The 108,239-nt window shown below is 30.7% G+C and overlaps 8 protein-coding genes across 14 annotated transcripts; all 8 read left to right on the forward strand.

The window, feature by feature from the left end:
- Window positions 1–14,674: 14,674 nt before the first annotated feature.
- LOC124835106 (cotton fiber protein) lies at window positions 14,675–15,406 on the forward strand. Its single transcript, XM_047309985.2, has one exon. The coding sequence runs from the start codon at window positions 14,724–14,726 to the stop codon at window positions 15,129–15,131; it is 408 nt and encodes a 135-aa protein (XP_047165941.1). The 5' UTR covers window positions 14,675–14,723; the 3' UTR covers window positions 15,132–15,406.
- A 12,589-nt stretch (window positions 15,407–27,995) lies between these two features.
- Window positions 27,996–29,391, forward strand: LOC124832211 (Galactosyltransferase family protein). The gene has a single exon (XM_047306360.2). It carries the CDS (start codon window positions 28,066–28,068, stop codon window positions 28,996–28,998), a length of 933 nt encoding a protein of 310 aa, XP_047162316.1. The 5' UTR covers window positions 27,996–28,065; the 3' UTR covers window positions 28,999–29,391.
- A 3,707-nt stretch (window positions 29,392–33,098) lies between these two features.
- Window positions 33,099–42,437, forward strand: VDAC4 (voltage dependent anion channel 4). Its single transcript, XM_047306365.2, has 7 exons — window positions 33,099–33,304; window positions 35,711–35,787; window positions 36,150–36,217; window positions 37,307–37,417; window positions 38,420–38,506; window positions 39,210–39,418; window positions 41,836–42,437. Exons 2-7 carry the CDS (start codon window positions 35,739–35,741, stop codon window positions 42,143–42,145), a joined length of 834 nt encoding a protein of 277 aa, XP_047162321.1. The 5' UTR covers window positions 33,099–33,304; window positions 35,711–35,738; the 3' UTR covers window positions 42,146–42,437.
- A 1,551-nt stretch (window positions 42,438–43,988) lies between these two features.
- LOC124832216 (Integral membrane Yip1 family protein) lies at window positions 43,989–48,620 on the forward strand. The gene is made up of 3 exons (XM_047306366.2): window positions 43,989–44,608; window positions 47,907–47,981; window positions 48,133–48,620. The coding sequence occupies exons 1-3, from the start codon at window positions 44,135–44,137 to the stop codon at window positions 48,391–48,393; spliced, it is 810 nt and encodes a 269-aa protein (XP_047162322.1). The 5' UTR covers window positions 43,989–44,134; the 3' UTR covers window positions 48,394–48,620.
- Window positions 48,621–62,664: 14,044 nt separating this feature from the next.
- LOC124832217 (P-loop containing nucleoside triphosphate hydrolases superfamily protein) lies at window positions 62,665–65,625 on the forward strand. The gene has a single exon (XM_047306367.2). It carries the CDS (start codon window positions 63,568–63,570, stop codon window positions 65,101–65,103), a length of 1,536 nt encoding a protein of 511 aa, XP_047162323.1. The 5' UTR covers window positions 62,665–63,567; the 3' UTR covers window positions 65,104–65,625.
- A 14,607-nt stretch (window positions 65,626–80,232) lies between these two features.
- LOC124832221 (SET domain-containing protein) lies at window positions 80,233–89,898 on the forward strand. 6 transcript variants are annotated; one of them, XM_088105293.1, is made up of 12 exons: window positions 80,290–80,500; window positions 81,016–81,095; window positions 81,297–81,425; window positions 81,687–81,990; window positions 82,087–82,205; window positions 82,647–82,779; window positions 86,500–86,576; window positions 87,141–87,338; window positions 87,704–87,959; window positions 88,092–88,270; window positions 89,066–89,166; window positions 89,244–89,898. In XM_088105293.1, exons 2-12 carry the CDS (start codon window positions 81,024–81,026, stop codon window positions 89,392–89,394), a joined length of 1,719 nt encoding a protein of 572 aa, XP_087961419.1. In that variant the 5' UTR covers window positions 80,290–80,500; window positions 81,016–81,023; the 3' UTR covers window positions 89,395–89,898. The 6 variants fall into 6 exon arrangements, with proteins under 6 accessions (XP_087961420.1, XP_087961418.1, XP_087961417.1 ...); XM_047306373.2 differs by having other exon boundaries at window positions 80,297–80,500; window positions 87,770–87,959; XM_088105292.1 differs by having other exon boundaries at window positions 80,273–80,500; window positions 81,007–81,095; window positions 81,687–82,205.
- Window positions 89,899–93,157: 3,259 nt separating this feature from the next.
- Window positions 93,158–96,636, forward strand: LOC124832218 (Syntaxin/t-SNARE family protein). 2 transcript variants are annotated; one of them, XM_047306369.2, is made up of 6 exons: window positions 93,158–93,561; window positions 94,170–94,284; window positions 94,459–95,133; window positions 95,216–95,333; window positions 95,721–95,780; window positions 96,357–96,636. In XM_047306369.2, exons 1-5 carry the CDS (start codon window positions 93,533–93,535, stop codon window positions 95,744–95,746), a joined length of 963 nt encoding a protein of 320 aa, XP_047162325.1. In that variant the 5' UTR covers window positions 93,158–93,532; the 3' UTR covers window positions 95,747–95,780; window positions 96,357–96,636. The 2 variants fall into 2 exon arrangements, with proteins under 2 accessions (XP_047162325.1, XP_047162324.1); XM_047306368.2 differs by having other exon boundaries at window positions 93,159–93,536.
- A 621-nt stretch (window positions 96,637–97,257) lies between these two features.
- LOC124832219 (muniscin carboxy-terminal mu-like domain protein) lies at window positions 97,258–99,666 on the forward strand. The gene is made up of 2 exons (XM_088105295.1): window positions 97,258–97,476; window positions 97,583–99,666. Exons 1-2 carry the CDS (start codon window positions 97,273–97,275, stop codon window positions 99,467–99,469), a joined length of 2,091 nt encoding a protein of 696 aa, XP_087961421.1. The 5' UTR covers window positions 97,258–97,272; the 3' UTR covers window positions 99,470–99,666.
- The last annotated feature ends 8,573 nt before the right edge of the window (window positions 99,667–108,239 follow it).

Below are 108,239 nucleotides of genomic sequence, written 5' to 3' on the forward strand. Positions count from 1 at the left end.
TTTCTTTTTTCTTTTATTTGTCTTTGTTGAATATGGTAAAAAATATGTATGGGATTAATCTTCCATGTGATGATTATACAAATAGAATCATCTATTTATAATAAAAAAAATATGGGCTAAACCCAAAATACAAATAAAAAATAGTGACAAACTAACTAAATAAAAATAAAGATAACATATCTAACACTTATCCTTGCATAAAAATCATTGCATAAAAATCATATGTATCAAACTTGTTACTAATATAATCCATAAAGACTTAAATGAAAATATTTGTTTATACACTCGAGTGACACCAAATTACTAATGACTTGTGTTGGAAGTATATCGACTAGAGATAAGGTCAATTTAGAATACACAAGTGGGTGCAAACTTCACCTTACAAACTGGTTTTGTTGGTTGAGTTAGACTTAAAGTCCATCTCGACCCACATCGACTAAAGATAAGACGTCTTAAATTAATTCGCGATAATTATAATTAGTAATTTATAGTATATCTAATTAATTTGTTAAAGAATTGATATTTTAACTTTCGTATAAATAATATCGACTTAATAATTAATACTTTAATATTCTATTCATTTTTTTTTTCATTTTCTTTAACTCAAACTATTAATATATATATTATTATATTAGACAATAGTTATTATATTTTCTTTTCCTCTTAAACATGTAAAGGTATTTTTTTTTCTCTTTTATGTCTATAATATTCTCAAATAGGGAAATTGATTGTTTGTATCCGCATTATTATTTTACTGTTTAATGTCTGTTTATATATCTATATATAAGTAAAATAATTAAGTACATTATTTATTGCATATTGTATTGAAGTCGATAATAAAAAATAAAAACTAATAACTTAATTGTGTATAAAACGTGAACATTGTTTTTCAATTTAGGCCAAAATGTCTTCTCACTAGCTGGCAATTTCTTATTTCTCTCTTTTATATGTTTTTTTACATTGATGCTCTTTTTATTATAAATTGCGTACTGTCAGATATTATTAAAAGTAAAATAAAAAATATAATTTGTGCATATCAAATTACAATTTTTCATCGTATGTTGATATAAATAATTATGAAATGGTGTTGTATAATGACTGCATCATATAACAATTGACTTTGTCAAGAGACATATAACAGTGTAGTTACAACTTTTGGTTTATAAATTTACATAATTTCTGCATATATTGTAAGAAGCTCTTTACATATCTTTTTGTGTACTGTTATTTATCTCTCCTACTTATTGTATTTATAGTTTTATAAATTTTAATAAATTTCATGAATTGTTGTCTTTCTTCTATGATTCAAATTCAATAACATTAATGCCGTTTTTTAATGTTGGGAATTAATTTTTGGTGGTTAGATCTTAAACTAAGTTAATCTGACTTTTTTGGCAAAACTTTAAGACTTTAAGTGGGGTAGCATAGATTATATCATTTCCACATTAATGACCCTCGTGAGATTAAGAGCATAACTATTTATAGTTTTTATCAGGATAAGATGGATTAGTATATAACTTTTGTTTTATAAATATTAAACAATCATCATAAATTCAGGATTTTTTTGTTTCCTTTTGGGAGGATGTCTTCAATTACAACTTGAAAAGACTAAAGAAACAAATTTTAAGAATAAGATACCAATTTAAGACACTATCAAGAAGGGAAATTTTAACAATGTTTTTCTCAACTTGAATAAAAATATTGTAAGAAAAGTATATTAAGAAAGTGATTTTGTACAAATTAATAAAACAAGTGACGAAAATATAGAACAATATTTGAATTATAAAAATGTAAATGGAAAAACTTGAATTAATTTGTAAGTCTTATAACGAAATTAACAACAATTAAATTCAAAAAAAGAGTTTCAGTAAATTTTGTTATAAAAATTACTCCTTTAAAAGAATAATTATTTTCATTCTACACAAAATCGTCTAAATAAACTTGATGAAAATTTAAAAGCAAGAGCAAAACTCAAAAGAATAAAATAGACTCAATTGGGTCAAGTCAATCATCAAATCGAATCAACAAAATGATACGTGGTTCATCCAAAACTATTAAAAATATTAGTACACATCTTAATCAATGGATTAAAATTTAAAACAAAATTAAAAAAGTATGCAACGTTTATTTAAACACAACACCAATGGGTTTGGGAATAAGAAAATTATTTTAATGTATTAAATATATGTAACATGTCACTAAAATAATTTAAAAAAATCAGTACTTTCTATAAGTAAACTATTGTATAAATAAGTTGTACTTTTGTAACTTATTTGTTTTCTTTTTCAAACCCTTTTTTATGTTCTAAAGTGCATAGTAAATTTGCACCATATAACTTAAATGTGCACAATTTTCGTACTATATGTTTTTACACTGTTTTAGTTGTTAAGTTACTTATAGATTACCACTACAAGAAATGCGCTTATTTCCGGCGGCTCTTTACCGAGGGCCTATGAGCCTTCGGTAAGTCATTCGTGAGTTCAATTACAGACGGCTGAGAGACCTTCGGTAATTCCTTCGAAAAATTTTAAGATGTTCCCTCTCTGCAATTCATTTTCCCACTTCTCACCGGCCCTAGTGCTCTCTCGTCGCCCAAAACCTTTCCCTCCAACCCTTTGCTCCTTCAACGCTATCAAGCCCTAATCTTGCTCTCCTCTGGCCAAATTTCAGAAATTCCCCTTCTCCTCTGCCAAATTTTCGAAATTCCTCCACCGCTACGAAAACTGTTGTCTGTTTTTGGTCACCCCAAGCCGTTCTCCGCGTCCTTCAGAAGCTTCTCGTACGCCTCGTGCATCTCGTCCAACTGCAGCACCGACTTCCAGATTCGCTTCTCCGTCTCCGCCCGCTCCCGGCCCTCCCTCTCCTTCTCGGCCTGGTGGGCCCGCCACTCGTGAATCTCCATCTCCGCGGGGCGCGATCTCCTCTAGTTCGTGGGACAGGTGGGCATCGATCTCCGTCAGCCTGGCCCTGGCGCTGTCAACTTCCTCATGCGTGGGCAGCTCCCCCATCTGGTTCAGGACCGTTCCGGCCTGGGCCACCTGAGATACGACTCGGCCCATGGAGGCCATGAGGTATGGGTCGGCGAGGTGCGACATTTGGCTCACAATCTCCGGAGCCCGCGGCTGCTCGAGGTCGAAGTGGTCGGAGTCGGAAAGGATGGGAAAGGTTCGAGGGTTGGGATCCATGGCGTGAGAATGAGTTTGGGGTTTGCGAATTGGGAATTGGGAATTTGTTATCTATGATTCTTAATTAATTAATTAGTTGATTTTTCTGTTGTTTCACAAATATAATTTTTTATGCAGCTGCCTGTATGTCAATGGAAATGGCGGAATTTGGGAAGCCCTTTATCACTTCCATTGTGAATAGTGATGACCTGGTGCCCACGTTGTCAGCTTCTTCTGTCCATGATTTCATTCACGAGGTGCTCAAATTAGTTCTTTAAACATTACATGGTTTTGGCAAATGTGTTTTTTTTGTTTTTATTTGTTGTCAATATTTTACGTTAATGGCTGGTTATTTGATCAGATCAAGTTGGTTTTTATTATGTCACTCCATAATTAATAATACAGATTCCGAGTTTACGAGTGATGAGGACGACGGATCTAAATCCACCAGTGAAGAATCTGATAATGATGGCGTGGATGAAGAAGAGGAGCAAATAAGTTCTGCCACTCACAACACTGCTAACGATGAAATGAATCAATATTTGAAGGAGCTTCAACTGGAGGAACAGGGTGATAATCCTAAGATTAATGGTGGCAAGGAAAAACAAGCAGCCAGAAAAAAAGGCATCACAGAAGCAGAAATGAAAAATGAGGCAACATCAGAAGCAGGTAGTACAGAGGCAACATCAGAGAAGCCTGCTAAACATCATCTTTATCCATCAGGAAGGATCTTGCATCTTGTCCCTGTACCTTCCTCTGAAAATTCTGATGATGCTGATGAGAACCGTGTCGTCTTGTATGAAACGCCCAGAGAGATGTATGGAAAACTCCGACTTTCAATAAGGATGACAGTCACTCACTGCTTACTCTCTTCTTTCGCACTTCGAAACTTACCGAGGGCTTTTGCCCTTCGGTAATTACCGAAGGCTTTTGGCCCTCGGTAATTACCGAAGGGCAAAAGCCCTCGGTAATATTTAGCGACAAGAGATTTACCGAAGGATTTTTGGCCGTCGATAAGCCTTCGGTAAACACCCTTTATCGACGGCTTATGGCATTTTCCGAGGGCTTTTGGCCTTCGGTAATGCCCTACTTTTTTGTAGTGTACCGCTTAGACGCATTAATTAGTTTTTATATTTTTTTTTTCTCTTCTTTTTTCCTTTCTATTATTTTGAAAATCTTATTTAAGTTAGAGATCTGATTTGTTTTATACAACAATATATTAAATAATCAATCATAAACATCTTCACCAATTTGAATGTCGCGTTGGCATGAAGCATATTCACATAAAATCCTTCGTTGGCTTCTAATTAGTGGCAGTGCGAGGCCTGTGCGTGGTGTTTTCATAGCCATGTGATTGTGTGTCCAACGTAACGCACCGCACTATTTCAACCATTTAATGCATTCGACCGCGTTCCACTGTTTTCCCTTTCCTAAAAAGACAATAAATCTTGTCACCGATCAAAAATCTATCCAATCACTTCACATCTCCCATGATTAAGAAGTGTCCACAACTTTTCACAACACTTAATCATCTAATTTACACTTTTTCAATTTTACAAAAACTATACAGTAAGAGATGATATATTTATTAGAAAAATATTATTGTTTAATACAAATATTTTAGTGACGACATATTTTTGTATATATACTAACACAAGATAAAAGTTGATAAAAGTTTCTGCATGATATTCATTTCTAAACTTATTTTAAACAACTACTAGTTTTATAGAAAAAAAGGCTACACAAAAAAATAGTGCGTTTAAATATAAAAAAATTTGGTTTATTTCATCAATCACATTTACTTTTTAAAAAGTATATCATATTATATTTTCATTTTTGTTCCTACTTTAGTAATTAACAAAGTATTTCGTATCACATTTTCATCCCAATTTTACTTTAGTCATAAATGAACATCACATCTTGTTACTCATACCTACTTTAGCAGCAACAAAGTACATCACATTAAATCTCTCTTGCAGAAAAAAAAAAACAAAAAGAGAACATCACATTATATCTCAATTTATTTTAACAAATGGGTAACGAAAAACTCATCAAATACACTTATTGCATAAAGAAAAACGAATTATTATGCCTTTTAACGTATATTTACTAAGACAAGATGGAATAGACTCAAACTTAGCAAAGATGTTACTAATTTCAGTCTTGATTCCTTCAGTGTCACTAAATACTCCCTACATCACTCTATAAATTTATTTTGCTATAAAATAGATGTTATTTTATCTTCAACGATATATAAACAAATATTGACATCCGTTTATATATTTTAATTTTTTTTATTTTAGTTTATTATTTTTCTTTTAGATTTTATTTTAATAATAATTTTTATTTACATAATATATTATAAAAAATTAAAAATTTTATAAATTAATTTAAAATATAAAAGAAATATTTATATATTAATTAAAAATACAATAAATTAATGAATGTGATCACGTCCGTTTAAGTAATTATATAAAAAATATTTAAATAATTAATTAAATAATAATACATAAATTAAATTATTAATAAATATTTTATTAAAAAAAATAAAATTAATTTATGTATAAGTACGTAATAAATTTTAAAAAAAATTTAAATAATATTTATATATTAATTTAAAATACAATAAATTAATAAACTAAAAACTAAGAAAAAAATAAAGAAAATATTAACGAGTGTTGCCGCATCCCATTTAAGTAATTATATAAAAAATATTTAAAATATTAATTAAATAATAATAATAAATTAAATTAATTATTATTATTTTATTAAATAAAATTAATCTATTTAATTATATAATAAATTAATTTATTTTATTTAATTAAATGATCATTATTAATTTGATTAAATTATAAAAAATTTTAATTAATTATAATCAATGGATGTGTTACATCCAGATCTAACCATATCCGTTTAAGTTTTAATTTTTCTTAATATTTAGTTTATTTAAATATTTTATTTTAATTCATTTATAGATTATTATAATATATTACGTAAATTAAATTTATTTTATTTGATTAAATAATTATTATTAATATAATAAATTAATAAACTAAAAAAAATATAAAGCTTAAATGGATGTGAACATCCATTAATGAATGTAGATAAATCCATTAACAAATATGACATATCCTTTGAAAAAAAAAGTGGGGTAATAAGATTTTTTAAAATATAAAGGTTTGTTTTGAAATTTTAAAAAAAATGTGTGATGGAGGACCAATCTGGGCAGTGTAGTTTGCTTATGGTCCAAAACATATATTCTAGGCCCGCGTGTGAAAAAAATTCGACAAAATTAGTTACACTTTTTCAAGAACCATCATTTTATTATAAAAAATTATTAAATTAATTTAATTAATATAAAAAATTATGACTAAAAACATATATAATATGAAAAATTAATTGTGCAGATATTATAAATAATATTTTTAATTTGAGGAGGAGTCAAATTAAACATATTAAAAAATTTAAATATAATTGACAAAAGTTATATAAAAAGGTGATGTTTTCTGTTTACATAGACAAAATATACTATTTTTAATCTTTTAATTTTCACCCACATTAGAAGAGAAATTTAAAAAACAAATCTAAGAAGCTTAACATTTGAACACCTTTATTATTTTCAATGATAAATTTAAACATGTATCTACATTTTATTTTCATTATGAATTGAAAAATAGTTCACAAAATTCAATATTTAATTGTATTGTTTTTTTTTTCTTTTGTTCTGTGTGACAGAAGTATTAAGGTGTGGGTTTGGATCTTGAAAGAGATGAATAATAAGATCAAATTGTTACAGAGAGGATAAAGAAAGTTTAGAAATAAACTTTTAAAAAGATAAATGTTTTTATAAAATAAAACTCACTTTTAATAAAATTCTATTTATTTCTTGATTTTTTTAATAATAAAATATCTGAATATCGAAAGATTATTGCTACTCTTTAAGTATATTGGAAGTCTTACCAAAATAAATAAATTCGTCCGAATAAAAGGATAAAGCTTTAATTTCATATCATTAAATCAAATTATTATATAATTAGTAATGTTCATTGACAATCGACATAAACCTCTAACCAATATTTCATTGATAAATAATATAAATAGATATAATATATAAACGAACCAAAGAAAGAAAATCACAGTGATAATTTTCTTGACTAAAAAAACTAAGAAATAGCAAATACTGAATATATATATATATATATATTTTTTTTTTATATTTTGAATGAAGAGAAAAGGAGCATAAAGACATTATAAATAAGATTATTAATATAATATTATTTTGTATTATGATGAATATTTTGAAAATTTAAAAGAAATAGTATTTATTTAACATTTTTACAAAAATTATGTACTATGTTATAAATCTAATGGAAGGTTTAAAAAAAAATAAGTATATTTTTTTTACAAAAGAAAGGGTCAAAATAAAACTTTAATTTCTTCTCGATGTTACTTTTGTATCTTCTCTTGTAGTTATATCAGGTCACCGAACTAGTTAAATCAATTTTCAAGAGGAGAAAAATGTATAAGAAGAAAACATTTTAATTAGCCATTCACGAACAATATCATTTCATCAAATAAAAACATATAAAAATTATATAAGATCATCTATCCTGAGACTTTATGAAAAGTATAAATAACTTTCGTTATTTGTAATTCTTAACTTTAAAATGACTTGGAACTCAAGTTAATATGTACTCAAAAATTTTTAAAGTATAAAGCAAAGTCTTCATAACATAATAAATTTACTTTGTTTGAAATTTAATCGATTGAAAATTGTTTATTAAAAAAATGAGTATTTTTATTTTACTTTTAGTGTTTGCAATTATGTTTTCTCCTAACCAAGCTAAAATAATTGAAAACATTTATATAAAATATGTTGGGGTATCTGAACATGAACTACATAAATTAAAAAATTGTTAGACGAAATTAAAACAAAATCGGCAAGTTCAAATATCAAGTTAGTTTTTTAACACAATGCATAAATTATTACAGGTTTGTGAGAATATAATTAACTTAAAGTTGAATAATTATATTACTTTTAACTTAAAATAAAAAGGAATTATGTAATTAGAGGGTGAAATTATATTTTTGTTGAAGAAGTTTTCTTTTTCTCCTAAACTCCACTGAACTCTTCAATGTAATTGGGAAGTTTCTCCATGCATCTCCAACCATTTTTTTATACTGTATTTCCATATTTGTTTAAAATCTTAATATTATACTTCCTAAAAACAAATTAACTTAAAAGTACTTTTTTTTTAAAAGTTCTCTCTTTGCAACTCAAAAAAATTTATACTCTCATTTTTTTTCTTTAATAAATTTCAAAATTCATTGAAGATTTTTTAAATTTTTTTAATAAATTTTAAAGTTTTTTATGTTAATAAAACCTTTCAATAAATTTTGAAATCTTTTAAATAATTTTTTGAAAGTTTTAATTTTTTGGAAGTCTTTAATATATATTAACAGATTTCAAAACTCGTTTAAAATATTTTTTAAAATATAAATTTTCAAAATATTTAATTTAATTCAATTTAATATTTTAATAAATTTTAATATATGTTAATATTTTAATATTTTAAAATTTATTTTTATTAAATTAAAACAAGTAAAAATATTTTAAAAAATTAATGTTATAAAATAATTCTAAACAAATTTTGAAATTTGTTGTGAAATTTAATGAATTTTGAAATTTGTTAAAAAATGTAATGGATTTTGAAAAAAAAAAATTTAAGATTTTTTTAATTATTTTTTAAATTTTTTACAAAAGGACATTTTTATCTATGTAGGAAAAAGTTTTTGAAAGTGTAGGAAGAAACAGTAATATGACTTGTATAAGTTTTCCTTTATTTGGGCCGCCTTACGGTATTTAAAAAAGAACATTGAAATATATTATATAACACTACATTTATATCTTTATGCCTTAATTTAAATATTAATAGTTTTTGTAATTTTTAGTTATTCATCATTGTTGTCCCTAAAGTTATTCTTACATAATTTTGATATTTTAATTTTAATTGTCCCTAACTTTTGTTTAAATTTCAGTTTTTAAGAGCTATTAAATGACTGCCAAAATAAGTTTAGTAATAACTTGTTACTATCTTCATCAGTCATTATATGTTCATGTCCAAAGTAACAAAAATGATTGAAAATTAAAATTTAAAATCAACGCATCAAATTGAGTCAAATAAATCCAAAAAAAAAATTACAGATAATTAAAAATTAAGAAACTATAATTATGGAAGAACAAATCAAATGCTAAAATTATAAATTTCATAAAATATAAAATGTACTATTGCAGTTAAACTTAATTATTGTTTAAAATAAAATTAAAATACGTTTTTTTTGGTAAAACAATCACAGTCACTTAAGTTTCACCAAATATTTTTTTGGAATATTTATGAAATTTAAAGATAAAGCAATGTAACAGGAGAGTGTAGGACTATTACATCCACATAAAAGTTGTCTCCAACCTGGGACAACATTATAATAACTCAATGGGTGTTTCTGTCAGGGTACAAACAAAAAGTGTTGACATGGTGTGTATTTGAGGATTAAAAAGACTTCCATTCGATAAAAAAAAAAAAAAGTTAAACATGAGTTTATATATGCAAATCCGTGATAATTTGGCCCAAAGCGGACAATATGTTGCCAAAAGCAAATCCGTGATAACTTGACCCAAAGCGGACAATATCTTACCAGTGTGGAGATATGTGTGTATATTGAATCTCTCCAACAGTGGTATCAGAGCCCATAGTTCAGGTCTGGTGACCGGACTCAGACGGGTGCATCCCTCCATGATCAGGTGAGTCAGGCAGGTGGCCAGTGACAGATCGCCAGTTGAATCATGAGAAGTGAAGAACAAGAGATGCTTAGTGTTGACCATGGTGTGCCCATGGTGTACTCGAGGATTAAAAAAGACTTCCGCAATAGGAGGAGGAAGGAGAACCATAGTCCTTTGTTTGAGGGAGGATGTTGGGGTACAAACAAAGTCTCATATCGGATAAAAGAATAGTTGGACATGAGTTTATATACACATAAACACCTCCATTGATAAGAGACATTTTGGAATGGTACCAAAAACAAATCCGTGAAGGCTTAGCCCAAAGCGAACAATATCTTACTAGTATGGAGATATGTGTGTATATCGAATCTCCCCAATAGTTTCACCTTACTCTTCTAAGCTTTTCATCTACACCTCAAATTTTCTAAAATATCCTTAATTAGTGAGATGGTTATTTGTTAACTTTATGTTTGTTCATAAATTGAGTGTTGTTGCTTGATTGCATTGCTTGTTGGAGTGCTTTGTTGCATTGTTAGTTAGAGTGCATACCTCTTAGTGATGTGCTGGTTGCATTAGTGGTAGGTGATTGTTTTTGGAAGTTAACAATTTATTTTTGTTTTAATTTGTTTCACTTGCATGAGAAACACATCAACATGTAATATAATAGAAAAAAACATGTGCATATCGGATGTGAAAATCTGATTTTACCTGTATCGAATGTCAATGTTCGATGTATTGTTTGTAGGATATCCATATCCGAATGTTTGATATGTTTTGTTGGAAAATGACACTTGAACAACCATTTTTGACAACATTTAGACACGCGCACACGTGTCTAAATTTGAGTGGTCCATTTTCATTTAATTTTTCCAACTGGACCACTCAAATTTAGACACGTGTGCGCGTGTCTAAATGTTGTCAAAAATGGTTGTTCAAATATCATTTTCCTGTTTTGTTATATACAAATGTAATTATATTAGTTATTTAATTATTTTATTTGTTTATAATTATTTTTAAATTTCTGTATCAATTTGTATAAACTTACAAATCAATTAGAAAATTTTTAATTATTAAAAAGTATTTCTTATAAATTTGTTAGATTTAATAAAAGTATATTTGAAGAAATAAAATTCAAAATATGTATGGATATAAAAATCTGAGTAAGAGATTATGGGATGTTGATATCCTATAAAATAGCAATCGGACATGCAGATCCCACTTTTTTATTAAAGTTTAATTTCAGGTACTTATTTAATTATTTTAGTAGTTTATAATTATATATAAATTTATGTATCAATTTTTATAAATTTATAATTTAATTAGATTATTTTTAATGGTTAAAAAATAATTTTTATAAATATTTTAGATTTAATATAAATATTATAGAAAAAATTAAACTGTAAAGATCCAAGAAAGTACTAATCGGTTGTCAATAAATGAATTATCGGATATGCAGATCCCATTAATGTATATTTGCTGCTTTCTGTTTGCTGCATGCTGCTTAATTAATCTTTTTTTTACATGTTTCTTACTTGCAGCTTACATTGCTTTATGTTTGCTGCATGCTTCTTTACTAATATTATTTAACAATAGATTTCTTTTATAAAAATAAATAAATAAAACTAGTTAACTTAATTTTTATAATCATTAAATTTTGTTAATATAAACAATTCATTTTAAATGTTTAATTTTTATAATATAAAAAATCACATTTATAGTTATTTAAATTATTTATAAATTGATTATATTATTTATAAATGTATAATTTATAGTATTAGTTTATGATTTTATAATTTAATTATAAATGTTTAATTTATTCTATTATTTTTCTTAATTTTATATAAAATAAATTATTAATTTTTCTTTTTTTATTACAAAATTTTGGTATTTAAAATTGATGTGAAATTTTTTAATAATGAGATGGACTGTGTACTGAGAGAAGAGAGAGAGGGAGACAAAAATCCAAAAGGAGAAATGAGATACAAAGTATGTTGAATTGCGAGTGAGAAGAAAAAGGGGAGAATATCTTTGCATACGGACAACTCTAAGAAAAAATAATCTTTGACTATTTTACTTTTTATTTTTTTAAATATTTAAAGCTTCTTAATTACATGTATTTTAGGTTTTTTCACTAGACAAATTTGAAATATAAATTACCAATCTTCAAATTACAAAAATAGGCAAGTTTTAGAGATCCAAACGACTTCAAATGGGGTTGCAGAGAAAAAGAAAGGAAAGTGAGGGTATTAGTGCTGCAGCGTGAAAGTGAAAATGAGAAGTGGGGGAAGGGATTAGGTTTTAACATTAAAAGTTAAAAAGGTAAATAGTAAATGTAAGAAAAGATAATTTTGGAATAAAAGAAAAATTGTGGAGGTGTAGGGATTCATTTGGGGTGGTGGAGGGAGCAACTTTCGCATGACTTCAATAAGAGAAGTCGTCACCCTCTCTACGACTTCAGTCTTTTTATAAATTTTTATGAAAAGTGGCGTGGTAATCGATTACAACACTTGATAATTAACATGTCTTAAAATTGTTTTGGGGGTGCACGACTTCATCTCTGATTATTGTGTCAGGGTGAAGTCATGCAAGAGACACGACTTCTTTATTTGAAGTTGTTTGGACTCCACTGTTTGTCTATTTTCGAAATTCTAATTTATTTTGCCTAAATCTATAATTTATATTTCAAAGTTGTTTAGTTTTGTACAAAAACCAATATTTTAAGTATTTTAAAAAACTTTGGAGGTGTAGGATGAAGGGGTTGAAGGTAGGGTGAAACACCTAACCTAATATGAGAGTATGTAGGGCTAGCATATTTTCTTCATGCACCCACTTTTCTCTAAACACCCCTTCAATCTCGTAATTCCTAAACCATCTTTCATAAAAATTATAAACTTTTCTGCACTTTTTTTATAATATTTGCAGGATATGTTATTTTAGAAGGTATTTTTAATATCTTTCGAAATACTCAATCTAAAATTATAAAAATATATATTCGATACTTAAAAATATTCTAAAGATATAAAATCGTGTTTTAGAAAATTCACAAGTACGGTCTAAATAAATTAACATATAATTAACTTAAGCCTCATAGATTAATCAAAACCTCAATATGTGCTTCAAATGTGAAATAACTATTTGATGTTAACATGTTTTGAGACTGTGGAATGAAATTTTTATTTATTTTTCTCATCATTTTGATATTTTAATTTAGGTGATTTAAATGCTCAATAAAAGTAAAATACTTATGTTAACATATATACCTAGACTTAATACATAAACAATTAAATCAATCAAAGGTATGACTTCGTTCGTTAAAATAACATAACTAAGTAATATATTATGTAAAATTGATGACAAAGTCTCATTTAACAAAAAATAAAAACTTACTTTTTATTATATTCTTAATCAATTGAGTGACATAAAGCAAGAAAACAACAAAAACAAAATTCAATCTTTCTATCTTATTTTTGCATGGAAATATTTTTTTTTCCTCACAACACTTAAAAAACTTTCAAATAATAATTATGATTTAGAATTTAGGATTTAAGTATTTTTTAAACGAGATTAATATACTCAAATCTCACGTCGCAATAATTTCAATTCAAGAATATCCTTCAAAATTAAATAGAAGATTCATTTGTGTTGAATTTCACCATTATATTACTTCAATAAACAACTTTTTTTATCAATCCAACTATAATCATTCAACATTACAACAACCTTAACAAAAAAAATATATAAAACTTTCTAAACTTATACCATGCATAAACCTACACATTTAATAAAGATTTAAATTCACTTTTAAATCCAATTCATTTATAAAAAGGTTATTAAAAAGATATAAAATAAATATTTTTCTCAACTAATAAAATAAAAAATATAACATCTCATTGTAATAATATAATACTACCAAAGTAAAAATATTTCATTACAAATATTTAAAAATTAATTTACTTAAAATATATCTCATATCAATACAGTCATCCAATAAATAAAATGATAATAATATAGGACATATACATCTCACGCTTCTAACTATGATTCTATTACAAAAGTATATCTAACAAGTATAAAAATTATTAAATTGATTACATATTCAATGTTTCGTAATTAAGTTAAGAAAAGTTAGTATACTCTGTAAATTTCTTAAAAATATTCCAGCATTGCATTAAATTATTTTGTTTACCTTGTCTCATTTTAATCTATTTTAGTAATTTTCACCATTCTTAAAGATTGGGTAGAGAATTACAGAAGCAATAAGACAAGCTCGGCCGGCCGCCACAAAACTAACAGCATCTCATTGGCAGCAAACTATGATTTCGTGTTGACCATATTACTAAACTCATTAAGGATATTACTGTTTATATTACTTTCTGCATTACATTTTCTGCTTTTTTTCTTTTTATTTTTCACAGCTAATATAAGTTCTAAAGATTAACAAAAATCATTAACCCATGGAAAATTGTCTTGAAAGTGGTGATGATTATAGCAACCCTGCTGTAACTGGGTCTACCAACAAGCAAAGCTTGAATTGAAATGAGAAAAAAAAATCAAACTTTGACCATGGATATATCTAATGAGACTAAGTTTTCAAAGTGTACACGGTTATCTATTTGTACACGGAAGTTTCAGCGTCCGTTTCCTTCCTCAATAATCCACCACGTTCTGCTTCAATAATATTTTAAATTGAAACAGCGCGTCATCATCCAGTTGTTATAAATATCTTTCACCAACGATAACAACTTTACGAAAACTATTATCTCATTTGTTTGCCTTCAACAATGACCAACAATAACATGAACTCGCACAAAAAGTCTCTACTGAGCCGCCTGAGAGTGGCCGTGAACAAGGTGAAGCTCCTGCTGAGCGCCACCGTGCTCAGCCACGCATGGCATGCGGCGAACATTCTCCGCCGCGTTTCTATGAGCAAACGCCAGATTAGTTTCAACGATCGACCGGGGTTGATGATTTGTGCTACTTCTTCTTCAGAGGAAACGGATTCGGAGGGTTTGATTTCTCCTCCTGCGCAAACCCTTCAGAGGACCATAAGCGGTCCCTCGGATGATGATATTGATAAGAGAGCAGAGATGTTCATAACCAATTTCAGACGGCAGCTTCAGATGGAGAGACAAATCTCACTGCAGCTACGTTATTGCAGGGAAAATAGTCTTGAATTGGTCTCTCCCTGATTAGTTCTTTGGATTTCTTTTAATGGAAAATCTCCATTTTTCACTTTGCCTTGATTGCCAGAGGAACGTGTACAAAAAAAGTCTGCCTATTTTTTTCCCTTTCATTTGTAAAGTTTTGGATTCTTGAGATTGTTTTGATCTTTTTTACGATTTGCAGCAATTACAAGAACTTGGGAACATGTTTTTGTTAGTTGTTCCCTTTTTTTTTTTGTGTATTTCTTTCTTTGTCATTGTCCCTGTATAATAAAAATAAAATTTATAAATTTTATGAGGAACTGTTTTTCTTCTTTTTCTACTTCACCAAACATGTACAAAGTACTGATGATTTTGCAGAAGTTAATGGCCTTTTCTTTAAATAAATCTAATGTATGATTAGATAAAAGAAAAACTAAAATATAAGGTGTTTTTCAAATTTAGATTTATTTTTTAATACGTATAAACTGAAACAAACAAATAAATAAACATGATAGCCTGAGACAGAGAGACCACGTTTGTCCCTGTACTAATGCTAATTTTTTTGTCTGAGATAACATGTACGAGGATGGCAACGAGAACTGAAAAAAAAAGTTAGAATATATATGACTAAACTACGTCACAAATTGCTTTGGTTATATTCTTATAATATAAGTTTATAGCAATAGTTTAGTTTGATACCATAATATGTTATAAACTTCAAAGGTAAAATATTAATTGAGTACGTATCAGAAGGAACGGGGCTATCCAGTTCCGATAAGGAAAACAGTTATGAAAATAATTTAAAACAATTTTTTTAATGCCAGAATGGCGATGTTTAAGTGAATATGGATTTGGATAATTTGATAATGTTTTCAATATAAGTTCGTGATTAAAACCTGATTATAAAAAAAATAGGCACATTTTTTAAAATAAAATTTAGGTCTGTTCAATTATTTGTAAAAACTATAGGGATCTCAAGCTTAAAACTAGAAAAATAACACTACCCAGTTTGACTATTGCAGTATGATATCTTGTATTCTCCAGCTAAAAAACAGGAAGATAGCATTTATGATAACTTTTTATTTAACTTATCCTCTGTTTTTATTTACTTCTATCACTCCCATTAATTATTCTTCATTTTATTATAATCAAATAAGTTTAATTTATACTTTATTTTTCGTATATTTCTATCCATTCATTTTATTTTATTTTATTTTCTTTATCAGAAAGTCCATAGTTTTGTCGCTATATTTTTTTATATTTTTATAAAATACGACACAAGAGAACTATGAATTTGAATTTGTAACTATTATAAAGCTGCCCACAAATTATTTTATGTATCCATTCATTTTTGTTTATTTTTTCTTTATCAGAAAGTCTTTGAGTTTAATCGTTTTTTTTTATAGAACAAGATACAATAAAATCATTAATTTTAATTTTAAATAACATAAAGCTATTTTATTAGAAAGTAGATTTTAAGCTTAATTCAACCCTATAAAATCGAAGAAACAATAAATATTGCTAGAATAAGCTCTAACTTGGCTCTGATATTATATTAGAAAGTGAGTTTTAAGTCTAACTCAACCCCACAAAATCGGTTTGTATATTATAAATTGATCTTATTTCTTGTTGATGTGAAACTTCCAACATACTCATAAATTATATATGTAAGTACTGGAAAAAAATTTGTTTCCTCTCTATTCGATGTCAAATTCTCCAATGTTAAACCATATTATCATTTATCATCTATCATATTTTGTTGTCCTTTAATTTTCTAATTTATTTCTCACTAACATAATTTCTTACAAGGGAATAGTATTGTAGGATTTGTGTAAGTTTTTTAAGTTAAATATGTAAGCAATTTTTATAATTTTAATTGAATGAAAATGAATAAGAGGTTGAATTTCATAATTCTCACTGATCTTACATATATAATAGAAAAAATTTACTTGGATATATTGTATAGTTCTTTTCTAAATCAATTATTTTTTCTTCACTTACTTTTCTTATATGTTTTCTTGATGATATAAATTATGAAGGATGTCTCCTCTCAAAAATCACTGTTTTCTACATCTATAAGAATATAACATTTTGTTCTCACTTTTAAAAAGCTTAACGTATTAATGAAACTGAAACATGTTTTATGATATTTTATCAATTTTAATAAAATACCAAAATATTCTTTTTGAGGGAGGAGAGAAAAATTAATTTTAATAATTTTAAAATAATTTCTATAACTTTAATATATTTATATTTTAATAATCATCACATATTTAGTATTCTTTAAATTACATAAATCAATTATTAAATTAATATAATTTAACAAAATATTATGTAATAAAGGTTTACTAAAATAATGTATAGTTTTATTCTAAGTTAAATAGGTATTCACTAAAATTAAGTATTAGTCTTTAACTGGATATTCACTAAAGTTTCATATTAAATAAAACATAAAGAAAGGATAATGGTATAAAATGAGTAGTTTATTTAACACTTACCATCATACCTGAATAAAAGTTTATTAGGTATACAGGGAATTTTATTACATATATGTTATTAAAAGATTTATAATTTTCTCTGAAAATTTATATTAAAAGATTTACTGTTGTTGTCAGAAAAAAAAATTACACTAAGATTTGTAATTTTTGTCATAAAAGTTAAATAGAAGGTTTATAATTCATTCCCGAAAAAGTTATACGAAATAGTTATAAATTTATCAAAATTACATAATAAGTAATTATATTTTTGTTAAGTATTTGTAAATGTAATTTTTGAGATACCTAAACATATTTATGGTATGTTTTTATTTAGATGTTAAACTCTTATTTACATATGTGTTTCTACTTAATGAAATTGTTTTCCTGTGCGTGATTCCTTAAGTGTTTTAATAAAATTCACAAATTTATTATTACTAGATATTGAGTTTCCAATATGTTTTTACATTAATACATATGAACATTCATTAATTTCAAATACATTAAAAGCGTATTTATATATTCTAAATATGAATATTCATATTCATTTCATTACAACCAATTTAGTATGATGCACTAGTAAAAAATCGGGTTTTTACAGCGCACATTACGCCACGGTTCAACGAAAACCGCAGCATAATGGTGCGCGGTAGCAGTTTTGTAAATAAAACGAACCTATATGCCGCGGTTCTACTGGGAACCGCGGCATATACCCCAGTCAACCATTGCCTTTGACGCCACGTATGAATAAAAAATTAAATAACAGAGTATATGCCGCGGTTCTCTGGGGAACCGCGGCATATACCCACCCAATTTATTGCAGGTGCTGACTGGGTCAGAGAATTTCAGAAGTTACAGGGGGTATATGCCGCGGTTGCCCAGAGAACCGCGACATATACCCCATGTAACTTCTGAAATTCCCCAGAAGGCAGTTGGGGAGACAGTTGTGTTGAGCACGTTACAGGGGTATATTGATATGAAAATCATTAAACACAAAACTGTTAAGAAAATAAAAGAAGATGAAGTCTCAACTATGATGACTTTATTATTTTGAAGAATAAAATATTGATATTGTTTTCTTTATTTTTAATTTGTACAAATTATATAAATGTACAATTTTCTTTTATAATTATATGATTTTTTAGAAACATAAGTAGGTTAGCTTATTGGAGCCTCAATTTGAGATTGAAAAATCTCGTAAATTCTCTGTTAAAATATCAACAAGTTGAAGAGAGTACGAGTATGAAGTTCTCCATCACTTACAACAAATCGTTTTTAGTTCAATTTGGGGTGTTCCATCCTTTGACTTGGACATCCACTTTTTTGTCTTTTAGTCTCTCTTTCATATATATATATATATATATATATATATATATATATATATATATATATATATCCTTTCCTTCATCTACAACTCATATTTTGTGAATGGAAATTTAGTTATTCTTGTGAAAATATTCTACTTATGTTTTGGGATCATTAAAGGAATATTTTTTCTATTTTCTTTTTTAAGTCATTTTTTGAGAGATCATCATACTAAGTTTTTCTCTTTATAGCTTATGCAAGTTGGAGAAGAGTTCCATCATACCATGTGATATGAAATTCAACTTGACCAGATAAAGAAAGAAGTTTTTCCATAAAATAAAATTGTTTCAAGAAAGCATGTATTGGCGATAGAAAAGGTAATGACATCTCTTTCTTTGTCCATTCTCATAGCAAAAATGAATATAGTAGACTAAGTCCAAACTTTGTAATCGTAAAAGAAAAAACTAGACAAAGGTGAAAAATCATTTTTTATAACGATTTTTTGTATTAAGCACGAGAACTGAGTAAGGATGGCAACAGGTCGGGTTGGGCACAAATAGTGTCTACCCGCACCTCAACCCGACAAAAAGAAATTCATTCGCTATCCGACCTACTACCCGCACGGATATCCTCTTAAAAAATATCCGCGGATATCCGTGGATATCCGCAAATATTTAAAAATATATATTTTTATAAAATATTATAATAAAACTTAAATAAAATTACAAAAAATATATAAAATATAATATATATTAAATTAAATATAAAATTAAAATTTAACTTTAATTATATTTAACATTATAAAACGTTAATTTTAATTAAATTTAACTTAATAAAATATAAATTAAATTTTTATTTTTATTTTTTGTGAATAGTGGACATCCGTACAGATACGGATAGTATAATTGTAAGGACCTATATTTTAGAGAAGGGTGGGGACACGGTTGCATTATTAGAATGCAATTATTGGAGTGCATTATTGGAGTGGAATTATTACGGGAGGGGAGAAAAGGAGAAGGTCTCTTGATTGGGCACGAGGGAGAGCAGCTCACGAGGAAGGAACCCATTCTTTCTCTCTTTAAAACTTCATCTCCAAAATTCTCTCGCTTCTCTCTAAAATTCCAGCACCTTGAACCATAGGAATTCTATTCTGATGCTACCATGGCCTCCGCGGAGTAGAGGGCTTCATTTCAACCGAATGTTTTCGTCCTTCCGATCGGGGCAGAGTTCTTGGCTGTAGGATGGTTGTGCTTGGAGAAAACCAGGTAAGGGGAGCTGGATTACCTTCTTCAGATGTATTACGTGTTAGGTGTATGAATTGAATTATGCATGGTTGGTTGTGTTGAATCTGTGTTATGCTGTTTGGAATTGACTTGAGTGAGTTTGAATTGTTATAATTGATCAAAGGGAAGTGATTTATGTATGAAACCTTGTATGCTTTGGGTTGGAAGGAAATCTGGAAATTTTGGGGTTGAAAAATGGGGTTTTCTGGGTTTCTCTGGAATCTGCGCGATTCTGCAGAATTCTGCAGAATGCGCGTACGTCCAATTTTGATGATTCAAAATTGGACGTTCGTTCCAACTGTGCTCGACCAGATAGTGGTCGGCCTAACGTTCGTCCAATTCTGGTGAAACTGGACGTTCGTCCAATTTGTTGAGCGTTCGGTATTTGAGTGTTAGTGAGCGTTCGGATTTTGAGTGTTGGTGAGCATTCGACTTTTGAGTGTTAGTGAGCGTTCGACATTCAAGTGTAAGTGAGCGTTCGGTTTTGGGTGTAAGTGAGCGTTCGGTTTTGGGTGTAAGTGAGCGTTCGGTATTTGAGTGTAAGTCAGCGTTCAGCATTTAAGTGTAAATGAACGTTCGGTATTTTAGTGTAAGTGAACGTTCGGTATATGGGTGTAATCGAGCATTCGTCCTTTAGTGTTTCTTCGAGCGTTCGTCCTTAAGTGATATAGTGAGCGTTCGTCCTTAAGTGATATAGTGAGCGTTCGTTCATGAGTGATATAGTAAGCGTTCGTCCTTAAGTGTTTCGTTGAGCATTCGTCCTTAAGTGTTTCGTTGAGCGTTCGTCCTTAGTGTTTCGTTGAGCATTCGTCCTTAAGCGTTTCATTGAGCGTTCGTCCTTAGGTAAAGTTAGTCATGTACAAGACGTTCGTCCAAAATGTATACAGTGAATTAGTAATTGTAGTCGTTCGTCCTTAATTTGGGATTCTTAAGTTTGGATCATAAGTGTTCGTTCTTGGGTATTAGTGATTATGAGCGTTCGGCTTTAATTTAATATTCTAAGTTTGAAACTTAAACGTTCGGCCTTGGTGTATTAATGAATATAAACGCTCGTTCTTAACTTGGTATTCTCGGGTAACAATCTTGAGCGTTCGGTCTAGATGTTCATTGTCCTCAGATAGCGAACGCCCATAGGTTGTAGCGAGCGTTCGGTCTTGATATTCCTTGTTCTCAGATAGCGAATGTCCATGGATAGTAGCGAGCGTTCGGTCTTGATGATATTTGTTCTCAGATAGCGAGCGTTATTAGGTAGCTTTTGATCTTAATGATAGTTGCTCTTAGGTAGCTAGTGTTCGGTCTTAATTTGGTACCCTGAGGATTAGTTGAATACGTTCGGCCAGTGCTTTAGGTGTTCGGCAGAGTGCTCTAGGCGTTCAAGTAAGACTCAAAACGTTCGTCCTTATAGTGTTAGGTTAAATGAGATTCAGCTAAACGTTCGTCCTTATAGTGTTAGGTTAAATGGGTTTCAAGATTAACGTTCGTCCTTATGGTGTTAGGTTAAATGGGTTTCAAGCTTAACGTTCGTCCTTACAGTGTTAGGATTAAGGGGTTTCAAGCTTAGCGTTTGTCCTTATCGTATTCGGTCAAATGGGCTTCGACCTTAGCGTGCGGTTTTATAGGGTTCTGTCTCAAAGCGAGAGTTATAGGGAATGATCTTTATTGCTGATGTTTTTCTGAGGTGGCGATCGTTTATGGGTAGTGATCGGCCTTGACATTTGTTCCTAGGTAGCGATCGATTAATAAGTAGTGATTAGTCGTGATGATGCATGATTCAGGTAGTGATCATTCATAGGTAATGCTCGGTTTGGATGATGTTTGTCTCAGGTATGGATCGTAAATAGTTAGGGGTCGTTCGTAGGGAACGTTCGGTCTCGATGATGTTGCACTCAGATAGTGTTCATCATAGGCAGTGTTCAGTGAGATTTGACCTTTGAACGTTCGTTCAACTAGGGCTCGATCTGGCGTTCGGCTTTGAGCGTTCGGCCTAGTGTTTGATCTGTGTTCGTTCTAAGAGTGTTTGGTCAATATAGAGTCCCGAGTTTTAGCGTTCAGCTCAATAGTACATGTTTCCCTAGCGTTCGTTCAAATAGGATCCAACCAAATAGTGTTCAGCGAATAACGTTCGGCAGATAGCGTCCGGTCCATAGCGTTCGTCCAAACCGTATTCGTCCCAATAATGTTCGGCTATTAGCGATCGGTCTTTAAAGTTCGGTCAAAGTTCTTAGTGTTCGGTTCCAATTTTAGTTAATGTTGTGTTGGTGTTGAATTAAGTGTACTATGCATAGTATGACATGAATTACGTGGAAGTATGTGAATGCAAGAGATATGTTAAAATTACTGTGATAAATGTATTTTATGATGTTGACATGAAATTATGCATCTGATCATGATATGTGTATTATGTGGAGATTTTGTAATAGTATGACATGAGTTGAGAAAAATGAGCATGATATGAGTCTCATGGAGAGATTCTATATTGGTATGGTATTAGTGTATATGTTGATGTTGAGGGTCCTGTTGTTGGTGGTTATCCTAAAACTCTAATAATCTTCCAGTATCAATTAGAGAAGGATGTGTTATGTGGTGAGAGTAGTAGGAGGTCCTAGTCTATGTTTATAGACATTAATGGATTAACCTTGTGGGTGATATGATATATTATATTTGGCCAAAATTTTTGTTGTTGAAATCACCACAAGTGCATGACCACCCGAGACTTCCATCAACATTATATCCGGATAATAGAGTCTAGAATGATAATTGCATTTTACATGAAATTATGGTGAATGTATTACGTATAGCAATAGTGTAACGTTTTTCTTTGAATGTTGCATGGTAGCTCACCCTTACTTGTTTGTTTGTGCCGGAAAATCATATTTTTGCGATGATCGTATAACGTATTTGTTATACGGGAGCAGATGAAGGATTGTCGCGTGATTCGGTGCAAATGAAGGAAGAGATGGAAGAACGAATTAGAAGGATTTAATGTTATCTTTGCAGTTAAGTCTGAGCTTAAAACTTATGTATAGATTTAAGTATGAGGTTACGGGGTGTTACTGTAAATGTATTATTACAATATTTCAAATTTTGATTTTTAAAGGGTGAATTTTTGGGATGTTACAATAATACCTGTACCCGACCTGTTTATAAGCAAATATTAAAAAATCCGCTACCCACAGTCTACAGATAGTAATTATCCACAAATATCAATTATCCGTTGCAGATTTTATCCAAAAATATTCGTGTTCCATCCTGTACGAGAGTGTAGCTACTACGACTAATGTCAGTGTATGAGAATAAGAAGACAATTGGATGATTTGTCACAGTTTCGTTGCTGGTGAGCCTTCTGACAAGGTGCTTAGTACTTATTGTGAGTTTTCCTTTTATTATTGTTTTTATTAATGAAATTAGATGTATCAATAAATACAAGTTTGTTGTGTCTGGAGATATTTGTTATTTTTTATGTTTTGAAAAAAGACTCAAAATTTCTTACTATTATTTTTTCCTTTTATGTAGGTGAGGATATCCACAAATTTCAACATATATTATTGGTGTTCAAAATCATCTGACTGATTCAAATATTCGTGCTTAAACGTGAATGATGTGAACCAAATGAAAAGTAAAATGCAAATATGTGAAATACTTTCTATACTATTTGAGTTTAATATAATTGATATAAAAAGATATACTTTTTATACAGTCTGTATGTATACCAATTTTGAAATGAATATTAAAGTTTTTTTTAACTAGTTAAAAAACTTTTCCAAAACTAGTGTATGGCCAACGGAATTTTTGGTATGTAGAAGTACAAACGTGTAGGTGGCTTATATTTTGTGGCATTGCGGTGGCCTTGTATGAAATATATACTTTTGGCTAAGTTGGCCTTTACATTCTTTGCCAAAGTTGGCAATGTGAAATTCAAAAAATAAAATTATATATATATATATATATATATATATATATATATATATATATATATATATATATATATATATATATATATATATATATATATATATATTTGAATATAATGTTTTTTACGAAGAGTGATAAATGTGTTTTTAAATTTGGATTAGTCACCTAAAACTTCGTATAATTTAAATTAGTTATCTTTTTATGCAAACTAGTATGGTATAATATATATAGAATCACAAATTTCAAATTTAAATATATTGTAATTGATTTTATCATGTCCTAACAATAAATTTAACTAAATATTTACTCGAAAATAATAAAAAATTGTTAATAATTTTTTTTAAATATCAATATATTATTTTGTCATGATATTTATTCATAGGTTGGGTTGTTTTGTGTTGATATACTTGTTTTTAAATTATTATAAACTAATAATTGTAGTATTTGTTTTAAATTCATAATTAATTTATTTTAATAATTGAGTTTTAAAAAAATTATAATAAATAGCTTTTTAAATATTGTTAACAAAAATTTATTCTTGAATGATTTTAAGTCAATTATTAGTTCATAACCTATTTATAGATTATAGTACACATTTATTTAAGTCTTCATTTTATTATAGAGAATTTAGTAGAACTTATGAAATATTAGAAGTCATATAATTATGAAATGTTTGGGATTATATAATTATGGAATATGATGGGTTATAAAAAAAACTATTAACCAAAATATGAGTAGTAAGTAACATACGAAACGCAAAGATCAAGGTCTCCGTCTGAATGACAGTTAATACTTGAAGATTATAGCTTTGTTGGAGTAATCCAAACAATAATTTATGCGAAGTATGGTCGACAATACAGAGTTGATGAGAAAATTATTTTAAACTTAATCTATATTTTTTTACTTTCCAAATACGAATTAAGCGAGATATAATTTTAAATAAATGTGAATTTAAGCAAATGTATATTGTATTTTGTACATTAATTATCTAACAAATCAATTTATAAATAACACATTTACAAATTATTGCATAAACAACGGAACACTATTTCATCAATAATTTACTTAAAAAATTATGGATATTAACATTTATTCTCGCAAAACCGAAAATGCTTTTGTAAATCTGTTATATAATTTAATTAATTATGTTTAATTAGTCTTATTGTGTCTCATTATCTTTGATTACTCTTGGATTGATCCAATATGTATTACTAAAAACACGTTATTAATGGTATTAATGTTCACCTAAAAATGATATTATTATTGGTTTAACTTCGAGCTTTTGATTTCTAATGGTCCGATTTAGGTTGATGGGCTTGCCAGCCTGTCATAAAAAAGCAATGCTACAACAACTCTTTTTGTTAATTCCTTACTCTGTAATATGTATGAATAGTTTTAATTTTTACGAACAATAATAATAATAAATCTCTGTTACATATATGACTTACTTTAGTTATTGAATATAATTTATTAAATATATAATTTTTGGTTATTAAGTGTTAAATGTATGCATTTTCGTTTATATTCCTTTTTCTTCAAAAAAAAATATTAAGAAAATGTTGTACAAGGACTTTTCAATTATTTCATTGGAAAATATTAAACTCGTTATATTTAAAGATCAGGGAAAATATATTCATAAAATCATGTTTTGTGATTATTTTAAACATCTTTTACCATATTGTTCATATCAAAAAAATGGTTAGATGGACTTCACTTAGATTAAATATATTTGTTTCGAGTGTATGTCGAGTAACTTCACAGGACAAACTTTTACAATTTACTCATTAACTGCTAAAGTAACTCAAATTATCTTTAGTCTAAGTCCTCTATTATTAATGTTTCAAACCGTTTGAGAATATCTGTCAAAGTACTCCGATGCTTAAGTCACTAATTAACTCGGATGGTAGTCAGAGCAAAATCTTAAATCCGCAATAAATGCAATCAACTACCTCTTATCTTTGATCTCTGTTTATAGTTTTTGAGATGTGCTTAAGATTAACATAACCTTAATCACGACCAAATATCAGCTCATTACATACTAATTAATACTTACTCTTAATCTTTGTTGTAGTGTTTCTTAAGAAATATTTTGTAGTTGAGATTGTCTGTTCGACCCTTAACCATGCCCGGTCGAGAGACCATTATCTTTTATTATCCAAATTCGAAAGTTCAAACATGTTGACCAATCGCTCCTTCTCCATGGTTCTCCGTTCGGTCTTAACTACGTGGACGCCAGACCATGTAGTAAATTATTATTGAATAATTTTTTTTAGAAAAAATAGCCATAATTCAATAAAAAATTATAATTTAAATAATATGATTCTAACTAAATGATGTTTTATCTGGTTAAAGATATTTCACCATGTTATTAAATGTATTTTTATTTATTTTTATTTTTTAAAATGATAGTTTGAATGGAAGTATTGAAGACCATCATTTAGCTGGTATTTATTAAAGCATGAATTTATAGATGGTATCAATTTTATGTCTCTCAAATGAGACCTTGTAGAGTTTAAGGTAAAAGAGAAGGTCTGTAATCATACGTTGGATAATTTAGAATAATTGGTGTATTGATCTTTTTAGATTTTAGTGAATTTGATTTTCCTTTAAATTTTATAAATAGTAGGGACAGTCCAATATTGAGTACTTTCTAATATTAAATATTGAAAAATCAAAATTTCCCCTTAAAACTGAATTTTGATTCCATTGTCCAAAATTGGATGATGAAAAGTTTGAATATGATGTTTTTTTATTTTATTTTAATCTAAACCGTTAATTTTCATGTTCAATATCACTAATTTTAGCGTTCAACATCATTAACGAGTTATATTTGATTAAAAAAGACTAAACTCAGACTTCTACTCGTTCAATTAAGAAAGAATTAACATTAACATGTAATGAAATTTTAATTAGTCATGATATTTGAATTATTTTATATAATCATATTATAATTAAGTATATAAGTATTTTATTTAAATATTTAGTTAGTATTATTATTATTATAGAACACAATATTTTATCATTTGAAAGGAGTTGTTAGATAATTATTAAAAAAAAAAAAGGTTGTGAGCATTTTGTTTTCAACATTTATAAGGAATTGCTAAGCAAAACACGTAATTCCTTATGCTGAAAAGGATCCTTCCTTTAACAATTAAGGGGTAACGGATCTGCCACCGTCACAAAAGTATATTGTTTATTCCATTTTTCTTAACTACGCTGAAAAGGTGGAGTTTCATGAATTTCACGGTATGCCAGCACGAGGGAAACAATACTTCAAGCTGCTGCTGCTGCTAGAAAACTTTTTTTTTTCTAACAACATTTTAAGAATTATAATATTCATTAAACACTTCCTAAGACAACATTTTATTAGCTAACTTTTTTTATATTTCTTCTTTATCGTAATTAGCATCTAAAATCTATTGAATAAATAAAGACAGTTTCTGATATTTTAACTCAGGAGCTTAAAGAATTATTTGGTAGTCAATGGCGTTACTTGCATCGTAATCAAGTATGGCGTGAATGATGCCGAAGCCACCTTCGTTCATGCAAATACGCCTAATTACGAAAAGTTGACCAAACCACTTTACCAAGCAAACCACATTCCACAATTCCACGCGCCCAACGTTCAGGCCCAACTCCACCATCGCAACACATCTTCAATCTAATTAATATTTCAACTTGCTCAATACTACCCATAAAAAAAAATCCTTACTATTCTAACCATCCTCTAACCAAAGTTTAAGTATGTTTTAAAGTTTAAGAATTAATTTAAAAGTAAAGATAATTATTAAAACTCGTTTTTCTATTTGCTTCAATAAACAAAAAAATAATGTGATGGATTTGAGTTACTCAAAGATTTACTTTAGAAGAGAAGTCAAAAGGGAAATCGTAGTAGCACGAAAATGTTCTCCCATGCGTTGCATCTAAGAAACTCCCTACACTACAAATGACATTCCCTAAAGAAAATGCTAAACTTCACTTTCTTTTACGAAGCTTGAAAACACAATGGGTTCCAAGTCCTCAAAGCCCAACCGTGGGCGATTCGTCTGCTCTTGTTTCACGGTCATCTTCTTCCTCTGCTTGTTCGCAGCAATTAACGAAGTTCGATTCAGTAGCTTACTGAGGTTGGGTCGATGTGCTCTCTCAAACGAAACTGCACCCACAGAAAACCAATCAGAAGACCTTAGAATCCTGATCTCCGTTCTGACCCTCCCCGACCAGTACCTACGACGACACTTCCTGCGCCTCGTGTACGGCACGCAAACCTGGGAGGGAGCGAGAGTGGATGTGAAGTTCGTGTTCTGCAATCTCACAAAAGAGGACCAGAAAGTGATGGTGGCGATGGAGATCATGCTTCACGACGACATCATCATCCTGAACTGCACCGAGAACATGAACAGGGGCAAAACGTCGACGTTCTTCACAAGCCTGCCGGAGATGTTCAACGACACGAGCGGTGTGGGACCCTACCCTCCCTACCACTACGTGATGAAAGCGGACGATGACACGTACGTGAGAATTCACAGTTTGGTGCGGTCATTGAGGCCGTTGTCGAGGGAGGATTTATACTATGGGTTCGTCATACCCTGTGGTAGCATGGACCCCTTCAAACACTACATGTCTGGGATGGGGTTTGTGGTGTCCTGGGACATCGTGGAGTGGATCCATGGCTCTGATATTCCGAAGAAACACGTGGAGGGCCCAGAGGATAAGGTGTTCGGAGATTGGATGCGATGGGGTCGCCGTGGAAAAAATAGGTACAATGCTAAGTGGTCTATGTACAACTACCCTGATCCAGCCTCCGTGTGTAGTCACGAGCTTTGGAACGACACTATTGCAGTTCATTTGTTGAAGAATCAAGAGAAGTGGATTCGGACTCTCTCCTTTTTCAACCACACCCATTCTTTGAAGCCGTCCAAGTTATATCATATACCTTAGTTTAGTGATCTTCATTCTCAACATTTCGTTATTTTATTTTTTTTATATATATTATGATAGTAATAATTAATGTTACAATATCTGATTTCATTTTTGGGGTCTTTATAAGCTATGTGGTGTTTTGTTGAAAAACAGAATAGAGGGAACGTTATTAACTTGCAAGGTGCGATTTTTTCTTGATTTGTTGTTTCTACATGCAATTTTGAACGTTCCTGGTCTATGATTGTTGTGGAACAGAGGGTGGTGGTGAATTTGAGTTTTGAAGGATATTGTAATGGACCTAACAAGAGAAAGAAGTCAATTCAAATGGGGAAACAGAGTCGGTGAAGCGGGGATTTTCTTTTCATTTCTTCCTAACATGGAAAAATATCACGTACGATCGATTGGACTGCATCCATGCTTCTCTAACAATTCTAATGTCTACACTTGTGCTCCCTATTTCCTAACTATTACATTGATTAAAAAAGGCTCGTCCGAGTGTTGGACTTACTGTTGTCCAGTTAAAATTACCTTATTTTTCTATCATTTTCATTATAATTATTGCTATCCCTATTAATAAGTTTTATTTATAGTTTTGGTGAAAAAAATTTCTCCATCACATTTATTATTAATTACGGTTAAATATACATTTTCCTACTATATCTACATAGATATCATACTAAATCACATGACCAATCATTCAAGTTTAGCCATCATAATTAAAATCAGTTAATTATATAATTAATCTAAATATATCAATAATCAAATTTAAAGAAATTTGAGTCGTGATTAAGTCCGTATACATAAAACTATAAATATAAATCAAATTGTTAATTTGAATTGATTTTAATATCGCAACACATTTAATATATTTAATGGATTGGTTGAATAACAGTTCATCCTAACACAAATAGGTTAGTATTGAAACAAACAATCTAAAAAGTGTTTAAGTGGACATTCAACCTTATATTTGAAACATCTGATATAAAAGTTGAAGAAAAAAACAACAACAAATATATGTAATAAGTTATATCATTATTAATTTTACTATCACTCCTATAATTATTAAAAATACGTCACTAATCCTATTAATATTTTTACTATTCACACACTATTGTAATTCTTTTTACTTTGTAGAGTTATTATGAATTTGTTAAAATAAAACTTTTTAAGAAGATGAAAAAAAAAGTATGTTGGTTATTGTCTATTAATACTTCATTTATTTATTTCTTTTTGTTAACTGTGATTTCTACTTTGACTTAATTATTTAACTAAATATCGGACACAAGACTTATTATATCATATATTGATTATTTTTATATCATAATTATAAGCTATATAAAAAATATTGTTTTTCCACAAAAAGAAAACATGTTACAAATGTTAAACTTATATAAGAAATTTGTATAGACTCAACAAAGTAAATTCACTAAAACCACAGTCAAAACACTTATTTATATATATATTTTTTTATTTTTTAATCTCGTCTTTTATCTTCATTATCAAGTTTTCATAAATCTTTAATATTTCAACTCCAAAATTTGTAAGAGGAAATAAATGTCAGAAGACATTTTAACATTTAAATAAGTAATGATGAGTTATAACATTCAAATTTTAAATTTATAATAAATAAAATTATTTATTTTTTTATCTTAAATTTGTATTTATAGATTTTAAGATGAATTTGAGATTAACACGTTCTAATCATAATTCAATACTCAGTAAATATGATTTACTGAAAATTTGATTATTAATGATAATTAAAGTTTTTTTAAAGTTTATGATCATTCGATCACTCCTAAAATACGATTGATTGGTCGTCGCAGCATGTTATTAATTATAATCTAAGAGACATATACTCCTCATCCGTTATTCAAGTAACCTACTCGTTATCTCCCTCTTCATTTGTCCGTTGTTTTTCTCCACAAATTAAAATAACATAGGATGTTATATCAAGTAATTTAAAAAAGAATGATTAAAAATTTTAATTCATCAAAAAATTATTTTTTCAAAAATTAATTTAAACTTACTTTATTTTGGTTATGTCAATTGTTAGTTTCATTAGATTAGATTATAATACCAGTACCTGTGTTTGTGGGTGTCTCTTCTATTTCTGCCTTGGTTACCTTTTCCCTCGTTCATTCTGGGACGTTTTATTTTATTTTACGTTTGCCTCTTCTCGATCATATAAATATAGCATTTAAAATAAAAATAAAATATATTATAAAACAAATAAAAAAACACGTGTAAATGAAATAAAAACATTCACGTGTCTACCTCTATTTTCTCCTCCAGGTTTATTGGGGGTTTATATAAGAGAAAAATTTGAATAAAAAAATAGTCAAATATAATTAAAGAAACAAGAGAAACAAAAATATATAAAAAAATACGTGGAAAATTACTTATAATCGTCACGATTCACATCCCCTTTATCAAATATCTTTCTCTAAACACGCTTACTTATATCTGAACAAATTCACTTCTCATTTTCATTGCTCTTATTTTCTCTCATTTATCTCTTTTCAAGCACAAAAGAACTAGAATCATACAACAAAGTAAAACAACACGATATATAGTTTTAATCATTACTAAAACGCAGATTATCCAAATCCTAAATGCATATTTGGATACACGTAATATTCACAACACACAAGTTTCAAAATTTCCTTATGAGAAAAATTACCACTGTAAAGATCTTTTACAAAATCTGCTTGATATTCTAGTTTTACGCAAACTAAACTTAAATTGTTTTTTAAAATTTGTAAGTAAATCCAAATTTAATTACAGAAAACCTTTAAGTTCCACTCTTTAATCTAAACAATGACTAAAAGAAACATTTGGCAGAAGATTTTTTTTATATTAATATCCAACAGTTATTAATCTTACGTTGAAATTCATAAAAACCACTAAACCATATTTAGTTGGTAATAATCAAAATATTTATCTTAATCATATTTTAGAAATTTAATTTAGATTTTCTTGTGACGTATTATAAATATATTTTATATACTTATGTTTATTTATGTTTTTTTTCAATGCTATAATTATAAAGGTAATTCTACAAAGTTGAGGTGTTATAGTATTAATTAGTAAACTATTACCTCTTTCAATGAAATATTTTCCGAGAAGGAAAAAAACTTGACTATAAATCATTTATAGAAAACTTTGATTTTTTAACATTATTTAAAAAAGTAAATAAAGCATTAAAAAACATATTTTCAGCTTCATGGAAAACTATTAAATTGCCCGTAAAATCTTAAAAAATTTATTAATGACAAACACACATTTTTAACATTAATGAACTTGTTTTTAAAAGTACTTAATTTCTCCATTCTGAAACGTAACTACGTGCTAATCTTCATTTCTAACAAAACAGATTATATGTTTTAGTAACATGATTTTAAAAAATCGAAATAGAATAACAATAAAATTAAAAAATGAAAATTCTTTTAAATGAAATTATTAACAAAGCAAACAATTTTAAATATAAATCAATTAAGTCTTAATTATTTATAAACTTGAGTATTTTTAATTAAAGTTTATTAAATTTTGTTGATTTATCGAGCATTTAAAGTTATTAAATTTTTCAGTTAAATTTTTTTAATTTTATTGCTATTAGAATAAGATTATTTTTATTTTACTTACTTGTTTTTATGAGTTAATAAAGTGAGATTTTATAATTTATATAAACAAGAACTCATTTTTATCAAGTCAAATTTAAAATAAAGTTAACAAAATGATATTCTAATATAATTTTCAACTAAATTAATAATAAATAAATTTTTACTTAACGTAAATTAAAATATATTTTTTTAGGAGAAGGATAAATAATTGTGGATGACAACCTGGATCAATGTGAGCAGACCAAAGCTAACTAGAGCCAACCAAAGTGGGACAAATTCCAAATGGGGCCATTCCTAACTAGTGGCGTCAAGAGCGTGGCCAAGTTAAAAAAAAAAAAAAAGAGAAAATTTTAAAAATGATGAGGTTTACAGTATTTTTTTTTAATTGTTTCAATTAAATAATTTTTTTATTTTTTATTCAAAAAGTTCAAATTGAGTTAGGGCATTCTCACCAACCAATGAGGTTTATAGTGATATTTCTTTTTTAAGGGGAGCTTGTGAGTAGGTAGGGCTAGGGAGGCCACGTCAGCACTGTTTGTGAGTTGTGTTGAGACCCAGAACTTTGCGTTTTCTTCCGCAGCCCACACAGAGTTTGCACCAGTGCTGCTGCTTGTGAGAGAGAGACAACGACTCTCTTCCACTCTTTCTTTGGCGGCGGCGGCGGCGCGTCGTTTTCTCTCGGCTTCACTCATAATTTCTTCTCTGTAAGGCTTCTGCATAATTATCTTGCAATCATTTCCTCCTATCATCATCACTTTTCAGATTTATTCCGTTTTTCCCCTACTCCTGATCTCTTGATATTGGTTTGCTTTCCACTCCGCGATCGTTTGTGCACGATACAGTTGTTTATTTTCGTTTGAGTATTTTGTCGAGCATCTGGTGCATATAAAATCAAAAGATGCGATGCGCAGTAGTTTGATTATGTAGTGTTTCTTAGCGAACTAGGGGAGTTTATGGAGAACCTGCAGTGCTTTATTTTAACATGGGCTGGTGGAGTATAGATTTTTTTCTTCTCTAGTTTGATTTTCCCGTGAAAATAACGCACTTGTTCTGCTCAAATTCACAATGTCAGTTTTGTGTGTCAAGTTTCTTCATATTAATTGCTTACGATAATATGAATGTCCTGGATTGGTTTTGTTGATTGTCCCGAAATTAACTTGGTGAGGCGAAACTGTCATCATATTGAAAAAAATAAACATCCCGTGGTTGCAGTGAAGGATTTAGGTGTCACTTTTTCAATATAGCAGCGGTTTAGTTTGGGGTAGCTTGAAGGAGCCTAATGCTTTTCCACATGGGTAGTTTTCCAGTTTAGTATACCTCCGTTAAGTTTAGATTCCAGTCTAGTTTTCCAGTTTAGGTTCCAGCCTAAATGTATTCAATTTTGCCAATCTCTTCCCACGTTAGGTATCTCTTGTGCTTTTTTAGGGTTCTTGGTGCCGAAATCTTCTTCGTCATCAGCAGGGCAACTATTCCTGTCTAAATGGATTGGTTCACCTTATGCAATTCTCGCGCAAGAGTTTAGGGAGGGATTCACGAGTATCTCCGCATTACGGTTGGGAGCAGACACTATCCCTCATCCTCAAGTAATTTTGGGTGAAAGGGTTGGTTGTGATGATCCAACTACTCGGTCAGAATACGATTGGGGCGGTCCAATTAGAGTACAAATTAAAATTCATGTGCATTTTCAGCGGCTTCAACTTTGTCCTAAATCCTAATTCATCACAGGGGATTGCTTAGAGCCTTTTTTATTTTTATATCTTTTCCTGGATCAATTTATTGATTATGTTCATGGGTTACACCTAAATGGACAAGTATGCAGTAGTGCATAGTTGCATAAAGCTCATAGCTGATTCCACCACCCTTCCTGATAAACATCATATATTCATGGGAAGTCATAGGCATATGAAACATGAATCGAACAAGAGCTGAATCTCATCCGTGTCTTAAGTCATGAATATATTGATGAAAGATTTAAATCCATGATTTTTTATACAAAGAATTAAGAACAAGAATAGAATTAGTATCCAGCACAAGAATAAAACTAGGATTCAAATACACCAAATAGAATGGAGCTAAGAATAAACTAAACCGAACAAATTGAAATACAAGACATATGAACCTAGTAGAGAAGGAAACAACATAAATTATGAATAGAGTTGATTATAGAAGAAAGTGACTGAACAAGAACAACTAGAAAGAAATAAGAACTCAAGTAAATAAGGAAAAGATGGAGGAAAGTTAGATATGGAAGAAGCAAGGCGTGCTGCTTTGAATAAAATTCCATGCTCCTCTCCAAGATAAGCACCAAGGACGAATCACCACTTGACTTTCTAAGAATATAAGACTATCTAGAAATGGAATCGCACTTACAAGTGCCAAAAATCCTCTCAAGTGTTTCATATATCAAAATTGAGTTGCTAGAGGAGATGGTTATGATAAGTGAGTTATCCAAAAATGAAAATGAAATGTGAATCCTAATTCTAGACTAATATAATGTTTGGATGAGATTTTGAAATAGAAGTGGAGGGAAATTTGACCTTTGAAATTACATCCTAGGCTACTCTTGGCTTGGCTGAAAATTGGAGGCATCTCCTATACCTTAGTTATGCTTTTCTTGCTCCTGTGTAGCACATGCCTTCCCTACGTCTTATTGCCTCTCCATATAGCTCAATTTGACCGGAAATTGTTGTCCACATGGGCTTCAATAGAAGCCCAACTACAAACACGAATGCTGATTCTACCTAAAATTTGCAAAGAATTAAATCCTAATTTATGAGTTCGTGACATAGGAAATAAGAAACTATTTTTACAAGCAAGAATATTTTATCTTGTTGTGCACCTGTTTCTTCGAATGGTGTATTCTTGTTATTTAAATTTTTCTTTTTCTTCATTCATACATTTATCACTTCCACGGTGATATTATGATCTGACTTGTTGAATAATTTTAATATTAATCTTGTGTTACGTACACAATATTGCATTTGGATGTTTGCATACATTGGTTGCATGAGACAGTTATGCTACTCTAATTGGTTTACGTTCTCTATTTTGTTTTTCAGTTTTATTTCTGAAATTAACAATGAAATACAAACAATAATTGTGTCTCACAGGGTTTGGTGCATTTCATTCTGATTCATTATGGCCAATGGTCCGGCTCCGTTTTCTGATATTGGAAAAAGGGCGAGAGGTAAGTTTGCATTTGGAATCATATGATGTTAATTTGTGTTATGCCATGTTGGATTTTTTTGCCAATGGCTCTAGGGTATTTGTTAAGGGAGGCCGGGAATGGCAACTCCACAGGCTGCAATGGCATGAATATATGTTAGAATTTGACCTTCGGGCATCTGCCATTCATGACAAGGGAATCATATTATATTCATTTTTGTATGTCATTAAGCTGTAAATGATCTTGTTCCAATGTTAGTGAACAAGTTGTGTATAAAATCTAGATTGTTGGTTTCTCTATATTTCATATCAAGTCAAATCACATCTAAATTTTATAAAATATACCAGTGGCATTAAGTTGTAAATAATGTTGTTCCTATGCAGACCTTTTATACAAGGATTACAACTTTGACCACAAGTTTAGCCTGTCAATTCCAAACTCCACTGGATTGGTAATGCATAACCCACTCTGCTATTATTTCTTTTTAATTACTTGAATTATTTTAGGGTTCAGCTTTTCACTGCAGTTGATGGTGATATAAAATCCATTTTGCTTGAATATGTTGTAGTCTTAATCACACGCACAGTCAGTGACACAATAAAATTTCATCACATCCTTCTTTCATCTTTCTTTGTTATTCGAGTATTGAGTAAAATAAAGGAAGAGGAAGAATGAATAAATTTAGTATAATGCTTAGTTGACTGATGTGATGTCAATAAGTTATTAATTTGCATACCTTAAAAGCGTTAATAATTGTGTATAGTTATTTTTAGAGTTACACATGTTTTTAGTCGCTAAATTTAGACACAAAATTAGAATTCATCCATGTCTCAAACTTTGATGCATTATGATCTACAAGCTTTAAAAATGAATGAATATAGTTCTTTTAATCTAATGATAATAAATTCTTGGGCTTGTTAAACAGTTTTCCAGATTGACATTTGAGTTAGAACCTGTTAAACAATATAAACAACTCAAACACCAACATGAAACGTGTTTGACAGGTCAAAAAAGTTTAACACAATTGGATTAAAAGAACTATATCTATTCAGTTTCAAAGTTTAACCCTTATTTTTATTGCTATTCATATATCAAGAGTTGCAAGATAAAGTTAACCGCTGGATTCGTAGAGAACTATTATCTTTCATTGGGAATCATGCTTTACCTATCTAACATAACAAAAAAATATACTAAATTCTGAAGATATTAAGGAAATCATTAATAACTAACCATGTGTACTTACAAAATTTTACTTCAGTGTCAACTAAACTTCGTCCCAATAGGGAATTGTACTGCCAAATACAGTGCTGTGGGAGAGGATGAATATTGTTTTCTCCTTTCTTGAGCCAGTTGGCTTCAAAAAAGTCGGGAACTTACGTCTTGCAGTTCATGGTTTGTTTGCACATTCCTATGAGTGCTAAAGATGTTCACAACAAATGGAAACTTGTATTTTACCAAATAGGCTTAAGTTACTGGAACCCTTAGTCCATCATTCTGTCTGTATTGCCTAATTTCAGATTTTTTTTTTTCCATTTGGCAGGGGCTTGTAGCAACAGGATTGAAGAAGGATCAAGTTTTTGTTGGTGACATAAGTACGCTCTACAAGAGTGGAAATACTACAGTGGATGTGAAAGTTGATACATACTCTAATGTAAGTAATAGAGTTCTACTTCTACTCATATGTATATACATAATGTTGCTGCCATTGTTTTGACAATCGGACAGGATGAGTCGGTTGGACCAGGAACCATAGTAGTAATTCGTCCGGTCATTATATAAAACGGGAAAATTTTGTAACCCGTGAGAACTAGCCAAAACCCTATGCAGTGAACTAATTTGTCCCGGTTAATTTAAAAAAGCATATTTTTTTAATCTTGAAAACTTTTAAAATTTAAAAGTTTATAATAAATAATAAGTCATATTTAATGAGATTTAAAAATTGATGAGTTATTTTATCCACTATTATTTTTTTGTTATAAAACATATAATTTAGTCATGTATATCAATTTATATTTTTAATACATTATTTTCTTATAATTTTATATTACATTGAAACTTATTATTGTATTTAATTAATTTAATATACTTATTATGATATTTTTTTATTTGGATTTTGTTATTTATTTTGAATATTACGAATTAAACAGTGATATATTTTTAGTTTTTAACATAATAAAATTATTTTATTATATTTAATAATACTAATATATTATTTATTAGAACCTGTTCAATTACGCTTAAACCATTGAGTTTTGAACAAGTGTCTTGACCTGTCGGATTTTAAAAACACTGGTTGCTACTTCTAATAGTTTAAATTTGTTCACGACTAATTGTTTCTAAAAGTTCAAGCTTTCTAAGATGTGATGTAAACTGAAAACAGTCGCTTGCATTGTTGAAATTATGGGGTTTTAGGTACATTGCGACGAAGATAAATACATCATAATATTTTGGATAGTATTGTATTGACTACTGCAATGAATAGCAGTATTTAAACTAATGATAATCCTAGGTAAATAGGAATCGAATGACGAGATGAAAATATGGCAATCAACCTTGAGAGATATGACTAAGATATAACAATGTAGAGTATAATATTTTATATTTTCTAACTAGTTGAACCTACCATGATGCTTTCTCTGATTTACCTTTCCAGGTATCCACAAAAGTTACTGTGAATGATATCTTGCATGGTACAAAAGCTGCTTTGAGCTTCAACATACCTGATCACAAGTCAGGGAAGGTGGGTATAATCTTGATTTCCCAGAGCTAGATAATGTTAATGCATGATTTACAAGACTGAATTAAGTAAAGCATTGCATTCTTTTACTCCTGAAAATATTTTAAATGTTACATTTGATCTTTACACTTTGGGGATTTCATAAATATAATGACTCTGCTAGAGCTTAAAGCATAGAAGAAGTAAGCCACGGATTTATAGTAAAAGTTTCATCTAAATAACATTAGACAACAAACGGGAATGCATTCCTTATTGCGTTGAGTTATGCTGAAAATCATGTGGTTGGCATATTGTTCGATACAGTCTGTTGACTTGATTGAGATTGGTTCCAATTAGAAATATCAAGTTAATAAACTTGTGCACCAGACCATCTAATTTTAAGGAAGAATTCTTTCTATTTTCTCTTTTAGGGGGAGGTGTGGTAGAGACGTTCTCTATTATCTTATGGTAACCATTTACCTTACCAGTAAGGATTTAGAGTGGTAACAAGGATAAGTTGATTTTATTTGGGAAGTAGCTTGGTAAAGCCTGTAAACGGTCGCTCCAGTTCATGGTGGGGCTGTGGCTATTAATGTTTGATTGTTTGTCCTTTCTAAACTCTGCAATAATGGGAGCCTCCTGCAATTGGCCATCCTTTTTTAAGCTTGGCAATATGTAAGCAATGGATTCTTCTTATAACGCATCTTACCGTGCTATATTATCTCAGCTGGATGTGCAATACCTTCATCCTCATGCCGCCATTGATTCTAGTATTGGTTTGAATCCATCCCCTCTATTGGAGCTTTCAGCTGCAATTGGCAGCAAAGATCTTTGTCTGGGTGCTGAAATTGGATTTAATACAACTTCTGCTTCGTTCACAAAATATAATGCTGGAGTTACCTTCAATAAACCAGATTTCTCCGCAGCACTTATGCTGTAAGTAATGTTGTTGCACATTTCCCGTGTTCAGTTTATGTTATAGTGTCTTGTTATTATGTCTTTCATTTACCTGCTTTTTTGTTTATTCCTTTCTCTGTTTTCTAACCTTATATGTGAAGACCTATCAGAAAGCCTAGATAAAATTTTAAATATTATAAACATTGCAATAATTTATAGTTAGCGTTAGACATACAGTCACGTAATATTTTTCTGAAATAATGTTTGTTATTTATTTATTTTGAGAAAGGAAAAAGTAAGCTAGAAAGGAGCAGCACATATAGGGAGCAAACATGCATGTTGAACCTTTTGAGAATCTTCTCAATATACCTTCTTATTGTGAATTGTCACGTGACCTATCGTGATAAATATGAATGCCTAAAACATTTAATGAAGGTCCTTCATGTCAAAGTGGCTGTATATTATTAATTTTCTTAGCCAATAGGTTCAACAAATTGCTAGCAAGAAGAATGTCATGGACTTGTAAGATGGGAATTACGAAATTGTTCCCACTAATCTTCAAGTAAATGCGCTTGTCTACACCATTTTCCTTAAAGCTAAAAGAGGTGATGATCTAATCAAACCTCAGAAGTCATTGTCTGGTTGTTTGTTTTAGTCCTCATAATTTGTCCACCATTTAGATTCTTACAAAATTAGGGAAAAACTGAACATTACAACAGGAGGGAAACATAATATGATTTAAAGGGAAAGTTTAGTCAAAGAAAACCCCTGAGCAAAATAAGATGTAATATAACTTATATCACAGATATCCTAACAAACAAGTATACGATGCCAAAAATTGGTTAACTTAAGCGAAGGAAAGCATATTCTACAACAACAAATCACACTAACAACAATATATGGATAAAGAGTAATTATTATTAATGTAATATAAAAGTTTAAAATAATCACTATAAAGATATGATATTTTATTGTTTAACTAATACTTAAATTCTTACTATTATACCAGGATAGATGCGTTAAAGTAATGGAAACTAAGAGAGATACACATCAGAGAATGATATTCTAAGCCATGCACAATTATGAAATATCCTCAAATTAATTCCTCTATTGAAGGATAATACTATGGAATTTTATGTTCACAAAAAAATAAATTAATATAGAGAGGAAATCACAACTTTGAAGCTCAAACCTAAAATTCACATAACAAAGATTCCATAACAAATTGTGCTGGAACTGATGTGGAACTGGAATCATTTTACTCTGTGATAACGTATGTTTCATGCCGACAAATTGTGTTGATCTTTGTTTTGTTATAACTCATGAAATATGATAAATCCAATGATTCCATAAGTAGTCACAAATTTGAGGTTCTAATCCTTATGAGTGTTTTATACCCTTAAGATTAGGGTTTTATACCATCGAGTCATTTAGCATACTTAAAATATAACCTTTTAAATTAATAAAGTTCGATGGTAAAAGATAATTCCTTTCACAAATTGCATATGAATTTCATAAAACAACGAAAGCTTTGTTTTTTTTTTTAAATAAGGGTTCATGATAAACTGTAGACTGTGTCTAAATGGCTCTCATATCAACTGATGGAATTTTATAAAACAATATTAACTGATAGTGTTTAGAATGTGAAAACAATGCAATTCTAGAATAATTGGTAATGAATGCATATCTGAAATCACATTCATCTCTATGAGCACTACGGAATCTTTGTTTTCCTTGAGGGTTTCTTGTCCAGCTTCTAAGGAGTTGTTGTAGAGATTGTCCCATTCAGATATTTGTATACATAGATAGGATAATAATCATATCTCAATTTATCAGATGATGATTAAAGATAAAATGATGATGCTATAATGATAATTATATCTCTAATTGTAATATATTGACAAGGATAATATTTGATAATTATTCCATCATTAATTTAACGTTGTGTACTTTAAATTTCCTATGAACCTTGGGTTATTTCAATAGTTTATTGCTATGTCTACGATTTATGTGGTTGAAAAGACGGTGATTTTTAGTGATTTTTTAAGGCATGGGTATTTGTTAAATGATTAATTTATGTTTTCTTTTATTGACTTTTTTTCATTTTCGTTCGAAAGTGGAGAAGTATTTTTCTGGAAGCTACACGATATTATTCTAAACTCTAGTGTCGGAGTACAGTATATAAAATTCATTTATTAGTGACATTTAAATTTAATCTTTTTCGGGGAGTTCTTGATGGATACTATGGAAGATAGATTTGTTACTAAAAATAATGTACGGGTGGTATGGTATCCAAACTTGTATGTGCTTATGATTTCGTTCCAATCTTTCAGTCTCTTCTGCTTAGATTTTGTGAATATGTCCTTCTGCAAAAGCTTTTTGTTCAGTTCAAGAATTATGTTCATCTGCTTTGTTAGGGTATATGTTTAACATCATGTCATTAACTCACTATGCAGGGCTGATAAAGGACAGACCCTGAAGACATCTTACATTCATTATGTTGATCGCCCCGATGGATTCACAGTTGCTGCTGAAATGACGCACAGGTTTTCCACCTTTGATAACAAATTTACTATTGGGAGCTCACAGTTAATAGATCCCAAGACAGTTTTGAAGACTCGGTTCAGTGACGATGGCAAAGCAGCCTTTCAATGTCAACGAACATGGAGGCCAAATTCACTTATAACTCTGTCTGCTGAATATGACTCCACGAAGATCTTTAGTTCATCCACCAAGTTCGGTCTTGCTCTTTCTCTGAAGCCTTAACTTGGCCATCCTATTAAATCTGATTCGGTGACTTCAACCTTTACCGCTATCATTTTTCATTGTTTCCAAAACCCGTAGTTGGTTGTTTTAAGCCCCCTATCATAAGGTAAACCAAAGAAACTAGTAATATTTGTGAATTCTAAAGCGGCACAGGGAAGGAGGACCCAGTTTTGAAATACTTACATAATGGCTAGAGGGTGTTGTAGCTGATTTGTGATACTACCATCCAGGATCTAGCATATGATTTTGGGGCCAAATTCTATAATTTGATATAGTGACTCATTTCATATTATTTTCGCAGTAATATCTTCTCAAATGGCACCCCTGTTACCGTTCCATTTCGCCAGGTCCCTCATCTACCCTTGGGAATAAAAACTATAAGTGTTGCAAAACTATTTTTTTGGCTATCCTGAGCAATTGAATCATTGCAAGTTAGATTAAATATAATTTCCGTGTCTAGGTTGAATTTAGCAAGAGGAATTAATAGTTGAAACGTTAAATTTTACATGTTCATTTATTTGGATTTTCATCTGTACTTTTTAAACCATGACCGTTGAAATGCACAACATTCACTGTGAACAATGGAAATCGAACAAGTGAATGTTACCGTGGTGACAAATTTGAGAAGTGTTTAATTAATTTTATATAATATTACATTGACATAAGACTTGCTAGGACTACTAATTTTATTTCTTTTTGTCTTGCAACGATACCATTTCTAAGAAACCTAATAGTGACAAGTGTACTATCAATTTGTTTCTCATAAGTTTGATCTGAATAATAATTCTTTTCAAAATTAGTTCCACTTTTAGTTATACTCGCAAATAAATAAACAAGATATTGAAGTCAAAAAATAAGAGAAGTAATGGATATAAGAAAGAGTTACTAATAACTTTAATATATATTAGGAGTTTGATCACTATTATTTATGTGTAATATAACCGCAGATGGAAAAAAATAGAGAATGTCAGCCTTCATTCATATATAAATTAAAAAAAAAATATGTAATTTGCTTGAGCATAGAAGCTTATGCATTGAAAATAGACAGTGCGAAAAAAACAAACAATAATTTTTTTTTAAAGAAAAATGACTGAAACTTAGGATCTAAGAAATGAAAAAGGAGAAGGAGTTTACTCGCAATAAAAACAAATCCAAATATAGAGCGCAAAGGCATTACTTGTTTCTGAATAAAAATATTCTTATTCAATCTCCCAATTATAAATAATTATATATAATAATAGTTAAACTTTTATAATAATGACTTCAAAATTTATACAAATATAATTTTATTATTTAGTTGTCATAAATTTTACTTCCAAATTTACAAACTTCCCTTCCAAATTTACTCTCGCTTACCTACAAATCTATTCAAATAAACAACAAAAAAATTTTACTTCAAATTCTTTCAATTAATTTCCACCAAATCCATTTAAATAAAAAACCTAAAACTCGTTATTCCTGTGAACGAAACAATAAATTAATCCGTCTATCATTCATTAGATTTCTTCTACCTTTAAAAAAAAAAACAACAAATTACGTGTTTTTAAATTAAAATGTTTATATATTATCACTCAATCTTTTATTTTTATATAATTACTTCAAAAGTTCTCTAAAAACATTAATTACTTAATAGAGACAAAAAAATTAAGCTTATAAACAACTCATTATTTTTTGAGTTTGTAATGAAATATAATCTTATATCTTTCCTCGAAAAAACAAAATATAACACTTTATTATTAGCAGATAAAGAAAATAACACTATTATTAGATCTGTCGTTTGCACGCGAAAAATGAATAAATATAAATACGCATTAAATACAGAATTACATTTGTTGAAAAAGAAGAAGAAAAGTGAGAAATGTAACGATAATAATAATAGTTTATATGAAGAAGAAAGATAAATGAAGAAGGAAAGAAGAGAATAAGTGCAGTGATCTTTGTGCGTGTGTTGTTGCTGATCTTGGTTGGGTGTGAGTCTTGGGTGTGAAAATGTCGCACAGCGATACCATACCCCTTCACCCATCTTCCCAATCCGACATCGACGAGATCGAGAACCTCATCAATGCCAGCGTTCACCAATCAGTCCCTCCCGCACGCCCTCCAAGTCCCCCACGCGCCTCCATCCCGGTCTCCGTCTCCGCCGCCCCTTCCCCCTTCATTTCTTCCAACCTCCCTACGCCGCCGACGGTCCCCAAATCCTCCTCTTCCGCTCCTCCCCCTCCCCCACCTCCGCGTTCCGACATCTCCGGGTTCGGACCCGCCCCCAACACGCTCACAGAGCCCGTATGGGACACTGTGAAGCGCGATCTTTCGAGAATCGTGAGCAATCTGAAGCTGGTTGTCTTCCCTAACCCTTACCGCGAGGACCCTGGTAAGGCACTCAGAGATTGGGATCTGTGGGGCCCTTTCTTCTTCATCGTCTTTCTCGGCCTCACCCTCTCTTGGTCTGCCTCTGTCAAAAAGGTATATATCTATTTCTATCTTCGTTGTACTCTTTCTTCCTAATTGGTAGGGTTTGCAATTCAGATCGCAAATCGCACTTTGCTGATCTGTCGTCATCACCTTCTGATCTACTTTTAGTGGCTAGCTCAGCTGAAATTTTCGTGGTTGTTAAGAATGGCGTGTCTCTGGATAGAATCGTTGGGTAGAATTCACTTAGGAGTTTCACATTGTGCCTGATCTTGATCGTATTGAAATGTGTACTACAATCACTTGGCTTTAAGGCTTCAAGTATTGCTCTCTGTGTTTGATTGTAAATATTTGGCGGAAACATAGAATGAAGAGAGCGAATGTATGCATGTCTACGTTCTTTAGTGCCATTTCTGGTGTTTTGTTTCTTTGCTGTGTAGTTTGATCCTTTCTTTTTGCTTACATTATTTTGCATTATGTTACAAATCGAATTGTGATTTATCCTTTCTTAATTTAAGTTGATGGTTGTGATTGTGCCTGTTGGGTTTCGGTCATCTCTGTTGATCGATTGTGTGAAAATAAATTGGTGCGGTATAAATCTAGTTTCTAAACATATTCTCGCAGTGGCACAGTACATTATTTTGGTGTTGCATTAAGCCAATGGTCATGAACCGTGGTGCTGTTGATTTGACATTCTCTAACCAGCATTTTTGTCTATTGGTTTGCTGCACGTGTACAACATATGTGGCGTGGAGCAACATTTCTACCAAGTGTTTTTCTTTCCTAAATCATTCTGCTTCAGTTTTCCCAATTATAAATTCTTCATTACGATGGTAGAATTGGGCTTTACATAAATCATGAATTGGGATGTCTATTTTCCAAAGCGTAATCAAATTGTACTGTTTATCTTAAGATTCATGACCAATGGCGGAAAAACATGACTCGTAGATCATTTTACCGTACAGAAACATGAAAAATCAATACACACGTTTATGCTGACATATAAACTTCGAGATATTTTTTATTTTATTTTCAAAATATCTTGATAAAATTAAATTTGATTATAATAATTATAGATTTCACTTTTTGTTTTATTTTTTCTGTATTTTGATTTGATTAAAAGAGATTAGAGAATCATGTGTGATTAGAGGGTCCGAGATATAATTCTGACTATCCAAAGTTGAAAAAAAGTCTGTCTTAAAACTATAACACAAAAGTTGCTTAAGTAAAGAAAAAGTACGTTTTTGTTACGGGTTAGGGTTATGAATAGGGCCGTCTTTCTTTTCTGATCCACTACAGCCGTGAGTGCAATAGAATGTGTAGAACTGCAGTGTGACATTATTTGCCTGCTGTAGGTGCCATTTGTTTTTTGGCTGTGAAAAGTATCATTAACCATTACGTCTTGATGTGGCACAATGACTCTTAGATAGAAAGGGGCTGCAGCCCGCTATGGAAGAATAGAAAAATTTGTATGGGAGATTTGATTCACACTATTCATGTGCTACTGAGGCACAGAACTAATTCAACCTACTATCTCTATCACCAAGCTGATGAAACATATTGTATCACTCAAATGTATCGAGAATCATTATCCAAAGTAAGGGTTGGCATTTGTGATTCCCTGAAGAGCTGAGGTAGTCATATGTTTGGGTTGATGAGGTTTCTAGTGAGCAAATGGCATGGAAGTTAGCAGTTTTTGTATTCAGGGGCTGCTTATTTTAGCTTACTTTCTGTTTGTTATTCATAAAAACAGTAGCTGTGATAGATGCTAGTAAGAGCTGGTATTGGCTGTACAAGTCTGAGATATCATTAGACATGCTATTGGTATTAGAGAAGAGCATCGAACTTTTAGGATAGTGAGTGTTCAGTATGGCATAACGTTGTTAGTTGTTGGTGGTTTGAACTACATTTTGGTTTCTAGCAATAGAATTTTTCTCTTCCCAATAGTAAAATAATTTGTAATGATTTATTTTTCCTTTTTATGGTAAGGAGTAGTTAAATTTCGGTTTGTAAATTATTAATTTATAGAGGGTGATGTTTTATTTACTGGTAAGTCCATGGAGCCAACAGTCATTTGTAAAAAAATATATGGCTGTTGGATTCAGTTAACTTTGTATCAGGGTTTAATTTCTTAACCCATTCCCTTAGTCATTTGAGCTATATGTTCTACCCATAATTGCATCTATAAAAATAATCTTTCTCTTCTCTATGACATGGTTGCAGTAGAGTGCTATTACAGGAGTGTGGAGTGTCCTTTGTGCCACTATGGAATTCAATTAGTGGAGCAGTTTCAATAGTGACCAATGCAGCGTCTTTTTGTGTTCTATAACGGCACTGTCATGATATAGGCTTCGAAACCCCATTTTTACCCCTTGAATAGCATTGTTTGGGCTTTTTTTGGGTAAAATATATCTCAAAAACTTACTTCTATATTGTCCTCTATTCCTTCACACATAATTGGACTATCTTTAACTTGTCACATTCGTTCTTCTCCCTTTCAGACTTCACATTCTACAATTCTTTTTTTATTGAATTTATTGTGTTCTTGCTCTATTAGTTTCACTAAGTTACTTCTGTTTTGACCTCTATTCTTTTGCACAATGAGATTTAAGATTATAATTTTTTTTATCTAATTTGTAATGTTCTTTTTATATTTATTTCATAATCGTCTTCTAGTTTATTGGCTTCACCACTATTTCTTATTGCTCTTGGATTGATGGTGATTGTGTGTAGACTTTGACATTGTATTTCATGAATTCATATGCTTTGTTTTGCAATGAGTAATTGTGTGTAGTATGAATTATTTAGTTTGTATTATAATATTTAAAATAGTGGTCATCTTGCGTCTTGCTTTAGTGTTTTCAGACTTAGTCACTACATGCCTGCTGCAATCTGAGATTGATGACGGTACTCCGTGATTCTAATAAAATATTCTTTTCCTTTTATAAGACTATTTGAAGTTTGATATCAGTTAAATTATGAATTTATTGAGGTGGATAATGTAATGATTAGTCCATGGAACCAATAGTTATAAATTAAATTTTATGTCTGGATTTAGTTAATTTTGTATCGGGGATTCAAATTTCTTAGTCCGCTACTTGGTCCTCCGTTGTACCATGTGCTAACTTTGGTGCCTCTCTAGTCTATATACGCTTCTTTTTTTGCCTGCGTTGTAGTTTGCATTAATGAAATCTTGGTACAATGGTAAATTATTATTATGGTTTGAATCGTAGCCACACTAAGTGGGAAGTTTGTGCACTCGATTGTCATTTATTTGCGTTGTATAATAAAGTGAATCTGATCAATGTTAGTCGTATTTTTTCTAACATCTTTTTATCTGATTATGTCTCAGTCTGAGGTTTTTGCTGTTGCATTTGCTTTACTTGCTGCCGGCGCTGTAATTTTGACATTGAATGTACTTCTTCTGGTAATTGCTTCTTTCTCTGTCTTGATGTGGTCCTATTTTGAGTGTTAACTATGTAATGTTGAAGGGCGGTGGACCTGGCCATTCTGGAAAGTATAATGTAATGAATAAAGACAAACATTTGACTTTTTTTTTCATCTCTTCAAACTTTCAGGGTGGACACATTATTTTCTTTCAGAGTCTGAGTCTGTTGGGTTATTGCTTGTTTCCTCTGGATGTTGGTGCATTAATTTGTATGTTGAAGGACAATGTCATAGTTAAAGTGGTTGTGGTATGTGTGACATTGGCTTGGAGCTCTTGGGCTGCGTATCCTTTCATGAGTTCTGCCGTCAACCCAAGGAGAAAAGCTCTTGCACTCTACCCAGTTTTTCTCATGTATGTATCTGTTGGTTTTCTCATCATTGCCATTGACTAAATGCATCAATGCTTCTGATTTCTTCTTTCCGATAACCACCTGGAATCTGTTTCTAAATAGGAATTTTTGTTTAATGATCAACCTTTTCTTTTTAATTCTTTTCCGCCCTTCCTTTTTTTTCTGTTTAAAATTTGGTTAGATATATTTGAAGACAGACAGTTGTATAATATTACGTGGAAAGTATATGGTGGGATAAAGCTTGCTGCATAAGTATTGTTTTCTCTTTATATTGTGTATTATTTAATGTGCATGTGAATACTGATTGAAGGGCCCAAACAGAGAAAGAAATTGATCAAATGAATTATTTTATTTTAGGTGAATTACTCCAGTAGTTGTCAAAATGCAAAACAAAACAAAACCAATCCTTATAAATAGTTTATTTTAAATTATAAGAACGAAAAAGTTGGTTAATGAAGATAAAGGTGACATGATATTATATGATATAATAACTGTAATATGCTCTTCTATTATTTTGTTTGGCGACATGCTGACAACTTAACTGAGTATCTAACATTTTAATAATTTTTATTTTACAATAATATTTTGGTTGATCTGTTTTCAACACTTGTTCTTTGATTCTGTCACTTGAGAAAAGATATTTGAGATGTAAGCCATTAATGTATCTGTTTTCAACTTTGCGTAGAGTGCTTTCAATTTAATATTTTTCTGTTGCATGTAGAGCACGCATGAGTTTAATAGTCAACATATTTATTTCATCACTTAGTAATTCGCTGTTTCGGATTGCAGAAATGGTGTAGAATTAGGGCGTAAAGAGAAACTATTAGGTGGGAAATAAAAACAAATGTGTTTGGGGAGATGAAAAGTAAAAATAAGGGTGTGAAAAGTTGTGTATGATCGTAATAAGAATAATTGTTTTATATTAATATATTTAATTTTTTTTTAAATAATTTGATACAAGTTATTAATTTTTAAAACAAAAATTATAATTAAAATGGATTTCAAATTAAATAAAAACTTAATTTAATAGTAAAAATGTTATATTCAAAAGGAAAATATATACAGACAAATGTATTTTTTTTCTTTCTATTATGACATGTCTTTCCTCTCCAATCATATAGTTCATAAGAAAGCATACGCATACCCTTGTGTCGTCTGGTATTTCTTTTTAAATCACTGGAAACAAACTAAAGATTGGGATCATCGGCAATACAAACACAGGTAATAGAAGTGTAAGAGGATTGTAGTCTAAATTAAAAATATTATTTTCCTCATAATTTTATCAACTGGATATTATTATTAGTATGTATTATAAATATTCCATTAAGTTATAGTTGTAATAAATATTTTAAATAAATGATTATTTTTAAATTACTTAACCTAATAATTTAATTAAATTATAACCAAATTACGAGGAAAACAAAAGAATTTTTATTTTCCATCAACAAAAACTGACATTGAAAGTGTAATGGTTTATCCGTATTAAGTTTACTAGCATATTTTAAGATGATTGGTTTTATCTTAGTTTACCTAAAATAAATACTACATTGATCTTATCCACAATGCTGTTTTAAGACAACTGGGCATTTCAATTATTGATTAACGAGAAAGAATGTGAGAGAAACTTAAAAAAATATCTATTTAAGTAACTGTGTGAAATAATGTTAGTCTATTACCCAAATAAAGAGGCGAATCCGTTGATTAGGCGAATGATGGTTGCTTTAAAATGAAAAGCCCTTGCACTGCAATCCGACAACAATGATATAGATGTTGGAATCTCGTAACCGAAAAGGCTCAGAAGAAAAGCTTAAATAATTAGGATTAGTAGGTTAAGATTGAGACATTACAGCATTCATTGTTTCCCTATTTCTAGATTGGTGGCGGCGTTACTTGCCCTATCTTTTCACCACTTATTACTTCCTACTAATACTTATTCAAATTTCCTTTCAGACTTGTTTTCATCTTTATTATGAATAGATTTGTAATTGAGTTTCTTCTCTCACATAGTCTAATGCAATTTCAACACGCTATTATACATAAATCGAATTTCTAAGATAAGCTTTCTATCCTATATATAAGTTGGTGTACGTAGGGTCAAATAATAAGTATTTAGTTGGCATGCTCTATACATTCTTCTTAAAGTATATCATTTCACTTCCTCAGTAGATTTACGCATTTTGATATGACCTCTTTTCAACGGATTCTAATCCTTTTTTTTCTTCACATCTATTGGAAGATCGATGTTATCATATTAACTTGTGCTCTCTTTTTTTTTTCCTCGACTTAATACTTTTAATTAATTTACTTTTTATTTTCACTCATCTTTCCATCAAGTGGAATATAAAGAATAAAAGTAAGTTCAGTTCACTTTGAATCATAAAAGGGCTAAAAATCATAAGTAATCTAAAGACTGCATGCTGTTTTTTATTAATTCAAACTGAATTTATCCGAAATAAAATAAGTGAAAAATATTAAATAAAAATATGTGAGATTGAATGTAAGCCATAATGACCATCTTGACTAATGATTTATGAGAGTCCAAATAATTTACTTAAAGATAATTTTAATCTTTAATTTTTATATAAAAATATTTAGGATTAAATAATTAAGCTGTTACACACATATTTATAAATATATCATATTAGAGGGAGTATGACAATTTTGATGACCTCTATTCATATCAATTTTTATTGACTTAAATGTTTAGTCTTTACAGATAAACTTTCTTTTATGACGATTCAAAATTCGGTTGCATGTCAATAATCAAACCAGTGTACCTCAAAAATTACTCGATAAGAACAATTAGTTTTTTTTAATGACTTTATTTTAAAAGAGAAAAGAAAAAAACTTCTTAAATAACATATATAATAATAGAACGGAACCGAAGCCACCCTCACTCTTGTAAGCTCATCCACATAAACAATGTTCTTTATTTTACAAGAAATAGAGAGAGAACGAAAATTATAAAATAAAATATATGAGTTACACAATTTTAATTTTTGTCTCTCCTCATCTCTGTTCAGTCAAACATGTCGGTATTTATATTTTCTGTTAGTTTCTCTTATCACCACTGTATTTTTCTTCTATCATATACTGTTTATTTATTAACTGAAAAATAATAATATAATAAGAAACTGTGTGGTTCAGTCGATAAAAGAAATATCTAAGGTTTATCTTTCGGAATACCGCTCTCTTTTTTAATTATATTTACTTTATAAGTTGTATTGATTCTGACTTTCTTCACTTTAATAAATTTAGGAGAGATTGATCGAGGAAATTTAAGAGAATTTGAAGGTAAATTTTTTATTGTTTATTTGAATAAATTTGAAGATAAATGAAAGTGAATTTTGAAGTAAATTTTTTAATCTGTCATGTCAATCAAATTCTACACTAACTCTTACAAACTTTATTTTCAAATTCACTCTCACTTACCTCCAAATCCACTCAAATAAACAACAAAAAATTTATTCTCAAATCCATCCAAATACGGCTATAAGATACTATAAATAGTGTGTTCAATAAGTAAAACAGATAATTTTAAGTTTATGAACTAAAAGATAAAGATTGTAAGTAAAAATAATTTTACCTAGAATTTAATATGTTTGTTCGAATCTAGAAGCAACTGACCATATTTTAAAAAATGGTAACGTGAAATTTGTTTTTAGCAACAGTTCCCGAAGTTGTGCATTCAAATTTCGTTGAAAAGAAGAAAAGTTATTTGGAATGGGAGGTGTATATGAAACAGTCAATTTCAAAGACTGAGAATTGATAATGAAGTTGAAATTCCCTACAGAAATTTATTCTTTTTTATTTTCTGATAGTTTCTCAATTAAAATTTTGGTCAAAAAACAATAAGCAATTGATTCGATACGAACGATATTAGTCGAAAGAAATTGTAAAGCATCTCTAAAGTATAAGAAAGTGGAAGGTGGCTACAATTTCTTGATAGCTATTCTTCAGTGAAAATAAAATAAAAGAAAGAAACTGAAAGTAATTTATTCTTATAACCTTATCTTGTCTTAATATTCCTCAGTAATGGAAGGCATTGAAAAATGGAAAACACGAAACCTAAATTTTCTAAATTTTGGCGATGAAAACTGTCTTAATATCGTTGTTGGCTTTGCTTTGCCATGGAAGTTTGCTTGCTAATACTTGCATTTTCATTTTTTTTATTGTGATTGTTTGTTGGAGAATTTAGTCATGACTTTGTATCAATATCCTATTTATTTTATTTACGTTGTGTTTTTTTAATACGTTGTAGTGGTAAAATAAGTTTGTGTTTTTTATACTTTAAAAACATCTAAAAGCAAAATTAAAGTTTAGTTTACATAAAACATGTTGTAATGTCTACATAATATGATAAAATATTCACATAACTTTTTATCAAAAATTTTAAGACAATAAATTAATTAATTTTCAACTCTATATCATACAAAACTATATTTCTTTTTCAATGTTTATCATTTTTTTTATCATTTTTTTATCATTAAAAGGATGTTATTTTTATCAATAATTTACTGAGATTTATTTTTTAGTATTAACTAAAAGACTTTCTTCAATATTGATTAATATTGTTTAGCAATATCAATTGAAAATATTTGTCAACTGACATAGAAATAAAAGAATAGACAAAATTTCTTAACTCTTAACACCATAAAAAATATTTTTGATTAATATTTTATATAAATAAAAATATTAAAATTTACTAAAATATTTAAACATGAAATGATTAAAATAAAATTAATTCAAATTTAATATATTTAAATATTTTAGAAACTATAAAATATTCTATCAAAAATTTCAGTCATTCTTTTAGGTGGAAGGGAAAGGCAGTGCCAGTCTATATATGATTATCCCTATCTAGAGCAAATAATCATCCTTATCTAAACTTAATTAAATCATTCCAAATTAGATTACTAAGTTGATAAGAATGGATTTGCAGTGTTATAGATTCAAAACAGTTTTTGTTTTTAACGAGGAAGGGTTTGTGACTAACAATGTATAATTAAAATATTAATGTTTGAAATTATATTGCAGGTGATTTTTTCAGTAATAGGATTTTTTATTTGGAAAATTGTTTGGAAAAGAAGTGATAAGAAAAAAGTGGTAGAGATTGATATTAATGATAAAACTGTTTGATTTTGCATAGGAATGAAGATATTGTAGGGTGCAGAGAAGTGATGAGACGCAGGCACTCATGACTGCGTCACTGTGGTCTGTGTACTGTAACCATCTATCTGGTTTTACGTGATGCTCATTTTCGTACCTCTGTCTCTGTCTCTGTCTCTTCCTGCCACACAGTCACACACATACAAGACACAGTTTTTGCTTTACGTAATGGCTTACCCTTTTTTAACTTTACCCACTTACATTGTCAAAAAATACTCTTCATCTTTTTTTAATAATACTTTTCTAATTACCATCTATTTACCACACCCCCATCAACCAAAATGCCTCAGAGCTTCTCAGATAAACATCTCCTCACATATTCCAGTAGATTAAAATAGGCTTAATATCCTATTTTGTCCCTAATTTTGCTCGAAAATGTCAAATTAGTTCATCCTTTAAAAAATGCGTCAATTACGTCCTCACTTAATAAAATTTGCATCAATGAAATCTCTTCCGTTAAATCCGTACAAACGACGTTAATTGAGAAAGTAGAAGAAAGAGAAAAATAATTAACACCGTTTGTACGGATTTAACGAAAGGAATTTCATTGATACAAATTTTATTAAGTGAGGACGTAATTGACGCATTTTTTAAAGAATGGACTAATTTGACATTTTCGAGCCAAACTGGACAAAATAGGATATTAAGCCATTAAAATAACTTATCTACTCCACATATTTGAGCGAATTTAAGGAAAAAAAATTATTTAGATTTTAAAAAATAATAAAAACTAAAAGATTTTGAAATCAAAGTTTATAAAAAGTAACGAATAATGTGATAATTTAATAATTTTTTAATTAATAAATATAAGGTTTAATTTTACCACGTTTGTTTTCAGTTACGTTCAAACTTGTTTAAAATTATCAATTTCGTCTAAACATACTAAAAAAATGATTACTCTTCACATTTGTAGCCACTTTTCACTGTGTTCCATTCCATTTTTTATCAACTTATATATATCCTTCTTTAAATAAAAAACAATATTTTAATAATATAAAACGACAAAAACAATATATATATATATATATATATATATATATATATATATATATATATTATTGTTTAAATATATCTAACAAAGTTTTCTTTTTTCGTCAGTTTCAAAAGAATATTAAATTAATAAAAGTATTATAATAAAATTAAATAGAAATAGAATTTGTAAAACTAAGTAGTATTTAAATAATTTTAATGAATAAAATAGAGAGAAAAAACGAGAGCTTATGGGAAAAGAAGTTAATTTTTTTTATGAATGGTTAATTGGCAGTTTTCATTTTTTTTTTAATATCTATAGTGAGTTTTTTTTTTTACTATCAACACAAATGTTATTATTTATCAATAGTTTGTTTCAATTTTCGTAAATGTTGACTGAAAACAAAATTCAACAACATTAATTATGATTGTTTTATGTATGTCTTAGTAATTTAAATATTTCAACCGAATAATTAAGATTAATTGAGATTCAATTTCATGGTAACTTGTTCATAAGTAATAATGAATAATTTCACTGTAAATTGAGATGAGCAAATTCTTTATGAAATATATTTTTTTCAATGTCTAAAATGGTTAAAATTATAAAATTAACACGGAGAAATATTCTGCTGTATAAAACACAATAAATTGTTTAGTTCTTTAAAATTATAAATGTAAAATATTATACTCTTTCCTTTTTCACTTGATGGAAATAATTCAAAAGCTAATTGAGAGCATAGCAGACAATTGTAAGTCATTAAAAAAAATGACGTAAATTAAATCTTTAGATAAATAATGACACATTAAACAAGAAAATAGAAAATAACGGAATAAAATAAATAGTTGTGTTTTAATGATAAAGAGTTAAAGGGATAAGATAAAAGAGAATATTTCATATGAAATAACTGATTTTCTTTTCTTTTCCTAGTTAAAAAATTACTACAAAAAACATATACTTAAATTTAAGCAGGAGAAATAAAAAGGAGAGATTGTTTTATAAAAAAATTATAATTGATACTTTTTAAAATACTATGTGTAAGAGCTAAAGGTGAAAATTAAATGTTAAAAGATGTTATTTTAAAAGGTGTTTAGAAATCAGAAGAGAGAAAGTTGCCAACACTAACAAAAGGTTGTATTTAACAGAAAACATAAGAGAGAGAGAAAAAAGTTAACATTATTTTTGTCTATTTAATGGAAGAGACTTGATTGACTCAAATTTAATCATGTTTGGATGAAATTGACACTCTTAAATTAGACATAATTGAAAGTTGTTTAAAAGGATGGACGAACTTGACACACTACAACCAAACCGGAAAAAAAGAAAGCAATTAAACTTAAACATAAAAGATTACTACATTGTATTTTATTATAAAAATAATTTAATATAAAATAAAACAAATCTTAATTATATTAACATAAAATGTAAGTTATCATTATTTTTTTATATCTATATTTTTCAGTTTATATTTGTTTTTCAATTCTACTTTTAAAATAATTTTTTAAAATTAAAATAATTATTTCATCAAATTTATCGTTTTATTAACATAATAATTTTTTTAATTAAAAAATTTTGCACAAAAATAAATAAAAATTATTTATAATAAAATTATACAAATTATATATATATATATATATATATATATATATGGGGTTTGCTAACGCGCGTACGCCTGTTTTTCAGTTGGTACATTTTAGCAATGTGTACCGGATTTTAGTAGACAAAAATATCCTTATATACCATGGATTCTAAGTTCTAAGGTTAAGGGTATTTTAATAATTTTCATTCTCAAAACTAAAAAAAAAAAAAAAAAGAAACCCCAAAACCCTTACTCACCTCTCTCATTCCTCTCAACCCTTTCTCTTTCATCTTTCTCACTCCAATCTTTCTCTGTCATCCCTACTGTAGCCCCAATTGAAAAAATCAGAAACACCCTACTGTAGTCCCAATTGAAAAAATCAGAAACACTTGCCCTTAAACAATCTTACAAAAAAATGATTTTATAATGAGTTTTGATCTTATAATTTTTGTCTTATCTAATTTTATCCAATTTTCACAAGCATAAAAGAATTGGTAATTGACCTGGAAAAAATCAGAAATACTTGTTGTTAAACAATTTCTTACAAAAAATGATTTTATAATGAGTTTTTATTTTATAATATTTGTCTAATCTAATTTTATCTAATTTTCACAAGCATAATGACATCCGAAAGAATTGGTAATTGGCCTGGAGGGTTTTTTTAGAGATGATGATTCAACATATGCAGATGATGAAATTAGAGAAATTAGTGAAGATGGTGAAATTGAAGAGATCTTGAATGAACCTTTGCGTCAAGGTGAATATGTCAATGACTCAACTCTTTAGAAAGACAAATTGTTTAAAGACAAGTGTTTCTGATTTTTTCAATTAGGGCTACAGTAGGGATGACAGAGAAAATGTTGGAGTGAGAGAGATGAAAGAGAAATGATTGAGAGGAATAAGAGAGGTGAGTAAGGGTTTGGGGGGTTTCTTTTTTTTTTTTTTTTAAGTTTTGAGAATGAAAATTATTAAAATACCCTTAACCTTAAAACTTGAATCCATGATATATAAAGGTATTTTTGTCTACTAAAATCAGGTACACATTACTAAAATGTACCAACTGAAAAACAGGCGTACGCGTTAGGAAACCCCTATATATATATATATATATATATATATATATATATATATATATATATATATATATATATATATATATATATATATATATATATATATATATATATATATATATATATATATATATATTTAAGTATATAACTAAATTAATAACAATCTAGTAGTTTTTATTATAGATATAAAAATAAACATATAGAGTTTTCACTAGTTACTATAATAATAACTATTTATTATTATTATAATTACTATTATAATTTTTATCATAATAATAATTATTCATAGAATTTTCTTTCCACATTTTTACATTTTTTAAATAATTCCTTTTAGTTAAAATAATTATTTTATCAATTTTATTTTTAAATTATTGTTTATTTAAATTTGAAATTTTTTTGTATTTGACTGTTCTTTTAAACTTAATAATTTTTCAATTAAGAATTACGTACAAAATAAATAAAAATTATTTACAATAACATTATAAAAATAATTTATATTTTATTTTATAATTATAGTAATAATAATAAAAATACATTAGTATATTATATTAATTAATTTATAAGTATATAAATTATCACTAGTTATTTTTTTATCATAAAAAATAAACACACGTATAAATATATAAATTATCACTGGTTATTATAATTATTAATATTATTATAATTATTATTATTATTATTATAAAAGTAGTAATAATAATAATAATTTATTACTGTGTATTACTTTAGTATATTATATTAATTAATTTATAATTATATATAGAGAGAGAGAATTATTTATTAATTATAATTATATATATATATAATGTCGATAATCTATTTATATATATAGAGAATTTATTTTTAATATATAGAAAGAATATAAGAATTTATTTTTTATACATATAATAATTGATTTTTTTATCACTCTCGTCATCGATTTCAAATATATGTTTTTTTAGCAACGTAATCTCTTCCAAATTCTAAGAATGGGATGATAATAATGTAATTGATGTAAAAATGAATTTTTATTTTCTCACCATATTCTCCAGTTTAGTGAAGTTCCTCTTTGGTTGTCAATATTGGCAAATTGTTTGATACAGATATGTTATGCACATCTTTCTTTAGGATAATGATGTTTAACAATATTTTTTTGACAATATTTTAATATTCTCTACGTGTTCGTCTGTGATTGGTCTAAAATTACTCCAGAATCAATAACAATAATCATAACCACAGAAAGATACGTAGATGATGTTAAATGTTGTTAAAAAGATGTTGTCAAAATATCATTATCCATTTATTTCGTAAACAATATTTCAGTAACGAAAACAAAGGCTACTCAAGTATGGCTAGGAAGTTTTATCTTTTTCTTAGTTACTTATTTCAGCCTTATTTTTGTGAAAAAATTATAAATAAGTTTAACTTTTTGTTGATGTTTGTGAGATTTTAGAAAATAAGGTATTAAAAGTTATGTGGAACTCAAGTTATTTTAATACTAAGTTCAATGTATAAATATAATTTCTCTTAATGAGTTTCATTATCCAAAAGTATATTATCTTTTTAAAATTTGTCATCTAAAAGCTTTTTACTATCTTTCTAAATCTTTTGACTCATTGTTAATTTGTTTAAAGATTAAAGCTTGTCTAAGTGATCACTTAGGCTAGGTCTTTGTCTGTCCGATTAGTTCTTGCAAAAGGGTAAGTTAATTTCTATTTTTTTCTTTATTTTGTGTGTCTTTTCTATCACATGTGTCATTTAAGTCTTCTATAAGAGTTTATGCTTATCAACGATACTAATGATATACCCTCACCATGTTTATGTGGTTTGTAGGAGCAGATAAAACTCTTTAAGTTGTTGGAGCTTTTCTAGCACTCTTGGAGTAGTTTGGTTTTATAAAAAGGTAATGGAAGCTAAATTACTTTGATTTTAATTGATAAACAACTTATAATTGACAATTGTAGACTTATATGATAATTGGTTTGTGAAATTGAGTTGTTTGATGAATTATGACTTGTTGAGTTAAGTTAGTAGTTTTGAATTGTCTTGGTGATTGTATGCAAGAATGTTGATATGTTGTATGATTGAAATTTCATTTGAGGTTAATTGAGTTATTGAATTGTGTATAATTTAAATATTGGTTGATTTTTAGCATCTGCTGTTAGTGTTAGATTGGGTATACATGGTTGAAATGACATAAATCTGCAGCATTTTGTTATGCATAATTATGCAAACTCATTGGACGAGTATATACTCGATGAATAAGTTAAAATCAGGGAGCTACTGACTTGGTGGTCATTGGGTGAGAAAAATCTCATTACATGAAACCAAAGTCAGTGAGTTAAAGAGTTCACTGACTTAACATTTGTAGAGCAAAAGTATACTCGTTATGTGACTTTTAGGAGAATTGAAATATGTAAGTTTCAGTGGTATTCGCTTAGTGAGCTATCTGGTGGCTAAGGGAATGAGCTGCAAAGTACCATTCATTGAGAAACAAATATGTGGTTTAGTGAAAATACCATAAATTTTAATTAAATTTATATTTATCTCTTATGATGATTTATTGTGCTTGATTATGTGAATATCAAAACAATGGTTGGTTTAGAAACCTGAAATGTAAATGATTTGTGTTATTCCATACATGATTGATGTGGTTAAGTAGTGTATGTAATTATGTAGGGATTCCATATTGGGGATTATCTTGACACTATAATAATCATCCAATCTTAAGTAGAAAAATGTGAGGTATGTGGTGAGAGGAGCAGCAGGTCCGGGTCTAGGGGCTTTGTCTTGGCCAAAGATAGTTAACAGACTAATTTTGTGTGTGGTAGCTTGAGTAGGCAAGCTAATATTCCACTACCATAAGTGAAAAACTTCCAAAGTCTGATGTTAATCCGGATGATCAAGTCTATAATGTATACTCATATGTCTTAAAATTGATTGATATATCTATGTTCATTGGATTAATCCAATAAAATTGTTGTATGATTGTTTATTTTTTTAACATTAGCTTACCCTCATATCTTTATTTTTTTGTAAATTTGTTCTCTCTTTTTCAATGATTATCTAAATGATGTGAGCATATATGCATTTTTTTGTGGATCAGGTGTTGAATAGTGAGGGTGCGAAAGAGTAGAGTAGGATGTTATATGTAACATCCCTTTTTAACTACACTTAATACTTCATAGATAACATACTGTATCATTATTACAGTTGTCCATAAGGAAATGTAAAGGAGTTCATATGAAAGATACATATTTTAAATATTAAATAAAACACTCAAAAAATGATTAGGACTCTTCTCCACTATTCCTCTGTTTCTCTCTTCACTTGCACTAGATCAGATGTTATTCTCTTATCTATTCCTGTATAACACATACGTTATACGATCATCGCACAAACATAAATACCAACACAAACACAAATAAGTAGGGGTGAGTTAACATGCAATAGATCATTCATAAAATATGAATAAATCATAACAATAATTATATTATCATTCAACAATAATATTATATTCAATCATCCTATCATATCGTACTAGACTCGACCATCAGAATGAAACGTTGATGCGAAATCACGGGAGGTCATGTACTCACTATTTTTTTTTTATAGAGACATTATCAATACGTCATACCCTCCACAAGGTTAACTTGTTAATATGTCCAAAATCGACACATAAACTAGGACTTCTTATCCCTCTCACCACATAACTCATATTTCTCTAATTGAGATTGTATAATTATTAGAGTATCAGGATAACCTCCAACATGAAAACTCCCAACATCAACATATACACTAACTAAACACAAAATCTCTCTACGAGATCATTGACCAATATCATATCACAATCATATTTATCATTCTATTCATGTTGATCAACTTCAAACTCTATTTGTTAGTGTTTTCCTTGAACTTGAATTTCATCCATAACTTAAGTATGATGAAAATGTAATAGTAAATAGTTTCAATCACTTTATTTTGTTATAAAATAATTGAATGAGGTATGAAATTATTTTCAACTAATACATACAAATGAAAAAAAAATTCATAAAATATGAAATCTGTCATAAATTGAGAAAAAGATTTCAAGCCACGTATGCATACTAACTCATAAGTCTTGGAACCAATTCCAATATAGAATGAACTAATATTTTCAGCTTACATATATTTTATGTAGAACAAACTAATTCAACCCATATATTGCATGTCAAATGTGGATTGGACCTCAACAAATCGAATTGACCCACATTACTTCTTCTGAATAAAATAATTAAAATTATTAATAAAAAAAATGAAACTACGCTTGTTTCTTTCTCGCATCAAGCATTTTTTTTCCATGTTTTTTTTTCTCTCTTTCGTATCACATATTTCTTTCCTCCTTAGAATACATATTTACTGACTGAAATTTATTTTTTTAATGAAGCACATTGTGGATTTTTGTACCTTTTTGGATAGGCATATAAAGTAAGATATAATAAAGAACAATAGGACAATGGATTTAGTTTAGAGATTCAAGAAGCATACTCTATTGTTCTTCGTGTCCAACTAAAAACAAAACAACACAATTAGTCAAATGCACAAACCATCTTTCTCAGTAATCAATTTAAATCAACTCTTTTTTCTCCTCTCTCCTGTCATATGTTATACACCTTTTTATCCATATTATTACTTCTCAATGACACCATTTTAATAAAATACTATTTGCTTTAAACTGCACTCTTTCAAATGAATACCATGATTTTGGTTGTTTTATTTTTTTTATGAGATTCCTCTGTCAATCATTCACAAATTATTGTTTAAATCAATTTCACCGAGGATAAATAGTACTTGTCGATATCAGTTTAAATCAGTTTCACCAATGATTCTGTTGTTTCCATTCAATTTTATTCATACATGTGAAACACTCAAAATTATCTTAATTTTCTAAAAATGACCATTTTATCAAATTTTATGTAAATCATGTACAGAGTGTGAGTGACTATTTGTTTAGAGGATGATATCTATAGGGAATCCTTCTCTGCAGGAAGCAATATGCGTGTGTCTACATTTAAACCAATAACATTTATCCATCTAGAATTGATGGAATATAAGACACTTTTTTGTTTTAAAATATAACCAATGAGCATCATTTCCTCTTCATCCTTTTACGAAAACATTTGGATAGAAATTATGGTTGTGTTTTTGTCGTATTTTTATAGAGAGGGAATAGCAAGAGAGAAAAAGGAAAGAAGTGTTTTAGTAGTACCAACAAACTATTCATAAGGTTGGCAGGTTGGACCCATTGTGAATTGGACACTTGTTATGGGTTGAGATTAAAGAAACCCTTCTTTTATGCTCCCCAAATGGCTTCGAATCCTTCCATATCGATTCCCTCGATTAACTACTTCCTCAATCTTTTCTCAACTGACAAGCAACCCCATTAATTTGTAGTCAGAAAATGTATGAAAGGAAAGATAATACTCCAAATCAAATAAATGTTTCAGAAACAAAAAAGAATAATTGGTTAGATAATTGTGTTTACATGTGAGAAAGAGTTTGGTGGTGGGGTCTTATTACTTGTAAATTTCAATCAATGCTTTAGCTATAGACAGGGGTCCCTATATTCTTATTAATCTTCTACTAATCGAAAGAAAATGAAATGAAATAAAATGACACATCCAATGTGCATATAGTTTCCACTGAGGCAGTACAATACAATAATTAAAAAGGACAGCATAGCCCAAACCCAGTGGTACATGATCTTCTCGGTTTTACTACTAATTAATTCCTGCAAAAACTCACATGCACATATGACATATCCCTATCAGCATCAGGATTCAGGTACGTGGGTAAGTGTTTTGAAATAATAACGATAATAGAAACAAGAAGGGTGTGTTGTGGTGTTTCTAATTATGTGATGTTTTTTTAACCCATAGTCGTTATTGACATGGGTGCAACCAGCTGTAAATCCTTCCTTTTTCAACATAGTAGCTTGTCCAATTGCAAAGAAAAGATATGGAAAGGGGGCATTCTGATAGCATTTCAGAGTGATGTTCAGCCATCCATCCATCTATCTCTGGCAGCAGCAAAGTTCAAAATAAAATTTCCACATTAGTGTAAAGGGAGAAAAAGAATCCTTTCAAAAGTGCTGTAGTGTAGCTTAAACACTCAACACAATACATTAGGCCCCATCTCTGATTTCTGCTTTCTTCCCAACCCAAAATTCCAAAACCCTTTTTGTTTCTTTCTCTCTCTCTCCTCTGTACTTAAATCCCCTTCCTTGGCCCACGCACTACTCTCTTCACATCACATTACCTTGCATTACATTACATTTCAAACCTCTTCGCTTCCTTTCTATTCTCTTCTTCCCTTTCACAACCCCTCACTCTCTCTATATATACACCCAACATCACTACCATCAAATTACAACCCGCCCTCATCTGTTACAAAGAGGGGAAAACAAAAAAATGAGAGAATATTGGACCTCTCTCGCCTCACTTCTCGGTGTGTTTGCCTTCTGTCAAACCATCCTCCAAGCAGTCTTCCCCCCGGAACTCCGTTTTGCTTCCGTCAAACTCTTCAATCGGATCTTCCACTGCTTCTCCTCCTACTGCTACTTTGACATAACCGAGATCGACGGCGTCAACACCAACGAGCTCTACAACGCCGTGCAGCTCTATCTCAGCTCCTCCGTCTCCATCACCGGAAACCGCCTGAGTCTGACACGCGCCGTCAACTCCAGCGGCTTCACCTTCGGCCTTGCCAACAATGACAGCATCGTGGACACCTTCAACGGCGTCAACGTCCTCTGGGAACACGTGGTCACACAGAGGCAGGCCCAGACCTTCTCCTGGCGTCCTCTCCCCGACGAGAAGCGTGGCTTCACGCTCCGGATCAAGAAGAAAGACAAGTCCTTGGTCCTTAATTCCTACCTCGATTACATTATGGAGAAAGCCAGCGATATCAGAAGGAAGAACCAGGATCGTCTTTTGTACACCAATTCCAGAGGTGGTTCCTTGGATTCCCGGGGTCACCCTTGGGAATCCGTGCCCTTCAAGCACCCCAGCACCTTTGACACATTGGCCATGGACCCTCAGAAGAAGAAAGAGATCATGGAGGATCTTCAGGACTTCGCCAATGGACAATCTTTCTACCATAAGACTGGAAGGGCATGGAAGAGGGGTTACCTTCTCTATGGCCCGCCAGGGACTGGTAAATCTAGCATGATTGCGGCTATGGCCAATTACCTTGGCTATGATATCTATGATTTGGAGTTGACAGAGGTGCATAACAACTCTGAACTCCGGAAGCTTCTCATGAAAACCAGCTCCAAGTCTATCATAGTGATCGAGGACATTGATTGCTCTATCAACCTCACAAACAGAAACAACAACGGTAACACTTCGGTTTCGGCTTCGAGGAGTTACTACGATTCGGAGTTACGAGGTGGCGGCGGCGGTGGGTGCGGCGAGGAAGGTGGGAACACAATTACTCTGTCTGGGTTGTTGAATTTCACTGATGGGTTGTGGTCTTGTTGCGGGAGTGAGAGGATTTTCGTGTTTACCACCAACCACATTGAGAAGCTGGACCCTGCTCTGTTACGGAGTGGGAGAATGGATATGCATATTTTCATGAGTTACTGTTCGTTCCCGGCGCTGAAGATTCTGCTGAAAAACTACCTGGGTTGTGAAGAGTGCGAGATAGAGGAGACAATTTTGAAACAGTTGGAGGAGGTTGTGGACGTGGCTCGTATGACTCCAGCGGATATCAGCGAGTTATTGATCAAGAACAGGCGCAAGAAGGAGAAGGCGGTGGAGGAACTGTTGGAAACGCTGAAGGTGAGGGTGGAGATGAACGAGAAAAATGGGTTTCTGATGAGAGGGGAAAACGGGGTTGAAGAGGAAGAGCAAGAAAAAAGAGCTTTGGACAGTGAGAGCCCTAAGGAGGAGTCAGAAACCGAAGAGAACTGCAAGGAAGAAGATGAAGAAGAGAAGGTGAAGTGATATATAATGGTGATAATTATAATAATAATGTTGTTCAAGACTTGTTTGGATGTTTCCCAAAGAAGGAGAATAGAATGGAATGAATACATACAGTGTAATGTCCAATAGCCAAGTGTAGTAGTAGTAGTAGTGGGTGGTGGTGGTACATGGTGAAGGAAATTTTTGAAGGGTGGAGAAGCTTAGCTAGGGCCTCTAATTTGAAAGATGTCACAGATTGGTGTGTGGTTTAGATTTGAATAATGGAGTGGTTTTACTATTTAGATATGTAGGGAAAGTCGATCTGCATCGTGATACAGTTTAAGATGTGTTTCATTGTTAGATTTGTTTGGGGTGTGGGTGGGACTTTACACCCTGACATGGCTGGGGAGCCAGCTGGGATGTTGGTGAACACCTGGGTGCACATGGCATGGGAAAGGTTGGTAACCTGATGGGACTTGTAGGGAATAATGGTAATAAGTAGGGTAGGACTATTGCCTAATGACAAATTTTAATCATGCAATCCAAAACTCTCTTTATTCTAAACCAACTCTCACCTTGTCAAATTTATTTATCATCACAATGCTGAATAGTAGTAAGCTTATGTTAATTCTGCTTCTTTATCATAACTTTCAGGTTAATCTCACAACAACACTCCTTCCATTTATATTCTTTTTCCATTACTCTTTTCAGATTAGGAAGGAACATTGTTTCATATATTGAAAACAACATGTTTTTATATTCAAAGTAATTTGCTTTTTGGAAATACATTTTTACATATCCTTATTTTATAAATAAATTAAGAAAAAGATTTTTTTTTATCAGTCATCGTATTTAAGTTGTCTTTGTATGCTTGAAGTGAATGACTTCCAACTAAACTGTTCAAAGCCGAGTTTGAGTTACTATACCAGATGTCGCGCACGTTTAAAGCAACACTTTTGTTACACATATTTTAGGATAAATTACCTATAAAAAGTGTTATTTATTATATTTTGTTGTAATATTAAATATCAATTCGATTTCAGATTAGGTTATTTTACTGTTAAACTATAATAATATTCACTAATCAATTCGATATTTAGACAAAAATCTAAACAATTTTTTTTTACCTTTTTAATTATTAAATTATTTTATTTCAACAAATTCTTTTATAAGGAAACTTTAAGAAAGAAAATAAGAAAGGAAAATAAAATAACATATTCTAAGTTAAAAGTAGTTTAATCTTTTATACAGGTTCTTTATATTTTTTTTTTATTTCATTAGTCATGTATAAAATGTTGTAAAAACATTTTGTATATAAATTAATTTTAATTTATGAAAAATCTATTTCATTCCTTTAAACATCTCTCACTTTTTGACACTTTCTTTTTTTTCTTTAAGAAACAACACTTGAATTTTTCATCAAGAAATTTGGTATCAGCAAATAACCAAACTAAAATACAAAAAGTTACCTAGACAACATCTTTGAGAAATATATTTCAACACTCACACAACCTTAAGCGATTCAGCAACTCCAAATTTAACAACATAAATAAGAAATGTGTTTGACAGTTGAGGGATTAAAGTTTGGAGCGTGATAGAGTTACCTGGAGCATAAAAGTATTTACATTGTGAATTGGAGGGTGACAGGTTTGTGTGGGTGATTGGATGAGCAGAGTTGAAATTTGATTAAGATTTGAAAATGTTGAATAATGAGTGTGGGGGCGGATAGGATTAGAATAAGAGGAGAGGTAATAGGTGGAAAAGAAGTGATGAATAGAGAGATTTTGTGTTCGGAAAAGGAGGGTATAGAGGCACAAAAGCAACTAGAAAGTCTTCTCATACAATGAGAAAAAGTTGACAATATTTGCTTCTTGATTTTGATATTGAGTTGTAAAGGCTATGAGGTTAGTGCTTTGTACTTTAAGAAAAAGGGAATGTACCAAAACCAAAAGCCTCAAGGCTAAGTTCCCACAACTCTCACATGCAACAACCTTTCAATTATTATCATTACATCAAATGAAAACACACTCATCTTATCTTCATTCCATTGCTACTATCAAATCTTTACTTTAACTATTAATCGTATTTATCTCTATAATTAAAATCTATTTTTTGAAACACCATAAATAATTAAATTCTTGTTTATTAGACGCGTAAAATTAATTGTTTACTTCGAAGGCAAAACTTTTTTTTTTTTTTTAATTTGCTTAAATAAGAGATTCATTAGTTAAAACATGGTCGATTTTTAATTGAAGAGATAAAATTCTTCTCAAAGATCAATTATTACGCACTTATAATTCTAAATTAAATATAGACTCGTTTTTTAAAACACGATCAATTATTACTTCCAGATAAAATCTTCATAAAGACATTCTTTACTTTTCTTAAAGATTGTTTTGTTTCTTCTCTTTCCATTCTAAACTTCAAGTTCTTATTATGCACATAACATGCATTCATGAGTATCAGAGGTAAGCACTTCTCTATTCAATGTACATTTTGCTTTATTGTGCTTTTAAGATTTCTATGACCTTTTAATACATGTTTTTTTCAGTGAATGAGGCCCACCCTTCGTTCAATCAATTTATTCCTTATTTTAAATAATATCAAATTAATATCTTTTATTTTATTTAACATATAACCTACGCGATAATTCATATTTACGTTAATATTTTAAGCGATAATTACAATTCTTTACATCATCTGCAGTAAATGTTTCATTATTTGCATATATTATGCTTAGAACACGTAAAATGCTTTTCTTCCTTATTTAATTTTCTCATTCTTACTTAACTTTCAGAACCTTTACATACCACGTGCTGACATTAATATATATTTATTTAATTCCATGCATTCCAAATAAAAAAAGATATATATATTTTTATTATAGTATCAAAAGGACACTTACAAACAAAAATTGAGTTTAGTTGGACTTTCTACCTTATCCTCTCCTCTTGTTGGTAGGTGAAGCTCGAACATAATGGTATTCTATAAGGTGGAAACTTTTCAAACCCAACCACTTAGGTTTATTTGATATGAATAAGAGAGAAAAATGCTAGCAACGATAGAAACACGACACCTTAACACTTAATATAGTAACTTGTTCACAAAGGTAACAAATTTAATAACTAACCAAAATAAAAAGACCAATGTGCTCGATCGATGCCTTTATTCACAGACCTATCACCTCCTATGTAGTCTTCTTTCAATAAAAATGGATGTTTACTCATTAATAAATGTTTCTCCAAATATTTCTGAAACCGAAATACTAATTTGCTGACTTTGTATTTATAATTTATCTCATGGATTATGAACTGATAAAAACTCAATAAAATATAAACAAAACAAGATATAAACAAATTACCTGAAAATTTTGTTCATCAATATTTTCAACCAAATATTTATGAATTTGGTTTATCAAATATCTTTAAGCAGATATCTTGAATTATTTTATTATTCACTAGATTATTGACCCAGTAACAACTTAAGTGCGGGTCCAATTACCATTTGAAATAGCTTATTAGCTTTGTAGGCCTAATTACGGTCCAAACCCTTTGGTTGGGTTCACCAATGACGGATGGACCGATCGGTCTTAATCATCAACCGTTCGGTTAATATTTCATACGATACAATAAACGTTTCGCCCTTTAATACTATTTTTAATTTAATTGAATTTTCAAATAATATGTACATGCAGTTACCTTTTCGCCTCATTATTTATTTGTTTTATTCAATATATTATTCCTCTGCTAAAAAAAATCGATTAAATTTTCTTGTTTTAAAAGTGTAACAATACGACTCTTTCATTGTGCGAATAAGTTTCTGATTTGTTTTTTTAAGTACTACAATGTAACCCTTTTATGTGTTAAAAGTAATATTGTTAATTACTTTTTACCAATTTCTGGAAAAAGTGGTCACATTGTTGAGATCTTTAAAAGATAAGAAACTTGATTGAATATTTTATTAATAGTGGAATCAGATTGGACAAAATAAATTAAAAATCAATTAAGTTTGTGGTTCTGATAAGCCATAAATGTTAAGTATCATACTGATGTACTATTATAAAGTACAACAATCCGTCTTGATATAAAAAGTTAATTAATGATGAATTTTTATATACTTTTGAATGGATGAATCCTTATATATATCTCGTATAGGTTAGTAGGACATGTTTAACTAAAGATATTTTAAAAGATGCAGTTGAATTTCTTTTATAGGGAAACTTGAGAAAATTGACTACATATATTTAATATTAGATGTTCATATAAAAGATATGGCACTACTTATAATAAAATAAAGCTTTACAATTTAGTGTTTGTAGGTTTCTTTTTTATATATACTATTTAACTTTTGTGTTTATATTTAAGAGAAAGATTGATCATATTTAAGGTATGTATTAAGATAAGATATTTGACATCATTTAATGTATGTAATCTTTTATTTTTCTATACTACTTAATTCTTTTATTTTTATTTAATACAAAACTTTTAATTTCCACTTGAATTCTTAAGGGACTATAGGGATAATAAATTATCTTGAATGATTTAGATGTGAAGATTTATGAACTCTGGAACTCTTATAAGATCTTAATAGAAGCAAGATGCTCAGTCCTACCTATGGTTACTTATTTCCAATGCTTTTTTTCTCCAATTGCGAAAACACGAGTAACTGGTGTTAAGGGGTTAAGAAATGTGCAATTGTTCTTATTCTTTATTCGTTGCAAGGTGACACAATAGAGTGTAGGGTGGTCATTCTGATATTATTAGTCAAAATTTCTCATTATGAAATAAAAGTGATATGACTAATATATGTATGTGTTATATTATATTTATATAGTGATTATTTAAAAATATTAGTTTAATGTTTCAAACTACTCTAAATTTGTGGATTAGATTTTTTAGTTTCCTTATTTTGAATCTTGAAAATATTTTTTCTCATTAATTAAATTGATAACTTAATTCAACCAGTTGATTTGAATTAAATGATTTAAAAATAATTAATAACTCAATTAAGTTTGTTGTGGCTAATTAACTTAATTTTTAAAAATAATTCATAATCATTTGAGATTTAAAACTATAGTTTAGAGGAATTGAAAATTGTATCTATGATCGAAAATGTTTTGAATTAATATGTTTGATGTGAGGGTATTAGAAGATTGATTAATGAAAAATATTTTAGTTTGATGAAGAATTTGTTTTTTTTCATTGTATATAAGGTTTAAATTATAAAATGATTTTCATAAAAAAGATCATGATTTTTTTTATAATTGATATTATTTATTATACATACAATGTAATTTTATTACGAGTATAGTTTTTTATATTTTTTTAATAAAATATTCATGTAATGATAATTATATTTACTATAAATTTATTTAAACTAATTAATTTAATTTTTTAATTAGATTAAACTTAATTCTAAAACTTGTTCTACCCCTTATTTGCGAGATAAGTTACTACCAATTATTTTTATATTATTACACAAAATTTAATTCATCGTACCTGTTCAAATTTATTTTAAAAATACAAAATAAAATATTTTGGCTAGAAAGAACCTTTCTCACCATTGTCAAAGTCTAAGGGGTGTTTATGGCGGCGAAATTTTCCTCAACCAACAAAATATTACGCCCATATTCCTTACTTAGTGACTAAGAATAAATTCACTGAATAAATTTAATGAAAACAATTCAAAATACTTTACTGTTATTAGTACTTTCGTGTCAACGTTCAAAAGATCAAAAGGCTCACCTGTTCTGATTCATTGTCAAATATTGATAAATTTTTATATTAAAAGTATCCGAAAAGCTAAATTCATCATAAAAACGTTCGCGATTCTTCCCTGGGTTGGGTCTATTTTCTATATTTGAAAACAGAGAAAAGTTTCTCTCTTTGTAACTATTTAAGGAATCTATTTCAGAACCTTTATGAAAATTAGTTAAATTAAATTATATTAATAAGTTTGCTAATATTTTTATTATTATTACATTATTACCAGATAAATATTTGTGATTGCTCATATTTTAAAACATATTATGACAGAAAAAACTTTATATCATTATTTTAATTTATTATATTCGTTCATCAAAATATGTAAAGTGATCAGAGATATTTAAAAAAAATTAACTTAACAGATAAATTAAACTGATATCGTAAAATGTATAAGCATTTATATGAAAAAATCTTATTGATACGAAGAAGAAGTATCTAAGACAAAACTCGAGTTTTATATATAGGTTTAAACCCTCCGTTGGTCCTCAAGTTTGTATGAAAATCTCAGTTGGGTCCTCAAGTTTTTTTCTGTCTCAATTGGGTCATATTTTTTGTAAAAATGAACACATTTTACCCTAACCGTTAAATTGTAACAAACGGCGTTAGTTGGTGCTGACGTGTTGCATAGTTACGTGAAATTTTTATTACGTGGAATTTTTATTTAATTTGAGAAATTATTACATGGCAACTCTATCCTCTTCCCCTCCGAGCCAACTCCCTCCCCCTTCGTCTCCGAACTCGTCTTCCGATTCGAGCCCCTCATAATTGCTCTCGAGTGCAGAGACCTCTCCGCCGCTCACTCCCTCGTTTCCCTCGCCATCTCCTGCGGCTTTAGAGAGAGTGGCATTACCAATGCCAAGAAGCGCGTCATCATCGCCATTCGCTGCTCCATTCGCATGGAGGTGCCGTTGGGGGATACGCGCACTGTCATGGTCACGCCCGAGTATGTTCGTTATCTCGTTCGGGTCGCAAATGACAAGATGGAAGCTAATAGGAAGAGAACTCAGAGATTTTTCGAAGTTTTGCTGTCCACTGATTCCTTGATTGCTGATAGCGGGGACCGTTTGTTGCCGACGAATGAAGCTTGCAGCCATCTTGAAAAAGTCTGAATCTTTGAATGGTTGGCAGGGTCTGTGAGTTCTCCTGGTTCTGGTCTATCAATTAGCCATTTTGATATTGTCGGTGAACCAGCCGAGAAGCTTTTCCTTTGGGGCCACTCAGCTTGTGTATTGAATAAGGCTGGTGACAAGAAACTTATCATTTTTGGTGGCTTTGGAGGCTTGGGAAGACATGCCAGGAGAAATGGTTTGTTGCTGCTTGATCCATATTCTGGCAATCTTGAAATTGTTAGCACTGTTGATTGTGCTTCTCCCACTCCACGATTGGGCCATACAGCTTCTGTTGTTGAAAATTGCATGTTTGTGATTGGAGGTCGGACTGGTCCTGACAAAATTCTTAGTCATGTATCCTTGGAAGTTACTGTAATTTAGTGAAAATTTATTTCCACCCAGGTAATGCTTAACAGCATTCTTGTGTTACAACTTTCAGCCCCTTTCCTGCTTAAAAGAAAGCCCACTGATAAAGCAACTTTTCAGTAATGAAAAAAAAATTGTACACTTGTTTTTAAGATGACTTTATGTATTGGATGAGTTCTGGTATCAGTATTTTAATTCATATGCATAAACGGAACAAGTTGTCCCCTGTTACTATTTCCAACTACATGACAATCTGCAGAAGAAGTTTTTTTTGTTCAAACTACATTGAATCTGCATACGTCTAATTTATTCTTGCATTTATTAATTGTCTCTGTGACTGTCGCTGTCTCCGTTCTTGAGCCTCGTTCTTGAGCCTCGTTCTAATCCGGGGATTGGTAGTGTTCCCAAAGCCATGAAAGGTGAACAGGTTGCAGTTGGGTGGCGCCGATGGAAGGAAGCAGAGGGGAGGGAGGAGAAGATCTAGTTCTAGTCAAAACATCACCACGTGGCCTTTCAATTTTAATGCACAATGCCACGTCAGTAAATGAAAAATTCCAGCTCACAAAAATTTAACGCCGTCTCACACTACTTAACGGTTATGGCAAAATGTGCTCACTTTTACAAAAAATATGACCCAATTGAGACAGAAAAAAACTTGAGGACCCAACTGAGATTTTCATACAAACTTGAGGACCAAGGGAGGGTTTAAACCTTATATATATATATATAAATCATCTTATCTTTTTTATTTCTTTAAGTTCAAGCTGAGTGGTGGATATGGTGGGTATCTGTTAAAGAAACTCTGATGCTCAAATCAGATTTTATTCAAATAATTTAATTCACAATTAAGTATCTAAACTCAATTAAGTTAACCTTATCTTTGTAGCTTACCTCTCTATTATAGAGTTTACAATGGACTTTCAGTTAATGTCAGTCCAATACTACTAATATCCGTGTTGGACCAATTGCAGTCCAACAATACATAGGTCATTTTTACTTGTTTAACTTATAATTTGACATATAAATCGATAGGTCCCGATTACCTATAAAAGACAATTACTACACCGTATTTGTCGTCAATGATAACTTATTGCATAAGTTATCGATCAGATCATACACTATACCATACAAAATATATATATATATATACACACACACACATGTATACATGTATATGTGTATGTTTTATTTCTTATTTTATTATTTAAGTAATAGTTTTAAAACAGTTTTATTAATTTTACTTTTCAACCATTCTTTTAAATACAACTTTTTTTATTTGATTTTTTCTAAATTTAACTATTTGTAAAATTAAAATAATTATTTATAATAAAAAATTATGTGTAAAATAAATAAAAAATATTTAGCATAAAATTATAAAGTTTAATTATTTTTTATTATTATAAAAAAAGTCAACACATTCATATAAAAATAAATAAATACACATGCGCAGTATATTTTGAAGAGACCCATTTTTATAAAGTTTATCTCCCTTCCAATTAATATGTGGTTTAGAAACCAGTCGGCATTTTAAAAAAAAATCTAAAAGTACTATATTAAAATGTAAAATTTGACTAAATTTAAACTATCTTAAAATCCAACTTTAAACTCCTGATAAAAAAAATATCTATCCAAAATTATTATATAATTTATGTTGCCTAAAGATCATTTTTCTATTTCATAGTTACTTAATCTATAATTATATATCACATTAAAACATTATATCACACTTCAACAATTGGTAAACATAAAGTAGTTTGTATGCAAGTAAAGTTTATTTTTTAATTTTTTTATTCGGTGCAGAAAATGTATTCAAGAAAACAATTTAATATATATTTTTGTTTTACAACAAGCACACTGAAACTAAAAACTTATGACCCAAGGTCTGTAAGTAAAGCAGTTGTATTGTTTCCCTTATAGCTGTTTCTGCAACCTGAAGATCTTGCAGGAATTGAATATGACTAAAAAGTGATGAAGTGAGGCATTGGTCTAAAGAGATAGTAAGGTCTTGCTGAATGAGTTTAAATGAAAGACGTCCACACACTCATATATGCAAGAAAAACACATGTAGATTTCAGAATTCTACTTTTTGGTGGTGTCCATTAGGAAGAAGGACGCTGCTATGCTAACAAGTCCTTTTTGCTTTTACTCACTCTCTTTCTCTCTCAGCGTTTTGGTGTCATTTTCTTGGTTTGAGATCGATGCAAAGATTTTTATTCTAATGGTTCCCCTTTGAGACATATAAGATGCCCCACCAAAACCAAATAGAATGGATGTGATTTCATTTTGGCTTTCTTCCTAACCCAACAAAGTTATCCGTACTTTCTCTCTTTCCATACAAAAAGTCCGAATAATTTCAACGGACCCGACTTATTCACATACAACAATGTTACTTTCAGATGCATTTAAGATTTTAGCTGAATCTTACACCAAATAATGCAATCCCTCAATTTTCAATAATTTACATTACAATGTTCTTTCAGTATATGCTACGTTTTTTTTCTATCCATTTAGCTTAAAAGAAATGGTGGACACTGATTCTCTTCTCTGCAGAAAAGGAAGTGACGGTGTAGAATCAAAATACCTGATTCCTTCAAACTCCACAGAATCAGAACAAGTCAATTTGTTTTTCCACTATTGCAACCGTTGGATGCATTGATCGACCTCTTTGGTTGGGAGTACAAAGAATCAGATACTCTCGGGGACCATGCACCGATTGAATGGTGAACGTTTTGTAGAATGATAAAAGTATAAATGGAATTTTGAATAGAAAAACAGATACTGAAAATGAGTTATGCATGGTTGGCATTTTCAAAAATAATGGCAAGCTGCCAAAAGAAAGGATTCTTCACCAGAAAGGACTGGGATGTTTTGGCGTGTAATGCAGTTTATCATATGTTTGTGTTTGTTTCAAATCTTTTTCTTATTATCTCACATTATTGTATAAAACAGATGTTGGTGCATCAATATGTGTTAACACCTGTTCCCTTTCTCTGGCTCTATCACTTCTCTCTAGAATTTCTAACTGTTTGTATATTTGTTTAAAGATCGGAAATTGTAGGGTGATTTTAGAGATGAACTCTCTATTTTAATCCGATCAATTTTCCCAATAAAGTAAGTTGGTCTTCTGTTATCTTTCTTAATTTGCATGTTTTTCTATACATGTAGATGGTCTTCACATGTGGGATTTGAGCTTTCTTTAAGAGTCTTTGTTTATCAGTGGTCCTAATTGTGTGTTCTGATCATGTTTGTATTGTTTATAGGGGCAAATAGAGATTTCTAAGAGTTTAAAGGTGTTTTGGGAGTTTTTTAGTTGTTTGGTTGTCATTAAGTAGGGGAAGTTAATGACCTTGCTTTAAAGTATATATGTTTTTAAGAATGTTGCATTGCAAGTTTAGTTTGCTTGAGATTGGTTGATTTGCTGATGCTGGTTGTTTAAATTGTTATTTTATTGATTTGGTTGAGTTAAGTTGAATTAGAAAAATGAATATCTAATCAATTGAGTCAATTGGTATGTTTTTTAACACTAAAAATTATATTTGAACCAAATATTAAGAAGGATGTACCAATTTGATCACTTGAAGGTTGAATTTTCACAAATCATTGAATTTTCATATGTTGATATATGATTTCGGGTTGAGCAGTGACAAGCTGCATTTTAGCTATATTTCACTAAACGTCAAACGTGTATTCCTGAACGTCATAAATTACAAATGCTTTGGCATTAAGCGGTGGCAAGGGATGATTGAGAGTCATTGTTCACTGCAAGTTCAGGACAATTTAATTCTATGTCGATGAGCGACCCTAAGCATCAAGACCGTTGTTGAACGCCACCTTTTGCCAAAAATTTGACTCTGAGTGCTAGGACCCAATTGAAATAAAAAAGATTTTCTAATTATATATTTCTTTTTATCCAATATTTTTCGTGCTTGAACATAAAATTTTATTGAGAATTTTACAACAATATCATGATAAAATAACTTATTAGGTCCATTCAAATTGACAATCAACACCTTAACAATTTTCATTTGTCCAAGAGAAAAAAGAGAAACTCTAAAAGGATAGGGGACATTCTAAAAGCAGTTGGTGGGGTTGGATCCGTTGGTAAAAAGGACATGTGTCCCTACAGCTTCTTCAAAAGACATTCATAAAAATGCACATCTTAATTTGTCCCTTTGAATTTTAAGATTTTTAATTGCTTTCTATGCAATTTTTATCCTATTTGTTTAAGTACACAGGTTAATGATTGAATAGTGTACATTCAGTTAATCATTGTAATTTTGTCATTTTTATAATATAAATTGTAACACTTGAGTAGAGCGTCAAGACAAATGCAATTATAGATTTTCTTAAATTGACCCTTGTATAAAAATTTGCTTAAGTGGTCTTAAAAACATTAAAAATACCGGAAATAATAATCTAAATATCAGAAGAACAAAAACCATTTGAAATTGATCTTTAAATTTTATCCAAATGACCAATTATAGGACTAAGTGGTGAATTCTTGGCACTTCCAATATTAGTTAAACAACTTTATTACTTTAGGAACTACTTAGAAGAAGATTAATAGTTTGCCACCAAAATCGTGGTTAATTTATCCAGACTTATTCATTTATATTCCTTTAATATCTGTCCATATTGTTCCTGTTAATTGTATTTTGTAGCTATTAACATATTCACTCTCATTTGTTAAAATAGCTATTCCTATCTGTTGGAATGGATTTGTTTGGGAGAATGAGCGAAATTCCAGATGCTATGAATTACTTCTTGTATTTTCTTTATTAGTCGTATTATTATTTTTATTAACTTGATAGACTTAATTTTGGAATATGTTAGATATATTTTTTTAAATTACCATAGAAATGCTTTACAAATTAAACCGCTTCCATAAGTTACTTCCCGACAAGTATTTTACATTCTATAATTGAAAATATTGTTTTTTTGTCATATTTTTCATAAATTAAAATTATAGAACATATTAAATAGTGTTAGGATTAAACTTAAAAGAAAAAAAATTGTGGTGAAACCAAATAAATAAAAGTGCAAAAAGGGGTCTGTCTAAATGACCCAGAAAAGATGGGCTACTAGAAAGGCCCACGAGCCCGAGAGCATAATTGATCAAGAAGTGTTTCATCATACACCTCCAAATCTCTTCCTGCACCTCCAAAATTTTCACTTTTAACTTTTTGAAATCTCATCATTATCCTACACATCTAACTTTATAAAAAATTTTATTTTTAACTTTAATAAATATATTTTTATTTTCTTCTTTTTCTTATTAAAAAAGACTCTACACCACCTTAACAATAACTATATTTAAAATTCAAATATTATTTAATATAATTTTATATTTTAATAATTATTAAAATATGATTTATGTTATAATAATAGTTATATTAAAAATATAAAAATAAAATAATTAAAATAAAAATAATAACATTAAAAATAAAATTATATTAAATAAAATATTTAATATATTCAAATATATTAAAATATTAAATTAAATTAAATAATTATCAAAATTTAAATAAAAAATAAAATTTTAAAACAATTATTTATCAAATAATAAATAAAATTATATTAAATAAAATATTTAAATATACTAAAGTATATTAAAATATTAAATTAAATTAAATAATTATTAAAATTTATATATAATATAAAATTTTAAAAACCATTCTTCGATATCCGATTCATAACTTACCATATATCTATATCCCATTAACAAATTTTTCAAAATTTTGTTTTTTTTTTTAAATTTTAATAATTATTAAATTTAATTTAGTATTTTAATATAATTTAATATATTTAAATATGTTAAATATGATTTTAAGTATTATTTTTATTTTTATTTTTATTCTTATTTTAGTTATTATTTTTTAATTTTCTTAGAACTATTTTAAAAATATAAATAATATTTTATTAATTATTAAAATATAAAAATATAATAAGTAATATAATAATTTTTATTTAAGTTTAATATTTATTAAATTTGAAATAAAAAGCAAAAGTATTAACATATTTTACAGATTTTAATATATAAATAAGTTTTTTAAGATTTTCATTTTTATTTAAAATTTAATAATTATTTAATTTATTTTAATATTCTATTATAATTTAATATATTTGAATATATTAAATCAAATTTATTATTATTTATTATTATTATTTTTATTATTTATTTTTTATGTTTTTAATATAATTATTATTATAATATAAATTATATTTTAATAATTATTAAAATACAAAATTATTTTAAATAATATTTAAATTTTAAATTAAATTATTATTAAGCTGGTGAAGATTGTTTTTAATAAAAAAAAAAGAAAATGAAAAAATATTTATTTAAGTTAAAAATGAAAGTTTTGAAAAAGTTGGAGGTACAAGATGAGATGCCATAAGGTTAATAGTGGAATTTTTGGAAGTGCAGGATGAGATCTTGAGGTGTAGAATGAAACACTCTTAATCAAGGCAGGTTTATATTTTTTCTACGAGGGTTACTTCTTATACCACTCCAGATTGTTTCTTGCACCACCACATTTTTTGAAATTTTCAAAACTATCCTCTACATTTTAAAAAATCCTACACCCCCTATTCTTTTCTTCAACATATGCCACATGTGTTTAAGTTTTATGTTTTTTTTTTAGTTTTTAATTTATTAAATATTATATTTTAAATTAATTTATAGATTATTTGAATTTTTTTTACAATATTACGTAAATTAATTTTATTTTATTTAATTAAATAGTTATTATTAATTTAATTAAATTATACTATTTTTTTAATTAGTTATAATAAACGGATATGCCACGTTTTAAGGTTTTGTTAAAAGTTTTTATTTTATTAAAATATTATATTTTAAATTAATCTATAGATTATTTATTTATTTTTGTTTTTTTATAATATATTACGTAAATTAATTATATTTTATTTAATTAAATAATTATTATTAGTTTAATTAATTTAAAGTAAAATAAAAATCAAATTAACTAAATTAATAATTATTATTAAATAAAATAAAATTAATTTATGTAATATATTATATATAAAAAAATTAAATAATCTATAAATTAATTTAAAATATAATATTTTAATAAACTAAAAATAAAAAAAAACTTAAATGAACGAGACTACATCCGTTAATATCTGTTGATTATAATTAATTAAAAAATAATATAATTAAATTAAATTAATATTAATTATTTCATTAAATAAAATAAAATTAATTTATATATAATTACGTAATAAATTTAAAAAAAATTTAAATAATATTTATATATTAATTTAAAATACACTAAATTAATAAACTAAAATCTAAAAAAAAAGTATTAAACCAATGTGGCATATCGTTAAAGAATTTGTTTTTTCAATGAATGTTGACATGAAGAAAAGAAGTGGGGTAGAATTTTTTAAAATATAAATTATAGTTTTGAAATATTTTAAAAATATGATAGTAAGAAGCAATATAAGATGATGTAAAGAGTAACCCTCTTTTCCTGTACTTTTATATAAAAGAAATTAATTTGTCTTTTTTTTCTTTTTAGATTATTTACTGGTAGTTAATTATATAATTTAGAAACTAAAACTAATTTTTAGGTCGCGAAATTTAGAAGTCAAAAATATTTTTTAGAAATTGTAGAGTTAAAGAAATAAAATTTTAAATTACTTGATCAAAAATTATTTAAAATTTTTAAATTGTTAGTTTAAAAGTATTTTTTATTTCAACTCAGAATTTGCTTTTAATTTCTATATTGCACAAAAGGGAAAACCATTTTTTTTATATGGAAGTGCAGGAAGAAGGATATAAAGGTGTATGAAGAAGCTGATATGGATCAATCAATGTTTATTGTTTTTCTTTTTCTCAAAAAATGTTAGTTGGTTTTATTACTTTTATTATCGTGGGGAGATTGTCTTCTAGTGCAGCGGCTCCATCGTAAACTACTGTAACCTCATGGATCGAACGATGAGTATGAATAGTATCTTTTAACCGTTGGATCAATTTGTTTTTTGAAGATGCCAGGGCAAAGGTTCAAATTGGCTACATTTTGTGCTTCGCTACTGTCACCAGCTCTTGCTCATTTTTTGCCGCTCAAATTCTGTTACTCGCTTTGTTGGCGGCTTCAGTTGGAAGAGAACGACGAAGTGAGCATCGTACTATTCTCTGACGCTAGCGCGATTTCTTTTGGAGCCTTTCGTGTCGTGGTAATATCTTGCTTGGATTCTAACCTTAATTTATGCATGTTTGGTTGCTGAACAATTGCTAGTCATCATAGAAAATACGCATTCATTGTATAGAACGATTCGAACTACTGGCAAAGATTGCTGAAATTCATTTTCAACTTCGCTTATGCAGGCAGATATGAATCAGAATGTGATATTCAATTATTTCTAGTTCTATTGCCAGAAATACATCGTTATTTTCTCTTTCCTATTTTTGTGTTTTTCCCCTACTTTTATTTCATCTAATCAGGTTTATATCGAAATGTTAATAGATATAAAGCATATAAACGAGGGGAAAATTAACTATGCAAGAATATGTTGAAATGAAAAATAAGTAGAAATTTAATTGTTTAAGTTTTAGGTTTCGTGTTTTAGCATTTTTTTTGACAAGATAGTGAATGATTGTGGTTTACAAATGCTGATGAGGAACTTCTGCTTAAATTACAATTATATTTTTGACTTGTGATTGGTGTCTTACTTCAAACTAGTCACTGCAGCTGCTGTCATGGATACTGACGAGGAGTGCTCAATTGTTCTTGAATTACCTGAAAGGGATCCTTTCTTTGACAAAAAGAAGGTAAAAATAAGACTTTTTGCTTGTTTTTTTTGTTGAGGAGTTTCAAATATGTGAAGGATTTGGTGAGAAACTGCTCCATTTTCATGTGTAAAATTTAAAGGCAGCTCAACTGCACAATGATTAAGCTATCATGTTAATATCTTCCTTTTATTTACCCTTGAGTCCTAAGCCATTTGTACTTGCATGCCATCGTTTTATCAGAAATTACTACAAAGTAAGGGTTTTAGTCCCAAAGAACGGATATACCTCAGGAGCTCTTCAAAACCTGACTGGATGAGTGCTACTGTGGAGTTGTTACTTCAGATTGCTCGGATCATGCAATTAAATGAGGTTACTTCCTTTTAACGCTTTAATATATACTGAGTACATTTACTCATTATCAATATACCAATATTTGGATAGACTAGAGTTAAGGGATTGAAGTAGTCTTCGAATTTTTCACACATCTTTATGTAATAAGCTTATCTTCTCGGTCTATTTAACGAGGCAAACTGAAATAAATTACACCGTGTTTTTTTGGTCTTTTTCTACGCGCCTTTTCACTTTTAGGACTTTAACAAGTCATGAATGAACTGATTTATTGAATTGCAGCTGGAACTTTATTTTGCTGAAGAGGACGTATGCACGTCGATGGAATTTTACAGTCCCAGGAATGAGTTGGAGGCTCTCAATTCAATTGTTTTTCTCACTGACATATCACTTGCTAGTTGTTCACATCTCCATACAAATATCCTGCAAGGGTTACGCCAAACAATTCTTGATTTAATTACTGATGTGGGGGACAAAAACAGTGTGAAGGGGGGAGTAGTTCAAAAAGACCATAGTTGTGACCAAGAAGAACGCCTGATAGAATGGGGAGAAAGCAATGGCGTAAAGACACAGTTAAAAATAGCTTGTAAGTTTCAGTGTGACTTTCTTTCCTTTTGTACAAATATTACCTTTCCTTTTAACATCTATAATACAAATTTCTTTCCCCCTAAAATCTTCACAGATATTGAAGGAGCTGGTCGAGGTGCAATAGCAAGGAAAGATCTAAAAGTTGGAGACATTGCTTTGGAAATTCCTGTGTCAATTATCATTTCTGAGGAGCTTATTCATGAAACTGAAATGGTATGTTTCCTTGTTGAAAAAAAAGGTGAAAATAGTTTATTTAAAACTTCTTTAAGAAAGCTATGGTAGATTAATTTCCTTTTGTTGCAAACAACTATTGAATGATAATAAATTATCCTTTACCTCCTTTGCATTCAACACGGTGCCACATTATTGAAGAGTTGAATATAAAAACCCATTTTATATCTGCATTTCATCAATCCCTGTTTTTGTAAAATAAGGTAATGTAGGATGCTAGTTAACGTGACCATCCTTTAATCGAAGCACTGTTTCTCTCTCTGTTGGAAAGACTGACAATATAGTTGAACTCCGACCTCTCTTGTTTGATAAGACACATTGTAGTTGTAATTTTTTCTTAAAATAAATAGAAAGTAGGAAATGTCATATGTTCACCACTCTAATATGTTCTTAATATCTGATAATTGCCTTTATCTAATTCAGTATGGTGTCTTAAAAGAAATTGACGGCATATCATCTGAGACAATATTGCTATTATGGAGTATGAAAGAAAAGTACAACAGTGATTCAAAATTCAAAATTTATTTTGACACACTCCCAGAAAAATTTAATACAGGTAATCTTACCTTATTATAATGTGCTTTATACACATACATGGATAGAAATTTTGTACAGGTCGGGTCCCCGAAATTGCAATTCATCGTGATGCACAACCTTTTATGCTTAAAAACACTTACAAGTGGTTTTCTAGGACTTTGAACATTACCTGCAAACATTACCTTTATGGATTTCCAATTATGTAAGTTTTATTGAATTTCTGTATTGTCAGGTTTGTTATCAACCACATGGAAGTTTTTTTGTTTTTATGGTGATAACTTTGCAAGAGTGATATACCTGTACATTCCTTATATTTTATTTTTTCACGAAGCATAGACCCTTTTAGCTCTAGGGCTGTAACTTTTGTATCTTTTTTATTGATCTCTACTTTTAGTAGCACTTGCCTATTTATTCCCTTCAAAGGCAAGTGGGAGTCCACCTGTACAAGTGCCCTGGCTATTTCTTGGTATCCAGTAGGAAACACTTCTTATTTTCATATCCCTTTTGGCTTGTTTATGTCCAAATGGCTAATGTGGTAGTTTTATTTGTAGACGAAAAAGTTCACAAAAATGATAATAAATTACTTTACATTCACGAAAGGACAATTCTGTTATGAACTCAATTTTTTTGGACATAAGCTATGAGCTCAAATATGGGATATCCAATATGATGATGCTACTGTTATTCTAAAATAACAGTAATAGTCCGTGCAAGATACATGCTTAAACATGTATGAAAGTTCATAAAACACAATGAATATATAGCTGAAATTGGGCAAATCCATATTACAAACACATTGCTAAAATTAAAAAGTTATAAATTGTTGTCATCATAAATTCCTCTCTTTCATTTGCGTATAGGAATAACACTCAATCTCATTACTCTTTTAAAATAATACATAAAGAGAACAATTTTCGTCTTTGGTTTATGAAGAGATACAAATACTTATATGTTTCTTGTAGTGTTATTGAATATAAATCCTTTAAAAGTTTGGACACTTCACCAACATGTATTCATGAAGCATTAAAAAATATCATTATCAGATTGTGAAACATATCGATGAAGTATTGGTATGGTATCTGATATGTATTAAACACAGATACTTGGAGCAAATTGAAGTATTTGTGCTTCATATAAGTATTTGACTTCTTTCTACCTTTCGAATGGAAATAGTAGAGTAGTAGTGATGGAAACCAAAAAAATACAGAAATAGAACAGAGAACACAGGTAATAGAAAAGCATATGATATTATTGAAAAGATAGGAAAATCAAAAGGAGTGAGTCTCCCATTCTAAACAGAGAAACCAAGATGATTCTCTATACCCTAAAACCTTCCCCCCGTTTCTCTCTCTCTCTCTCAATATTCCCTATAATAGCATTCCTCTTTCTCTCACCCTAACAACCTCTAACAGTCTCAAGGGATTGACCCTACTACCCCTGCCAGCTCAGCACCTTACATAGTGCCTTTCTTCCTTCTTGTGATATACACTTTCCACTTACTAGGGTCCATATTCTCCCAATAAGAGTGGACCCATGGTTTTTTGGGCTTCATCTCCATACGGGCCTCATCAAGTAGCCAAAAACAAAATTTGGCAGTTGTCACCGTGCCTATGCATTGTTTTCATGGGGTATTTGGTTTTGTCAAGTTTTATTCTTCATGCTTTGGTATGAGTTCTATAAGAAAAGAGAAAAAATGAGAGACATGTGATAGTAGATTACATATGGAGCTGAGTTATATAAACTTATAATAATTACATCTATGCAATTATCCTCATTGTAAACATTACAACTAATCTGGACATTATTTGCATGTTTTCCTATGCCTTCTCAAGCTAGAGATACATTTCATATGCATCAAGCTTGTTGCATATGTACTTATATAAGGACCACTCAAAGACTAGCTTGTCATTAGAATTAATCAACTGAATGGTGTTGCCTCTATAGACTATATTGGATATTTTCTATTGAAATGACAATTTATGTCAATGTTTTTGGTTCTCTCTCTCATGAATATTGATTGAAGGTTATCTGCAGCATGAATGATTGCCAAAAATGAGTGTTATTTGTATAATAAACACTTCAAATGAGTTCTTGAAATTATTGTTTGAGTTTAATAAGTTCATAAGTAACTAATACCATAGATAGAGCTGTCAATTTGGCTCAACCCAAAAGGCTTGGCCCTAACCCATGTATTTTGGGGCCAAAAAATCTCACAGGGCCAAAAGGCCCCCTCATTAAAATATCCTACAGGCTCAAAAAGCACACAAAAGCCCTATGGGTCAGGGCCAACCCATGAGCTTTCATTTTAAACATGAAAAAAGAATTAACTTTTTAAAATATATTATTAAACCTTAGGTTTAGGTGGGCCTGTCTTAATCTTCAGTATGAGTCATCCCATCTCGACCATTGGCCCAAGCCTACTAGACTCCAATTTCAGCCTAGATCGGCCCAAGTCGACCTTCGACTTGAGTCGGGCATATAAGTCTTAACCCTTGGCTTGAGCGACTCGTCTCAATTATTGATCTGATTTAGCCTATCTCGACATTCTGCCTAGGCAAACCTGTTATGACCTTTGGCTAAGGGTGGGGCCAAATTTGGGTTAGGGTTGACTCGGTGGAAATTCTGTTGGGTCGACTTGGCTGAATTTGGCCAAAGTTTTGGCTGGGGCAGACTTGGCCAAATTTGACAAAATTTTGGCTAGTTGACTTGACCGAAATTTGGTTCGGACCGACTTAGCCGAATTTCGTCTAGGGTTGACTTGACTAAATTTTGGCCAAGGCTAACTCAACAAGAGCTGACTCAGTCGAAATTTGTCCGGGAGAAATTTGACCGGGGTTGACTCTTTCAAAATTCAGTCAGGGTTGACTAAGCCGAAATTCAATAGAGGTTGAATCCATTGAAATTCAGTTAGAGTTGACTAAGCCGACTCGGTTAGGGCCGACTTGCCTGAATTTGGCCAACTTTCGGTTGGGCCAGACTCGGCCAAACTCGGTCAAATTTCGATCAAGGCTGACTCAACCATAATTCGGTCGAGGCCAACAATGCTAAAATTTAGCCGGTGTTGACTCAGCCAAATTCAGTAGAATTTTGGCTAGGACCGACTCAAGCGAAATTTGGTCGGGGCCTACTCTTTCGAAATTCATTCAGGGCCAACTTGACCAAAATCCGATCAAGGTCGACTCAGCTAAATTTGGCCAAATTTCGGCCTTATAGATTGATATTTTGCTTTAGCATTAAAAATGTGTATATATGATATACTTTTTTCAGTTCAATATAATCATTTGAAATTTGAACTAGATAAAAACAACTTAACCACAAGTCTCAATGAAATTATTAGTTATATATGAGTTTTCGGCGCCTCTTTTTGAATAATGGAAATGAAGCAATGAAATAGCCAAATAAAGTGCGTGTATTAAATGAGTTGGTGACAAATAAAGTAGTGGAATGATCAAATAGAAAAGTGAGAAGTGCACCTTCAATTCCTTTTCATCTACCAATTTAAGCTTATATGAATTTTCAATTTCTTTCATGAGGTTTGACAAAAGAAAAATTACAATTAATAAATCGTTAAATTGAGTTTTGTATTGATGATAGGACATTGCACAAATTCATTAATTTAGTGCACCGTAGAAAGTCATTTGAGATCTTTCTAATAATACAAATAAATACTGAGCTAAATAGTAGAATTTGAAATGTGAACAAGATTATGATAATTATGCTTTGGCATTTAAAATTGCAGGTTTGAGTTTCAGCATTGAAGCAATTACAGTGTTAGATGGAACCTTGCTGTTGGAAGAGATAATGCAAGCAAGACAGGTAATAAATTCCTAGTTTATGACATCTTTATTGATATGCTTGTGTTTAGATAGAAGGTTATACTCTCCTTTGAGGTGTACTGAAACACTGAACTATTGTTATTAGTTTATTGAGGGTTTAAGTTGTTGATCGTGTTAAAGTTAAGGCTGTATCTGCCCCTTCTAAGTACTAGCCAGAATCTGAAGTTACTTAGAAAGTATAGCTTGTTAAATTGAGGGATCTCTTGGACTATGCTTGGGAGTTAAGTTTTGGACTATGCTTGTTATATCTGAAGTTTTTCATTTCTAATTGTTGGAAGTCCCACATCGACTAGAGATAAGGCCAATTCATAGTTTATAAGTGGGTGCAAACCTCACCCTACAAGCCGGTTTTGTGGGGTTGAGTTAGACTTAAAGTCCACTTCTAACACTAATAAATATTCTTCGTTTGATATATTATTATTTATAGGGGAAGAAATAAAACGATCAACGAAAACTTAATTTCCTGTTCTTTTTTTCACGACGTACTGTTGAAAGTTTCTGGCATGTAAAGAATGACAATTTTGTTTTTTCTTTTCTGTGGCAGTTCCTGCATGCTCAATATGATGAGTTGTTCCCTGCTCTGTGCAATACTTTTCCTGATATATTTCCACCAGAGCTGTACACATGGGAGAAATTTTTATGGGCTTGTGAACTTTGGTACTCTAATAGCATGAAGATAATGTATTCCGATGGAAAGATAAAAACATGCTTGATCCCTATTGCTGGATTTCTCAATCATTCAGTACGTATATTCTCTATTTCTCATGTTTTGTCTTCGTGCTGCCTTTGCTATTGAATATTTAGATAAAAATTTGTGATCTTCAGATATTATGTTTTGGTCATTGAATTTAATGAGTACACTAAGGGTAACGAAATTTGAAAATACAAGGGTTGTAATTTACGTTATTAAGAACGGCGTAACTGGGTTGACATTTCTTTTAGATTGATTCTACCTGCAAGTTGATATCAATTATTGCTGAGCTCGACTAAATAATTTGTTACTTTCTATACCTGAGTTAGCAGTTCTGTGATATCTAATGTTTGACAATTATTTACTTTGGTTCGTGACGTTTTTTGATTATACACAATTATTTAAGAAATACCAAGGTTTTGCATTGCAGCGTTTTACACCTAGAAATGTTATTTCTCTTCTGTTTTGGACCTCGACGACAGCTGTGCCCGCATGTTATGCACTATGGCCAAGTGGATCCTGCAAAAAATTCACTGAAATTTTGTCTATCAAGACCATGCAAATCTGGAGAAGAATGCTGCTTAAGCTACGGCAACTTCTCCAGCTCTCATCTAATTACCTTTTATGGTTTTTTACCACAAGGAGACAATCCATATGATGTTATTCCGTTAGGTAACGTTTCGCTCCGTTCTCTCATATTCCCTCTTGACCATAGATATCTCAAGTGATGTCCCTTCTTGAATTTGTTGCGCCTTACCTAGTCCTGTCTATCTGATTGATGTTCTAACTAATTATCATTTACAGACATTGACGGTGCCGACGTTGATTCTGGTGAGGATATACCCAAGTCCAACTGGACGAGTCACATGGTGCGTGGTACCTGGCTCTCCAGGGATCACAAGATATTCTACTATGGTCTTCCCTCTCCATTATTGGACCATCTTCGGAGATCTCGAAGTCCAATGCTGCGAACAAAGACCTTTGTATTTTTCTTTCTCCTTTCCATCATATCTTGTTCTCAAACTTGTTTATTAGAAGTTTCTTACGCAATGCATAGTTTTACATCACTTCAGAGAAAGAGAAAATCATATTCCCCTCTACTCCTTGCTAGAACGCATTCCTCCTTCATGGTTAAGTTTAAATCTTCCTATTAAACACTTTTTAATACTTGTACTCATTAAATGTAGGTAAAATCGAACACATTTTATATTTTCTGTTCCTGGATTAGGAATAAGTCTGAATTTCCTAGTGGACAATCCTCGGATGTAGATAGTTTTAATCCTTGAGATGATTATATGTTGTGTGGACTTGCTGTGATTAAAATACACTTTCCTCCCTTTATCCATGGGTAAAATTGTGATAGAACCAAGTTTGAGCTTCAAAATGAACACTAGTTTAAATGGAGGTGACCCTAACAGTGTCTATCACATTTGTGGTAGTCAGAACATTTTGAAAATATTAAATTTATTTTTTCCATTTAATATTTTATTTATAAAGTATGGTTAAAGAATGAAAAGTAGAAAGTTCTTGTTAAAAAAACATGCACCACATTCATTATTCTTTCTACTTTCTAGTTTAGAGATATCGTATCGTTTAAGTGATATGACCAAATTGTGACATATAAGGAGGTGTAATTCTTATTTTATGATATTTTACCAAGTGGATTTTGTGAGGTTGAAGTGGATGTAAAAGGTCCTTGTTTTTTTAAGATACTGTGATGTTGGTCAAAATTTTACTAATTTACCTTTTTAATGTATATTGATTATTTTGTTTTGTAGTTGCAAGAAAACTTGGAAAATGAGCTGGAAGTTCTTGAAAATCTCAAAGATATCTTCGATGACATGATTGAAAATATGGGCGAAATCGATCTTAATTACAGGTGAAGGCATTAACCAGTTATTTGCGGAAAAAAATCATGAGGTTTCATTTGGTGACATGGTATTTTTTTGTCGTCAGAGAAAACTGCTGTTGGGATGAAAAATTGGCTATGGATTTTAAAAGTACACAAAGACGAATTGCCTGTTCTGTTTCAACCTCGTGTCTCGCTGGTATGGATATGTTAAAGAACGAACTATGCAAGTGCATGGCTGAGGACATCCTAGGCTAATTGAACATGTTGGATCATTGTGCCTTTAAGAAGACGGTCGTTTGGACCTTGAAGCGTAACAATCATTTTGTACTATAAAACTCCGTCAATCTTTGCTGTCATTAGCTATGTGGTTGAACTTGGATGCTCCATTCTGACAGACAGCACAGAATTTCTTCTTTGGTGAAATGGATGGTTCCACTTCCTGAATTTTTTTATTTTCAGGGAGAAGGAAGTTGTTTGGCGTAACTGCTGGCTCCACGTGTTTCTTTAGTGCTAACTAATGCAAAACCTACCATCCAAAATGCTTAAGAGGAAGATTCGCCTAAATAATGGTATGTGCATTTGCATTATCTTTAAAATATGCGGTCCAGAAAGTCCTATATCAATCAATTAAATCGGCAAGCATACTTAGTATGAATTTATTTTGAATGACTTTTTGTTGATGTTCTGACACGTTTGTATTTATTATTTTATAGTATTTATTAAATCATATAGTGATAAAAAAGAAATACTATTAGCATATATTATGTGTATTAATTAAATTAAAATTTTAAGTCTGAAGTGATGTTACGGTTATCATATAGTAGAGTAAATCTGTAAGTTTTATTGATTATTGACGCTAACTTTAACCGGTATTTTTATGTACAGAAGAACTATCAAGAACAGGTTTATGAATAGGATATTCTTAATAAATGATGAATCAAGAATCTTATTATGAATTGGAAAATACAATATGAATACAACATGATAACTTTAAGTACAAATAAATATATGACAAAAGATATTAAAAATAGGATTAAAGATACTTTTAGTTCTTAAAGGTAAAATTGAATTTTTTGAATTCAAATTTTTTATATAATTTGATTTTTATATTTAAAAATTAAAAATAAATAAATATAATTTAAGTTTTTTCATATATCAAATGATGTTTTTGATTGAAGTTTGAGTTATTTACACAGTATAATATATTATAATATATTTTAGTTTAAATATCAGTTTTGAAAACTGGTTAACAAATAAAAAGGTTAACATATTGAATTAATAAAACTATATTAATTTATTTTTTAATTTGAAAAATTAAAATATATTACAATTTTGAATAGAAACAAAATTAATTTTATGTCTAAATTTAAAAATTAAAAATATATTTAACTATTAAAAATATTATAGTAATTTTCGTTATTTAAGAGTCTCACATATTAATTTCTTTTGTCTTTTATTTTCCTTTTCCTTTTCATCTTTTCTATTATTGTCAATATATACTCGTTTCGTTTCAATTAGCATGTAGGACGCATTCTAGCAATCACCCTTTTCATTTTGTTGTCCGTGTCACTTTGTTTTATTTACTAAGTACACACATACTATATACCAGATCAATTATATTAGTGTTGAAAAAGAAAAAACTCAATTTACACAGAAGTTGACGTTACTATGTTCAAACAATTTCAAAAATAAAATAAAACTCAGCGTACGTTAAAAATTTGGTTCAACTAAAATACAATATCCATTTCAAAATGAAATAGAGAAAAAAAAATTATCGTGCTAATCTCACTCGTAACTTCAAACAAATGTGTTTGACTTTTTATCTGAATCATGTGATTCACGCATTGCTAGATTGGCTTCAACATCGGAGGTGACCGACAAAGATAGAAGAAAATGCATATTTATATTATTTTTGTTTTGATCATAAGTCCAACTACTAAAATGAGAGACACAAACACTCCCTCTTAAATTTGGGTGTCCCATTAGTTTAAAAGGAACATGTGACAACCAAATATTTGGTGGAAATCACTAAAGTGGTACAGTTAGTAAATAACTGGGTTCTTTAAAAAGCCAGGCAAGAGTTTGATTTCTGATCATAATATTAATATTAATTTTATATGTTTCTAATTAAAATTAAATTAAACAATTTCATGTTTATTAATATATTTTATATGGTTTTATATTGGGGAAAATATATAATTAAAAGGTGATAAATGAAATAAAATCAATTAATTTAAAAATTCATATTTATTAAAGTAACTTATTTTAATATATTATTATTTTAAAATGTAACCCTTTTACTTATTAATGTTTAATATTATTTATTTCATTTTAATTCTTATTTTTTGAAAATGAATTTTCACATCAAATTATTTTTAATTTTTAAATATAAACTAAATATTTATTCATTACATCAATCATATGCCCGAGTGAGCTGGGTAACCGACTCTTTTGTAATATTTATTAATGGACATAATTGCACTTCTTTTTTGGACAAAATATTTAAGTATAATTTATTTTCCTTTTAATAATGTTTCCTCTTATAATCTTTTATTTTTATTTTGAAAACTATATCAAATAATTTATTAGCATTGTATTTTAATCTTTTATTTCTGTTTTAATACAATTTCCTCCTTATGTCAATTTGATTATAATTGATTTGAGAGTTAAACTCTATAAAAAAAGGTTATTTAAAAAATACTACACAAGAAATTGTGAGTTCTAATAATTAACTTTTTCTTTTTTCAAATTTTAATTATTTCAATTTTTTTAATAATTGTGTTATTAGGATGAAGTATCTTCCACTTTTTTTTTTATTAATGAGAAACTTTCGTAGAAATCTGATTTATTACGAGAGAATCTTCTTTCCAAAAATATGTTTTTTCTGTTGGATCAAGTTTAGTACCGATTGAATTAATTACTTGTTGATATTTTAATTTAATTTAATGTTGTTTGTAACATAATCGAATATTTTTTCACAATCAACCATAATTGTCTGAATCTGTAAGCATAATTTAGAAAAAAAATAAATTACATCATGCAAACAAAATTTTGTGTGAATAAAAACTGTCGAATTTAGTTTCAATTTTTAAAACTCATTCAAGCCCAACTAGATTAAATTAAAATATTATTATAATTTCATTGAAATTAAGTAAAAATATATGTTTAAATTTCAATATTATTTTTGATATGATAGTTTTTTGTTGAAATTTAATAGTTTATTACAAAAGTTTTTTTACTAAATATCCAGTATATTCATATCATTTATTCAACACTAAAATAAAACTAAATTATTTTAATTTTTAAAGCTTGACTTAATATAAATTAAATCTGAAAATTTTATTTATATTAATCCGTATTCCGATTTATATCTGATGAGTGAAATGCTAAGGTGAATTCGGCAACCTTGATCAATCCCACTCTTGCTGACGGCCACTTTTCGAAAGTCCATATAGTTTATTTCCAAAATGGGTTTTATCAGATAAAAGAACTTGTTTTTATCCACTTTGGTAGGTTTTATTTAATGGTTTAAAAATATTTCCAAAACTAAAAAATAAAATAAAATCAATAAACAACAAATAAACCTAAAGAAAACAAAATTTGGTTTGTGGCCACCAGAAAAAACAGGAAAGAAAAAAAAAAGGTTGGGAAGTGAAGTGTGACTAGGATGCATTTAGGTGGCAACTCTATTTTTACTTTCTTTCGCTGCTTTTGACATAATAATGGCATTATCAGAGCAGCCAAATCACAAGCCTAAAAAATCATATATTCAAACAATATTTTCTATATCACATACACTTAGAAAAAATAACAAAATATATACGGGCCCAAGAAAATAATAGAAATGGTTGTGACAGCCCTAATCATAGCCCTCCATGTTAACACTTCTACCTTCCACGTGTACCCTTCGTACACGTGGCTGATAATCTTTGCTGGAAAGCATGGGGTATGGTGGAATTGCCAGCACCTGATCATGACCAACCGAAATAAGGGAACCGGAAAAACAAAACGTGGAGGATAAAAAAGAGAGAAGGGTCGCTTGAACGTCTCTCTCTCTCTCTCTCTCTGTTCGTTCGGAGGTATCTTTCTCTTTCTTCTCCCCTCGCTCGGTGTTCTGTCGCCGTAACACAAAGGGGAAGAAAGAGAAAGAACACGGTGGCATTTTGACCCACCCAATAGCTTTTGTTCTTCATCCAGACATAGCTTCTTGTGTGGGTTTCTTCCTTCCTGCTTGGAGGGATTCGACTTTCTGTCTTTTCCCTTTTCTGTCCGGTTTTCGTTTGGGTCGTTAGGAGGTTTTGGGTGTTGCCGAAGATGCTGGTAGCTAATAGCTTTGATCTATGGCGAAAGGACGCTTTTTTCTCTGCGGCGGAAGAGGTGCAGGAATCGGCTGATGTGTACGTTCCCCGATTCGTCTCTTAGGTTGATTTAATCACGAGATTAGATGAATTCTATGGTTAAAAAACGCATCTTGTGGGTTGAGATCATGTTGGGTATGTGTGGGTTTTTGGGTTCTGGTGGGTTGTTTCTCCAATCGCCGTGTTGTGTCTTTCGTTCTTCCTATTTCTTATTTGTTCTTTGCTCAGTTAAACTTTTTCTTTTAAAAAAAAATTGGTAGATTTTTCTTTTCCTTTGGCGCTTGCATATGGAGTTTTTGGTAGTTGGGGTAAATAATAGAAACGAAGGGGAGGTATTGTTGCGTGGAAGAGAATCTAGACTATATTTTCCCTTGAATCAAATTTTGGAACTATTGCTAAGTTGATATTTATTTGATCTTATCCGGTGTGTAAATGATATGAATGGAAACTTACAGTAGATTCCCATCTTATCTGGGGTCAAAATACTTGAAGCTATTTGGATGATCTATGCACTGGCATGTCCTTTTTCGAGTCAGTCCTAATTTAGGATGGAGTTTGGGCATGTCTTCATTATCACTATAGTCTATAAATATATTGGACCATGGCATGCTGAAGAAAACAATTGGACTGTCATTTATGTCTGACATAAATTTCATGTCTCTCTTTACCCAGAATGGAATCTGCTTACAGGGCATGGTTGAGAGAAAAGAGAGAAAGGTCAACTCCTGCGGAATTAAATGAACTATGTAGGAAGCTACAAACTGCTTTAGGCACTGCAAAATGGCAGGTAAGTCAATATACTTTTCTTTCATATTGAATTCCTCTCCCTTTGTACCTTTTTTTACTATGTACTTTTGCAACAAAAATCTTTAGTTTTCTTATTGTAGATTCTCTTATAAGTCAACTCTCTCCATTGTTTCTTGTCATATCCCTTGAGATTGAATATTCTTTGTTGTGTTAGTTAGAGGAGTTTGAGAAAGCTGTCAGGCTAAGCTACCGACATCATGGTGATGACAATTCAAGCGCTAGGCATAGGCAGTTTATTTCTGCCATTGAAAGCCAAATTACCCAAGTTGAAGAAGCACTAAGAGAATCTTTTATTGAGCAAGGCAAGCAACCCCTTCGGTGGGTAAATCTGGATGAAGAAGAGCGAGATGATCTGGCTGCGTTTCTATCCGGAACTTGTCAGACCATTAAAAGCACTGATGATGAATCCATGGAAGCTACCGCCACGAAGATAAGCTCACTTCAGCAGAAACAAGTCAAAAAAGAAGATAAAAACGTAGATATAAACACTTTCTGCAACCGGGATTTATCTGTTAGTGAAAAGTCTTCTAAGGATGTCATTTCTGCTAACAAGGATGCAAATTATGTGATAGAAATAAAAGCAGATGCTGTTTCCAGAAGTAATGATGAGATAGTTTCTCAAACAGATAGAACAAGTACAAGAAAGACGTGGAATCCACCTAATTACGGTGCTCTAAAAATTGTAATTCCTGACGAAGATGAGCCAAGAGATAATACTCCACGGACTGTTGATGCCACCCCTAAAGAAAAAGGATTCAAAAATCTATCTTGGAAACAAAAGTTTGAAGAATATCCTCAGGCCATGCGAGTAGTTCGTATGTTCAATCAGGTTAGATGAATAAGTGCATAAAGAGATAGGGAAATTTTCTTCTAGTTTTCTTTGCTTACAGTCAGATTTTTGTACTGTGCAGCGTTTTGGACGCATTCGTATATGCCAGAACCAGAGACAGTTTCAAAGGCCATTCCACCCACGATATGGGTGTTCTGTTCAAGTTACACTTGTTCTAATGCTGACCATTTTTCTCTTTGGTAAGCTTTCCGTTCCTGCTCATAAAGGATTCTCTAATTTCTGCTTATTTCAGCTCTACTTTCATGTTCCGATCAACAAAGTTAATATAATGCGTGAGCATTAACATATTGGTTAGCAGATCTTGAAACTTGTTAGTTCCTATGATCTTTGTTATGATGCTTATTAAAACACACAAATGGTTAAATATGTTACAATTGCTTGAGATTACTATTTTATTTTTTTTCTGTATCTGTTCTTAATTTCTGGGGTAGAAAGAAACAGAATGAGGACTGAGGCTTTTCAGATAGAATAATGGCATTATATGGGGAATGAATGATCAATCTTGTAATTGCTGTTGAAATTTTGGCGTCGCTAATTAAATGATATTTTCTTCCCTTTCTCTGCAGTTCCCTTTGTACTCTATTCATCTTGAGTTAAACGGCAGCTTCGCTCAACCATTTTACGAGGTATTTCCACAACCTTAGAACTTGACTAAAATAATGAAATCTGAAATTGTTGCAAGTATGTTTGAGGTGAAAGTTAGCAAGAAGAGATTTCCTTTCTGCTTAAAACATGGTCGGAACAATGAAATATTCCATTAAAATATGCTGTAGTGGTTAAAATAATAAAACCTTTGCAAGTATATGTGTGGTGTAAGTTAACATGAAGATGTTTCCTTCCTCCTTAAAACGTGTTTGGAACCAAGAAAGATCGCATTTCCTTTTTCGTCAGATAGTTTGTGGTGATCTGTATGGTTTTCTTGCAAGATAGTTTACTTATTCAAAAGTAGATTTAACCACACGAAACGTGTGCAGATTCAAACAGCTTCATCATCCCAAACATAGCATCATTTTTTCAACTCAAGTGAAAACTTGACTTCAAACAGTTATGGTCTGTATGAAAAATAGAGATGTGAATACTTGTGTCATGTTAATAGAGATTTGTACTGAATTTTTATTCAAGAACTCGGCTTTATATATGCATGTTAATTTGAATTGGCGGGTGGCACTGTTATATGAATGAATGTTTTTTGGGTTTTGCAGGGCTTTACTTGTGGTGGTGGGTAGAGAAGGTGAGTGGTCAATCGAGATCTAAGGCAGTGCCTTTGATATATTTTGGTGGGACAGTGAAGAGAATCGGTGTGACCTTCTCTTTTGTCGTTGTTGAGATTAAGATGAATTTACCATTGTGTGGATACTGATAGGATAGCAACCAACCTCTGCGTCCTACAGGGACAGCTTCTATTTTAGTTTTTAAGGCATGTTAAAATGTATATACATTTATCCAATATTTAATGCAAGTTAAGCTACATTGCTTGCAACACTGTTACTGTCTCAATTCAATGCAACCGTCCATCCAAACTTAAATATGATGAGCTGGAACAAACAAACAAACACGTTTAATACTCTGTTGTGACCACTGCTTTTTATCACAAATTAATTATTGTTTTAACTACATAAATAAAAAGTTTTAAGTGTAAAACAAATGTAAATAAAGAGCCTTGGACGGAAGATTACGATGGCGAAATGCGTTTTTCAAGGATGGAACACAGGCTTCCATATTTCCCAAATGTTATATTAGTCTTAAAATATCAAAAACATTTTTTAACCGGTCGATTTCTTTTTCAGACAGAAAATAACATTTTTTTTTATCTTTCTAAGGTTAATGTTAATAATACATAAAATCTCTCAAAAAATGGAAACACAAATATAGGGTTGACATTCCACACATGAAAAACTGTCGAGTAAAAATGATCCTCTTCATCCCAAATTCTCAACGCCATTGAAGAGCACACCCGGTCGCACTATTGAAGACATGAATGATGTTACGTCATATCATTTGAAAAATACAACATTTTAATTAATTTATACAACATTAAATAATTGAGGGGAAATTTAAATCAGTGAAAAAAAAATCTCGGAACGATAAGACTTTACGATACTAAGTAGGTAAGCAGTGATGGGCCGAGCCTATGGATATATCGGCCCAACATTATTGGTAAGGCAAAATGGAAAGAGAAGAAATGGTTGGACCCAAAAAAAAAAAAAAGAGAGAGAGGAAGAAGGAAGAAAAGGAAAAGAGAAAGGAGAGCATTGGTGCCAGATTCCTGTAGCGAGTCCAATCAGTCCTCCACCACACTCAGATCTGCGAGTTTCGCTTTCTGTATGTGCTCTGTGTGTTGAGAGCAAATTGAATGTTCAATCCCCAATTTCCATTTTCGAGTTATCAGAATTTCAAATTTCCTAACTGAACGCGATCCCAATCTCAGATGTCTTGTCTAGCGCTTTCCTTGCAACCCTCCAATGGATCCGACATACTTCTCCAGACGCGCGAGTGGTTCCCTCCCGCACGCGCCCTCGTCGCCCTCTCCGCGTTTCGCCAAACTCGCCGGGCCCTCGCTGCCAATAAGCACTCCACGCCGGACGACGCCTACGCAGCGGAATCAATCGGCGACGATCCCCTCGCGGCGTCGAGCGGCCAGGTCATCGTCGGGGTGGAGAGCCGCTACCGTGTGGTGTACCGCCTCGTGAACGGCATCTACGTGCTCGGCATAACCGTCGCGGACCATGACAACTCCGTCAACGTGTTCGAATGCATCCACATCGTAAACCAGGCCGTCAGTGTTGTCGTGACGGCGTGCCGGGGCGTCGATGTCACGCCGGAGAAGCTCAGCCGCAAGTACGCCGAGATCTACATGGCCCTTGACATTGTCCTCCGCGGCGTCAGCAACATCCGTCTCGCCGCCATGCTTTCCACCATGCACGGCGAGAGCATCGCCAAGATGGTCCACTCGGCCATTGACACCGAGAACAAGATCCGCGGCGCCGAGACGTGGCTCACGGCGGAGGTGCATTCGCTCGAGCACCAGGCCTGCATCGACGCCTTATCCACCGCCTCCTTCGAGTTGCCGCCGGAGACGCTCGAGGCTGGCGAAGAGGTCGCCGCCAGCCTTGCCCCGGCCCAGCCCGAAACGCAGGAGGAGCCGCAGCAGAAGCCGGAAGAGTCTCAGGTGGAGGACCCTTTTGCAGCTAGTGATGCTATTAACAAGCCGCAGGAACTTGTTGAAGGTTTCAAGAAAACAAAGGACCCTGCTACCGATTTAACCTCAGCTTTGGAGGGGCTTGATGTCACCACATTGCCTCCTCCTGAGGCTACTCAATCCACGCAGATAAATGTGGAGGGTTTTGAAGGGAGTTACGGTGGAGTTGAGTTTGGGAATGAGCAAGCTTCTATTGGAGAAGCTTTTGAAGGTTTCAACGATGCTTGGGGTGGTGGACTGGATCCTTCCGAGTTTGTGGGCACAACCAAACCTCCCAAACCGCAAGGTCTTGGTGGGGTTGAATTGTTGCAAACTGGGCCTGATGCTGCTCCTAAAGCAGCTGCTGAAAGTGGTTCAGGAACTCCACTTGAAAACTTGTTGGTGAAGAAAACTGAGATGAAGGGTCCTGAGATGTATATCTCTGAGGTGATTAGTGCAGAGTTTAGGGAATCGTTGCTAGCACGAGTGGGGTTGATGGGTGTTGTTTACCTCAGAACTATACCACCCAAAACTGCTGGTGATAAGGAAACTGAATTCTCATTCCGAATTGAAGGAACCAGTGCTGTTAAGAGATTTGTTATTCAGAATTCGCGTGTTAGTAGTCTTGGTAATGGGTTGTTTCATGTGAGGACTGCGGCCTCTGAGGAGCCAATACCAATTATTAAGTATAGCTTAGTTCCTAGGTTGACGCCGTTGCCTTTGAGGATTCGACTTACGAAACGGCATACTGGGAGTTTGCTTTCTGTCATGATACAATATGCTTCAAACCCTGATTTGTTAGTCCCCTTGCATGATGTTACTTTCACTCTTAAACTGCCCGTTGATCCTACTCTGTTGAAGGTTTCTCCAAAAGCTGTGTTAAATAGGACCGAAAGAGAAATTAAATGGCTTGTGCCAGAAATTCCGTTGAAGGGCTCTCCTGGTAGGTTGAGAGTTCGGATGCCGGTAGATTCCAGTGAAGATGATGAGGAAATTGAGGTTGTTGGTTATGTGAAATTTTCAGAACAAGTAACCCAGTCATTGTCTGGAGTTTCTATACGGCCGGCTTCAGAGGGTAAGACAGACTTCTACGAGGTTAGTGACAGACTTGAGAGTGGGGTATACATGTGCGATTGATTTTGTAATCATAGATGATTAGCAGGAGCTGTACTTTTTCATTTTGTGTCCATGAGATTTATGATTTGGTTGTGTTTATAGCATTCTTGGATATTGATCATGTACCTCGAACTCTGGAATTATCTGAAAATATTTGTTTCTCTGTACTGTGGCTATGATTTTACTTCAATGAACTGTATTTCCTCTTTGCAATGTTACTTGCTAGTATTACCCCGTGCTCATTTTGGTGATTCTTATTTGCAATAATAATTCTATGTATCATTCTAGATGAACAGCAGGCAATATATTCTTAAAACTTGCTAATGTCTGCTGAAAATTTAACAATAACTAGGAATCAAGATCATCAACAGTAGATGGTAGCCTTTGGTGGTTATTAGAGAGGTTTAAACAAGTCAAGCCGAACCCAACTCTTAAAGTTTGGACTTGGCTTGTCAAAGGAGTTGATAGCTCAAGTTTGGTTACTTTATTGAATCAAGGTTAATTAAAAGTTTCAGCTTGAGTTATTTAGCTCATTTATAACTTAACTACGTTTGCTTTTATGAGCATTTTCTTATATTGTTTTTCTACTTTATCAATATAACATCTCAAATTATTTTGATACTAATCTACTAATAAAAAATATGTATCAAGTATTTCTCAGAAAAGTAATTAATATTAAAAGGAAGCTAATGTTTTGCACAAATACAACTCAATATTAGCTAATAGAACCTGAACTTCGAAATAATAATGCTAATATTCTAATAAAACATAAACTAATGAACTTTCTATTTTAAACTCACACACATACATAAATGAGTTATTAGAGTCAAACTCTTAAAGTTTGGATTCAACTCATTTAAATAATCAAACGTACCAGAGAGATTGAGTATGTCTATATAACTTACAGACAAAATTAAACAAGTATTTAATAAGTCTAGTCTGAACAGTTCTGGAATAGTTTTGCTTGTTTACACTCGTAACAACGAGCAAAAAGATCACCATATACATGGTGGATGGTGTGACGGCCTATGGACAAAGCTGTGATGAATGATAAAAAGTGTACAAAATCTAAAGAGTAAATGGCAAAAATATATCAAAGAAACAGCAGAACCTTATGCTAAAATCCAATAAAATATCATTAGTCTCAAAAGAATGCTTTGGAGGCAATGACATTTCTCTATAAATGAAAAAAACTTGGGAACATCGTAGGTTTAATAAAAAAAGCATAGAACATGAAATTCTAAAAGACAACTAAATTCTGAGTTTCTAAAACAGAACTAAATCCTTAAAGTTTGATAAAACAGAGTGCAAACAGATGAAGAACAAGTATAGCCACACTTAAGTTGCCGTTGACTGGTGGTCACTAGAGAAGGTCTCCAGAGTTGCTTGCTTAGGTAGTTCCCAATAGAAAAGACAGAGTTTCACAGTTAAACACCAGGGAGAAAGAGTGAACACAAAAATGAAATGGGGGTCCGATATGTTTTAAAGAATAAAGTACCCCTTAAAAGGGATTTTAAAACTGAAAAAAAAAACATGGGATGTTCTGCCATGGGTGTTGCAGTGCTGTGGCATTACAGGTGCCTTGGCAGATACCGCAGATGGTGCCATTCATTGGGAAATAACAGAGGATAAATGGCGAAGGGGTCCACAAAGACCATGTTATGGTGTTATGGACATTGCTAGGAATTATGGATTCCTGAAGAGCTGGTGTGAAGTACTGTTGCTCTTGTTAGTATTACCCCGTGCTGCATTTAGTAGTTCTTTTAAATGAGCAGTTCTGAGCCGTATATAGTGGGTGCAAATTATTCCTCTAATGTTTAGATTGGTTAAGAAAGGTTCCAAAAACTCTTGACAGTACCAAGCAGGGTATGTTAAATTTGAAAGTAGACACTGTAATGGTCTGGTTCGTTGGAGGGGTGATAGTGGACAGAAGAGAGTGAATTTAATTAGGTATGTCTGGTAGGAAAGAAATAGGGAGGAGAGATAAATTTGAAAGTAAACACAGTAGTTCGTTGGAGATGAGAGTAGAAACAGAGAATTTAATTAGGTATGCTTGTTAAGAAAGAAATAGGGAGGGGAGAATAGTCAGCCAGTTCACGCACCAGCCAAAGGAGATTCACTTAGGGGCTGCACTAATGAATTGTGTAATATCTAAAAGGGACTCCTGGCAAGGGTATTTGTTCAAATGATATGGAAATGTAAATCTCGATGTACAGATGCTGACTGTGTTGGATCAATTGTGGGCAGGAGATCAACTAGATATTGTACTTTCTTAGGTGGGAATCTTGTAACTTGGAAGAGTGAAAAGTAAATTGTGGTAGCAAAATTCAGTGCTGAAGCAGAGTTCTGGGCAATGGCTCAAGGGTTCTGTGAATTACCATTGTTGAAAATCATCTTGGAATACTTAAGAATAAAGTGGGATGAACCAATGCAACTTTACTGTGCTAATAAATTTGCTATTGGCATAGCCCATAATCCGATTTAACATGATAAAACTAAACACTTTGAAATTGATCAGCATTTTATCAAAGATAAATTAGTGGTCAAATCTGCATTTCATGTCTCCTCTCCAAACAACCTTGCAGACCTTCTGACAAAGGGAATGGTAACGGAAAATGTATATTTACCAGCTTGAGGAGGAGTTTTAGCAATCATATTTTTCATTATTCCATATTTAGCATATTATAATTAACGTGCATAATGTAAATATCCCTAAATCATAGGATATTACATTTAGTGTTATTATATTTCCAAAATTATATTTCCAATCTTTTATTTATATCTGATCTACTTTTAGCAACAAAATTATTCTACCCTAATATTTGAGAAGAACCATGTAGGCTATGAATAAGATGGTTCACTTCGAGATGGAGATATTGGGGTTAGATGTGGTAGTTTTGTCTGAAGAGGAAGGAAAGGTGTGGGGTTGAGTTTGAAGAACGTAAGAGGAAGTTGTTTGAGAGGAGGGAGGAGACAGTGGAGATGGTCAGCGTGATTGTTAAGAGGGTATTAAGATCAAGTGATGAAGAACCTATGGTAAACGGATTAATCTAAAAGGGCAATGGCTGTCCATACACCATGGACAAATCCATTAAGGTGGTACACAATACATCAGTCTTTTATCAAAATGTCTTGCACTCTTTAGAGACAAGCTCATTTTAGTAGACTCTTGCCCATTTAATTTTTTAAACCCCTTTCTATTTTGTCGATTGAATTAAGAATGTGAAATTGTGGTAACAGCAAAACATTTCCTCCCTGCGATTCACTTTTATAATTTGCTGCATAAAAATTAATTGTGCTTTGTAGTCTTTCTTTATCCTGTATTACCCATCTCATGTGATGGTATTCATATATATGGTGGAAATATAAAGATTTGTCAATAGCACGCTATAGAGGTGTAGTTGCCCTGGCCACCATATGCACTGCCGTAGTGTTCATTTCACTGTATTAGCCAAAATTGCAGCATTTTGTATTGTACTGATGGTGTTAAAAATCCCGTGAATGGCCTTCTATTCTATGTTAACTTGTTAGAGGGGGTATTTTATGGAGGTATTTTTTATATTATTTTCGGTATTAAAATGGTTTTAGCTTGTAGAAAACCCTTCAAAGTTTGTAACTATACCTCACGTTTCTTGAGACTGTTGCACAAACCCAGTTCAACTCTGACAATCACTGTGTGACCCTCTGGTGACTCTCTCAGGCAACCGATGCTGCAGCTCGCTAGTTTTTTTTACTTCCATATCTCATTCTCATTTGTTTTTTCAGTTATATCTTGTAAACATGTTCTCTTATTCACATCAATCTTTATCCCATCAGCCTGTTCTCTGTTTATTATTCTCTTTGTTCCATCAGTCTGTTCTTTGACCATCTATCGCCCAAAGACCCAAATCCATTCACTCTTTTCTCTCCCTTTGGTTAGTCATGGCATTCTTGGTTACTATTTGCTTGTATGTTTGCTTAGGAGCTTAGATCAATAACTGTTTATTTTTAATTATGAACATGTCAATATTTGAGGCTGTTTATTTTAAATTTTTTAATATTTATATGCATTTACTGTATTTAGTCTGAAACATATAAACTGTATAAAAGATTTCAAAATGCCCATCATCGTGCCATAACAATTTTTGTTATTAGTCTCTAAGTGCCATTATCTGGGATTGATTACTATGACTGAAGAAATTCTTTTGTCAAGGACTGTGGTGTTGAACCTAGGTTGCTTCACTTTTGAAGTATTATGTTTAGTTCGAATTTCTTATTATTTTAGACCTTGTACATGGTGTTTGAAAATTTCAGAGCAAGCCTTTTTCCCAAGTCCAGTCAATCAATGCATTAATGATAATGTGTCTAATTTCAAATTGTCCTGTCTTCCACAGACGAAGTTTGTGTTCCATGTCCCCACGTTCTTGGACAATTGATCTTTTCACTTTAAAAAAGATATATTTTTCAAAATGGTGTTTAATCAATATACTCTCCGTGGGCCATTATATGGAAGAAATAGGTGTCATAACGATCCTCTTTCAACAGCAGCAGTTTTTACCTACAAAAATATCAGCAGTTGTCTTGTGAAGTATCTATCACCTATTGCATTTCAATAAGCTTCCACAATGATGGAGTGAATGTATTCTGAAGAGTAATTTTGCATACACATACATGAAAATTTACAAACAAAAACGCTAACACCACCAATGAAATGCATCAAAATATGATGTCAGAAATTGATAACTTTAAACTAGCGAAAATTTTGAAAGACAGTTGTTTGTAACTACACGTGATGGTTTAGCTGCAAATGGTGTGATTTCATTTCATAATGCAATAGCAAATGTCAGGGACCAAAATACTGAAACAGGAAGGAAAGAGTGGAGTGTAGTAAGGTGGGGAGAAATTAATACTCTCTTTGTTATGTTTGACATTATTGAAAATTACAATTATATATTGGTCTCATTTCTAAATTAAGAGAGAGATCACTAAACGAGAAGTAGGATATACTGAAATTATTGTTTTTAATAAATTTTTATCAAAAGACAGTCTTACTAGTAACAAAACAAAGAGGACAGGGAAAATGATATCAAGAAAAAACAGAGGAAATTAAAAACTTTGTTCTGTTGTAAGGGAGAGAAGCCATTTGAGGAGTATAATCACCTTAATTATGTGATTACAATTACAGTGGCAACATATTCATTCCTGCTCTCTTTCTCTTGAAATCTATTATCCTTGTATTTTTCATTTTGGGTTTTATCAGTAAACGAAATGGGTCAAGTCAAGTATTCCTGTGAACAAGTGCAAACCAGACGTACCAAAGTACGGCATCCAATGCCTCAGATGCAACAAAACTTGGACTGCGTTGTTTTTGGGGATTACTTATGTTACTTAATATGCACAAATTTTTAATTATTTTAATCCTTTTAAAATATTTTCTTAAGTGTATGTAGTATCTATTTTATTTTTTTGGCTTTTGTTCTTTTAGTTACTTAGTGGACACTATACTCTTTTTTGGTTTTTTTAGGATCGATTGATTGAGGAGTGAAAATGAAAAAGTTAAAAGAAATAAACAAAGAGAAAACGGAAAAACAACATTGTTTATATTAAAAAAATAATTAAAAAGTGAAGAAAATTAAATAAAAAGATCTGATAGAATAAAAAAAATTTAAGTGATATATTTATGAAATGACCAAACTGCACTATGTTCTAATTGTATTATTTTAAATAATAAACTTAAATTAATGTAAATGTAATAGTTAAAAGCATAAAAGTAAATTAATATAGCTAGAAAATTGTCTATGGAGACATGTAAGAGAAAGAAATGTACTCTATGTCCAAAAAGATAAATAGTATATTACAATCCTGCAAAGAAAAAGATGGAAGACAACAATCAAATAAAATTTAAATTACAATTATTTTTATTTAAAAAAAATTGGAAACAATATAAAAAGAAGTTTTGCTTGTTCAAAGAGGTACTCTAATTGATAAAAGATTTCTTCAAAATCATCAATTATTTAAGGAATCTTGTCAATCGATAAACATTTAAATTTAAACACTTTAATTTTTGCTGCATTTATTGAGTTCTACCCTAAAATTTCACAAACATATTAACGTCATGGTGAAATTTAAGTTGGAATCTAATAACTTTAATAGTGTCATCACCATTTGAAGAATCTTCATTGTCAAGATGTTGTTAATGATTTTGATTGAACCTATCATGTTGAGACATTATTAACATTAATAATGGTGTGTGTAATAATAATGTCATAAACAATAACATAGACATAAGGGAGCATTTAATCATTAATATTCATATGGATTTTTAACAATCCGATGAATGTTATGGAACTAAAAGTTCAATTTGGATTTTTTTTTTTAATTTTTTTTATTTGTTTGATTGTGTCTTTAAAATATAAAATATATTGATAGACATTAATTTTGATGTTTTAAAATATATTAATTTTTTAAAATACTTAGTAGAAAATTGATAAATATATTAATTTTGATGTTTTAAAATATAAAATATATTGATAGACATTAATTAGTATATTTTTAATACTTAGTAGAGGAAACACAAAAAAAATACAATAGAAAATCTGAATATATGACTGTTGTATTCCAAATATTTCAAGATGTGTGAAAAATAAAAGTTTTTTGTCATCGATACTTGATATTAGCCACAATCAACATATCAAGGCTTTATTTCTATTTTTGCTATATTAACCTCACCACAAGAGACTTGAAAATCATACATTTTCTAACTTTAAATAAAAGTCCTTGATCAAGTCTTTATAGTACAAAGTTGTGTGAGAGAAAAAGTATCTAACTCTGATATATATAAATAATGATAAAATTATAAGTCAAACAAATGAGAAGTTCATTAACTAGGCAATAATTGTTATAGAACAAAATATCTAACATATTTAATCATTTAATCGTGTTTTTCGAATAATCTTATATCTTTCCACCTAAATGTGTCTTACTTTTAAGAGAGAGAAAAAGCATAACTAGTACACTTAAAAATGTCAACTATATTAAAAAAAACTTAATAAAATATTTAACATAAATAATATCATACATCAAATAATGTAAATCATATGCATTACAATGTGTGAAAATGAAAAAAATAATAATAAACATTCATTACAAAAACGTTGATTGATAAATTAAAAAATAAACATCGATCTGACTAAATAAAAATTCATATAAACTACTTATATGGATATACATAAAACAAAATATTCAATTTTCGATCTCAAATTATTAGTAAACAATATCATAAACTATGTATAAAAGACAAAATTATTAGTAAAACAAAAATGGTCTTATTTATCCTAACCAAAAAAGTATACAAATAAATGTATATAAGAGGTTAGTAAAGAAAAATTTATAAACAAAAACAGCTTCAATAAATAAATAAATAAATATATATATATATATATATATATATATATATATATATATATAAATATTATTTACATAAAAATGTATATGTTATGTAGTAAGGATATTTATGTAATAACATAAATATCTTAGATATTTTAGACAGTTAAAGCCACTAACCACATTTTTAGGTAAGGTGGTTATTTTTATTTTGCTTATAAATACAGTGACAGGACCAAAGTCCAGGTACGTTCTCTTTATGCTCTAGAGACCCTATACAGTATCATAATCACTCTCTTGAGAGCTGAGGCTCCATAATTCACATCTGACTTGAGCGTCGGAGTATCTTTGCAGGTACCTCCCCTCCTTTGGCGAGTATGACGAACAACAATGATTGGAGAAAAGCACGCGTCCCAGACAGCCAGCAAGCAACCCAGACAGTCAAGAGCAACAAAGACACACCGAACAAATGTACACCGAAACATTTTGGCGCCCACCGTGGGGCCGAGTGCCAACCCAAAGAAGTCACAAGAGGAGCCTCGGCCTCAATGAATCACTCCTTCGAATAGAGCTACTCCATCAAATCGCTGCATCACCACCAAGATTCCCTCCGCGAGCCGTTGACACCACTGTCACTACCATATCAAATGACGCCTCCATCGGGTTTCTCTCCTTCTTCCCCCGTAAGCCATTGATGCCAGTAGACATCAACGAAATCACACCCCTTCGCGGGTCAGACTCAGTGTAGAGAACGCCTCCAAGTTAGGTCCATCCATCAGCCTCCGTCACGCCACCGGACACCACTGTCCCAGGGGAATCATTAATTTGTCCCCATCGCCTCCCAAACACGGTCACGCTAATCCTGTGACAGTGAGGGAGACCACCGAACTCCGATCCAAGGTGCATCTCAACAAGAACCACCCCCACCAGCACCTTCATTAGCGCCACTCTTCAGACCCCAAAACGCGCAACCAGATCCAACACCCAAAAACCTAGGTCTTTCTCCCAAAGCAGCTAACCAGAGGTACCTCCACCCAGTCACGCACACTCGCCACTGTCTCCGCCCAAACCGGCCGCCGCCGGCTACATTCAAACCGCTACCAACGTGCCTACCGTCAAGACCATCATCGGCCTCACCGGGGCTCTTACCCTTCTCCTTTCTCGCGTGCGAGCTTCTCTCCGCGCCGCGTCTTCGCCATCCGAAAGAGCCCGACCATCGCGGGTTGCGGCAGATGCCACCAAGCCAGGGCCATATTTCCGTTATCTCCGTTATTGTCCCTTCAACACTTGGAAGCAATGGAGCCCATATTTCCCGACATGGACAGAGTACAGGCTTTGGAACATCTTGTTGCCGCTGCAAACAGAACTTTTGTTCCATGGAGGAGGGGTAGTAAAGTCACTGCCAATTTCATGTTTAACACCAGAGACT

Source organism: Vigna umbellata, chromosome 1, assembly GCF_029865625.1.
Source record: "Vigna umbellata cultivar VRB3 chromosome 1, Vumbellata_1.0, whole genome shotgun sequence".
Lineage (NCBI taxonomy): Eukaryota > Viridiplantae > Streptophyta > Magnoliopsida > Fabales > Fabaceae > Vigna > Vigna umbellata.

Bases quoted from the DNA above. Each gene is read 5' to 3' on its own strand.
- VDAC4 (XM_047306365.2), top strand. From the start codon at position 35,739: ATGGCCAATGGTCCGGCTCCGTTTTCTGATATTGGAAAAAGGGCGAGA. The intron at 35,788-36,149 runs GTAAGTTTGCAT...GTTCCTATGCAG, and splicing joins TATTGGAAAAAGGGCGAGAG to ACCTTTTATACAAGGATTAC. The intron at 36,218-37,306 runs GTAATGCATAAC...TCCATTTGGCAG, and splicing joins TTCCAAACTCCACTGGATTG to GGGCTTGTAGCAACAGGATT.
- LOC124832216 (XM_047306366.2), top strand. From the start codon at position 44,135: ATGTCGCACAGCGATACCATACCCCTTCACCCATCTTCCCAATCCGAC. The intron at 44,609-47,906 runs GTATATATCTAT...ATTATGTCTCAG, and splicing joins GGTCTGCCTCTGTCAAAAAG to TCTGAGGTTTTTGCTGTTGC. The intron at 47,982-48,132 runs GTAATTGCTTCT...TCAAACTTTCAG, and splicing joins CATTGAATGTACTTCTTCTG to GGTGGACACATTATTTTCTT.
- LOC124835106 (XM_047309985.2), top strand. From the start codon at position 14,724: ATGACCAACAATAACATGAACTCGCACAAAAAGTCTCTACTGAGCCGC.
- LOC124832217 (XM_047306367.2), top strand. From the start codon at position 63,568: ATGAGAGAATATTGGACCTCTCTCGCCTCACTTCTCGGTGTGTTTGCC.
- LOC124832211 (XM_047306360.2), top strand. From the start codon at position 28,066: ATGGGTTCCAAGTCCTCAAAGCCCAACCGTGGGCGATTCGTCTGCTCT.
- LOC124832219 (XM_088105295.1), top strand. From the start codon at position 97,273: ATGGGCCGAGCCTATGGATATATCGGCCCAACATTATTGGTAAGGCAA. The intron at 97,477-97,582 runs GTATGTGCTCTG...TCCCAATCTCAG, and splicing joins ATCTGCGAGTTTCGCTTTCT to ATGTCTTGTCTAGCGCTTTC.
- LOC124832221 (XM_088105292.1), top strand. From the start codon at position 81,024: ATGGATACTGACGAGGAGTGCTCAATTGTTCTTGAATTACCTGAAAGG. The intron at 86,577-87,140 runs GTAATAAATTCC...TTTCTGTGGCAG, and splicing joins AGATAATGCAAGCAAGACAG to TTCCTGCATGCTCAATATGA. The intron at 89,167-89,243 runs GTGAAGGCATTA...TTTTGTCGTCAG, and splicing joins GAAATCGATCTTAATTACAG to AGAAAACTGCTGTTGGGATG.
- LOC124832218 (XM_047306368.2), top strand. From the start codon at position 93,454: ATGCTGGTAGCTAATAGCTTTGATCTATGGCGAAAGGACGCTTTTTTC. The intron at 95,134-95,215 runs GTTAGATGAATA...TGTACTGTGCAG, and splicing joins TAGTTCGTATGTTCAATCAG to CGTTTTGGACGCATTCGTAT. The intron at 95,334-95,720 runs GTAAGCTTTCCG...CTTTCTCTGCAG, and splicing joins GCTGACCATTTTTCTCTTTG to TTCCCTTTGTACTCTATTCA.